This window comes from Tursiops truncatus, chromosome 20 (genome assembly GCF_011762595.2).
Source record: "Tursiops truncatus isolate mTurTru1 chromosome 20, mTurTru1.mat.Y, whole genome shotgun sequence".
Classification (NCBI taxonomy): domain Eukaryota; kingdom Metazoa; phylum Chordata; class Mammalia; order Artiodactyla; family Delphinidae; genus Tursiops; species Tursiops truncatus.
The window spans coordinates 35,503,455-35,631,785 of NC_047053.1; the positions used below are offsets into that span (position 1 = coordinate 35,503,455).

Sequence of the window (128,331 nt, forward strand, 5' to 3'; positions counted from 1 at the left end):
GGTCTTTGACCCATTTTGAGTTAATTTTTGTAGAATGAATGGGGAATTTGGGGATCCAAATTCATTCTTTTGCATGTGGATATCCACTTGTTCCAGCACTGTTGTTGGAAAAAAGAATCTTTCCCCATTGGATGGTCTTGACACCTTGACCACAGATATATGGATTTATTTCTGGACTACCAATTCTATTCCATTGATCTATACTCTCTACTTATGGCCCAGTGCCACAGGGCCTTGATTACTGTAGCTTTTGAAATTGGGAAGTGTGAGTCCTCCAACTTCATTATTTTTCAAGATTGTTTTGGCTAGAAAATATTAGCTAGTTTTGGCTAGTTAATATTAGTTTTAATATTAACTTTTTTCCATTCCAGGTGCTAAGTGCACAGCTGTTTATTATATTATTCTCTTTACTTTTCTGTATTAAGATTTTTGTACTAATAAAATGGGTGGCAGCTGAATATGTGTGATGAATAAATCACTTGCGTTCATAAATGTAAACCACTCTATACTGTTAGCTGTTGTTATTATTCTTCTAAGTGAAATTTTGAAGAGGCATCTTTAAAAATTTTTTTAGTGAAATATAGTTGCTTTACAATGTAAAGAAGCATCTTTTTTTGTTTTTCTTTTTTTGCCACACCGCGCGGTTTGCGGGATCTTAGTTCCCCGACTAGGGATTGAACCCAGGCCCAAAGCACCGAGTCTTAACAACTGGACCACCAGGGAATTCCTTAAAGAAGCATCTTTTGAAGGTAGATTATCAGGGTTCAAATACTGGACCTGCCACTCCCCAATGGTGCGACCTTGGGCTAGTTATGAAATCTTGCCATAACCTAATCTGTAGAAAGTGGATAATAACTTTAGTCTCATAGGGTTGTTGTGGAAATTAAATGAGATACAGATATAATTAAATGATGTAATAGAATAGCAGGAGGTTATTGAACCCAGTAGACCCTAAACTATTATTTGCCTTCCTACAGCTCTGCAGAGAGTGAGCAACTTGGTAAAACACCTGGAAATCACTCCACATGAAGGACGTTAAGGAAATGGAGGACAAAGCTCTTTTTTAATATCCAAAGCCAAATGTGGAAGAAAATATCTTTTCTTTGTATTCTAGAGAGGACCAGGACCCCTGAATTTAAGGAAGTCATTCTGGCTCACTTTTCCCAGCCCCAGCCTTCTGGGAGCTTTCATAATGCTCAATGGTCATATATGCCAGCACTTGCCAATTTGTAATTATAATTATCTAGGTGTCAGATGCTCCCACTGGGTGGTCCCTTTTCACAAATATTTACAAAGTGATTACAATATTCCAGACACTATGTGTGTTAGACCCTGGGGCTCATGGATGGGTAAGATGCTGCCCCAGTCCTCCAGAAGGTCACAGCCCAGCTAAAAGCCAATTGGTAAAAGTTAGAGGGAGCTAAATTTCTCCTTGATACAACTGATTGCTGTCCCTCCTAATTCCTCCAAAGTCCTTTGTTTTGGAACCAACGCAGCAACTACTTCTCCACCGAAAATCACCGGATTCGAAGGGAAAGTTTCAGGGCAAGCCGTCACTGGCAGAGGTCTCTGGGCCTGGAAATACGTGGCTTGCTGAGCGTGGAGCACCCTCTAGTGTCTGTCCAGGGTAAGTCAGGTCCAATGGGAAACTTTCCAAAGATCCCTATTTACCACCAATAGTTTCTTTCCTTAGTTTAGTGCTGCTTATGGTTAAGCTGCTTTTAGGTCTCCGCCGCAAGACAACAACACTGACAGTTTAAAAATAATAAATAACATAGTTGCCAATATTTTGGGGCACTTACTATGTCCCAAGCCTGTGTTAATGACCTTACCTGGTTACCCAAGAGGTAGATACTACTGCTACTACTAGTAGCACTAGTATTAGTACTACTTCTATTACTACTATTATTATTTTTGTTATACAGAAATAATAATAAACCGAGGCAGGTGAGACAGCCAGGTAGAGGCAGAGCCCGAATTCAATCCAAGCTGTCAGACTTCATAACCATGCTTAATTTTTTGATTTACTGTCAAAGAGAAGCAATAACCCCAGGCAATCCGAAGATAAATCTAGTCAAATTTCTCCTGTTTACTTGGGAGAATTGTAATTTATGTAAATCCAGAAGATTTATGCTGAAATGTCAAGTATGGAATGAGAATGAGCCTCTCTTGGGCTCATATTAAAAGGGATAGAAAGGAATAATCAAGACTAGGGTTTTCAAACTGCGGGTCATGACTCACTGATGCGTTGTGTAAAAACTTTAGTGGGCTGTGAGCAGCACGTTAAAAATTGAAATACGATAATAGATCAGGAAAACACTAGACTGCACAGCAACCCAGCACATATGCTCTCTCTCTCGATATACACACATAATATATCAACACATAATATATATTTATATGTATCTGAGAATATACATAGAGGACTGATCAAAAACATTTGAAAACTGCTGATCTATCTATCTTCCTGTCTGCCCAGGACTATAGTCAAACCATTTCATCCAGGTGAAGCTGCCTTCTCTTCTGAGACCCCAATGATGTGACTTCCATTTCTCTTCCCTCTTCTTAGCCATTAGTTTTCTTGGAGCAACCCACACTGCCCAGAAGGCCATCTCGGGTCTAAATTAAATTCCGCACGCTATAGCCACCCCTTTTCCTTTTTTTGGAGTTAAAGAATTGAGATTTCTTCTTTTTGTGACAGAACCTGTGAGTAAAAACAGTAAGTTTATTTTAAAAATCTAGTGTGCGGGCTTCCCTGGTGGCGCAGTGGTTGAGAGTCCACCTGCCGATGCAGGGGACGCGGGTTTGTGCCCCGGTCCGGGAAGATCCCACATGCCGCGGAGCGGCTGCGCCCGTGAGCCATGGCCGCTGAGCCTGCACGTCCAGAGCCTGTGCTCCGCAACGGGAGAGGCTACAACAGTGAGAAGCCTGCGTACCACAAAAAAAAAAAAAAAAAAATCTAATGTGCTTATCCAATCATGTTTTTTTCTCTAAACTTCAGAGTTTGGAGTTACATTGAAAGATGATAGACATTAACTAGCCCCAATTTGTATTTGAGTTTTGAAGAAGTTAAGTAATTTGTCTCAGTTCACACAGCTAATAAGAGAAAGATCTAGGATTTTAACACAGGACAGTCTGACTCCAGGACAGCAGGCTTTCAACCACTATGTTATGCAAAAGAAATACCCCCTCAGCAGCCAGGGCTGAGAACACAGACATGGTGTCTGGGATGCTGATGAATTGGGTAGACAAGAATGTGCGTTGAGCTGTATTCTAGGAGCCGCTACATTACAGAGATGTTTGAGCTCCAGTGTGTCGGAGGTCCCATGACACAATGAGTTTGGAGGTGGGTCCTTGGTGTTTGTGCCTGGTCTGTTATACTGAGGATAAATGTGTTTCAGTGTGAGACACTGGGCTAGGTCTCAAAACAACTGTGAGATGCTTATTGTTATTATCCCCACATAGCAGTTGAAGAAATTGAGGTTCAGGTTAGTCCACAGAGAGTAAATAGCTGAGAGGCAAATCAGGTAGTAAAAATTATCATTAACAGTTAACTGAAGTCTCGCTGCATGACAGGTACTGTGTTAAACTGCTTGCATGTATTATCTCATGTGATTGGTTCAAAGACTTATTAGCTGAGTTTTCAAGTTAAGAAAAGATTAATGGGCCTAAGGTTACACAGTTAGTGCAGGCAGAGCCATGAGTCAAGCTTTTGTCTGCCTGTCTCCAAAGACCCTGCTCTTCACCACTCTAAGATCTAACCAGGGGGGACTTCCCTGGTGATCTAGTGGTTAGGACTCAGCAATCTCATTGCCGAGGGCCTGGGTTCAATCTGTGGTTGGGGAACTAAGATCCCACATCCCACAAGCCGTGGAGCTCGGCCAAAAAACAAAAAAACAAAAAAACAACGAAAGCTCTAACCAGAGAATGTCTGACCTTTTCCTGGGTCACAGAAGCAAAGTGAATCTAAAAACAGAAAAAAAAATCATAGCCATAAAATAGTCAGGATGGTGTGGTTGTTAGTACTTACTAAGCGTTGGCCCTTATTAGTTCTAACTACCTATTGCTACATAACAAATCACCCACAAGCTTGGCATAGTTGTTGATGTCTCCTTGCTAATGAAAATGGTAACTAGAGGACAGCCAAACCTGTTCCCATAGCATATCACTCCTGAAGGAGGGGGTGGCCTCCCCGTTCTCAGTCCCTGGCCAAATGCCACAGTGCTGGAGGAGGTCATCCCACCCACTTGGGGATGCCCCTCGGGATCAGTTGAGTGAACAGTAAAGGGAGTTCATAAGCTTTAAGGATGATAGCACCACCGTCACATCTGATGAGGCTTGCTTTCTCTCTGTGCCTTCCATTCCTTAACAGACATCTCTGATAAAGGACAGGACCTGAGGGTCTACACAATTTGCCAAATGTCAGCAGTCGTCCTAGCAATAAAGGATGTCTCGACCAACAGTTGGCTCCTTCTGCCCATTTTTTCAGACTTTTAGGCCATAGTCAATGGTCTAGCCATTTGGTCCAACCAATGGCAGCAACAAGAGCTCCTTATTCCAAGGTCACCCCCTTCCGGATAAAGAACTCTGGGAATGTTCTTGCTTTACAACTGCCCAAAAACTTAAATCAAGGTCAGACATGCCTCTGCACATACTAGAACCACAATACAAGGCCTCACCAAGACACTCTTCATCCCCTTCAGAGTTCCTGACATTGAGAATGACCAAGGCATTCATTTCACTTCTAAAGATACATAATACTGCGCTCTTGAACAAGGCATTCCGTAGAACTTTCACCTCCATGACTGGCTTCAGGCTGTATGCTCCTAGAGCACCATAATGGCCTACTTAAACGAATTCAAATTTAATTAAATGAAATGACACATTTTAGTTATGAAACATTAAGGGTGAATTATAATCCAGGTGTGCTAAGGGCTTGATCATCTTTTCGTATGATTATTGGCTCATAATCTGACCAATAAAATAATTCTCAATAAATTTAAAATGATTAAAATTTACAGAGCATGTTCTCTCCAAAACAGAATTAAACCAAAAATCAATAACAACAGAGCCGATAAATCATCAAAATTTCTGAAAATTAAGCATCACACTTCTTTTTTTTTTTTTTTTTTTTGCGGTACGTGGGCCTCTCACTGCTGTGGCCTCTCCCTCTGCGGAGCACAGGCTCCGGACGCGCAGGCTCAGCGGCCATGGCTCACAGGCCTAGCCACTCCGCGGCATGTGGGATCTTCCTGGACCGGGGCACGAACCCGTGTCCCCTGCATCAGCAGGCGGACTCTCAACCACTGCTCCACCAGGGAAGCCCTTTTTTTAAAAAAAAAAAAAAAAAAAAAAAAGCTTTTTATTATTATTTTGGCCGTACTGTGCAGCTTGTGGGACTTTAGTTGCCCGACCAGGGATCAAACCTGCACCCTCAGCAGTGAAAGAGTGTAGTCCTAACCAGTGGACCACCAGAGACTTCCCTAAACAACACACTTCTAAATAACCCACAGATCCTATGAGAAATCATAAAGGAAATTAGAAAATATTTTGAGCTGAATGAAATTGAATAATACAATTTATCACAATGGGTGGATACAGCTAAGGCAGTGCTTAAAGGGAAATTATAGCATTAAATACTTTTATTAGAAAAGAAGAAAGGTCTAACAGTAATGCTCTAAGCTTGTACTTTAGAAATTAGAAAAAATAAAGGATCAAATCAAACCCATAGTAAGCAGAAGGAAGGAAATAATAAAGATAAGAGTGGAAATCAGTGAAATAGAAAATGTATAAACAATAGAGAAAAATCAATGAAACCAAACACTTTCTTAAAAGATCAATGAAACTGATCAACGTCTAGGCAGACCGATCAGGAAAAAAAAACAACTGAGATGACACAAATTACCATGATCAGGAATGAATGAGGGTACATCCCTACAGATCCTATAGACATTACAAGAATATTAGGAACAACTTTATGCCAGTACGTTCAACAACATAGAATACATGAATAAATTCCTTGAAAGACACAAACTTTCAAAGCTTACTCAAGAAGAAATATACAACCTGAATAGTCCCATGTTCATAAAGAATTAGAACTTGAGGTTTAAAAAAAAAAAAATCTTCGGGCTTCCCTGGTGGCGCAGTGGTTGAGAGTCCGCCTGCCGATGCAGGGGACATGGGTTCGTGCCCTGGTCTGGAAAGATCCCACATGCCGCGGAGCGGCTGGGCCCGTGAGCGATGGCCGCTGTACCTGTGCGTCCGGAGCCTGTGCTCCTCAACAGGAGAGGCCACAGCAGTGAGAGGCCCGCGTACCGAAAAAAAAAAAAAAAAAAAATCTTCCCACGAAGAAAACTACAGGCCTAAATGGCCTCAGTGGTGAATTCTACCAAACATTTTGGAAAAAATATCAATTCTACACAAACTTTTCCAGAAAATACGAGGCAATCCTTCCCAACTTATTTTGTGAGGCCAGCATTGCCGTGATATCAAAATGAGAAAAAAAAATATAGAAAACCAAACCAAACAACTACAAATCAATAATCCTCCTGAACTTAGCTACAAAAAACGTTAACATTTAAGCAAATCAAATGCAGTAGTAAATAAAACGGCTAATACATCAGGATCAAGTGGGGTTCATCCTGAGAATGCAGGGTTGGTTTAACATTTGAAAAATCAATGTAATTCAATTCACTATATCAAAAAACTAAAAAAGATAGAGACATAAAAACCGCTTGATCAAATTTACCATCCATTCATGACAAAAACTCTCAGCAAACTAGGAACAGAAGGGAAATTCCTTGACTTGATAAGGAGCAACTAAGAAAAAACTTACGTCTGGCATTATACCTAATAGTGAAAGAATGAATGCTTTCTTCATAAGATCAGGACAACACAAAGCTATGTGCTCTCATCATTAGCATAGTACTAGAGGTCCCATGCAGTGAAATAGGCAAGAGAAATAAATGAGGCATATAGATTGGAAATAAATAAAGCTGTCTTTGTTCACAGATGAAATGATCATCTATGATGAAAATCCTAAGGAATCTACTAAAAAAACAACTACTAGAGCTAAAAAGAGATATTAACAAGGTCACAGGATACAAGCAAAATATACACCAACTATATGACCCACCAATCCCACTCCTAGGTATTTTACCAAGAGAAATGAAAACATCTGTCCACATGAAGGTTTGAGTTAATGTTTATGGCAACTTTATTCATAATAGCCCCAAACTGGAAACAACCCCAATGTCTAACATTTAGTAAATTGATAGATAAATTGTGGTTTATACATAAAAAGGAATAAATACACTCAGTGACAACCAATTACTGAAACATACAATAGGAATAAATCTCAAAATTAGCATGCTAAATGAGAGAAGCCAGACAAAAATACGACATTCTGAATAATTACATTTCCATGAAATTCTAGAAAAATCAAGTTAATAGTGACAACAAGATCACAGATCAATGATTGATTGGGGATGAGTGAGGAGCAGATTGACTGCAAAAGGACACCAGGGAACTTTCTGTGGTGACAGAAACGTTCTGTATCATGATTAGGGATAGTAGTTATGTGGCTATACACATTGGTTAAAAATCATTGGATTATACACTTTATTTTTTAAATAAATTTTATTTATTTTATATATTTATTTTTGGCTGTGTTGGGTCTTCATTGCTGCACGTGGGCTTCCTCCAGTTGCAGTGAGCAGGGGCTACTCTTTGTCACGTGCGCGGGCTTCTCATTGCATTGGCTTCTCTTGTTGCGGAGCATAGGCTCTAGGCTTGCAGGCTTCAGTAGTTGTGGCACGAGGGTTCAGTAGTTGTGGCTCCTGGGCTCTAGAACACAGGCTTAGTAGTTGTGACACAGGGGCTTAGTTGCTCCACAGCATGTGGGATCTTCCCCAAGCAGGGCTCGAACCCGTGTCCCCTGCATTGGCAGGCGGATTCTTTTTGTGTGTGTGTGTGGTTATTTTTTTTAACATCTTTATTGGAGTATAATTGCTTTACAATGGTGTGTTAGTTTCTGCTTTATAACAAAGTGAATCAGCTATACATATATCCCCATATCTCCTCCTTCTTGCATCTCCCTCCCACCCTTACTATCCCACCCCTCTAGGTGGTCTCAAAGCAAGGAGCTGATCTCCCTGTGCTATGCGACTGCTTGCAGGCGGATTCTTAACCACTGCGCCACCAGGGAAGTCCCTATACACTTTAAAATGGGGAGTTTTATTACATATAAATTATACTTCCATAAAGCTGACAAAAAAAATACTGAAGGGCAGAAAAACCACATTCTGTGAATCTGAGTCTCCTATATCCAGACTAAATGACTTGTTATAAAAATAGTTTCAAAATTATACAAAATTAGTCTTTAATTAGCCCAATACACTACCTCAGGATCTTTGCACTAGCTGTCCTCTGCCAGGAACACTCTTGCCTTCCACGGTTCTCCTAAATAACTCTTCACCTGTCCTTCAGGTCTTAGTTTCAATATCATGTCCTTATAGACAACTTCCCTGAACCACTCTTCCAAATTATGTTCCACCATTATTCTCTATCATAGCACCTGGTTCCTTCTTTCTTCAAGCACTTTATGTGACTCTGTAATTAAACGTTGGCTTCTGTGTTAATAAATTTATTTAACATCTATGGTCCCCCAGAATGTAAGTTTCATGAGGTTAGGAACTGTGTCTATTTTTGTTCAACGAAACAAAAGGCCAGGGCTTCCCTAGTGGTGCAGTGGTTTAAGGATCCGCCTGCGAACGCAGGGGACATGGGTTCCAGCCCTGGTCCGGGAGATTCCACATGCCGCGGAGCAACTAAGCCCGTGCGCCAAGGCTGCCGAGCCTGGGCTCTAGAGCCTGCGAGCCACAGCTACTGAGCCAGCGTGCCACAACTACTGAAGCCCGTGCGCCTAGAGCCCATGCTCTGCAACAAGAGAAGTCTCTGCAATGAGAAGCCTGCGCACTGCAACAAAGAGTAGCCCCCGCTCGCGGCAACTAGAGAAAGCCTGCATGCAGCAACCAAGACCCAATGAAGCCAAAAATAAATAAATAAATAAACAAAATGTTTAAAAAAACCCAAAAGGCCATTGTCATCATGGTTGACAGATAAAAGGTTGAAGATTAATATTTACCCAAAACTAAGAGCTCTCTCTAAGTGACAATGAAAAGACCAATGCTTAAAATGAGCTTAGGTTTGAAATAGGCAATTTACAGAACCGCCAATAATCATATGAAAAGATGATCAACAAACCTGTTAACAAACTTGTACTCTCACACCATATATACAAATAAATCTCAGGTATATATATATATATATATATATATATATATATATATATATATTTAAATTATTTATTTGGCTGTGCCAGGTCTTAGTTGAGGCATGTGGGATCTTTGTTGCTGCATGTGGGATCTTTAGTTGCGGCATGTGGGATCTTTAGTTGTGGCATGTGGGATCTAGTTCCCTGACCAAGGATCAAAGCCGGGCCCCCTGCATTGAGAGCACAGAGTCTTAACCACTGGACCACCAGGGAAGTCCCAAATCTCAGGTATATTTTAAAAAATAAAGAAAAATAACATTTAGGTGTTGTGGTAGAAAGAATAGTGACACCCCCCCAACCCCGAACACAAAGATGTCCACACCCTAATTCCCGGAACCTGTAAATATGTTATCTCACACGGCAAAAGGACTTCATAGATATGTTAAGGACCTCGAGATGGGGAGATTATCCTGTATTATCCAGGGAGGACCAATCCAATCACAGATCTTTAAAACTGAAGAATCTTTCCTGGCTGAATCAGAGAAACAAACCAGAGAAGAAGGAAAAGAAATTTGAACATTAGAAGGACCCGACAGGCCACTGATGGCTTTGAAGATAGAGAAAGGAGAGAGGCAAGGAATGTGGGTGACCTCTAGAAGCTGGGAACAACCCTCTGTTGACAGCCAGCAAGGAAATAGAGTCCTGCACGTGCAAAAAAGTAAATTCTGTTAACAACTCAAATGAGCAAGGAAACAGATTCTCCCCTAGAGCCTCCAGAAAGGAATGCAGCCCTCACAATGCCTTGCTTTCAGCCCAGGGAAACCTGTGTGTATGACTTCTGACCTACAAATTATAAGATGACAACTTTGTGATAGTTTTGTATGGTAGCAATAGAAAACTAATACAGGTGTCTATATGAACACTTCGTGGAGTGTGGAGAACTTTCTAACTAAAGCCAGACACCCCAATTTCTATTTTAAAAAGATAAGCATCTTTGATCTGATTTTTAAAACACATGGAAAACATACCATAGACAAAATTGAAAATAAGTTGGGGAAGTATTTGCAATGCAGATGACTGACAAAAGGTTAGTAACTATAACACACAGGATATTTTGTAAATTTCTAAAATAGTACAAAAAGGGGGAAAGTTTTCAGAAAGAAAATATTCAAAGAGCACATCTAAATCGTCAATAGATATAAGAAAAGATGGACAGCCTCTCCAATATCCAGTTAAGGCAAATGAAATAAAAAGGGATAACTTTTCTCTATCACATTGGCACATACGATAAAGGATAAAAACACTATTGGTGGAAATGAGAGTTATTGTAGCTTTTAAAGAAGGTTGTCTGGTAACAGCTATTGAAATACCCATACCCTTTGACCAGCTCCTAAAAGCAAGCTGGCTGTAAAGTTATGTGCATATATATATATATATATATTTCTATCTCATTAAAAAGAGACAAATAAGCGAAAAAAGAAAAATTCTGTGTGTATTGTGTGTTTATGTTTGTAAAAGCAAGAGAGAAAGGTATGGAAAAACACAACAATAATTTGTATTATTATAAATCCCCAAATTTATATAATTTGGGGGGAAAAGTGATGGATATTTAAAACACACAAACTTAAAAAAGGCACAATGCAGGTTTCCCTGGTGGCGCAGTGGTTGAGAGTCCACCTGCCGATGCAGGGGACACGGGTTCGTGCCCCGGTCCAAGAAGATCCCACATGCCGCGGAGCGGCTGGACCCGTGAGCCACGGCCGCTGAGCCTGCGCGTCCGGAGCCTGTGCGCCGCCACGGGAGAGGCCACAACAGTGAGAGGCCCGCATACCGCAAAAAAAAAAAAAAAAAAAAAAAGACACAATGCTTGAGTCATAAAATTGTGTTGAAGAGTAAATATATTTTTATTTTTTTTTAATTGAAGTATAGTTGATTTACAATGTTGTGTCAGTTTCAGGTATACAGCAAAGTGATTCAATTCATTCTTTTCCAGATTCTTTTCCATTATAGGTTATTACAAGATATTTAATATAGTCCCATGTGCTATGGAGTAGGCCCTTGTTGTTTATCTATTTTTTATTTAGTAGTGTGTATCTAAGAGTAAATATATTTTAAATGAACAGAAGACTCCCCTCTCCTGCCCCCCACTCAGGTCAGGGGCCTCTGCAGGGTCCCTGGGCCTGTTTCCTGACAATTTGCAAGATGGCTTCTGGCCTCCTCTCTGTCTTCCCTTCTAGAATGTGTGCTCTCTGACCACAGGACTTGCCTAAGTCTTAGTCACCACTATCCCTCCCAATGCTTAGCAGTTAATGATTTCGGAATGAATTCTTTAATGAAAAAGACTCACAGAGGAGGATATCCAAACTGCCAATAAACGTATGAAAAAGTGCTCAACCTCACTCATCTTCAAAGAAATGCACATTAAAATCACAATGAAATATCACCTCTTACCCATCAGGACGAAAGCTATTTAAAACAAAACAAAGCAAACTAGGAAGTAACAAGTGTTGGTGAGGATGCGGAAAAATTAAGATCCCATGCACCGTTGGTGGGAATGTAAAATGGTGCAGCCACTATGGAAAACAGTATAGAGGTTCCTCAAAAAATTAAAAAGAGAACTATCCAGCAATCCCATTTCTGGGTATATACACAAAAGAATTGAAAAGCAGGATTTTAAAGAGATGTTTGCACACCCATTTTCATTGCAGCATTAATCACAAGAGTCAAGAGGTGAAAGAAACCCAAATGTCCATCAACAGATGAGTGAATAAAGAAAAGGTGGTATATACATACAATGGGATATTATTCAACTTAAAAAAGTAGGGAAATCCTGTCATATGCTGCAACACGATGAACCTTGAGGATATTATGCTAAGTAAAATGAGGCAGTCACAAAAAGACAAATACTGTATGAGTCCATGTACATGAGATATTTAAAGGAGTTAAACTCAAAAAAAAAAAAGTAGGATGGTGGAAGGGGGGGGAAGGGGGAGCTGTTGACCAGTGTATACTTTGTGTTATAAATTTTATGTTATAATTTTTCTTGTTATTTGTTCTTACTACTTTTTAAAATGCATGCACACACATAGACACATTGCAACATCATTATAAACCCACCCGAATAACTCAAATGAACAAGAGAGATAATGCCAGGAATTGGAAGGGATATGGAGTAACTGGATCTCTCGTACATTCCTGGTGGGAGTGTGAACTGGTCAACCACTTTGGAAAAGTGTCAGTATCTAGCAAAGATAAACATACCCCTACCCTATGACCCAGCATTTCTACTCATGAGTCTCTAAGTGCAGGTGTCCATCAAAAAACATGGGCACCAATGTTCACAGCAGCTTTTTTTTTTATAATACTGGAAACAACCCAAATGTCCACCAAGAGAAGAATGGATAAATATATTGGTATATATTCAACCAATGGAATACGACATTAAATGGAATAAGGCAATAAAAAAGAATGAACTACTATAACACACAGCAACACGGATAAGTCCCACACACATAATATTGAGCAAATGAAGCCAAACACAAAAGAGTACATATCATGACTTCATATATATGAAGTTCAAGGACAGACAAACTTATCTATGGTGACAGAAGACAGAATTATGGTTACTTCTGGGGGCTATTGACTAGAAGGTTGTAAGGGAAGGCTGGAAATACCTTGATTTAGGTACACATGTACATATGCAAAAATACCTGGAGCCACACACTTAACACTGGCACCCTTTGCTGTATTATCAATAAAAAATGTAGGGCTTCCCTGGTGGCGCAGTGGTTGAGGGTCTGCCTGCTAGTGCAGGGGACACGCGGAGCGGCTGGGCCCGTGAGCCACAACTACTGAGCCTGTGCGTCTGGAGCCTGTGCTCCGCAACAAGAGAGGCTGCGATAGTGAGAGGCCCACGTACCGCGATGAAGAGTGGCCCCCGCTTGCCGCAACTGGAGAGGGCCCTCGCGCGGAGACGGGGACCCAACGCAGCCATAAATAAATAATTTTTAAAAAATAATAAAAAAATTAAAAATGTAGAAAAATAGACTCATTCATGGGAGCAAGTTGAAATTTTGTCATATTTCTATATTCATATTTAAGTGGCTATAGAATAAAATCACCATTTGGATGCCTTTTTCTCTCAGCAGTGTAAGCTCACCAGACCTGCGGACCAGTGGAGGATGCAGAGGCAAAAGGTAAATCATCCTGCCTGCTCCCCCATTTTACAGGGGAAACAAACTGAGTCCAGGGGTGGGTGGGTGGGGAGGGCTGAAGTTAGTGGCAGAGCCAGGCCTAGAACTCAGATCTGAGACACACCTTACATGCCTCCCCCCTCCCCGTCCATTTGCAGGAAGAGGCTGGATTATGACTGGGTCCCCAACCCCATTCTGGCTGTGGAGGAAGGCTTTCAGTATGAGGCCAGGCAAGCCTGGCAGTTCCTGGGGACCAGCCAGCTGGGAGTCAGGAAGGCTAGAACTCAGACTGGGCGGTTTCACTGATAACAGGTTAAGCTGAAACCTCTATTTGGGTCTGAGAGAAAAATAACGAGAAGAGCCTGTGGTTTCAGGATGGTCCTCTAGTAACCTGAAGGAACAAAACACAAAGAAGCCCGAAGGGCTGGGATGGAAAGTGAAACTTCCAGGCTCTTCCTTTGACCTTGGCCAAGGTCGTTCCCTCAGGCCTCACCTGTCCTGTTCATTCAATGGGGGAAGATCCCATTTGCGGCCCAGGGAATAGAAGAAAGGTGGCAGGTAGAAGTGCAGCTCTCAGCCTGGTGCCGAACCCCCGGGGCGGCCCGAGCCCCAGGCAGGCCGAGCTGCAGGAGGGGTGCGCGGGAAGTCGCCCCCGGGTGCTGCATCCAGCGGGAGAAGGGCAGCAACCTGGCAAGGGACTGGGTGGGGGTGAGGGGTCGGAGGAGAAGTCCTCTGCCTAGATCTGTGGCCTCCAGGCCAGAGTCAGGGCGCCCCCTCCTCTTCTCAGACTCCTCAGACCTCGCCCTTCTCTCTCACATTCCCAACTCCCAAAGACAACTTGTCGCTCTCTTCAGAAGCCCGGGGCTTCTTTCTGTCCCCCAGACTCTGCTTTCTCCCACTTCTTTTGTCTATTTCTCCATTTGACGGCTTCTCTGGGAAGCGTTCCTCGGATCCTCTTCCCTCTTGTCTGTTAACCGCCCCCCTCCAACCCCGCGCCTTTGCCTTTGCCTCCCCCCCTCGCTCGCTCACACACACACACACACACACACACACACTCTCTCTCTCTCTCTCTCTCTCTCTCTCTCTCTCTCTCTCTCTCTTCTCTGCCGGCCATCTCGGCGCCTTTCCTCCGCGGCCCTGGCCTTCAAGAAGCGCGGAAGGCCCACTCTGGGAACCGCCGCGCGGCGATCCGACAGCGCCCCAGGGAGGGGCAGGTAAGACTGGCGGAATCCCCGCCCCGGCGGACGCGAAGGAAGGTGGCGTCCGCGCCGATCCGCCGCCCGGGCCCTGTCCTCGCTCCCCAGCTCGCTGGCGCCAGGGGGACGAGGACGCCCGAGTCCCTTCACGCCCCCGCGCCGTCGGCGCCGCTGCCCCAGACCTAGACGCCTTGCCCAGGCCTCCCAGGGCGGGGTTGGGGGCGGCGACCGGCAGCAGCCTAACCCCTGGCCCCAGCGCCGTCACCTCCGTCCCTAGGCTCTGTCGCGCCCAAAGCCCCGGGTTCCTGCAGCCTAGGAAGACGAGCGGAGGAAGGCACTGTCCGGAGAGGTAGGTAGACGCTCCCTGCCTCCCACCAGCCGCTGGGGGCAGCGACCATGCAGCTCAGAGCGGCGGCGCGGAAGACCCCTCTGGAGCTGGGCACTCCCACAGCCGCACTTTGAGCGCCGAGCGGCCACGGCGGGCGTGGGCCACCCGGGTCCACCAGCTAACCTTGAGCTCCTGGCCGATCCAGCCTCCTGGGTGGGGCTTGGGGCGTACCCGCAACGCCTGCCCCCCAACCCCCGCCGGCTCCCACCGGACTCCTGCTCTCCAAGCGAAGGTGTGTATAAGGGGGCAGAGGGTCGCCTCCCATCCTTCCCGCGCAACTCTGGCTTCCGGGAGCTGGGTGCTGAGGGCAGCCTTGGGTCCTCTCCGCCGGGTCTCCCTGCTCACAGCCCGGGATTCCAAGCCGTTATAGCCAGAGAGTCAGGGGCCGGCGGCCCTGAGGGGCCTTGTGGGTGGGCGTCGCTTGGAAAGGGACAGTGGTTATTCTTTCTCCACAGAAATTAGAAATTGGCCTGGAACTCTGCGTACAGACGGGAACCCCCAGGCCCCCAAGGTGCAGAATCAGCTCTCTCTCTAGCGGCCTCCTGGAAGGAATGGAGGGAGAATGTTTGGGGAGAGTCTCTTGCCTCGGACGGCCTTTCCACGCAGTAAAGGGGACCTAGATTTCATTGCCCTCCGGACTGCGCTGAGGCTTGCGTGGCCTTCTGCCTGGGAGAGCCTGTATCTGAGTACGAAGGGATGCCAGGCGCCGCCATCTTACTTGAAACTCATACTCACAAAATGATGCGTGTGCAGTTTTGTAGAGGGGCTTGTTGTTTATGGGAGGGGGCAGAAGGCCGGGAAAGGATCTCGGCCTGTATGGACTGGGCCAATACAAAATTACTCGCCTTTGAAAAGACATGTAGAGAGAAGCAGGCATAAAGGGACTGCATGGTGGGTATTTCAAGGTCTCCTAGGAATTAGTAATTCTCAGGAGTCAGAGACCAATCCTGTATCAGGGCAGCTGTGCCTCTCGGAGTATTAAGCAATCGTGTAAAGGTTGAGGATTGAAAATTCGTGAAAACATGCAAAAGAGACAGGAAATTATGTTCTCCCAATTGTGCTCAGTAATAAATGTAGCAGACGGGAAATTAATATTTTCACCTATTACTCTCCCCTTCCAAAGTAGAACAGCAGTACACAGTACATTTCACTTATTCCATGTATGGTAAATGTGGAAACATACAGCACAGAATTGTACTTTCCAGTATCAGTAGAAGCACAAAGACCCATAATGGGGAGGAGGTGTTCCCTCGGAGAAAGTCCTGATCCTTGGAGGAAGAGAGTTTGGTGGAAGATGGACAGCTGGGGACTTTTCCTGATATAATCTTCCCTCTAACTCCCCCTTTGGAGCTGCAGCTCCTCCCTTTCTCTAGACTCTGGATGGAGCACTTGGCTCCAAGTCCAGAGAGGCCTCCTCACTCCCCCAGCCCAGGAAGCATGAAGCTTCCTTCTACGCCCAATCACATCGCCCTGGGCTCCCCAGGAGGCAGTCGCCCGCAGCCATCTGCCAGGGTTTAGAACCACCACCCCGACACACACAGACACCACACACATGCACTCTGCCCCAGAGGAAATGCAAGGAAAGGCTTTACTAGTCCCAGGTTAGGCACTGTGGGAGACCCCAGAGGCCCTTAAGAGCCCCTCACTCTTCCACACTGCAATTTGGGAGACCCAGACCCCCACCCTCACCCCCAGAGTATGGATGGCAGTTCTGCCTTCTCACTGCCTCAGAAGCACTGACCCCATGACTCAGGCGGCTGAGAACTTAGTCTCTCACCCACCCTGCCTCCAGCTTCTCTTCCTGGCCTGATTAAAACAAGCGTCAGGCTTCAGATGCTGTTGGATTAGAAAGAGAGTCTGATTGTTTTAATCTATTGGAATCCTCTCCCTGGTTTTCTCCTCTCTCATCACTCTCTTTACTCTTGGGTTTTGTCTTCTCTTTCTCCCCAAACATAGAAAGACAGAAAATCCATGGCTCTTCTGGATTTGGAGGGAAGGGACAAAGAGAAAGGAGGGACTATTTGACCCAGAGCTGTGATCCGGCGCACCAAGCCATCATAGGAGACCCTGCCCTCCAGTGCTTAGAGGCTATTTGATTCCACAATCCCCCCTCACCCAACATCCAATGGCACCATTCTCTTTAAGAGGAGCTAAGGATTTGGGCCTTGTGCAGTTTTCAAAAAATAGGAAGAAGAAAAAAATGATGTAGTTATATTTGGGTGGCCAGATGTGGAGGAAGCAGGCCTGGGCTCACAGAGAAATGAGTCCTCAGAGCTGACAGGGTTGCAGGGCCAAGCCTGCCACGATTGAGACTTGGCGAGGGCAGGCTTGGCCCCTGACCCAGCCGGCAAGGGACCCTGGTCTGTTCACCAGGTGGAAGTGAGATAAGGGGGCTGAGGGTCCAGGTTCCTCCCCTGCCTGGCTGCCCTATGGGCTCCAGGGTCCCCAAATCAGGATTAACTGAAAGGAAAACCTCCCTGAAAACATCCAGATTTGTAATCTACTTAGGCACCAGACCCATCCCGAAAACAGTGGAGAAACCTGCCTCCTTGGCTGACTTTCAACTCTGCTCACTCCATGTGGGTGGGTCAGCTTGAGGTTTCAGATCTTGGGGTCCAGAGCTCACTGTCTAGGGAGCTAGACTGTGGGTTGGGGCCTCTCACCTCCTTTCCTCATACCTGCCTTGCTTCCTTCTCCTCCCAGAGCTTCTCAGAAGGTGACTAGGGCTTTCTTTTAGAGCCATGAAATCCCACAATTTCAGAGGATTTCAGAGTCCTTGAATGTTGGGTTAAGAACTGCTATTTGGATTGATCAGAGGAGCTTGCGTATGGAAAATGCTGAGACCAAATATGGTCTATTAACACAGGTCTTCACTTTTTCCCACTCAGCTGATACCTTGGTGCTTACCAGGTCCACCTCCTGTGAGAGCACCAGGCGGCTGTGTTCCTCTCTCACCACTGTCTGTAAAGAGAGGGGCAAAAGCCAGTGGGGCCTGAAATCTGGGACAAATCCCGATGCCTCCTTAGGAAGATGCCGAGTGGCTGTCCTCAGCCCACTTCCCATCCTTCCCCTACCTTCTTCTGTCCCTTCCTCAGCTCCAGTTATAGGAATAACAGCCTTTACCTTGCGGGGGTAATTAAGGCCAGAGCACCCCCAGCCCATCCCATTTTGGGGCGGCTCTGTCTCCTCTTTCTCATCGCTCCGCTATTGAAGTACTCGGGCTACTGTTCAAGGGTGAATCTCAGCTGGAGTGGATGTGAGGGCTTAGTCCGAAATTAACTGGATATTAAGTAACAATAATGAGAAACATAACCATGACCTCCTGAACCTCCACCATCCAGAAAAGTTCCTCCTTAAACTATGGTCGAAGCCCCCGCCCCAGTCGGACTAGAAAGGACTGGTCAGAATACCCAAAACTCTTACGGAGAGAGGAGTCAATATCCAGAGATCTTGTCCTTTAAAGCAATAAAAAAAAAAGGGAGAGGGTCCAAATTTCTACTCGTTAAACCTCTTACCTCTTCCTCAGTCCGTTAGCTCCTTGCCCCCGGTGAGCCGGGATCCTGGGCTCTGATGTGAACCGGAGGGAACAAGGCTCCTCCGGATGCTGAGATGTCCCTGCCTGCCTTGCGCACTGCAGTGGGACCAGGACTCCTGGGGATTGGGATGGTTGGAGAAGTCTTGGAGAGGAATTTGGAGCCGTTACGCCCCTCGGTCCCCGACTCCGGACGTGCTTGGGACTGCGCGGAACACCGCAGGTCCTGCCTAGGGCTCTCTGGCGCTGGGCCAGCGCGGCAGCCCCCGACGGCGCGCACCCCGCGCTGCCCAGCCGAGGTCAGCACCTTCGCCTCCGGGCTGGGCGTGGAGTGAAGATCTCGGTGCAGGGCGCTGGCCTGGCCGTGGGCAGGAGGACTGGAAGGTCGCCAGGCAGGGAGGCGGCCGCGCTGGAGCCGCAGAGTCGGCGTCCGGAGGAGGCTCAGGGGCACCTCAGGACTCCGAGCGCCTCCAGCTGAAGGTTGGCGCCGCAGGGGTGGGATCTGGAAGCCTGGGAGGGTCTAGCACCGAGCCCCGGCCCTCCGGAGGCTGGAGCCCGGCTGAGGGATTAGAAATGATGCTTTCAAACCCGGCCGAGGTGTCGGGAAGCGGCATTTACGGAGCGAAGGGAGGTCGCAATTACAAGGTGACCCCCCCTCCCCCCGGACGCCGCAACGCCAAGGGCCTGTAGACTCACAACCTCTGCGGTCTAAGGGGAGGAGATGGGGTGGGATGGGGGCTCTGTCCAGCCTCCAGCGCAGGGAGCATCCCGCCCCAAGCGGTATGGCGGTGAGCGGGGACCACCGGAGGCCAGGGCGGGGCGCCCTTTCCGAGGGAGAGTTTTCTTGCTCTCCTGCTCCGAGGGGGCGTGGGCGCTCGGCAGCCCCTCAGGAACAGTCCATTTGCTCCCTCCAGGCCGCCCACGCCACTTGCCCCCATTTCCCCCTCCCTGGATTTTTTCTCCCCGCGCCCTTCCTCCCCACAATTAACCAACTGGAGAAACCCGCCAGTTCCCGGCGGAGGGGCACTTCTTTCTTCCCGAACCGGCTAATTAATTAATCAGAGCCTTAAGGAGACCTAGGAGTTGTAAAAGGCAGTTTGGAAGAGGGGCCGCTGACTGGGGCAGGAACCTCCCGGTAAAGATGGGAGGGAGGCGCGCCTGGCCGCCTCCGCGGCCCCTCTGGGTCCTTCTCAGCACGCGGGTTTCGGCCGCTCCACCTGCCCGCCCCACTCCAGCTCCCGCCTTCCTGTCCGGCTGTTTCACTTTGATCTTTGTCATTCTCCATCTTCTCTCTGGCCGCCTTCGAGGGCCCCTTTCTTTGTGTTTGCTTCTGTCTACCTGTCCAGCTGTTTCTCGCGCCCTTTTCCGCCCCCAACCTGGGCCAAGAGAACTTTAAGGTCACGGCGAGTGGCCCCGGCTGGCGGTCTCGGCTCCCGGGTTTCAGACACTGCACTGTAGGCCTGGCTGGAGCTGAGAGAGCAGGACATCCGGGGAAAACAGGTCCACCCCCCACCCCATCCCCCCAAGAGCAGGGCATTCGTGAAGGGAAAACAGATCCTGAAACTTTCGGCTCGGACCAACTCAGGACAAGGCAGCAAATGGCTGAAGACCCAGGCCCCAGTGGAGAAAAGCTGCATTTCATTTTCATTAGAGACACAGAGACCTTGCACATCCCTCCACGTGGGCAAGGGTGCATGAGGTGGGGATGGGGCGTTGTGGGCTGCTTGTCTCAGTCCTGGCGTCCTCAAAACCTGTGAGCAGGTGCCTCTTGTTCCGGGGAAGGCTAGGTGACAGTATCCATGCGACCTTGTGATACACACAATTGTTGACAGGCTCCTTTAATTTATCTTGTCAGGTGCCCAAGTCTGTTTCACTGCCTCCCTCAGCATCACATTTGTGGTGTCTGTATGTGAATAGTGAATAAAAAGTTCTTAGCATTTTGGGGATCACTGACTCATACTTTAAAATCTGATGAAAGCTATTGAATTCCTCCTCCCCATGGGGAAAAATGCACTTATGTAGTACTCACCAAATCCCATAATTTCAGAGGGTTTCAGACCCTTTGGACCCCAGGTTATGAACTCGTATTTGGATCAATTAAAGAAGTTGGTGTCTGGAAAATGCCGAGACCAATATGGTCAGTTAACTTAGGTCTTCACTTTTTCCCCTGTGGCTGGTATCTTGGTGTTTGCCAGGCCAACTTTCACCTTTACGAATGCCCATGCAGCAGTGTTCCTCTCCCCACCACTACTGGTGGGGTCTGGGTTCCCAGTGAGAGTTGGTCTTTCCTCCCTCCCCAGGACCAGGAGGCTTGAGAAAATGGGAAGAGCTTTGTGGCGGGGGGGTGGCGCTGATCTTGGACCAGCCAAGAGTGGCACCAACTGCTAGAGGGAAATCGGGCTTGGGCAGCCTCCCAGGGAATAAACAACATACCGGAACTCCTGGGAAGGGAAGGTTATTTGGCAACAACCCCCTAGATAATGCTGTCTGTGAGCCAAGCCAATGGGCATCAAGCAACAGAATGTTCTTTTGTGTCCCTTATTGATCTACCTGTTCGGTTTCCTCAGATACTCCAACTCTTTGTGGGGCTGGAGACTTAGCCAAGGTTAGAAGCTGGGGGGATACTGAACTCTGGGCTAAAAGGGGAAGATGTTTGCTCCCAAACATTTCTGTAATCTTGTTAGTAGGAGCCAAGCAGCAGGTGGCCCCTGACATGCCTGGGGGACCTCCTAGTTTCACCCAGACTCAATGCTGTGGCTTGTTTAGACTTCATTCTTTCTCCACAGCCTAGTAAAAGCCTCCTGGCCGCCTCTCCACTCCTTTAAGTTGACCAAGTTAGACCTCCCAGAAGAAAAGTCAGGTTTCTTTGGGGTCTGAGAAGTGAAGAAACTTTCTTCTTCTTGGACTATGTTCAGACAAATTAGGGCAACTGGAACTTGTCTGGCTTTATTGCACCTTCCCCCTACACATACACTCCAAACCCCCTTAATTGCCTACACATTTCAAGCAAATGTGACTGGGGGCAGGAAAGACCCCAACCCATTCCTGGTTGCCCCTCTCTGAGCCTGGCACAACCTACACCTACCAGTGCCAGCAGTTCTGGGCCGTAACAAGAAGCCAATGGTTGGCTAGTAGTATTCAGAACCCTCCCTGAAAATAAAAAGAAAAAAGAAACTATTTTCTGCTTGGGACAACTTAAACTGAATAATTCTGGCTGTGAACACGTGACCTAAATGCTTTTAATCAGAGCAGAAGAAATATATGCCCATTTGTTCCCTACTTTACTAATTTAAAAAGCTAGTTGGTGTTCATAGGAATTTCCGACGAGGGTCAGGGGCCTGTAGTCATCTCTCCTCCCTTCCTCACACCCCTCTGCCCCACCCCTCCCCCACACAAGACTATCCCCACCGTGGAGTTGGCCTCCTTCTGACAGAGGATGGGAGGGGGATGCCCTCTGACCATCTTGCCCCTCCCCTGCACTGGGACTTTGGCCCTGAAGAGGCGATGCTGCCATTGGCCAGAAGTTCTTGCCCAGCAGGGTTGTCCCCCTTCCCGGGCCTCCGGACTAGTTTCTGGGAGCAGAGACTTCTCACAGGCTGCAAGTCAGCAAGGCTAATGGGTGGGGTGCAGCTCCTGCTGGAGCCCCAGAGCTCAGCCCAGTGCTGGGCACACAGTAGGCACTCAGGAAATGTTTGTTGAATGTGGAATGAAAGTTCCCACCAGACAAAGGTCTGTGACTTGTCTGGGGACCCTCTGAGGCTGGTGCTTGGAGAGCTCCAAGGCCTCCTGGCTGCCCAGGAAATGCGCAAAGACCTGGTTTTTCTCAGGCATTTCTCAGATGTTCTGTTTTAATTCCAGCTTTCTGGGGTCCCTATTTCTTTTCTACCCATTCTCTAAGGCAGGCTCTTGCTCACTTGGCAAAGGGAAAAGACTCATTGAGAAGCTGGATAAGAATATACCACCACTCCCCAGACCTTTCCCCCAACCAGATCTAGATACTTCAGGCTAAAGGGAGTTTGAACCTAAAATGAGCCAGATAATTGCCCCAATTCTCTGTTCCTTATTGAAGAGGTAGTTACAGGCCAAGAGGTTCAAGGGGCCTCACTTTTATGGACATGGCTCTAAGTCAGAAGAATATATTATACATATACAGGCTGAGACACACACCCTCCAACATAGACTGATTCTCTGAGAACAAAGCAGGCTTCCTCCTCCTTCCCCTTGCCTCCCTCCTCCACCTCTTTTCTCCTCTTTCTCCTTGTTATTAATAGTTACTTTTTACTCCCTGTTCATCAGTCATCGTGCTAAGCCCTAGGTACGTTGTATGTTAATTAATCCTTGCAACACACTAAGAGTTAAGACATCCAGATTTTGCTGATGCAGAAACTGAGTTACTTTTCCAGGCATAAAGCCTGCGTGTGTGTGTGTGTGTGTGTGTGTGTGTGTAAAATAATGTCGATGTGATACTGGCAGACCTGAATGCTCAAGTGGCATAATGAGGCTGGAAATAAGGAAAATTGATAACGAGAAGATCTTAGAAGTTTTTGAAATATGGAATATTTTAAGAGAACGCAGTTCCTCCTGCCCTAAAATGAACAAAGAAATGCTGCAATTAACTGGCTAATTCCGAGGCCCAAATGCTTCCCCTTGAAATGGGCTGATAATGAGGCCGACAGTATGTTCGCAGCTGAATTCGCCTGATGTTGCTCCATTTCCCCCCCTAACTTTTGCGAATTATTGGGCAAACCACAGTGAGATGCACAGACGCCCCCCGACACGCACAGACTCACACACACAGGAATGCTGACACACACAGACACAACTTTATCCTGCCTCCGGAGTCTTTTACGACTCAGCCCTGGGAATGAAAATAGAGTTTGGAGCGGAATAATGTGCCCGAGGCCGGGTAGGGCGCAGCTGCTCCAGATGTGCGCTTGGTATTTAGGCGTCGGCAAAAGCCCCTGCCTGGCTGGGAGAGGAGCGTCTCCCGGGGCCCAGACCTGGGCAGGCGCTGCGTCTGTGGTAGCCCCATGGTAGGCATGTGCCCTTTGCTGCCGCGGCCCCAGTGGCCCCCTCGCCTCTCTTCTTCCCTTCCTTTCCTGCAGAGGATTCTCCGGGACCCCTGTCCTAAGAATAACTTTGGACAAACTTCTCTTAGAGGGCTCTGCAGTATAAAATGATGTCTCTGCCTTGGGGGCAGGGGAAGAGCGACCCCAGTTTCTCCCAACCTCTCCTCAGGTCCTGGATGTCTCTGAGCTCAGACTCAGAGGGCCTGGGTCCTGAGCAAGGCTTCTTTTCCCTTACCCCACCCTATTACTTGACTGGCCCCATTCAAGCCGAGGAGAGTGACCCAACAGCCTGCCCTAAGGCCCCTTTCTTTGGGGTTTATGGGACAGTCATATATCAGGCATCTTCTCTTAGCCATGGGGTCTCTTTTACAAAGGATTCAAACCTTACAATGTCCCCGTCCGTCCAGTAGGTCGTTTTCATCCGGGCCTTTGAAGGACTAAAGCACTTGCCCATGATCGCACACAGCTAGGGAGGTTATAAGCAGCTTGAGCCGGCCAGTCCTGGAAGGGACCTGTCTTGGCTCCCGACCTTGGCCAGCCTCTCCTATATCTGGCTCCAATTCCATTATGTGCCCCCCCCCAAGTCTTAAATCCAGAAAATACCAAACTTCCACCATAGACAACCTCCAAAGGCTGTCGTTCTGGAAATGAATTTTGCTTACAAGAAAGACAGTTTTTGCCGGGGTTGTCAGAATTTGGAATAAGAACATTCCATTCGGAGTAGAGGACACGTCCTCCAGCCCTGCTTCACCACTTTTAATAACTGCTCTGATCTTGGGCTAACCACTTAATTTCTTTGGGCCTCAGTGACTTCATTGTTTTTTTTCTTAATTTAATTTATTTATTTTTGGCTGTGTTGGGTCTTCGTTTCTGTGCATGGGCTTTCTCTAGTTGTGGCGAGCGGGGGCCACTCTTCATTGCGGTGCGCGGGCGTCTCACTGTCGCGGCCTCTCTTGTTGCAGAGCACAAGCTCCAGACGCGCAGGCTCAGTAGTTGTGGCTCGCGGGCTCTAGAGCGCAGGCTCAGTAGTTGTGGCTCACGGGCCTAGTTGCTCCGCGGCATGTGGGATCTTCCCAGACCTGGGCTCGAACCCGTGTCCCCTGCGTTGGCAGGCAGATTCTCAACCACTGCGCCACCAGGGAAGCCTCTCAGTGACTTCTTTTGCATGTTATGGTAGGGGGTTAAAGATCCTGGTGCTGCCCCTGAGCTGGCTTCTGGAGAGATCAAAGGCGATTTGGGCTGTGGAAGGCTCCCTAGAGTCGGGGATGGGGTAGGGGGTGGGGAGCTCATGGAGCCATGATTAGCCGTGGATTCCTTTCCCAGCCCTCACTCGTTTAATCGTGTCTCTCTTGCTTGGCAGAGGGCGCCAAAGGCGACGCGCGGGCGGCCAGCTCCAGGCCAAGCCCGGTGCGCCTGCAGGAGCCAGCCCCTTCAACCCGGCGCTGGACACAGAGCTGCCGGAGGAGGATCTTCTTCAGCGCGAACTCAACGCCAGGGCGCCGCCTAGAGGTCGGCAGCTGCCCCAGCCCCATCCGCCAGCGACCACAGCTGCTTCCGCAGCCACGGCCAGAAACTGGGGGCGGGGGGGTGGGGGGGGGTGGGGGTGGGAATCCAGCTCGGGTTTCAGGAACACGGCTTCTGGCACCTTTGACTTGTCTGAGATACTCCCCGCCTTTAATGAACCCTAGGAAGGGACGCTGACCTGGAAGGCCCAGAAAAATTTATTCTTGTGACTCTCACTAAATGGGAGGGTGTCTCAGTTTTGGTTTCTTTGAGGATCCCGTGTTGTGCATCTGTGTCTGCACTGCCTCCTCTCACCATCCAAATTGTCCGGCCTCCTCCAATTGTGCTAGAACTCTGCTTTATCTTCAAGGAGGGAAGGGAGTAGGGAACAGGTGCCCCTAAATCTAACAGCTTGGTCATCTACGTTTTCAATTTTCAGAATAATTTGGAAATGGACGTGCTTTTGGAAAGTATTCGGAAAACTTTTGAGGGTGAAAAGAAACATTGCCTAAATGGCCTTTACGCACTAAGTGACCATTAACTCGTGTACGAGTGACATTCGGGAGTGTGCTTGTTGGCATCAGCGCCCCTGTTGGTGGGTGTCTGTGCTGAGAATTTGAAAGCTGACTGTGGGGCCAGGTGACCTAGGATGCAAAGGCTGCCCGGCACCCATGGTTCGGGTGCTGGAGGCCCCGTGCAGAGAGTTTTATTTGTTAAACTGGAATCCATGGCCTGGGTTCTCAGGATGGGGTAAGGGGAAGCCACAAAACTGAAAAGTGTGTGAAATGTGTGTGTGCTCAGGTGTGTCATTCTAAGGCTGTGGTCTCTTCCTTTTTTTCAGATTCCGCAGAGACCCAGGTCAGCAATGGGCAGGGAGCCAGCACACTGACCTGTGTCTGCCCCTCCCCCAACCTAGGAGGGCAGGGGTGGGTAATAACACTCTTGAATGATATGGAAAGTGCAGCCCCTCAGGTCTGCCCTCCTCCTGTCACTAACAACTCCCAGAGGCAAATCCTCTCTGATGAAAGGAGTGACTCTTTAGTTAAAAATATATAGAGCAAGATGAAGGGTGAAATAAGGGAACTGGGGCACATAGCGAGGAGGGGAGCTGGAGGGCTGTCCCCATGCATATCCTGGAAAATGAATGTTGGGATGGCAACAAGCCCCTTCCTGTCTTCCGGCTGTTAATGAGCTCCCCGATTCCTCCTTCTTGGTGAAGGGAAGGAGCCAGAGGGCATCGCCCACCCCTTGCCAGCTGAGGCAGAGTGGGACTGCCTGAAGCATAGTTAACCTTTCAGAAAATGTGGGACCTATAAACCACAGCCTAGTATTTTCCCGGTCCATTCCACTTTTTATCCATTTTGTAAAAATTCCCAGTAGTGCTTTAGGGCCTTTTCTTGGAGGGGGAGGTGGTGGACTTGGCTGGTCACGCAGGGCCACACCTGTGTGTCTGTGTGAGGAAGGTGAGGGTCAGTGCACCAAATTCCCACCTGGGTCTGCAGCTAGGCCTCAGTCCTGTACCCAAGACTTGCCTGAGCCTCTTAGACCCGAATCCTTGGTTGTTTTGTGACGAACTGGGAGGCATGGTGGAATTCCTTTGCTCTCCCACCCCGAAGCGCACCTAACCAGGCCCCTCCAGCAGAGAAAGTGAGCAAGAAATCCACAGCTTTACTCCTGGTTATCTGGAGCCCAAGGCGAAAAGGGATTTTTCTTAGTTTTGGTTCACGTGGTCGAATTGTGATTCCAAATGCAGATTCCACGAAGTTTTGTAAAAAATGAACGGCTCAGAGCAGAAAAGAACTATGGAGAGGATTCGTGCAGGTCCGGGTAGCGGTCATTTTTGTTTGATTTTGAGGTTTTTAAGGAGCCGGAGAAGAGAGCAGACGGTGGCAGAGCTCGGCAGAGGCCAGCTTGGACACTACTAGGCCCTGGCCGTCACTTCCACTTCGGCGAAGACCGGCCCCTCCGTTTCTCCTCCGGGCACCCATGCCGGGCTCAGCCCCCTCAGACCTTCTAGCAAGTACCTGGCAATAAATGGGGCGGGGCAGGGCAAAGATCTGGTGGCTAGAGACGAAAAAAGAAAAAAACTCGCTTTTGGTGGAAAGATGCAAAGAACGGAGGTCAGGGCGTGGCTGGCAGGGCCCGAGCTTTAGCAAGCAAGGACCGGGGCGCCTAGCTCTGCCTCGAGAAGAGCGGAGAGCCGAGCCGAGGACGTGCGCGGACTCGGTGCGTTTTCGGTGCGGGCGGTGGCCTCCAGCCCTCGCGAGCGCCGAGCAGGCCGACCGGGCGGCGGGGACCGCGGGCCAAGTCCCAGGCCAGGCCGCTTCTCTCCACGCGGACACGGTCCGTCCGGCGAAAGAAAGGGGCCGAGCGGGGCTTCCACGGCTCGTAAACTGGTTTCCCCTTCCTTTAACCCGCCCCCGGCCGTCTTTCTTTTCAGGACAGGAGGGGATGTAAACCGTTTGAAGTTCATCAACACGGTGAAGTTTTATTGTATTTCCTGTCCCCAAGATTTATACCCGGGAGGGGGAGAGGGCGGCACCGCAGACTCCTGCGCTCCCTCGGACTTCCCCGTCGGACACGTGGCCGCTGGGACCCTTGCCTCCGGGGCGAGGCCGAGAGGGAGCCGGGCCGGGCGGGATGGGACCGCTCACTCCAGGCCTCCAGCCCCTTCCGACGGTCGCTCCCGCCCAGCGCCGCCGCCGCTGCCCAGGTAAGTCCGCCGCTCGGCCCGCGCGGCCGCCGCCGGGTGCGGAGTGTTCGCCAGGGCACCTGTGAGGGTGCGGGGTCTGGAGGGGCGTAGGTGGCAATAGGGGACATCGGTGGGGGGCGGGGAGCGAAGGGCCCAGGCCGAAGGTCCGGAAGGAAGGAGCAAATTTCCCGGTTTCATCTGTGAATTCAGAGTAGATCGTCTTACCTGGGACAGCTCAGCCTCTGTGGAGCCGGGCTAGGGTGACTTCCTGGCGACTGCTCAGGTCAACCCGGTTTCCCTTCCAGTCCTGGGTTTCTGTTTGCTCCCTAGTGTTCCTGATACTTTCTCCCGCTCTGCTTTTTGGCTACCTCTCCGACTGTCAGTTTTTCTCCACTCTCTTGTCTATCCCTGGTTCAAAGCTGGGGTCTGATGTAGGGCTTGACGATTTGGCCTCTCAGAGCTACCCTGGGTGACTCTGGAATAGAGGCAGTAGCCAGATGGTGACCGTAGACATACCTTGATAACAGTTTGAAGTTGAGAGAGAAATCATTTTGGCTGTGGAGACCTTCAGCTGCAGAGACAGAGGCTGAGAGGCAGTGACCAAGCAGGTATATCCCCAGGGCCCTGCCCAGGCCTGAGGCTGGGCCTAGGGTCCCCTCTGACCAGGGCTCCTGGGAGAGAGCGAAAGTTCCTGGAATCTGAGCTGCCAGGACCAGCTCCAGCATGTTTTTGTCTGGAGTCCTGCCTCCAGTTCTTTGGACATGTTGTTTACTAGCAACTGTGTTCTGTTTGGGAAGAGGTGGAGGAAAATGGAGTTAGCTGGCCACCCCTTTGGGCCCACAAAAATGGCGGCAGGAGCCTGCCCCCAGTGAGCCCTTGACCCAGAGCGTGAACTGGAACTGCTGAGTGAATTAGGTAGTTTCATGCTGTCGGGCCTGGATTTCTGAACACAACGACATTAAACCACCCGACTCACGGCAGTTACTGCTCCTCGCTTAGTTGGAGGAGTGGGGGTGGGTGGGTGGGTGGGGAAGCAGAGTCAGGACTACTGTATCACCCTTGCAACATGGTGAAGAGGTTTGATGTCCCTAACCCAGGAGCAGCAAGAATGTTCCCTGGAGAAGAGATCTGGGATGTTCTAGGGCGTCTTCCACTTCTGTATTTGTTTACATGTGTGTTGGGAGGGAAAGGGGGAATGGGGAGCATTGCACTCTCCAAAGGCACATTTCTGAGCTATTCTACAGAGTCAGAAGGATCTGAGTTGGGGCTTCAAGCTTCCGGCTTGGGCTCCTGTGTACATCCAGACTTTCCAAAGAAACTCTCCCCAGCTTGGCAAATGCTGGATTTCAACAGAGACACAGGGGGTCCTTGAGGTCTTTGTAACTTTTTGCGGGGTAGACAGGGCTCCACCTCAACAGGAAGCTTCAGGTCCTTGAAGAGGGCTCAGTCTGTCCCATTCTGACAGGGAAACATCAGAATCCCTTGCAGTCTCAGCCTACAGGCCCCCAGGGTCCTTTCTAGGGCCCCCTAGTGGGACAGAGGTGGGTCCAAAAAAGTCCTCCCTTTTCCCATCCCTCAGCTGGCCCCTTCCCCACTGAGCGGCTAAGCCTCCCCTGTAGACCCTTGGGCTGGGCTATGGGTATACGCACGTCTGGAGGGCCACCTTCGACACCCAGAGGGGCCCGTCTTGCAGGCTAGTGGGGACCCCAGACTGTTGGACAGTTCAGCCCAGGCTGATGAAGTGGCAGGAGATAGAGAAGGGGCAGGTGGGACGGGGCAAAGCTGTGATACCCTCTGTGACCCCAGCCCTCTCCAGGCTGCTAGCTCTCTGCCCAGGAAAGGAGTAACTAGAATTGCTGGCAGAAGGAGGGGTACAGTCCAAAGCATAAGCTAACTTTTGTTCCCAAACTTTTTCCCCTGCTTGAGGCAGAGGAAAGGTGGAAAGGGGCCCGGGGAAGAGGCTCGACCGGATGGGGCTCTGGCTCTGGGCTGACTTGGAGGGCGAAGGGTGTCTCTGAATAAGTGGACCCTGCTAGGGTGGACGAGGCCCTTGGGAGACCCACCCTCAGCCTGGGAGGAAATGCAGCCTCAAACCACTGTCCTGGTGAGCGGAGGCCAACAATGCTGTCCCTTGACATTTTCTCATCCTCTGATCTGGGTGAAGATGGTCTGGAGTGTCCTGCTGCCTGCCATCCTGCTCCTCTGGCCTCTCGCAAAGCTGCCCGGCCACTCAGAGCCTGACTGTCTTCCATCACTGGCGTCCCTTTGCCACCCCCTCCCAGGAATAGTGCTGTAAAAAGAAAAAAGGGAGATGTTAGAGAGAAAGGAGGAAATAAAGTCTTTGGAAAGCAGAGTTTTACAACAGCCTCAGGTTTTATGGAAGCAATTCCGTAATAACCTTCTACCTGCTCAGCTCCTTTCCGCCCTGCCTGCCGCCCACCCCGTTTGGCCTCCTGGATACCCCCTCCCAAAGAGTCAGCCACACCCCCCAACATTCCATATTCCTGGTGGCTGATAGTTCGTAAGAAGATTCCCGAGATCTGCTTGGGCCGCTGAACTCTCCGTCCTTCCTTTCACCTCTGACATCCTGGGAGGGAGGTTTGGGAGAAGATTTCGTTACTTTACAGTTAAAATCCCCACTTGGAGTGTGTGGAAGCGCTAAGGATTGAACCCATGGGTGCAGATTCGATGTGATCCCTTTTGGAGTCTGTTGTGTGTAATGGGTGAAGGTTCTGGGGGCCTTGATTTCTTCCCCGCTGGAGCAAGTGTCCCCACACCTCTTTCTTTCCCACAGTGGGTCTGGACTCTGATCCTGGGTCAGAAGAAATAACTCCAGGTGCTTGGGGACATAGACATGGGGATTTCTCTAATTTCGTTGTACACAGCAGTGCTTTTGTATGACCTCCACAGTTTCCTGGGAGCTTTCACATTCAACTCATTTCTGTCCACTGGTCAGCTTCACACTTGTGTGGGACACGCTTGTGCCCAAGTAACGGCGCCTTCATTCCCGTGTCCATTGCTACCATGAAATAAGCATCACACGATGTACTCTGTCCCTGCGGTTTCGGGTAAGAGACACAGTAAAGGATTTCGTGGTCAGACAAAAAAGTCACAAAATTTCATGACCTGCCCTGGGCCAGGAATTTCTTTCACCTTCCAGAGAAATATTTTAGAAGGAAGTTGTAAAAGAATCCAGATTTAAGTCACATGTGTTTGCGGATACGGTATATATTTTCCTTGAATATCAAGTCAACAGGCCAATTTTCAAGTGAAGCTTCTGAATCAGCTGGTGTTTTATAGCCACAATTCAAGTCCGCAAATACTCAAGTTTTTCCGCCCTTTCTTTAAGCGTGTGATGGTTATAAAAATGTACGCACAGGCTTCTGGGTCATAGATCTTATATGAGCAGAATTGCAAACCCGTATCATTCAGAGGGGTTATACACGCATCACGTATGCACCATTAGATCTTATATACAAATGCCCAAGCACATTTAGTATTATAGTTGGGCAGATTTATTTATCACATATTCTATACATAACATAGAGCACAGCACATGTGCACACTGGGTTCCCCATAAAGAAATATTGATTTGAGATATAGGTACAGGAAACACACATCTATTCAAGTACGCATGCATAAATTTCAGCTTAGCTTATCGATTAAAAAACGTTCCCCCTTCTCCACTTATTGTTTTTCTTTTTCTTTTTTCTCCTTGCTTTTATTTCCTTCCCTCTGTTGAGATTTTCTCTCTCTTCTTATAGTGAAGGGCCCTTCCAAAAGCAGACCTTAAACCACAGACACTCACCGGCTGGTCCTGGCCAGGGCTGGCCTCAGCTTTCCCCATCTCAGCCTCCTTCTTGGTTCTTGGCCTCTGGGCCCTACTGTGGCCAGGAGCTGTAGCTTTTCCCTGCCTGCCCTTCCTGGAACTATCAGCTACTGGCCCCAGCTGTGTTCAGGCGCAGTGCTGGTGCAGGGAATGGCAAAAGCCTTCGAGAGGGTTTTCCTTCTTTCTCTTTAGGACTGGGGGGAGGTGGAGAGCAGTTTGGTCTCTCAGGGCAAAGTGACCCCCACTCAAGCAACCCCTCTATTAAGCAGCTCTAGAAGCTGAGCTCCAGGGGCCGCTTCTCTCTGTTGCTTCTCTCTGTCATGTTGGGGTACCATTGTCTGGGAGAGAAAAGTATGTTTTGTGGGGTGGTCCTCAGAGCACCCAAACAAGGGGCTTCCTCTCAGCTGACCCTTTAGTCATTTGCCTGAGCTGGAATTGAGCTTCGATTTGCGGCAGCAGTGCTTTCTAGAAAGCCTGGCTGAAGTGGGACTCCTTGCTTGCTGTATCTGGATCCCCACCTGGAGGAGATGAGAGCTGGGGCACAGACTCCAGGGCTTGGGTGCTATTTCATTCTCTTCCCTCCAGAGCCACCTCTCCTGAGAAGACATGAGACCTCCAAAACCTGTCACTTTGGAATTATTTCCACCCTCCAGCTCATTTGTGAGCAAAGACTAAGTTCTGGTCTCAGAAGAGAGGCCTGGGTCCCCTCCTTACCCAGTGCACCCAGGAGCCACCAGGGGTTAGGGACAGCTCACCAGACAACCAGCAACCCACAAAGCTGAACCCTGTCTGCTGGGACACTCCACCCCTGCAGAGCACAAGTCATGAGCCTGAATGTTCTCCTTCCTCTAACTTCTTCCCTAAACTAAGTGGCTCCTCAACTTCTCTCCTGTTGCAAAGAGAGACAGCGGCAAAGCCAGGGCCAGAGTGGGAACCAGAAGGGCTGTGGCCAGAGCCCAGCGTCTGCACAGCCTGGGTCTTAAGAACAGCCCAGTGCTGTGACTTTGCTATAAATTAAAAAAAACTCTGCCCGCAGCCCACATGTCCTTTTGGGCCCTAATTTATATACTACAGAAAGTCATATACTCAAGCCCACCATGCTTCATAACACCATTATTTACAGCAGGAGAGGAGTTTTTTTTTTTTTCTGAAGAATATATTTATTACAGGTAAAGCCAACAGCAGACTCCATAGGTCTGGCAAATCGAGAACAGGTGCTTTGCCTTAACTGTGATCCATTCACTAGGCGCCCCGCTTTTTCCGCTGGCGAGTCCGGGGAACTCCCTCGACTTTCCCAAGCGTCCAACCGCTACTTAGAAGAATTTGCATCGGATTTCCCACTTGGGTCCTATGGAAAAAGCAGATCTTCATGCTGTTTGGTTCCGGATCTGCTGGGCTGTCGCCCTCGGAGAGCTGGAGTGGAAAAGGAGGGGGCCGGCTGGGCGCCGGCATTGATCTTTAAAAAATCATTTTGAAATCGCCATAATGTGAAGAAATATGGCGCTTTGCCCTCGTATTTCACGCGTAATGACACGAGATGGCTTCATTTGGAAAGAAAAGCGGGCGGGAGTGTGTGCGTGTGCGGAGGTGATCCACAGCTTTCTGCACGGCAGAGGGGTACGTGGCCAAAAAGATAAAACCTCAAATTAGAATGGTCCTGCTTTTGTTAAAACGACAGGACTGGGACAGCCAATCTTATAAGGGCCCAGGGTCGGAGAATGCTGAGAAAATCGGCCCCAGCCTGCCCCAAACCCGACCGGAGAGGATTGGGTCTGTCCAGGGGCCGCATCTCCCTGAGAGCCCACACCACGAGAAGCCACGGCACCCAGGGCAGAAGCCGGAGGAAAGACTGCTGGAGATGGGCCAGGAAGCCAGCCGGTGGCCCCGAGGGAGCCCCAGCGCAGGGCCGCAGAGGAGATATCAATAAAGCGGGCTATTTGGAAGCTCCTGCGAGAGTGTCTGCAGGAGGGAAAGTGGCAGGAGACTGACCCTGCAGCCTCCCTGTCTATGCTGGTGTCCAATACAGCGTGTTTGGAAATCCTTCCGAGCAGGAGAGGCAAAAACTCCCGACTCACCTCCTTCCCCACTGGGTGGAAGGGGAGATAACTCTGGACCCCTTCCCACACCTCTGCTCTGCTGACACCTTAGGGAAGTTCCCTTAACCCTTTCTCCTGTTCGGCTCCCCCATCTGGGCAATTTTAAAGGTCTGTTATTCAGTGGAGGAAAGGAGAAATGGCTATGCACCCCCCTTTCCTCTGACCAGGGCCAGAGAGAGGCCCAAGAAATTTAAAGGAGCTTTGACTACCTGTATTAAACTCGTTCAGAGGCTCAACTTTCCAGGGGCTGTTGTATCCCTTTAACCTCATGCGGGTTCTAATTTCAGGACAGCTAAATTTTAGGACAGATCTTTGGACACGCAGGCCCTTTTATTCCCTTCTCTCCTCCCTCAGCCACTGAAGGGTCAGGAGAAACTCCCAGGCCTACAAACCTCCCAAACTAGTTACAGAGTCCCCTCCAAAGCAGACAACATCCTATAAAATCCCAACTTCTCCCCCATCTCTTTTACTTCATCTCCAGTGGCTTGCTGCTGCGCTGTTGTTTAATAAATATCTGGTGTCAGGGGACAGAGAAGAGAAAAGGAGAGCCGGCGGGGTGGAGTGGAGGTGTGTTTGTGGGGGGACGGTACCACCTCCTCTTGCTTTAATTACGCCCTGGGCCTCTCCGGCTGCGCCCCAGGCTGGGGCTCGCTCCCTCCCTCTGTGCTGCGCTCCCCCTCTCCCTCCGGGACCCGTCTGGGGAGAGGGCTCCACAGCCAGCGTCCCTCCTGAGGCAGCCCGCTGCTTTCCCTCCGCCTCTCCTCCGCCCCCGCCGCCCCATGGCGAGAACGGCCCCCCTTCCTGCAAAAGCGGGGGGGCGGCCGGCAGCTCGGGCTGAGGGTTACGTGGCCGCCGGAGCCCTGACGTGATAGCACATTGCATCAGCATAAAACAATCCATCCTCGATATGGAATGCGGTGCGGACGGATGACAGCGAGAGCGCAGCCCCCTCGCCGCATTGATTTATGTCGGAGCTGACGCTTTATCAGGCAGTCGGAAAAACTTTGACCAATCATTTTGCAAGGAGCGCTGAGCCAGGCTGCTCCACTGTACTTTGTTGGCTGAGAAGTTGAGCAGGGGTGGGGGTGGGAGGGTGGGGGGCTGGGGGGGGTCGCGTCCGAAAGCCCTCACACCGGTCCGGGTGCCACCTCTCCCTGCTTGGGCGCTGCGCGCGAGCGCTTCCCTTCCCCCTGCGAGCGCCCGGATAATGTCTGAGAATGTCCATTTCTGGGACGCTTAGCAGCTATTATGTCGACTCGATCATAAGTCACGAGAGTGAGGACGCGCCTCCAGCCAAGTTTCCTTCCGGCCAGTACGCGAGCCCCCGGCAGCCAGGCCACGCGGAGCACCTGGAGTTCCCCTCGTGCAGCTTCCAGCCCAAAGCGCCGGTGTTCGGCGCCTCCTGGGCTCCGCTGAGCCCGCACGCGTCCGGAAGCCTGCCGTCCGTCTACCACCCCTACATCCAGCCCCAGGGCGTCCCGCCGGCCGAGAGCAGGTACCTCCGCACCTGGCTGGAGCCGGCGCCGCGCGGCGAAGCTGCTCCTGTGCAGGGCCAGGCGGCGGTGAAGGCGGAGCCGCTGCTGGGCGCGCCTGGGGAGCTGCTCAAGCAGGGCACGCCCGAGTACAGTTTGGAAACTTCGGCGGGCAGGGAGGCCGTCCTGTCTAATCAAAGACCCGGCTACGGGGACAATAAAATTTGCGAAGGAAGCGAGGACAAAGAGAGGCCGGATCAAAGTAAGTTATAAAAAGTGAGGAAATACCCAGGCCGAAGGCCAGGCGAGGGGGAGGGGAGGGGAGGGGAGAAGCAATAAACTGCGGACAATGTGAAGGGAAACCGCGGCGACGGCCGGAGAGCGAGCGGGGGCGGAGGGAAGATGGAGGGAGGCAGATGAGTGCCCCAGAAAGGGAGACTGAGGCCGCTGGAGGAGCGCCGCCCCCACTCCTCCAAGTCCACGGGGGACCCGAGGCGCAGGGACCAGCTCGCCGCACTCTCGGCCTCCCTTCCCCCACGCCCCCGAGGCTTGGGCTGAAAGCCGGGGAAGAAGCCGACCACCGCCGGCTGGGAGAGGAGCTGGCGGGGCCGGGGAGGCAGCCAGCGAGGCCGAGAGCTCGCGCGGGCCAGGGCGGGAGCGCACCGGGCTCCCGGGCACCGCACGGCTGGCAGAGCTCCCCGCGCCACGCGCACACCGTAAAAGCCGGCCAAGGGGTAGTGGGAGGGGGCTCATTAGGATTTTATTTGCGATGCGACAGCTTGACGGAGGATTGTTTTTAGCAGATCTCGCTCAGTAGCCGCTCAGGGTCCGCAGCCGGCGCCGGGAGGGGCGCTGGAAGCCCGGGACTCGGAGACTGAGCCCCCTCCCCGTATGCGCCGGCCCCTCCCCGGGGGCCTTCCCTCCGGTCGCCTCCTCCCCTCCGTGGCATCCTCGCCCGGGTTGCAGCTTCCTTTTCTGCGGCTCCGGCTGCTCTCCGCGGGGCTCCCTAGCCCCAGCCAGAGCTGTCCGCCTCGCAGGGAGTTGGGGAATCGCTTCCGAACTTCGCGGCCGACCGGCTGCGTGGAGAAGGAGAGATACCCCGAAAGGACCCTGGGGAGTAGAAGGGTGGGGGGGAGAGAGGCTTGCGGAGAGGCTAACTTCATCCTCGGAAGGTAGTTTCTCATCATCTCCCACCCCTCCAAAAGCACCCCCGCCAGGAACCGAAGTCTGACTAATTTCCAGGATGTGCTGCTCGCTAAGGGCGGCAGGAGGGGAGTCGCGGATTTTTCGTCTTTTAAGGTTGAGAAGGGCAAATTGGTCGGGGCTCTTAGCCCCCAAACAATAACCTGCAGGATGGTGGGCACAAGTCCTCACCCCTTACTCTTTTTGGAGAGTGAGGGTCAGATATTTTAGTCTTTGCTTTTGCCCTGCCGGATTTCCCATCAGCAGAGCGGCCCACAGGCCCTTTGGGGTTGCCCTTGCCTGCTGGAGGGAAGAGAACTGCGCAACTTCCCTGAGGTCTCTGTGAGCTCCCATCACCTCCAACCTGCCAGGCTGAATCACAAGAGTTGGCATTTGGGTAACACACTGGCTCTTCCCAAACCCTCCCTGCTCACACCCAAACAGAGCCCCCCCCCCCCGACCCCAAGCCCACAAACCCTACTTGGAAAGTCCATTACTGCAGGGCAGCAGTTTGGCTAGAATCAATAATTAACAGTTATTTTCCTCTTTCCTATTTAATGCGGCTGTGGGTCCCATCCCGGGCACTCACATTAAGGAAGTAGCTGCAAATTGGTAAGACGCGGCACTTAGTGTAGGATGAACCAGGTTTTTTTTTTTAATATTCAGTGCTTTACATTTGGGGTGAAGGAATCTAGTAGAGGGTAGCTGTTATTTTTACTTGGCTCTTCATTATTCGGCAACTTTTCTGAGTTCAGGGGTAAGGAGAAGAGAAGCCTGTATATATGTTTCCTCTGTTTTCCCCCACTGCTACTCAGTCACCCCTTCCCTTTCTCTGTTCACTCTCACCACATGCAGCCAGTTGGAGCTAGCTATGCTCTGAAGGACTTCTGTTACCCCCACATGATCCATGGCTCCCCCCACTTAGGACTGGACCAATCTTGCATCCCAATTTCCCTGAACTTACTTTAACCAAGCTGCGAGCTGAGCAGGAGTGGAAAAGGAGACTATTGCAACCATAAGTTACCTGTGAGCCCCCAGCACTCCCTTGTCCACAGGCTGGAGTTGATAAATGGTTGCAATTGGGTTGCGTGTGAATTGGAGTGTGCTGGGTGTTTGCAGCGTCTCTAAATGTGAATCCCTATTTGTGGTGTGGGGGGGGGGGCAGTGAGATATCTGCACAGACACACATGGCTGCTGCCATGTGGCCAAGAGAGGCAAGCTTGTGATCAAGGCAGGAGGGTGCACTCAGACTGGACCGGAGGGCCGGGAGGTCTCTTGACTGTGACTGAGCAGAAGCCCCTCTCCTCTCCCCCAGCCCAATCCTTCTCTCACCTCTCAGACCTAGAGCCAGGACTCTTCAGTCAGCCACCACTGGTTAGTCTGGTAGAGCTGGTGGGGGAGAGGGCTTTAGCCAGGCTGGGCTCTGACCTGAGTCCTAGCCAGTTCCGACCCAAGTGGAGAAAGAGACTGAGTGAGGACCTGGGGCAGGCAAAGCTTTGGAAGTGGTGAGAAGCCTGGCACACGTTTGGCTCTATCCTGACCAAATAACTCACCTGGAGGTGCCTTTAGCAACTCTTGGCCCATCTCTGGAAGCCTTTCTGGGAACCTGAAGGCCCAGATTGCCCCTTTCTCCAATGTAAGATGGGGAGTGGAGACCAGGGGTGCACCCTCTTGGAAGGAGAACATGGGGGCCCTTCACCCCCTTTCCTTTCTTTGATTCTATCGCTGCTTCTCTTTCAGCCAACGTCTCCGCCAACTGGCTGCACGCTCGCTCTTCCCGGAAGAAGCGCTGTCCCTACACCAAATACCAGACGCTGGAGCTAGAGAAGGAGTTTCTGTTCAATATGTACCTCACCAGAGACCGTAGGCACGAAGTGGCCAGACTCCTCAATCTGAGTGAGAGACAAGTCAAAATCTGGTTTCAGAACCGGCGGATGAAAATGAAGAAAATGAATAAGGAACAGGGCAAAGAGTAAAGATTCCCCCCAGCCCTCCCCACCCCTTCCCCATCTCATGCTTATTTATAAGGGATGGCTGTGGAGCCTGTGCTGTCTGGGATGTATTCAAGTGAATGGGGAAGGGGGTCTTTTTCTTCAAAGTCCTTTTTTGCATCTAGAGCCTCTCTCCTTTCCTTTGCCCTCACCTGTCCTTCTCTTCTCCCTGGGCCTCAGGAGAGAGTTTTATTGATTTAGAAGGTAGATATAGTTGGTTCCTAAGAAGGTGATGGGCCCCAAGGAAAGAGTGCCCCTAGTAGAGCCCCTAGCAACCCTCTTAATTTTCCTGGGAAGCCCCAGCCCCTCACTTCCAGCCTGCTTGTTTCCCCCCTGTACCTATCCCAGAGTCACCCAGGGACACTCCAACTGCACACAGCCCAACAGACGCCCACCTGCATAAAGCCTGGAGCCCACAGTAACAATGGGAAGCGCTCACAGTCAGCACTCAAATGAAGTGACACCCTAAATGCAGACCATCACACCCCAAATCTGGCGGGATAGCCCACAGACCATCAGGCAAGTCCAGGGTCTGCCCCTGATGCAATTACACACCAAGAAGAAGTCTAGAGACACACTCCTGAATGAGGCGCTGCAGCTCAAAGGGCCCAGCATCACAACACCATCCCCACGGAATCCTTAACTATACCCGGGCATGGACTCCAGGGCAAGTGGGGTAAATTCAGCTCCCAAGCTAGTGGGTGAGAAAGGACAAGGAAAGGCAGCGGTGGTCTTAGGAGAGTCTCTTAGGTTTTATGAAGGTCGTCCACATACACACATTGTGCTGCAGGAAATGTTTAATTCTGCATGTTTTCCTCTCCTTCCAACAAAAGGAGGTCAGATCGTGGGTCGTAAGCCTTGGCAGTGTCGTCCTCACGTTCATCTGTGCCCCGCTTGACAGAGACTGTAGCTTCTCTTGCTCAACACCGGCCCTGAATTCGCATCTTCCCCAGCTCTGAAATCAACTCTGTTCGGCCAATCCACCTTGCACCAGCGAGCCAAGTCGCCCCTGTAGAAACCCCCCTCCACCCTCCATCCTCTGCTAGCTCTACCCCTGCATAGGCGGAAAAGCCAAGTCAGGAGAACCCGATGGAGAATTTATTGTGAATCGATTCCGATTCCCGGGCTCCTCTCCAGCGCAAGCTGTGGAGGAAAGGGGGGAGCGAAGGCTCCCCGGGCGCGCGGAGTTCGACTTCTTCCTCCTGTCCTGCCCGGTCTGAGCCCTGCGGAGGAGCCCCGGGCTTGTCAGCTGCCGCCCCAGCGCAGAAGCGCAGAGACCAGCGCCAGTGCCTGGCTTTGCCTCCCGAGACTCGGGCCTGGATGGCGATCTGCGCGCGCACGCTTCTGGGGAGCAGTCCCGCTTGCTAAGGAAAGAGGCGAAATCGCACCTAAGCATTAGGCCGGAGCTTACTCTCGGCTTCCTTTCCTCCCCCTGCTACCCCACCTCTCCAATCCCCTTCAATTCATGGACTCTCTCTCCTGCTTCTCCCGACCCTGCAAGGGGACATTCCAGTAGAACTTCTTTTGCTCTGTCGGTGGCAGTCGTGAAATTGTGCTGTGTTTTGTGATTTCTTTGGGGGTGATTGTCTCACCTGTTTTCAGTTGTTGCTTATATGGGAGGGTTGTGGGTGGGAGTGGGGAGGGCGAGGGGCTTAGAGCTGATTGTTTGTTTTGGAAGGAGAAAAACAAAGAAAAAGAACAAAAAATATATATCACTCTAGAAAATAAATCTCTCCTGTGTGTCATTCTGTGTTGGCTCGCCTCACCTGACCAGAGGTAGAGATGCTAGTTCCAAGAGGCTGGCTTGGAATAAAGAGAGAGTCCTGTGCCCAAGAGGTTGCAGGGTGGGCTTCCTAGTGGAGCTGAGAGCTGGTCCAGACCAAGGTTCCCAAGACCACTGCTTAAACTGAGCAAGAGCCTTCCAACAGGAGAGCTGGGAGACTGGAGGGGGAGAAAAGGAAAGATTAGTGGTTTGGAGAGGGGTCTGGGTCTGCAGGGAGCAATGGGAATCTTCCTCTTAAGTTGCACTAGAGACTTCCCCACCACCTCCAGAGCCAGAGGATGGCGAGGCCTGCCCTGCCATCCCTGGAAGCAGGTCCTCTCTCAGCTGGCTGAGAAAGCCACCTTGCTTTGGCCACTTTAAAGTATCATGCAAGTGAAGAAGGCAGTAACTCCGTTCTGCTATTCCCTGCAGCGGAGGGATGGGATGCAGATAGAGGCCTCCGGAAGGCCAGGCTGTCCTTTCTTCCACTCAAAAAGAGTAAGCCCCTTAGGGTTTTCAATCCCCACCTGGAGTTTGAGGCTCCAGTTTGAGCCACAGGGTAGCAGCCTTGGTGTAAGGCGGGTGGAGTTTGGTAGGGGTGGAGGCAGCTCCTACAGGCTGCAAGAGATGGTTGAGTGTGAAACAGAAATGGTTCAGGAGGGGAGAAAAACAACAACAAAAAACCCTTCCCAGTCGGACCCCAGAGTTAAATTCGGTTTCAAGGCACCTTTCTGTCCCCCTCAGACTGTGGCGTCCCACCAAAGCCTCAAATGGGGAGCGCTGTTCTCGGCAGCCCGGCCGTTCCCATCCAGCCGCTGGGATTCTGCTTCTGCCGGGCTGGCGCTTGGGAGCCGGCATCCTGCCGGAGCCTCCCACCGGGCCCACCCAGCAGCGCTGCAGTCCGCGGAGACCCTGAGGTTGGGGTAGAGGTAGGGACAAAGCCTGGCCCTCGAGACAGCAGTCTGGAAGCGAAAAGGCCCTGCCTACCCCTCTCCGGCGAACGGAAGGATGAGCTAATCGGAGAGACAGCAGGAAGCAGGAGAACGCGAAGCTCCTGATACAGCTGGGCCCCAACCCGCATCCTCCGAGGAGGGTTCCAGTCGTTATATAAAGTGAATCTGCCTTTAGAGCTTGTGTAGAATGGGCTCCCTCCCATCCTGGGCTCCCAGGAGCCAGCCCATGCTGAGAGTGAGCCGAAAAGGCCGGATTCCGCCCAGAGGAAACGCAAGAAAGTGAGGCAGGAGCTGAACGGAGTGCTGCGGGGTAGGGGGCGAGGGCGCCCCGGGAAGCCTCCGACGGCGTCTGGATCCCCAGCCCGGGGTGGCTTCTTTAAAAACAAACAAAGGCGAAGATGCGGAGGCTCGGAAGCCGGAGATGGGGAAATCTGCTGTCATAAAAGAGAGAGATTCAGAGAGGGGGACCGGGAGAGTGCGAGACAGAGGGAAGCCGGGAGAGGAATTCAATGCCGTGCGCGCAGCAATAAAAGAATATGACCGCTATAAAAGTTTATAGCGTATAAATTTCTGAAGGTTAAGAAACTAAACAGCAGCAAAGCAAACAGAGAGGGGAAACTTTCCGGAGCTGAGAGAGCCACAGCTGGGCCTGGGCTCCGGGTCTGGCGGGCGAATGGGTGGGCCTGACTGGGCCGCCCCCACCCTCACCCTTCCGAAATGCAGGGCGCGGGGTTTCCGGGGGCCCCGGGGGGAAAAGAGGGGCGAGGAGGGAGGGGGAAGGAAGAACACTTCTGTTGTCACAAATGCTTCACAGAACGCAACTGGGACTCGTCTTTGTTCTTCGCAAACGCACCCCCTTCCAGAATCGGGTGTCATAAAGAGAAGATCCCTGCACGCGCGCGCGCGCGCACACACACACACACACACACACACACACACGCAGGTCCGGCGGGGCCAGACGTCTGGGCGCTGGCAGCCTCTTGATCCTTTTACAGTCTCGTCCCACTCTCTCAGGCCTCCTCTCCCCCTACAAAAAACCCAATTGTTTCCCCTCAGAATTTGAAACAATCGTGTTGGGTTTGAAATGTGCCCGGCTCCCCCTTTTACGGGCCATGAACGGCGCACTGCTCGGCGGTCTCTGCCCGAAATTAGGGGCTTGAGGTGGGGGGGTGGGGCGAGAGAGAAAAGATTCTGGTTTCTTTTTCGTTCCTTATCCCCTCTCCGTGTTTGTTTGTTTTTGTTTGTTTGTTTTGTTAAAAAATTTTTTTTAGCTTATCTGCACAATTTTATGAACCACTGCCTGATTTCCGACGCCTTTTCTCTCGCCCGCTCTCGTTTCCTTCGCCCTTTTCTGCTAATACTGAAAGTTTCTCCGCATTGTCGCCGCACTGGCTGGCTCTCTGAGAAGCTGGAGGAGACGGTGGCGGCGGCGCCTTTTCTCAGCGTGGCCGCTAGATGGCACCCTTGCTCCACGTGAAAATTCCCCGTGCTGCGGCTGCCGGCGCCCGCGGCTGCACCTCGCACTTCGGTCGGCCCTGAATCTACGAATTGAGCGCTATCAAGTCATGAATAATTTGCCCAGAATAAAAATATTGGGTTCATTGTGGCTATTTCCCCCATTTTGTAGATTTCAGATATAGTGGTGTTGACCCCCTCTCCTCAAATGGTCAATTTTCTGAATTTCCCCCAGGAGCAGGGCTCAGGGCTTCTCACCCAGTTTACGTTCGGTGGGACAACAAATGCATGAAAACGGGGAATAATAGTAATAATAGGACTAGTGGATCCAAATAAAAGAGGAGGATTGGTTCGGGAAAATGAGATTATCCGGGGAAGGGTGCGAGAGGAATGTCTGCGGATACGGGTGAGCTGGTCAGGTGAGAAGGGCGAGCCGGCAGAAGGTCGGATATAGAGGAAGCCGCCCCAACCTGCTGCGGAATCGGCGGGAGAGGGAACCGGGTGAGCCAGCCCGAGGTAGGGGTGGGAGCGCTTTGGGGAAAACGGATCCGTGGCTTTGGCGGGGATTCGGAGGTGCCCAGAGCCGGCGGGGCGGCTCCGCACGAACCGAGGCTCTAGAGCCTTTGTATGTGGCCAGGGCTGGGCAGGGCGGCGCCGGGCGACCCAGGCTCGGGGCAGGGGCTCCCAGAACGGCGAGGTGCGAAAGGCTCGGATATTTCCTCGGTTGATCTGGGCGCTCCAATTTGGGCGGCCAAAAAAGAGTACGTTTTCCGGATGGACGTGGGAACAGGCGCAGTGCGGGAAGTAGGGGCTTGGTTCTCCCCACGTCCCGTGGCTTCCAGTTGAGAGCTCGGGCTCCGTGCCCCGCGGCCCCGGCCCCAGACAGATCTAGGGAACACCGGTCCCTTCTCAGCTTAGCAGCTGGAGGCCTGGACTTCAGGCATTTCTCCCTCTGAGACCTGAGCGCTGTCAGCCTGCCCATAGCCCCTTAGATTCCACATCTCCCATTTCGACCCGGCCCGGCCGATCCTTGCCCTCCATCCAGACAAACGCGTGCGAGAAATAGATGCCCCCTCTTAAGATTAGCCCCGCTGCAGCCTCTCCTCTCCTCCCCCAGGACCCGGAGGCTAGCGGAGTTTCTCAACTTGAGTTTCTCTAATAAATCTGCGCTCCGTTGGGTGTTTATAAATTACCTCCTCGCTCTTCCTTGTTTTTTCTTATAATAGAAACATTTTCCTTCCATCAGGAATTTCTGGCACGGTGTAGGGATGATTTAGACCAAGCCATTGAATTTCTACCTCACCGGTGAGTCCTCAAATCATGACCATAAAATCCCCGGCACTTGATTAAAATGTTCGCTTTGGCAACAACTTAACTCTGCCTTCCACTGCCTCACCACCCCCTCAGCCTGGCGCTGAAAATTCAAGACCCTGGTCCTCTCCCCTCCTTTTCTCCTTTCTCTCTCTCCCTTTCAGCCCCTCTCCCATTCTCCAGATTCACTTTTGAAGGACCAAGTGGCCCCACCAGTACCTTCCCTTTGGAAAAGGTGATAGTTTCATTTTTACAAAGGTTGGGGTGAGTGGGATCCCCAAAAAGCACCCCTCCAAAAGGAAGCCACTCTCTCGTGAATAAACAATGGATCAACAGTGGATCGAATGTATTTGTAAAGGCTCCACCTTTGTTACTAGATTTCTTTCTCTCTCTCTCCCTTCCTTCCTTCTTTCCTCTCCTTTCCTCTCCTTTCTTTTCCTTTCCTTTCCTCTTCTTTCCTCGCTGAGTGAGCCACTTCAGGAAGCCATTGGTTTGGACCCTCAGATTGGGGCCTTCTAAAGCCTGGCCACCATTGTCACTAGGCCCAGTAGGCTGGGAAAGGCAGCTGGCCAGAGAGTGTGGCATTCAGTCAGCTGGGTCCAGCAGTCTGTTTCAGGACCTAGGTCCTCAGGTCTGGAGGGAGAGCAGGGTTTAACCAGAGGCTCCCAAGGGGAGAGGAGAGAAAGTGGGGGACTCGGTGACCTTGCTGCATCCAAATCCCTTCTACCCCAAAGTCAGTCTAGGTAGTGACAGTGGCTCAAAGGACGGTGAAGGCTAAATGGTGCCCCTCTCATTCATACACTCTGCAGTCACTGTCCAGGGCAGAGGAGGGCACAGGACAGTGGGCACCAAGGCCAGACACCAGGGCAGCAGCCTCCATTGCTCTCCCCTCCCTCTGATGTGCTGATGAGCCTGGAACCGCCCTCTCAACCGAGGGTGATGCGGAAGGTGTGGAGGACTGGCCTGGGAAGGTTGGGAGCAGTTGGGCTTGGTTACTGGGTCCCGAGGCCTGGATGCAGGACTGGGGCAGCCCAACTGAATGTTATCCTGCTGGTGGCATCAGGCCCCTCTCCCATCACACAGACTTGGTCTTCCAAAGGCTTGCTGACTGGGCTCCAGGACCTTCTAGAGACCCCCCTCCCCATTCCAGCAACCCCCTCCCAGGCCACCCGAGGTTGTGTAAAACTGCAGAATCGCAGTCACAGGGTGAGCTTTGGTCAGGACTTCACCACTGCCCATTAACCAGAAAGTTTCGGTTCTTCCTCCTGGTGCCTCCTCAAGCTCTCCTGGATCCCTTCTCCAAAGAAAAGCCTTGTTTGTTTGTTGGAAAGTTGGTGAGTGGCCTGGGTGGGGCAGAGAGTGTGGTTTGGGGGCTCCGGAGAGGGAGTGGGGGCAGGTGCTTCAAAGCTGAAGGAGGCAGAAAATCTCTGAAAAGTCACCGTTTGCGCCGAAAAAAAACTCATAATCATTCTCATTTCGGCTTTGTCACCCCCACCGTGCTGCAGTCGGGCGGCGGGGGCGATCGAAGCTGCAGTTTTATAGCTGTAGAGGAAAGAACTCGTAAAATGCTAACAGCTTTTATGCGCTGCGGCATAAACAACAACAGACTCGGCTTTATTGCGTTTTATAGTTTGTTAAAGAGTTTACAGCCGTTTTTGGGGGCCGGTTACCCAGCCAATTCCCTCCACACGATAGTTAAACCTTTATCAATAATAAGGAAATTGATCATTAAAGCTTTAAATATGACTACCTCGTTTGTTTGAAAATATGTTTAGGAGAGGAAGCTGTATGATTTGATAACTTGTATTAAAATACCAATTACATTTATAGGACCTTTTAAAACTCGGTGCAATTAAACCGTGTTCTTTTACATTTTTCCGAAGCGACCCTGACATTTAAAAAGACTCCAACTGCCTCGTTAAAATCGCAAATTAACAGCGTGCCTACGCCTGGCGCGTTGTGTATGTGTGTGCGTGGTTTTTTCCGTGCGCCCCACATCAGTCTTTGGGGGTGGTCTGCGAGGGTATTTGATTTGTTGCGAGGCGAGAGATATCTCATTAATGTAGGTAGTTAAACAGATTTAATCCGTATTCATGCTCTCTCCCCCCTCTCCTCCCCGCTCTCTCCCCCTCTCCCCCTCTCTCTCCCTGGGTTTTTTTTTTTCTTCCCCTCTTTTTTTTTTTTTCCGCTCTCTCCTCACTCCCTGGCGCTCTCTCGCTCTAGCTCTCTCTCTTGCTCGCTCTCTCTCGCTCTCACCCTAGCTCTGCGTTCTGTCCGGGAGGAGTACGGAGAAGCCAATAGGATGCGGGGTCTCTAATGGATGCAAATGATCATGAAAAGACAGTGCAAAATATGAAACAACTCATTTGCAGGGAAGTAAATCACCGAAAACTGTTTATGAACTGGCATCCCTTCTTCGAAATGTAAAGCGAGGACCTCTTTAAGTGGCGGTGTATTTTTTGGGGGGGTGGGGGGTGGGGGAGGGCGAGCGAGCCGCGGCTGCCATGCAAGCTTAGACTTTTGGAGGCTTCGCTGTCCTTTTCTATTCCTGGAAATCACAAAAAGTGTGGTGGCTTCGAGATATTCTTCGCCTTTTCTTTCTTTTCTTTTTCCCCCCTCCTCCTTTTCCTCTCCTTTCCTGGCGAGGGTGACTAGGAGCCGGCGAATCCGCGTTTTTTTCTCTCTCTCTCCCTCCCTTTCCCCCTCCCCACCCCCTCCCCAACAGCCCCCAACTACAGCCGCCGCCGCCGCCGCCGCCGCCGCCGCCGCCTCAAAATTCAATAAAATGAGCTCTTATTTCGTCAACTCACTGTTCTCCAAATACAAAACCGGGGAGTCCCTGCGCCCCAATTATTATGACTGCGGCTTCGCCCAGGACCTGGGCGGCCGACCCACCGTGGTGTACGGTCCCAGCAGCGGCGGCAGCTTCCAGCACCCGTCGCAAATCCAGGAGTTCTACCACGGGCCGTCGTCGCTGTCCACGGCTCCCTATCAGCAGAACCCGTGCGCCGTGGCGTGCCACGGGGACCCGGGCAACTTCTACGGCTACGACCCGCTGCAGCGGCAGAGCCTGTTCGGTGCGCAGGATCCAGACCTGGTGCAGTACGCAGACTGCAAGCTCGCCGCCGCCAGCGGCCTGGGGGAGGAGGCCGAGGGGTCTGAGCAGAGCCCGTCGCCCACACAGCTCTTCCCCTGGATGCGCCCGCAAGGTGAGCTCGCGTCGGGGCCGGCGGGGGGAAGGGAGACCCGGGGCCCAGGCCGGCACGGGGGGCCGGGCAGGCCAGGCGCGGTTCCGCCAGCCCCTGGAAGACTTGCTTGTTCTGTTCAGATAGGCTCCCCCTTCTTTCCTTCCTTCCTTCCTTCCTCCCTCCCTCCCTCCCTCCCTTCCTTCCTTCCTTCCTTCCTTTCCTTTCTTTTTTTGTTTCCCTTGAAGGAGGTCGCTAAGCGACATTTCCTGAATCCATAAACCCCTCACCCTGCCTTTTTTTCTTCTTCCCCTCCTTTTTACCCCTTTTACTGTTTTATGGGGGGTAGTGGAGAAAGGGTGGTGGGAATGGGGCGCTCAACTTTTGCACTTCTCAATTGCTTTATAGTTTAATTACCCTGAAGAAACTTTTCTTCTGGGGCAGAGGCTCTGGGGGCTTTTCAAGGTGGGTCCATTCGTCCCCATCCTGGCTTTTTTATTCTTACTTTCCCCCTCCTTCACATCCTTCCTTCTAAAGTTTATGGCACTTTTAATAGATTCAACCACCCCCGCCCAACTCTCTGGTGCTGGTTACCAGGGGAGGGGGCTCCCCTTTCTGGCTCCCTTAGATTCAGTGGTGTCTGATCCCCCTCACCCGCCCCCCCTCGGCTGACCGCGGCCCCCCAGCGCTCCCGCCCCTGCACGGGGTAGAAGGTCCCCTGCCCTTATTATACTGGTCTCCTAGGCTGGTTCACGAATCTTCCAACCTTCTCTGTCTCTGCCCCCTCCCCCACCCTCCCCTCCCCTCTGTCTCGCCCTTTCCCCCATTCCCAGCAGCCGCCGGACGCAGGCGAGGCCGACAGACCTACAGCCGCTACCAGACCCTGGAGCTGGAGAAGGAGTTCCTATTTAATCCCTATCTGACTCGCAAGCGGAGAATCGAGGTATCGCATGCGCTGGGACTGACAGAGAGACAGGTCAAAATCTGGTTCCAGAACCGGAGGATGAAGTGGAAAAAAGAGAACAACAAAGACAAGTTCCCTAGCAGCAAATGCGAGCAGGAGGAGCTGGAGAAACAGAAGCTGGAGCGGGCCCCGGAGGCGAAGGACGAGGGCGACGCGCAGAAGGGCGACAAGAAGTAGGCTCCAGCTGGGACTGCCAGGGCCGCGGCCGCCCTGCCTCCGCGGGTCACCCGACCGCGCTGCCGTCGCCCGCCCCCGCCCGAGACAGCTCTAGCCCCGTGAGCGGGGCCCGGAGCCTGGCCTCCCACCGCAGCTTCCTCGCCGCGCCAGTCCCCGCTAGTGGTAGTTTCTCGTAATAGCTTCTGTGTGTGAGCTACCGTGGATCTCCTTCCCATCTCTTGGGGGCCGGAGGGGTGGGAAAGAAAAGGATTTTAAGCAAGGACTCCCTCTCCCTGCTAGGGTGAGCGGCTGCGGCCTGGCTGAGCCCCACCCCCACGCCCCTGCCCCGTGTAAAAAGCCTCCTTGTGCAATGGTCTTTTTTCCTTTGAACGTGCTTCTTTGTAATGACCGAGGTACCGATTTCTGCTAAGTTCTCCCAACAACATGAAACTGCCTATTCACGCCGTAATTCTTTCTGTCTCCCTCCCTCTCCCTCTCTCTCTCTCTCTCTCTCTCTCTCTCGCCTCGTACTCATTTCCCCTCCCACCCCCCTCCCCGCTGCCCTCTCTAGCTCGCTGGCTTTCTCTCTGGCTTCTCTCTTTTCCTCCCCCCCCCCCCGCCCCCCGCTTTGGTTTGACAATTTCGTCTTAAGTGTTTCTCAAAAGAGGTTACTTTAGTTAGCATGCGCGCTGTGGGCAATTGTTTAAAGTGTTCTTAGGTTTACTGTGAAGAGAATGTATCCTGTATCCGTGAATTGCTTTATTGGGGGGCGGGAGGGCTAATTATATATTTTGTTGTTCCTCTATACTTTGTTCTGTTGTCTGCGCCTGAAAAGGGCGGAAGAGTTACAATAAAGTTTACAAGCGAGAACCTGAGACTTGCCCGGCCCGCGCTCCTCATTTGCTCCCGGCGCCTTGCAGAGCTGCGGAGGGGGGGAGCCAGTCACCGGGCTCCTGCGTCCGCCTGGCCGCGCAGCGGAGGGGGCGGGGGCTGGAGGCAGGTGGTGCGAGTCCCTTGGCCCAGGGGCGCAGGGGATGAGGGAGGCGGCTGCGCGTGATTGGAGGAGAGACGAACGAGGGAGGGGAGCCGAGAGAAACCCCCTCCCCCTCCCTTCGCGTTCCGAGGCTGCCGGCCCCGGAGACCCCCGCGCCCAGGCCATGCTGGAGAGATGCGCCTGGGCTGGTGGCTTTATCCCCCCAACCCCCCAACCTCCCCCTTTGTTTTTGTGTGCCCTCTCCTGTGTGTGTGTGTGTGCGGGGGTAGAGGTGGAGTGCGGAGCTGATGAACAAGCTGAAAAATAAAAAAAAAATTTAATTTTTTTCGTACTCTCGTGGGGGGGGGGAGCAGGAGAAGGGAGATGCTCTTCCCTGCCTCTCCCTTTCTGGGACTTGGCCACCTTCGCCCAGCTCCGAGGTGGTGGCTCGCCGCCTTCCTTCCTTCGCTCCCTCTGCTTCTCCAGCAGCCACGCTCGACTAAGGCATCCGCCTCCGGGAACCAGGAGAGCAGCATACCAGGCCACCCTCCTCCCTTCCTTTCTCTTCCCACCCACCCCACCCCCTTCCTTTTTTAATTTTCAAACCTTTTTTTTTATTTTTTAGCCACCAGAAACCGCAGCATCCAACGCCCGTAGGCTGGATTCCGCGCCTCTGGGAGCACCCAGGAAACCTCACTCCGTCCCTGCCCGTCTGGGGCAGAGAGAGAGAGAGAGAGAGAGAGAGAGCGAGCCTTGAGGCCAGGCTCACCTCGCTCCTCACCTCGGGAGAAACGGACCAATTCCGGACTAAGTTCCCCCAAAGGCCCAGCCAGGCTGAAGCGGTCCGGATTAATAAAGACCTGGCCTGCCCCCACCCACCCACTCACCCGGTTGTATGCAATCCCTGCGTTTGTTTCTGGCTGGGTAACGGGCTGGGGAGGAGGGGGTGACAACAAGGATCGCTCTCGGAGGTTATTTATTTTCCCTTCCACTCAATCCCTTCTTCTCCAAATCTCGCCTGCAAGCTTCCTCCAGCCCACGGGGGTCGACAGCGGCCCTTGAGCCCCCAGCCCTAATCCACAGGGCCTGGTTTTCTCATTCATTATTGATCATATTTTATAAATCCAACGCCACACAATTTTTTCCACATTACCGGGAGCCGTGGGGAGGCTGCCCGGCTATTGGCAGAGGGGACGTCACGTGGGCGGGGTCACGTGGTCCAGAGAGGAAAAAGGGGGTCCTTTTTGGTGTAAATCTGGACTCTAATTCTGTAATATATCAAGGAATCTCGTAAAACCGACACTAAAACGTCCCTGACTACAAATCATCCGGCCAAATTATGAGTTCATTGTATTATGCGAATGCTTTATTTTCTAAATATCCAGCCGCAAGTTCGGTTTTCGCTACCGGAGCCTTCCCCGAACAAACTTCTTGTGCGTTTGCTTCCAACCCCCAGCGCCCGGGCTATGGAGCGGGTTCGGGCGCTTCCTTCGCCGCCTCGATGCAGGGCTTGTACCCCGGCGGGGGGGGCATGGCGGGCCAGAGTGCAGCCGGCGTCTACGCGGCCGGCTACGGGCTCGAGCCGAGTTCCTTCAACATGCACTGCGCACCCTTTGAGCAGAACCTCTCCGGGGTGTGTCCCGGCGACTCTGCCAAGGCGGCGGGCGCCAAGGAGCAGAGGGACTCGGACTTGGCGGCCGAGAGTAACTTCCGGATCTACCCTTGGATGCGAAGCTCAGGTAACGCCGCGCACCGAGCAGTCCCGAGCGGTCCCGAGCCGCAGTGGCCCGGGCACATTCCCCGGAAGGCGCCCCCTTCCCGGCCAAGTGCCCCTCTCCTTGTCCAGAGTGCTCCTGGTAGGAGGTCGGCCCTGGGGACGCGGCCCCCCACCCCGAGCCGCGAGCCGGCGCGCCGCCCCCATTCCCGTTTTTGCTTGGTGCTCTCAGGCTCGCTCGCTGCTTCCCTAGCGGATCCCTCTCCGCGGACGCCGCGGCGCTCTGAGCCCCCAGCCCACCCACCCACCCCCACCCTTCCTCCCGGCCTTTTAGCTTTAAATATTTATCAGCCGCGCCGGCACGGGCTGGAGAGGAGGCCGTTTGTCTTGCGGAGGAAGACTGGGGTTTGCAGAGAATAGCCATTAGGATCTCCCCCCTCCCTTCTCCCTTCCCCAGCCGGGGATCTCAACTCTGGGTGTGTCCCCCAGCCTCAGCTTGGATAAGGTCTAGGGGAGGGGGCTGCAGCGCTGAGCAGTTCTCCCCTCCCTCTTTCTTCCCAGCCAACCCCGCTCCCCCATTATTCCCTTCTGGACAATTAGAGGTGGGCTCTAGAGGCCTGGTGGGAGGAGGGGGTGTGAGAGGTGATGAGGATTCGGCCAGGGACACAGAGCCAGAGAGGCAGGTGGAGAGAGGGGGGCTGAAGCCAAGAGAGAGCAGGCTCCTGACCCCCAGTAAACTTGGGAAGCGGGAGGCAGGAGAACTAGAGAAACTAGAGAAAGGGGCAGAGGCCTCAGGGGAGTACAGCTGGCTTCCTCAGGTGCCCTTCCTAGCACCCCTGGAGAACTGGCCAACTAGTTTGCAAGTGTCGTTCCAGAAGGGTGGATGTCCTCTTGGGGGAGACACTAGGACTCCAAAAAGCCAAATCAAGAAAGAGTGCAGGCCACCGAGGAAGCTGCTGCAGGAACCCCAAGAGACCAGGGGCTCCGTGGGGTCTCCTGACAAGCCTGTCCCAGACAACCTTCATAATGTTGTCCTGGACTCAGAGGCCAATCTCAAGGTCCAGAAGACCCATGACTTGTGGTCGGAAGCTCCCAATCCGGCCAGGGTTGAGGGCCAGGAGAGCCCAGCTCTTACACTTTCCGTATTCGTGGTCACGGTCCCCATTACCTGCTTCATAATTCAACTGGCTTTCCAGCTGATTTATTAAAGCCCCAATTTTTCTGCTCATAAACATTTCAGCTTGGCTTTTATCTGACTTGAAATTAGGGCCCCTAGCCCCTCCTCCCACTGTCTCCTTCCTAGGAGGGCTGGCACCAGCACCTCCCCCAAGCCTCCTCAGGGTTTGGGGCCTAACCTGGGAAGCTCTTCCCTGCCCTTCAGCCCCCACCAGCCAGATACTGAATGTTCTACCCCAACCCAGGCTGCTGTCTCTCCTCTCCCTCTGTGCCTTCCTGGAGGCCCAAAGATTGCTTTGGAGGGCTGCGTTGTCTGGGCAGGTGGGCAGGCAGGACAGCCTGGCCCTGTCTGAACCTCAGCCACTCACTGGAAAATAGTCATCAGAAGGCAGTTGCTCTCCAACTGACTCCACGCTCCAAGGAAGTCTGCAAATTCTCACCTCCTCCTCATTCCACAACAGGCTGGGGGAGGGGGGAGACTGGACCTGTGAGGCTCTTTGTCTCCTTTTCTTTTTGGGAAAAGCCCTCAGGCCAGGCCTAGAGTCCCACTCCAGGGTCACTTGCATGGTTTATGTTGTCCTGTACCCCCAAAGACCATCAGAGTCCGCATGCAAAAGGGGAGACTTGGGGTTCCTGGTCCCGGAGGATTAACTGCCTTTCATCCCACATACACACCCCTTTAGGCACAGGGCCTTCAAGAGCCAGCAGGTTAGACCTTGTTAGAGGTTAGACCTCAGAAGCCCTAGGCTAGAAGACTTCCTGGGTGGAAGATGGGAGTGTTTGCCTTGGGAGGCCTGTAGAAAGGTCTGCACGTTGAGGAGAGATGGCAGGCATAGGCTGGGGTATGGATAGTGACAATTTGATGTAATGGGAAAGAAGCTCTTCCAACCACCGATGCCAAACCGCATACAGGGTCCAAGAGGGAGGGGAGCACTCTCATGGCTCGTTCCTCACTCACTGATTTTTCTCCTGCAAATAACCTGCGCAGGGACCGACCGCAAGCGAGGTCGCCAGACCTATACCCGCTATCAGACCCTGGAGCTGGAGAAGGAGTTTCACTACAATCGCTACCTGACGCGGCGGCGGCGCATCGAGATCGCGCACGCGCTCTGCCTCACCGAAAGACAGATCAAGATCTGGTTCCAGAACCGCCGCATGAAGTGGAAAAAAGAGAACAAGACAGCGGGCCCCGGGGCCACCAGGCAAGACAAGGCCGAGGCGGAGGAGGACGAGGAAGAGTGAGGGACAGAGAAAGGGCAGAGGAAGAGAGACGAAAAAGGGAAAGAGAGAGAGAGAAACCCAGCTCTGGGAACTGAACCAGGAAACTCAAGTCAAATAGGGAGGAAAAAAAAAAACTATTTAAATGGAAAGCAGTTAATTTTTTTTAAGGAGAGAAGGTGAAATTTTGGTTTCTTAACACTGGAAAAAAAATACTACCTATAGGAAAGTCCATCACGTTTGTTTTGTACAGTATGGGAAGGACATCATCTACCTGTTCTGTAGCTTTCTGGAATTTGCCTCCCCTTTTCTATGTTGCTAATTGTAAGGTCTTTGGTAAAATCTTGCTGTTTTGTAAGCCCCATCTTTGACGCTGTCTGTGTGGTCTGTGGGTCTGGAATAACATGTGTGGTTCCCCGGCTTCCTGAGCAACCCCCCCTTCCCAGTAGGGGCACTGAAGGGGCCTTAGGGAGCCCTAAGGACCCACCAACTAGCTCAAGTGTCCCCTCTGTGCACCTGGTCTGCCCGCTGCTCCTTGCTCCCACCAGCCCCTGTGATCCTCTTTGCATTCTATGTGTATCTGAAGGATGGAGAAATAAAAGCAATTAAAAATAAACAGAGCCCCTATTTCCTGTGTCTCCCTAAGGCTGGGAGGGGGTGAGGGATAGTCATGCATCCCAGCGCCCCTTTGCTCCAACTTCTGCTGCTGGCCCATTTCTTTCTGTGCTGGGGCCTCTTCTGTTTTCTTGTGTCCCTTGCTCTGGGGGCTGCCAACTAGTGAACCTCGGATACCACACACACACATTCCCTTTACATTTTTTTACACATATTGACACGCAGATGCACCCAACCACACCTATTTACAGGCTAACACTGCACATAAATAAATATATACATTGTCACACACAGTCACAAACGTCCATATTCATATGTTCACAAATAAACAGACAGGCATTCACACATCCCAAACCCTGCCCAGAACACATAGTATTCACATTCACTCACACAAGTAAACCCACGTTCATACTCACAGACATATTTATACATACCAGGGTACACTCACACATCGGCTCATAAAACACACAGATTCACATTTGCCCCCAAGTAAACACGTCCTTGAGTCCACATGCCCAGTCGCACACATTCACAAAACAAAACAAAAAACAAGCCCCCCACAGTTCCACAAACTCTTCCTCATTCAGGCCTTCACACCAGGCTGTGGCTTGGCGCCGCCGAGGCACAAATATAGAGCTGAAATCTCAAGTGCTAGGCCTCAAGCGAAGAAGGAGCGGAAGGAAAGGGAAGGTGACCACCCAAATCCACTCCCCCTTCTCGCGCCGGCGGGCGGGCGGCGTTGGGCAGAGGCCAGACCGGCGAGCAAAAACCTCCCGGCCGCCCAATCAGGCCTCCAACATCAAGATGCTCCTGGCTTTCCGCTCGGTCGGCAAACATTTTCCACAAGAGCTATTCGGTTATTTTATTGAAATTTATTTTACTTTCATTTATTTTAATTTATCTTATTCTAAATTGACCCAGCGACCCAAGTAAAACTTGAAATTGGGGGAAGAAAATGAGCGCCGATAGCGAGAAGCTGAGCGGTGCGAACTACCCGGCTGCTGTGGCCGCATCCCTGCTGCTCTGAGCCCGGCCGCCCGCCTTCCGCGGGCTGCCTCTGAGCCTTTCTGCCCGCTGTCCGCGCTGCCGGCAACCTGGAATCTTCTCCGGAGTACAGAGAAAGAGAAAAAAGAAAAACATTTGTGTGGGGGGGAGGTTATTTCCTTTCCTGCATTTGGGCGCTGGTAGCTCAATTCAAAATTCGGGCATATTTCGGGGGACCTGGGAAACCTGGGGTGAATCTGGGTTGTTGTTTGTCTCCAAAACACCCCCTTGATTGAGGGATAAATACCCAGAGGACGGTGCCTACGTAGCTAGACCTGCGGAGTTGATTTTTAGTATCTATTCGATTATAAACCCTGAATTATTAAAATTTAAAGATCGGGCATCGGAACAGAGAAGGGGAAGAGGGTTGGAAGGAAGCGTGTTTTAGGAAAATCTGTTTAATCTGAATTTGTAAGTAAAAGGCTCCTAAACCGTCAGTTCCCTCATTAATGACCGCAGACCCCCCCGCCCCCCCCAGCAGAGCACAGGGAGTTGTCCCTAGGAACCTGGGCGTGTGGGCATTTGGGTGGGAGAGTCAAGGGTCCGGCTTTACCCTCCTCCAATTTCTGGGGTGCAGAGGCAAGCATCCAGTGGCTAGAGTGTCTGCCTTGGCCCCCATTAGCCTCTTTGGGGCAAAAAGTAGGCCCTAGGAGATCTAGGGCCCCACACCGGCAGTGCTACAAGCTTCACAGGTGGGGTTCCCGCCATCTATAGTGCTGGGAGTGAGGGGGGCATTCAGAGGTGGGAAAGGGGGCACTGAAGCTTTCATTTTGCCCTGATGCAAGTGGCAACTCTGGACACTAGCTGCTGCTCCTAACTCACCCCCAGATTGCCTTAGAATGGTCCCTGTGTGGAGGTTTTTGGGGTGAATTTTTACTAGAAGAGGGGACAGAACTCCTGTGAGAATAGGGAGTTTCCAAAAAGAACCCCCCTCCCAGCTGGATGCTTGTGCCTCCTCCGCCTGATTCCCCACACCCCAAATCGCACCCTTTCTCAGATTGGGGTTTCCCCAAAAATCGAGAAGGAGAAGAAAAGAAGATGGCGACTGAGAAAAGCGTTGCTGGTGGAGCAGCCATGAAGAAATGCAATAAATTCCTTGTTGTTTTATGAAAATTTACAACTTTGTGATAGAAGTTTATGAGTGGTTGAATCCAGCGATTGGCCAGCGCCGGTCATGTGGCCGGGCGATCGTGAACATGAACTTTTTATCATTTCCCTGGTGGTTATAATGCAGCATTCTTTTGGACACCACACCTAGGTCGGAGCACTGTCGTCCTTCAGGGCTCCAGCCTCTTGATATTTTTATACTTCAGTATCAGCTCGATAAAGCAAAAGAGAGAGAGGAAAAGCGAGGGGGAGAGGAAAGAAGAGAGAGAGAGAGAGAGAGAGATAGAGAGAGGGTGGGGGGAAGGAGGGGTGGGAATTACACAAAAGAGAAAACCAAAAATAATTTTAATTTCTAAGTTAATTTGCTTGTTGATCTGGGATTTTAGTCATCATGGAGGGTAAATGGACAATCTGCCCAGGACTGCAGCCTGATACCATTTTTCAAAGCCAGAACTTACTCCATTTTCTATGCAAATATCAGAAAAGCGAACACCCTCTCTTCCCAAGTCAGAGAAGGGGAAGCAACGGCTCTCAGGTTGGGACAATATTATCTGGAAGATGAAGAAGAAACCGAACGCTCTCTCTCCCTCTCTCTTTTTTTTTTTTCTTTCCTTTCTCTCCACCCCCTTCAATCGGAGGAAAGAAATCCCAAGGTCTGCAAAGGTAAGAGAAATTCTACAATTTCTTCTTATTCTTTTGCATCGATTTTTACAGGGGGTGGGGGCTTGGGTTTGTCTCTCTCTTCCCCCCGGCCAAGACGGGGTTGAACCCCACCTCTGGGCGCTGCAGGGAGAAGCTTCTCAGGACATTCGGTGGCCGAGAGAGGGGTGGATGCTCCCTGGAGGGGGAGCAGGGCAGGGAGACGGGAGGAGGAACAGAAAGGGGCCATGGAGGCGAGCTCTAAGTCGCCTTTTTAAGCTGGGAGGAGAGGTTTAAGCGAGGGGGCTGCAAAAGAGAGGATGGGGATGTCTGGGCTTCGGGACGCCGGCAGAAGCCGGTTGCGACGGCCTCTGTGGGTTTGCGCCCCCTCCCCCTCCACCATCCTTCCCTTGTTCCGGCCTCCCCCAATTGCCCCCGCGCAGTTCTCTTGCCCGGTGCGGGTATCGGGTATCGGTGGTTTCCCGGCAGCACTGGCACCAGGGGCGGTGGCGCTGAGGGACGTCCTGGTCTCTGGAGGGCCTGGAATCTCCGCAGAGGCCAGCAAGGGCGAGGAGGCGTCTAGAGAGACACAGAGAGAACAATTCACAGAGAAATACTCATTATCTCCCTTCGGAGATATTTCTGAAATTAAAGGGCTGTGGGTGGAGGTACCCAAATCGAGGGAGACCTCCCAGGAAGCATGCCTGAAAATGCCCAGGTCGTTCGCCACTCCCGCAGGAGGGAGCCTCGCTCTGCAGGGAGACAATTTTGTGGTTTTTAACGCGGTAGGTTACAGCGTGTTGATTTCTGTGCAATATCGATTCTATTACTTGTGTTTTATTGGTATGGATTTCGGTGGAGGAGGAAATTGCCGTGTGTGTCTTGATGTGGAAACATTTCAAACTTTCCTAGATCCAAATGTGATTGTGAAGAAGCTGTTTAACACGTTGTTTTAGGCATGTAAACAAAAGAGAAAAACAAAAAAAAGAGAAGAATAAAATTAAAAGAAAATCCCATTAGGGGACCTGATGGTGCCCAGACCAGAAAGCTGCCTGGCACTGAGCTCAGACAGCTAATCCTGTCCCTCCGGCGCCTGATTTCATTCCCCAGCCAGACCTCCGGGGGCGGGGGTAGCGGGGAGAAGAACTGTAGGCCGGGAGGCCGAGATTCCTAAAGTAGCTGGTGGGGTTGAAAAAGGCACAAGTCGCTGGGTGAAGACTTAAAAATAGAGAGGGCTTCTGGGGAAGCTGCCAGACGACAGATAAGGGACTTAGGGCGCGGAGGGCAGGAGAGACTGTGATTTAGTTTGGTTTGCAGGAATAGGTGATAGCTTTCCTCTTTTTAAAGAGCAGATGCAGAGCATTCAGCCTCGGGCCTCCGGTTGCCCAGGGATTTGGGGGTCTGGGTGTGTGTAGGGGGATATTGACCCTCTCAATCCTGAGCTGAGAAGAGAGAAGCAGCCACTTGTGGCGCTGGAGGGGGGCCCCTGGAGGCACAGGTAGATGCCCTCGAAGCAGGCCCGGCATGGGTGCCTGAAGGGACTCCTCGGCTGCGTAGCGAGAGAAGTTCTCGGCCAGCGCCCACGGCACTAAGAGCCTATTCTCAAAGGAAAAATTCCCCAAACCCACCCAGACTAAAGGTCTTTTTCTCCTGTAGTCTTGGCGGGGTATAAATCATCTCTCAGACAGTTTACTCTGACCCAAATTATGCGGTTTGCTGCCATCTACCGTCCGTTTGGAGACATGCGGCTTCGGCGCCGAATGCCCCGCGACACTGCCTGAACCGTGCCCGACGACTGGAGCCCCCGCCGCTCTGGTTCGGCGGGCTTCTGGGGACTTCGGCCCAGATTGACGCTTTCCGCTGGATCTCGGTTCCCGCCTGCCCGCGTGTGAATTGGAGACCAAGCGTCCCCTCCCCCTTGTCAGCCTCATCCCAGCTCCAAACCTGGCGGCTGGCTGAGGGAAGCGGCTTTTTCTAGGGCATATTTAAAAAGGACTAATACTTCATCCCGCCCGCGGGCAGGGGCCCTGAATCAAAGGATTGGGGGATCAGAGTCGAGAGCCCTCTCCCTGCTATCCCCCTCCAAGCTCAAGAGGGGATCACCAGGGCCGCTAGGGAGATCCGAGGCCAAGGCTGTTCAAGGTTTATTTGGTTTTCTTTTCGGCTAAGGGAGGGGTCCCGCAGGGGAGGCGCTGGCCCGGGCAGTTCCACTCGGTTGTCAAAAGACAAACCGAGTCTGTTTTCTCCGGGTTGGGTGGTGGGTCTTGCCAGTTTCTTGGCCATTTGAGTCTGTGGTGAAGGAATTGAGACGAGTTTTCTGGAAACTGTTGGTGTCTTGCAAGTGAGTGTGCGTCCCCTTCCCTATTCCCGATCATTTCAAGCGAAATCGACACAAATATGCTTTGGGAAAAAACGGGGAGTGGGAGTGGGGATCAATCAGTAAGGAACCCTAACCCTTGTAATTTCCGTTCCTGCCGAACCCCTCATACCCACTTGAGCCGACTGCTTTCCCAGAAGCGGGTGGCGAGGGCGGGGGTACGCGCCGCTGCCGCCGAGTTTGAATATTGGCCCCTGTTTCACGGGTTACTGATTAGCTCGGGCTTTCAAGCCGCAGGAGGAAGCTCTGGCCGCTCCTTTCAAGGTGCTGTGGCCCCAGTTCCTGGGCGGGGGCTCCAGGAAATTGCTTGCGGTGCCAGGCAGGCCGAGGTGTTACTAGGGTCTGGCCCGGAGCTGCTGAGGTCGAGGGGCCCAGCGGTACTGGGGGCAAACGCGGGGGCTGCGGCCCGGAGTCTTTGGCGCCTCTCGAGTCTGGGCCGCAGGAGCAGCCCTTTCAGCTCTTCAGCAGAGAGTGACTTTCTGGCGGCTAGAAGGCCCGGCCCAGTGCTGGAGGCCCCGATGGAGCGCTCTCCGAAGGTCTTGGGCCCCTCGGAGGATTTTTTCTTGTGGACAATCCGAAGGACAGATGGGGAGGGTAAGGCGGCTGGTATAGAGGATTGAAACCCTGAAGGGCTCTTAGGGTGCCCAAGGACCTGGGGAGAGGGAGCTGAGCTGCCACTGCTCCCCCCTCCATCAGAGAAGATGCCATTCATTTGCATAATGGAAATGTCTTTGTACTGTGCTTTGGACTGGCCAATTTTAAGGCAATGTTCTCTCTGGACAACTCTCGAAGAGTGGGAGAGGCCACACTGCTCCCTCTGGGAACATTTGTGTTCCCCAAAACCAGAGAATCACAGAGTCTAGGGGAAGAACTGGGTTGAGATGTTTGAATTCACCCCACCCCAATCACAGTTGGGAGTGGGGTGGGGGAAGGTGCCCACAGTCCTAAGAGCTGGGGGTGGGGGGAGCTTTGCAGCTGAGAGGAAGTGGGAAGCCTGGACAATGTCTCAATCCCCTCCCCTCCACACACCTACTGGCAAATATCCTCCCTGAGATTACCGGTGCAGGAGAATTTTACTCCAGAGCTGAGCACAACTTAGACTTTTCCCTGGGAGCTGGAATGTGTGTATGTCCACAGGACCACAGGGTCATAGCTCAGAAAATTACAATTATACATCCTGCCTGTGGGATTTCTATGCAATCCTTCTGTTGTGTACTCAAGACTTAGTACACGTTTATATCCGCCTCTCCATACACACACTTTCTCGTTGAGCAGGGGGAGACACCCCAGACCTGCCGATGGCTGTGCCCACTGTGTATTTACATATTCCCCCTTGGAGACAGACAGACGGCAGTGGACGGAACCACAGACAGATTCATAGAGATCTGGCTCCAGAAGCCAGGCGGCCTCTGGCCCAGCCCTGCCTGCCTGCTCTTTCTCCCAAACAAACGGATCAGACGAATAAACGCTCATAAATACCTCTGGGCTTAGATAAGAGCGATGAGGCGCTATTTCCTTTCATGCCGGACTCCAGGCGCCCAGGCTCTGCCTTTGCGGCTCCATCTCACGACAGGCAACCTGCAGAGGTGAGGTTAATTTGGGGCTGTGACTCTAAGGATAAGGCGATTATTCTTGTGTTTCTATCACAGGGGAAGACTTCCTCCCTCACCAAATCTTATGTTATCCAGGCTTCATGGAAAAGCCCACACCATCCAGTCCTAGTATGAGGACATTGTGGCCAGAGAGGAGGCACAGAGGGCTGAGGCCGAAGGCCCCGCCTCAGGAGCAAGGAGGAGGGAGGTACACGAGGCACTCCCCCCACCTTGCTCCTCCAGCCCAAATGCTCCCCATTCCTCTCCAGGAGTGGGCCTGACCACAGCTGGATTAGAGCACTTATGACTCTCCATCATTAGGAGGCTTGAGTTTATTTTCTTAAATCTTGACAAAACCCCCCAAAGAGTTGGGCTAGGAAGTGGTGGATGGGACAACTGGGAATAGCCACTTAGCCATGAAGTTGCAGCCCAGAAGTTGTCCTGAGTTCAGGGAGCCTTGGAGGCCACTTTGCAAGCAACCAAGTTCCCACCCTTGGTCACCAACTTCAGCCCTCTACCTCTTTTCCTAATGCCTTGTGCCATCTTCAGTGGGCAGAACTGTCCCATAAAAAGGAGTCCAAAGAACAAGTCAGAGAAGGGTCAGCCCGGCCCCTTCATCATCAGGTTTTGTCTCCCACCCTGGCCCTTTCCTGGCCCCAGGTCCAAAGGTTGTCACCCTTTATGCCTAGCCTCCACGTGCACATTAGAATGTTGAAAATACACCATGGCTGAGTCTTCCAGCCTGCCTCCAATGCTCATTTTCCTTAGATGAGAGAGAGAGAGAGAGAGAGAGTCAGAGATGTACACACTCTCTCACACCAAAGCTTGTAGGTAGCAAGCGGGTGATACAGACATGAGACGTGGTAGGGATTGTAGAGATGCTGAGAGACAAACAGAAGGGTAGTGAGCATCTGGAGAGGGGATACGGAATGATAGTTGTAAGCTGCCTGCTGCAACCCCAGGAGGACCCAATCCCCCTCTCTCCTTATAAAACTAAACAAAAACCAAGTCTTGAGAAAGAATTAATTTTAAAGAGAACTGCCAGCTTCTGGAGAGACCTGGAAAAGGAGCAAGGGCTCCTCTCTTCCCAGTGGTCTCTGATTGTCTCCAATATCAGGAGGGTTTGAGGACCCAGACCTGGAGGAGGGAACAATTTCTTCCCTGAACCCAGACTTACTGAAACACCTTTGATTCCTAAGAATCTATAGCCCAGTATATTCTAATGTCTTTTGGGGTAGGAGGTGGGGTGGAGGGAGGGTTGCAGGCAGGATAGGGATCAGACAACCTAGGTTGGAGGATGCCTTTCACCCCTCCTCTCCCTATCCCCCTCTTCCCCGTGCCCCTTCCTGTGCCAAGAGCAAGCAGTACACACTAGAACCAGGCAAGATGTCTTGGGCAGGGGCAGCGGTAGCCTTCCCAGAAGCTCCTAGCCTAGCTGCACAACCAGAGGGAGAAGCTTAGCCTCAGACCCTGCTCCCATTTCCCAGTCTTCTGGGTCCTCTGGGCAGCAGGCTCTGGCCTGTCTCTCAGACCATAAGAGTTGCAGAGAAGCAGGAATAACAAACCCAGGCTTGGAGGAGATGCAGTAGAGCTGAGAAACAGGAAAAACGTTTTTCAAAACCTGGGAAGAGAGGGTTTCTTCTTTGCTTCTCGCTTTCTGAAAACAATGCTGATCAGTGGAGAACTCTTCTCCCCTTCTACCAGTACAAACCCCGAGAAAACAGCCTCCTCCTTTAGCTCTCTTCTAAGGAGATTGAGATTCAAGATTCAGAGACATTTACCCACCTTCCCTGGAGGGAATAACCCCTGCCTTGCCTAACCCCAAGCAAAGCAGGGGTTAACTTCTCTGAAAACACAATTAACTTTTTCCTCTTCTGCGTGGGGAGGGGAGGGATATATTTATTTGATCACTGGGGGATGGGGTGGTCTCAATCCAAGTGCTCCCTCCTCCCTCAAAGGCACAGACGCCTCTTTCGCAGACCCTACGTAGGTGGAACAGGACGGGTTGTGCTGTTGGGGAGAGAGAGAGAGAAAGCAGAAGGAGAAGAAGGAGGGGGAAAAAAAAGGTTGATAGGTTTGTGCGCGGGTCCCTAGCGCGGGCTGCGCTCCTCCTGGGTGCTATTTGACAATTCCTGCCTCTGCCATTGGTCAGTGTTGGATCAGATGGTTGTATTTCCTTCTGGCCCTCACTGGCACCTCGCCATCCCCCCTCAGCTAAAACCCAATCTCAGATATACTACTAATAGGCGCGGCGCTCGGACTATAAAACACAACAAATCATAAACCCGGCGGAGCAGCAGCGGCCGCGCGCGCCTCCCCTCCCAATGAGTTCCTATTTCGTGAACTCCACCTTCCCCGTCACTCTGGCCAGCGGGCAGGAGTCCTTCCTGGGCCAGCTCCCGCTCTACTCGTCGGGCTATGCGGACCCGCTGAGGCACTACCCCACGCCCTACGGGCCCGGGCCCGGCCAGGACAAGGGCTTTGCAGCTTCCTCCTATTACCCGCCGGCCGGCAGCGGCTACGGCCGGGCGGCGCCCTGCGACTACGGGCCGGCGCCGGCCTTCTACCGCGAGAAGGAGTCGGCCTGCGCGCTTTCGAGTGCCGACGAGCCGCCCCCGTTCCACCCGGAGCCGCGGAAGTCCGACTGCGCGCAGGACAAGAGCGTGTTCGGCGAGGCGGAGGAGCAGAAGTGCTCCACCCCAGTCTACCCCTGGATGCAGCGGATGAATTCATGCAACAGTGAGTGAGACTTGCTGCGGCCGCCGCGACCCCCACGGGCCCCCCTCCCGGAGCCAGAGCTAGAGAGCACCCCCTTCTCCTCCAGAGAGAGCGTCTCGGGTCGGAGCTTAGGGAAGATTGGGCGCCTGCACCGGTCTCCCGCGCTGCCCTCCCGCCCTCAGGAGTTGCAAAGTTTGCAAAGTCCCAGATGCACTCCGAGTCAGGGGGAATGAGTGTGTTCTCCCGGAGCGCCAGGCCGCAGCCGGGATTCTGGGTCAGGGAGGCGGGCAGGGGCCGCAGTCACTGGCTGGGCTCTCCCTGTCGCCCCCAGCTCTGGTCCGATCCCCCCACCCCAAGACTGTTCATTAAAAACGGAGTGCGTCATGGGAAGAGGGGCGGCGTGACGCTGGCGAGGGAGGGTTGAGTCTGTCCCGGACTGGTTTTCCCTGGGGGTCGGGGGCTGGGGAAAGATGAGGCACCAGGAAAGGGGTGGTAGTCAGAGGAGGGAGGGAGAATAAGGAGAAGAAAGAGAGGGAGCAGGCGGAGGGGAACAGATGGAGAAGCAGGCGCTGGGATCTCAGGTTGGATTATTTGTCGGCCTTAAGTCCCAAATTGATGTCCATTAAAGGGACACGAAAGTGAGGAGCCCTTAATGCCAACTACGGATCGATCTACGTCATTACGGATTAAGGGCCGGAATCTATCACAGGATGGTGGGGGAGCCAGATGGATGGAAAGAAAAGATGCGGCTAGGAAGAGACATACCTGGCCAGTGCTTTCCCAGCCCCTCCCCCTAGGCTCAGGTGGGATTTAAAACTGCTCCTCCCATCCCCCCACCAAGAATCTAGACAGAAGGCGTAAGCCTAGGAGACCTGGAGGGAATCTGGAGGGGGCGCTGGAGGAGTGAGGAAGGAAGGGGGGCAGGGAAACAGGGAGAGTGGAGGGCATCCCGGGACAGGCTAGAGTCCCCGTTCGAGGATCGAGTGGGGGAGGGGGGCTCTGGCCCTGGTGACCCCAGGCCTCAGCATCTCCTCTCTGCGTAACAGGTTCCTCCTTTGGGCCCAGTGGCCGGCGAGGCCGCCAGACCTACACGCGCTACCAGACGCTGGAGCTGGAGAAGGAGTTTCACTACAATCGCTACCTGACGCGGCGGCGGCGCATCGAGATAGCGCACGCCCTGTGCCTGACGGAAAGGCAGATCAAGATCTGGTTCCAGAACCGGCGCATGAAGTGGAAAAAGGAGAGCAAACTGCTCAGCGCGTCTCAGCTCAGTGCCGAGGAGGAAGAAGAAAAACCAGCCGAATGAAGGCGCTGGAAGGGGGCGGGGGGACGCGAAGGGAGAGGCCTTCGGGGAGCCGAGGGCATCGGAGAGCCCCGAGAAGGCTCTGCGGGCGGGGGAGCCTGGGGACCTGCTCTCCAGCGCGCGACAGGCGGGGCCACTGCTCTCCTGGATGCCCCCGCCCGCAAAGCTCTCGCTGGGCGCTGGGAGGCCGCGCTGCCTGAGCCCAGCCAGCACCCCAGCGCCCCCTCCATCGCCGTGGAACCTCCTCAGCCCAAAGAGGCTCCCCCGTGAGAACTGAGGACCGGACTCACTTGATGTTTCCTGGAAGCAGAGCAAAACGCTCTTGTCCGTGTCGCGTCTCATTTCGTCCATGTCCCCCGTGCACGGTTCAATGGTAGATTCGCAGTCCCCTCAGTGGGGGCCTCGAAGACTCCCTGACCCCAGACCTCTCTCCCAGCCCCTCCCCAAAGCCACTGGAAGGAGCACATACTACCTAGAAGTAAGAAGAGGAGCCCCAGAAGAAAACAAAGTTCTATTTTATTAATTTTCTATGTGTTGTGTTTGTAGTCTTGTTTTAGCTCTGGACGTGAAATACTTCGGTAATAATATTAATATTATTAATAATGATAATAATAATAATAAAGACGTAAAACCTCGCTGCTGGGTCACCTCTGCTCCTCCCCTGCCACTCCCCTACCCCCACCGCCACCCCTGCGTCCCCGTGCCGGAAACTCCGCAGCAAAGGCAGGAGCCCTGGTCGGCCCCAGAGGGCTCGGAAGTTACAGTTGCGATAAAGGCTGCAGCGGTTCGGCCCAAGCTCCAGCGCTTCACCTCGCCGGTGTTGAGGCTCACAACGGCCTCTCCTGGTGCGGAATTGGGGGACAGAGAAGGGCCGTTTCCCTCTTAGTCTCTAGCATTTCCTCGTTTGTCCGTGGCACGAGGGACGCCACCAAGGCCCTCCAGCCGGGAGCTCTTGCAGAGACTGAGCCAGGCGGGTCTCAGTGCCTCAGCAGCGCTGTTCTCTCCACAGGATCGCCGAGGCCCGTGGTCTTTGGCCTGCCCACATGGCCTGGTCTCCGCCGGCCTTGGCCCTCGGCTCCTGGCCTAAATTGGGGCCACCGGATATCTATCTCTTTGCCCTCAGCTGAAGACTCCCGGCACCCCTTCCTGCCTCAAGTAGTAGCTCAGCGACAAGTAGGGGAATGTGAAGCCGCCGGCAGGCGCCGGGCGAAGGGCAAGACTTTCCCCCTGCTCTTTGGAGACCTGAGGGCAGGAGGCCAGGTGATGGGGCAGTTCGGTCTCATCCCATCAACAAAAACCAACCCATTCTCTCCCCACCCCCACCCTCACCCTCACCCTCACCCTCACCCTCACCCAGGTGGCAAGCTGCGGAGACTGTTTTCCTTTCTTCCTCCTCCCTCTCTCTCCCTTTTTTATTTTTAAAGAAAATAGCCGCCTGGCAGAAGGGGCCCAGCTGTGGCGGTCTTTGGCCGCCCAGCGCGCTCAGCAAGGGGCCGCGGGTCCTCGGAACCCTTTTCCGGGGAAGGAGTGGGCCGCTGGGCAAATTCTGAAACTACCCAGACGCCAGCAAGGGGTCTCAAGTGGGGCATCCCAAGGCAGTAGCGGGCATCTGGTGAGAAGGCGAAAGGATTCTGCCTTGGTCCCAAACTCTCAGGACCATGTTTACACCCAAACCCCAGCCCCGACACGGTCGTCTCCACCGTTTTTCTCGCAACTAGGCCACTTAGCCCCAGCCGGCCTCTTCCTTTGGGGTCTCTGTCTTGCTCTGCCCTTCTTCCATCCTGGGCTAAGGATGAGGAAGAGGTCAGAAAGAGGATTTCAAACTTCCAAGGGAACAAGGAGAAGCGAAGGCTTCTCCTTCGAACCCTCAGCTTAGCCTCACCGGCTCAGCTTGGATGCTGTGGACGGGCCACTGCATCCCGGTCAGGAAGCAGGCCAGGCTGAGCTCACAGGGGAAACCCTTTGCAATCATTGTTTTTCACACACATCTTCCAACCTCTCCCCCATTTCCGTCCCCAACTCGGAGACTTGCAAAGCCCGAGTAAGGGAAGAGCAACTCAATCTTGGGTCATCTTATCCAGAGTTGTTATAATAATAATAATAAAAACGACAGGGAGAAGGACCGATGGACAGACGAACTCCACTCCCGAGAAAGTGGGTAAAGGCTCGACCGGGTTTCTCCTCTAAAAGATTCAACCCTGTGGGTGAGTCTAGGCCGGGTTTCTTTCGAGCCCCGCGGTTGCACGGAGCCGGCAGGGAGGCAGCTGTCGCCGCCATGGCTGTCTGCGGCCCGCGCTCCCGCCGTTCGCCGGGAGGTGGCGCGCTCTGCTCAGAGGCCGCCGCCAACCTTCTCCCTGTTTCTCCCCCTTCTCCTTTTTCCCCCTCTCTCGGAGGCTCGCATTGAATCGGCCCTAACGATTCTCGGATCGTCATTATTTGTAACCATAGAGCATGAATTACCTCTTGAGGTCATCAGCGAGAATTTACGACTGGTCAACAAAAGCACGTGATTCCCTAACGCCCCCCCATCCCCCTTCCACCCCCCCATATTTGGCCGCATACATAGCAAAACGAAGTACAGTGCATCGCTATAATTCATTAATACATCATAAATCGTGAAGCACAGGGTTATAACGACCACGATCCACAAATCAAGCCCTCCAAAATCACCCAAATGAGCTCGTACTTTGTAAACTCCTTCTCGGGGCGTTATCCAAATGGCCCGGACTATCAGTTGCTAAATTATGGCAGTGGCAGCTCTCTGAGCGGCTCTTACAGGGATCCCGCTGCCATGCACACCGGCTCTTACGGCTACAATTACAATGGGATGGACCTCAGCGTCAACCGCTCCTCGGCCTCCTCCAGCCACTTTGGGGCGGTGGGCGAGAGCTCGCGCGCCTTCCCTGCGCCCTCCCAGGAGCCCCGCTTCAGGCAAGCGGCGTCGAGCTGCTCCCTGTCCTCGCCCGAGTCCCTGCCCTGCACCAACGGCGACAGCCACGGCGCCAAGCCCTCTGCTTCGTCCCCCTCCGACCAGGCGACCCCGGCCAGCTCCAGCGCCAATTTCACCGAAATAGACGAGGCCAGCGTGTCCTCGGAGCCCGAGGAAGCGGCGAGCCAGCTAAGCAGCCCAAGCCTAGTTCGGGCGCAGCCAGAGCCCATGGCCACCTCCACAGCCGCGCCCGAGGGGCAGACTCCGCAGATATTCCCCTGGATGAGGAAGCTTCACATCAGCCATGGTAATTCTCGCTCTCGCTCCCCTTTTTGTCTTCTCGGCTTTCCTTCTCCGCGTTTGAGGGGGGGGGGGGGCGGCGGCGAGGAGAACTTGGCTTTTCCTCAAATATAGATTTCTTTCCTCCAGAGGGGAAGAAGTCTCTAAGAGGGTCCTCACAGCTCAGCTCGGGGGGACAGAGCCAAAGAAGGTCTTTAGCTGGGGGTTTGGGGAGGAGTATTTTTAATAATTTGTTCCCAGATTCGCCTTAGGTTTTATTTGCCCAGCTTGAACTAGCTTTAGGATGAAGGATGAGGTTTATGTAACGTGGGGAAGGATCCTGCTTTGCCCCCGAAATTTTGAGACTGTTTCTAGCAGAGGAGGGGCGAGCAGTAAAACGAGCCTTCCAGGGCAAAAGTGCAACCGTTCTCCTCCCTCCCGGGGTGAGCGACCGCCTGAGCCCAGCGAAGGGTGAGGCACAGGGAGGGAGCAAGAGACAAAGCCGGGCGCACTCGCTGCCAGCAGAAGTGGGGGCTGCAGGAGAAAGGGGTGCAGAAAGCGAGCTCGGATGCGGGCATCTGGAGTGGGGAGAATTGGAGCTGCGGTGAGCTGGGTGCCAGGGACGCCTGGGTCCTGCTCCACGCCCCCCTCCCACCCAGGGCCCCCTCCCTTAACCGGAATAACGTTGCCTCGCTGCTCTGTCTGCTCCAGATATGACCGGGCCGGACGGGAAAAGGGCCCGGACCGCTTATACCCGCTACCAGACCCTAGAGCTGGAGAAGGAGTTCCACTTCAACCGCTACCTGACGCGGCGGCGGCGCATCGAGATCGCCCACGCGCTCTGCCTGTCCGAGCGCCAGATCAAGATCTGGTTCCAGAACCGGCGCATGAAGTGGAAGAAAGACAACAAACTGAAAAGTATGAGCCTGGCTACAGCCGGCAGCGCCTTCCAGCCCTGAGCCCGCCGGGAGGAGCCCCGGGCGGCCCAAGAGCCCGTGCTGCTCCCAGCCCTGGCCCCTCCAAGCCTCCCCGCGCTGCCGCTGCCCGCTGGGGACCGGTTCCCACGAGCCTGCCTCGCCCGGGCCTTGTGCTACGATTTTTCGTTTGGTCTTAAGTCTTCCTGTGGCTCCCTCTCTCTTGGACTGGTTAATCTTGTTATTATTGTAATAATAATGATAATTATTATTTTCCCACCATGCTCCCCACTCCCCTCTGCTCACCCCAAATCCGCCAGTGTTTCTGAACGTTCGTGTCTGTGGTTGCACTCCTTCCCCCAGGACAAAAAGAAACTCGCATGTTTAATGTGAACTTTCCCCTCCCCATCTGTGTTCTTCTAACTTATTTATAAAAGGATGATCGCTGTATTTTGAGTTTCAGCTAGAAACTTCTCTAAAAGGGGCAGCAGTTGAGGTCGGATAGTGCCGCAGCACCGGGCCCAGCTGAGCTGGCCTCGGAGACCGGAGTCCATGACTGTGTCTCATTGCACCTTCCTCTTCCTCCTCCCTCCCCACTCCCAGGCCCAAGTCTCCCAAGACTTGGTCCTGGGGTGGGAGGGGGCCGGGGAGGACCAAAGGGTGATGTCGAGAAGAGGGCCGGTAAATACTGAGATTTAAGTTCCTGCCGCCTGGGTAGGCCCCACAAGGCCTGGTCCTGGAGCATCCGGAAACAAAAATAACCCTCAGTGTAAAATGTCGTGTGTATTTCTCTGTGAATTCATGGGTCTGGCATAGAGGGCCCAGAGCTTGTAAATATGGGGATAGTCTGGGTCAGACCTATCCTCTCCTCCCTACCCATTTCACTTCCAAGACCATTTGTAGTGAGCGAGTGGATGCTGTGCTACATGTGAAATCTGTCTTTGCCGGGCGGGCCTGTCTCAGTGATTCGCTTTTGGTATTTGTTTGTAGCTTTCCTTGAAGTCAAATAAATGTTTCCCCTCCTCCACTGCCCTTCCACTTGTCTTTTCTCTGGGGCCTGCCTCTCCCATCACCGGGCACACCCTAGACCATTCTTGATAGATCTGGGGTGTAGGGAAGGGAAAGCAGGACGCTCACCAGCAGCCCCTCTCAACCACCTATGTCTCTGCTTGGTCAGCGGTACTTGGGCCAGGGGACAGGCTTTCATGCCTGGGGGACTGAGAGACCCAGGAGCCCCACATGAGCCTGGGGCAAGGGGCAAGGGGCAAGGCTGGGGCGAAAAGCAAGCCTTTGCTGAGCTGGACTCCACCCTGGCCTTCCACCAGCTGGCCAAAAAGTCTCTGGAAACCTCTTAGCGGAAAGTAATCTGGGCCTAAGTCCTGAGCAGGAGGCTCCTGGCCTTTTGGCGGTGAAACAGGCCTGCCCAGCGCCACTGTCCCCTGGTCCAAATCCCAATTCAGCTCTGCCACCCACTAAGGCCAAAAAAAACAAAAAAAAAATCAGCTCAATTTCAAAGGTTTCCTCTCACCCTCAGTCTTCTCTACACTTATCAAGGGCTTCCTCTCTCCAGGGGCCCAACTGACCTGCCCTCTTGATTAGGAGCTGGGGTCCCTCCTGGAAGACCCTTGGTTCCCCCATCAACTGGACTGGCTCAGGGCCAGGGGCCAGTCCTCCTCCATCCAAGTCAGCCTCCACCCTGAGCACAAGTCAAGTCTGGACACTTACCCGGTCAATCCCTTCCAGCTTGGCCCAACTTCTTACAGGACTTGTGGGGGGAGGGGAGCTGGTGAGGAGGCAGCTGAGGGTCTTGGTGGCTCTACTGGGCCTTCCTTCCCCCTTCCCCCTTGACTTTGTCCCCCTTTGCCCATAGCAAACTATCCCAAAAGTCGCTATGACATTTAGATGTCAAATGGATAGGGGTTTTATCTTGAAGTTAGATCGTAAAAATCGCGGAGAAGTCAGACAGATACCCCTCACTGGCTCGAGAAAGTCACGTGAGGTCCATAAAGTTAGTTTTATGGTTTTGGGGAGTTGACACCGCGCGGTATATTTCACATTCTCCAGAATGTTAAGTGACACTTTAACTGCTCGCAGTGGTGGGGAAGGGGGCAGAGGTAGGTGAGCGCTCTCCCAGCCCAGAAGGCGGTGGTGTGGCAGCAGCCCAGGCCCAGCTCTCCCACAGTAAGTCGCTTCCAGTTTTTGCTTTTCCCCTCGCAATTGTGGGGCTTGGAACTGGGGGAAGGAAACCTTGCCTCCGGCAGGACTGTGGGATGATAAGTAGGGGAAATTTAGCCTGATTTTGCACCAAGTTCTGACCAGCTGGCTGTCTGAAGAGGGGCACTCAGTTCCGTTCAATAAGGCCTTTGCAGTCCGGGGTGCCTGGTTTTATTTGCCGGAGTGTCTGAGTCTTTGTGGGGAAAAAGCTTGCGTGGGTTCCTTCAGTGCCCTTGGAAATTTAGGGGGCAAGAAGGAGGGGTGTTTACTGCTGAAGGGAGGGCCCCGTATGTGTGTGGGGGGGGCCACTTCACTACTGGGTATCTTCAGACAGACATCTCCCCACCCCCAGGAAAGGAACTTTATGACATTCATTTGTCAGGGGTGTGTGGGAGCGAGCCGCCGGGCACTTTTATCTGCATACATCTGAGCTGAGAAAAAGTCCGGGGAAAGGCTAACGCAGCTGCTGTGGGCTGCCTTGCACTGGGACACTCTCTGGCTTTTAGATCTTTGAACCCCGTGAAAGGGGGTACCCCTGCTTCTCTATGGCCTCATTGGGGCATTCAGGGATGGGGAGCATGGCACTTTTGCATCCAACTTCAGCCTTTTGGTCCCAGGCCAACCTTCTGCCTTGGCTCTATGTAGGGTCCTGAGGTCCAAGCAGGGAGCAGACAGAGGGTGAATTTCCCTCAAATTCCTGGCCAGGAGTGGGGGGGAGGGGAGAGCTTCTTTTTTTATCTGGAGGATGTAGGTGTTTAGGTAGATCCCTGGAAATCCCTCCAAAAATAAAACTTGCTGAAGAACACACAGCCCCAACTGTCAGGAGAATAAAAAGGGACTTAGGAGCTGGGAGAGAAAATTGGAAAGGTGCTCGTTTCCTCTCCTCTCCTCTCCTTCCTCCTTCTTCTCTCCCTACCAGAGCCTAGAGGCCCCTTTGTTTTGTGGCACCACAAACCAGAAGGATTTTATTATTTGACTCCCTGGGGCCCGTTATTTTCTAAGGATAAGTCACCCTCCTTCTAAAAACTGGAGGTCTCTTCCTCACCAAACTGACCTCCCAATTTTAAGACCCATGGGGGGGTCAACCACCCTGTCACTCCTGCTTTTGCCAGCCCACCCTCTCTGGATTTAGCTCGTCAGTTCCCATTGTCCCTGGAATTGGTCCTGTGGCATCTTAAGGGGTTTCTGATCTTTGGGACAAGGAGAGGGTGACAAGATTCTCCCCATTTCACATTAAAGAACATCTGCACTCTCTCCTAATTTCCTCTCTCTCCTGCAGCTGCTCTCTATTCCCTGAGCTCTGCATTCCCTGCCCAGGCCTGATTTACGGGAGACCTTTCACAGGCTTTGAGTGCAAAGAGGACAGAGGGCTTGGGGTCCTCACCTTACTGTGAAGACACATCTCCCCCGAAACGATGGGGCATTTGTATCCCATGGAAAGGAGACTCTGGTCAGTTCCCAAAGGATGTCGAGCACCATTTAAAATACCAATAAATTTTGGAGGCATAACTTCCACAGGCTTCCACTCTGGACAAGGCAAATGAGTTGAATGAGATGCAAAGGAAGAGTGCAGTGGGCACAGAATCTGACCTGGGGTCTCCTGGGAAACCCCACTCCTATTGTGCCCCTGGTCTCACTCTGATGCCGCCAGCCACCCTCTCTCAGAAACCCCAGACCACCAGGACTGCCACTAAAGATTTTCTGGCCCCCTCCCGCATCAGTCCTGCAAACTCTGATATAGAATATCTGGGGCCAGCGGCCCAGGGACATCTGCTGAGCATATCTAGAGAGATTTTCCGGAGTGGTGAAGAGCAGCTCTGGCGGGGGTGCCCACTTCTGCTGCAACAGCCAGAACGCTTGAAGGGTCTCCTCCGGCTCTGAGCAGATCCTACCTGGAGAAGACCCCACCCTAGCTGGGCTTTCCTCTTCCCCACTTCAGGTTTTCTGGGCAACTGTCTCCCCTGAACCCCAGCAAGGACGTGTTGGGGGAGAGGATGAGAGTTTTCCAATGGTTTCTGGTGCAAAGGAACTCTCTCTGCCCCAGACCTGTGTCCTCCTCTCCAGTCTTCCTCAAGACGTTCTCAGGGAAAGCTGTTTCTCTCTCTCCTCTCCCATCTGGTTCCCCTCCCCAGCTGGGTCCAGGCCCCAACTCTCTGAGCTGCAGGCCAGAACCCACTAGTCAAATCCTCATGCTATCCATCGGCACCCTCCACCCGGGCAGGGCAGAGGAGGTCAGCAGCGGGAGGGTAAGGCTACATTTCCCTTTTCCCTCTGAGGCCAGCTTGACCACTACTCAATGGACAATTTAATTTTGTTTTGTTTTATTTGGTTATTTTTTGGGTTTGGTTTTTTGTTTTGTTTCTCCGAGGCTTCGGGGTAGGAGGAAGTATAAAGAAATGTAAACAGGAAAGCCAGCCGGGCCTGGAGTTCCAAGCGCCCATATTTCATCGGCTTCCTCTCGGTAACTGCAACAGGGACACTTAACTCTTCCCTGGCTGTGAGAAGTATTCTCTGGGGTTTGGGGGGGCAGGGTATGGGGGCAGGATCCACGTGGAAGCTCCTCTCTTGGGCTGGTTCCTTTATCCTTGGGGTTTGGATGCTGAGGTGGAAGCCAAGGATTCAGAGCAAGGGAGAAGTGAACCGTTCAGCACAGTCCCCCAGACTCAGTCCCTTTCGGGACAGAGCAGAGAAGGCGCTTGCCTGCATGGGTTTCCCAGCTTGGGGACCAACCCGGCCAACCAAGGAGAATGGAGCTTAGCAAGAACCTTTCCCCTCTTTTAGCGGAGAGCCCACTGGTCACTGTTTCCATTTTTTGGAGTTTCTCAGAGTAATCGGATTTCGAGGCTGGGATCTGCCCACAGCGGGATTTATCGATTGCTGCAGCGCTGTTACACATCCATATTAATTAACCCAGACACCGCCTGGAAACCGAGCTGCTTGGGGTGGGGGAGGGGAGAAATGGGGGCCCTAAAGAGAATGGACATTTCTCGGTAAGCCGTGCCCCGGGTTTCAGATTGGAGAATCGCTCCCCTCAAGAAACACGTGTCTTCCCCAAGCTCCATGTCCCTCGACTTCTCAGCAAGAAGGGTAAGCCTGACTTACTCTCCACAGTCGGACTCCACACACAAGTCTCCTCTGGGGTGGAATTAGACACCTCCCAGGCCCAACACTTCCTTGTCAGAGTTAGTTTGCCCCAGCACTCGGATGGATGTATCCTCTGGTGGTTGTTCCCAGCACGACCTTTCTAGAGGGGCTAACACCCCCTCCCCACCTTCCTTTCAACTTCCCCAAGGTAGAAGCTTTTTATGGTTTTCTGGCTTGTTTTTAGTGTTTGTTGGTGATAGTAGTGATGTCTTTCCCCTTCCTCCTACCCCTCCCTCCAAAAAGTGATTAAAATCTGTTAAAGGATTTAATTAAGAGAGTTAAATGAAAAGGAAGGAGGCGCAAATGAGTTTGGGGAAAAAACCCACACCAAAAGCTATTCTCAACGATTAAATCGCCATTTTAACAATATAATGGAGTTTGCATCCTGAAAGGGGAAATCAACGCTCATATCTCATCAATAATTCATAGAGTCCGGGATCACGCAGAGGTCAGCAGACAGGGCCGGAGCGCCGGCCTACTTGGGGCTCCGAGCCGCTGCCGCATACATTACGTGCCGCTGGCCGCACCGCCGCCACCTCCATCGCTCCCAGCCGGGCTGGGGGCAGGCCCACAGGTTTAGACCGATTTCCCCTCCTTTTGGCGAATTGATTGAGACCCAGATTTCGGGCTCCAAGAGGAAGTGGGGTATTTAGGAGACTGGAGAGGATTGGACTTCGGGCAGTTCTGGACCTGTCGGACCCCGAATATCAGCACCTTTATAACTTTTAATCCCTTTTTCTCCCCCTTCTTTCTCCTTTCTCTATGATTTAGGCGTCCTCTGTCCTGTCTTTTCTCTCCCTAAATCTCGTCTTCGCATCTTCTAGCTTTTCCTCCCTAGCTGCACAGCCACGCTCTGGTCTTTCTCTCCGAGTGGATTCGGGCTGAGCCCCCAGAGCTGCGGCCTCGGTGCAGCCTCTGAGCGCGGCGGCTGACTTTGGCTGCGGCGATCCGTGACCTCGGAGCCCAGCGGGGTAGGGACGAATGTGTCTAGAGAGGAAAGGTACTTCGCAGGCCCGAACACCGCTTGCCTAGCCAAGACATGACCCAGGAGGGCCAGGTGGAGAGGAGGGGATTCAGCCTGAAAAGAAGCGTTTAGGGGAGCGGAAGGGGGAAAGTCCCTGCATGTGGGAACATCTCCTCTTTGGGGCTTGGAGACACGATGGAGCATAATCCCTGTATATCGGAGCTTCTGCTTGTTCCAGTCTCTTTTTCTCTCTGTGTGTCTCTCTCTCTCTTTTCTGTTTTCCGACCCCCAAGGGCCCCAAGGAAAGGAGGAACAAAATCCTTCTCTATGAGAAGTGGGGGCTTGGGAAGCGATATTTGGGAGCAAAGGAAACCGAAACAGCGCAGGTCGCCGCGCGGCCGCTGCGTTGGCCGAGAGGCAGAGGCTGAGGCTGTAACGTCCCCGAGCTGCCAGTAGAGTCCGCCTTAGACCAAGTTCACAGCCAGGCTGGAGCCTCCAAGGCGCCAGCGAGCGGCCGCGCAAGGTGGCCCCGGGCCCGCTGGGCCTCGCAAAGCCTGGACGCTGAGCTCTCTCTCCAGCCTTTTGGGGGCCTATGGCCCCCTCCTCTCCCAAGGAACACTTGCTCCAAGCTCTCTCCACTTTTCACCCCAGAAACACCCTTCTCCAGTTCAGCCCATTCTATGGCTTCCCATATGTCCCCACTCCTGTCAACGGCAACTGCGGCCCCATTCTGGGGGACAAGAATCGAGAGGGGTGGGTCGTCAAAAGCTCTTCCAGGCATCTAAACATGAGAGAACGGTGAAAATACGGGAAGTGGTGCAAAAAGCCGGAAGTGGAGTCAGCATCTTTTCCCGAGGAGGAGTTATTGAACAATCGAAAGACTGACTCCTCTTCTCCAGGCCTAAGGCCCTTAGTGGGGGCGGGGGAGGAAGGGCAGGGAAGACGTTTTGCGTTTGGGTTTCTGCAGCCGGCGCAGCAGAATGAGACCCTGGGCCGTGAGGCCAGTGTTATTGCCCGAGGGGTCGCGAAGTTGGAGGGTCAAAAGTTTACAGCGTGCGTGAGCCGGCCGCAGCGGCGTCTAGCGGCTGGGGCGGGGTGGAAGAGGGGAGGAGGCAGTGTGTGTGTGTGAAGAGAGAAGAAAGCGAGCAAGGGATGCTCGAGGTAAGGAAGACTTGTGGGCTCGGGGAGTGCGGGAGCGGAACTGGAGAGGGGAGAGGCAGATCTGGGGAAGGAGAAACTGAGGGAGGAAGAAACCCTTCTCCCCAGACTGGCTCTGGTGGGGTGGGGAGCTGCACAAAAGAAAGCGCTCTGGGCATGGCCAATCCTCTGCGCAATTTTCTCTCCCAAAGACAACCTTTGAGTCACCATATAAAATTTAATTAAAACCTACCCAGCCGCACACATTTTAAAAATCCAATTACCCACACGTCCTTGCAGGACGTTTGGTGGGGCCAAAGAAGTCTTCCAAGGTGAAGACCTGACTCCAACCCACATCAGCCCCACTAGGCTTCCCCTAAAGGGGCCAAACAGCTGGATCCCCCAGCTCCTCCTCCCTCCAGGCAGGCCTGTTTTTTTCAGGGATTACCCCCCCAGACGGGGTCCAGGCAGTTGGAGTCCAGTAACCATGGGCCAGGACTGGACGGAGTTTAAAAACTCCCATCCCTCTTTCCCAATTGCTTGGGTTTAAGCACTTGGATATTGAAAGAAGGTTAGCTTGTTAACTCTCTCACTCTCTCCCAAACCTACACTTGTATGTTCTTCCAGAATCCCTCTCTTCCTATTTCAAGGAGGGAGGGGAAATGAGAAGGAAAAATACTGGATGGACTCACAGAGATCTTTTTAACTGGCAACCTTAAATGAACCTTGAATCCGTGCATTAAGCTTAGCTCATAAGTAAAATGCTTAGAGAGACTAATTATAACACCAGGGCATATGCTTATTTGGGGTCTTTACGTGACGGTTTGTTGCCTTATGAGATGTCATCATATTCTCTTCTAAGCATTTAATATAGGAGGTACTCTCTGGGTGTTTGTCCGCCAGAAAAAAAGAGGACCTGGGAGTTTTTATAAAGATGCATTTTGAAATATGGCCAGAAGAGACCACAGTTTAATGTCAAATTTCAAATCAATTTGACCCCAATATTTTAAAAAAATTAAACCAATTGGGTGTGGGTCCTCATTTCTGCTTGGCCTTCAGGCAAGTTTTTCTGGGGAGTCAGGCCATAGGGAATTCCTTAGGGTCTGGAGGAGGTAGAGGTCAAAACCTGAACTGGAGAATCTATCTCTTTCTGTTCCTCCTCAGTCTCTTTTCCCTCCATTCCAGGACAGTATGTTAGCAAGTTGATGGTTTTGTGGAATAGACTGGAGCAGCCCAAGGTCCTGGGCTGGAGGGGCCTCAGAATGAGAAAGAGGAGTCCTCTGCCATCCCAGGCCAAGCTGGGTACCTTGGGATGCTCTCTTCCGGCCTCCCCGCACTAGGGAGATACCCCCTTGCAGACACTCCCCCTAGACTTGAACTGGGTGGAGGGGAGTCACCTGATCTACTTCTGCTGGTTCCTTGGAGGCTGGAGAAAGGGGGAAATGTGTTGCTGGCCCATCACCTATTTCTGATCCTGGAGGGACAAACCAAAGAAAATCTCTTGAGTATTTTTAACACCTCTCTGATTTCCTCCTCAACCTCCTTGTGGTGGTGCTGGGGGCAGGCAAAGGAGTTACTGTACAGATGAAAAGTAGTTTTAAATAAAAATGCAGATGGGGAGGATACTGTTTGATTTTTAAAGGACAACTAAAGCCTCTGAAAGCCAGTGCCCCAGCTTTGACCAGTGCAGTCCAGCCCTTCTCTCAGAATTCTATCTTCCCCAAACATGCTGGCCTGTGAACCAAATCTCAGCACCAGGAGGTAGAGGGGTCATTCCTGGGGCCCTGGAGCCTCTAAAGTTTTGGCAGAAATGGGGGTCTCTCTGGCATTGAGGGGTAGAACAAAGCAGATGCAGTGTGCAGTTGGGTGGGAATACAGGCGTTGTCAGTACAGCCATTTATAGGGGAGGAAGGAGGGAAGGGGGCTCTGGCTGAGGCCTGCTCTCTGGGACCCAGATCCCCACATTTCCACTTCTCCAGGTGCCAGCCTCCATCACAGGCCGCAAAGGGAACCCCCGCGGAGTTCTACCCTTTCCCTCTTGGCCCCCGAACGAGAGCTGACAAAAAATATAGGAATGATGGAATATCAAAGAAGAGGCGGGGCCGGGCTGAGTTCTATCCGAATGGGACTTTTTGGGGGTGGGGGTGGGGGGAAGGGGAGAGAAGTTTCTGGCGAAAAGAGCTGGAGAGGATGAGCTGAATCAAATTCCTTGCTCTGTCATTTTTCTCCCAAGTAATGACCTGCGCAAAATTCAATATGACCGAGCGAACTGCGCGAGCGTATTATAGTAACTGCCTGCTCGTGGGGGAGGCCCGAGAGGGGTGAACCGCAGGTCACGGCGTCTAAAAATTATTAAAATGTTCGAGAGCCTGGTGACGCGCCTAGCTGTTTAACAAAGACTGCCAAAGTATGAGATTAATACGAAAACTTGCGCTTCAAAAACAAAAACACACCAAAAAAAAAAAAAAAAGTCTTGTTCCGGCCGCCAAGGGGGCCCGGAGCTCCTCTGCCCGCCGCAGCGGTTCGGTTTTCCGAACACACAATAGTGGACGAGAGCGAGCTCGTCGGGGGCCGCGCGGGCCCGCGGGCGGGTTGGCGGCCTGGAGGGCGCGGGGAGCGGCCTGGTGAGTACTCCCGCCCGCGCCCCTCCGGGCCTGGCGCTCCTCCGCGCCGCTGGCGGTGCGGGCCTCCTGGCCTCAGGGTCTCTCTCCCTCGCTCAGTCCCTCCCTCCCCGCCGACAAAAAGTAGCCGATGCGGCGCGGGCTGGGCACGCCCGGGACCGCGGAGGGGCTGAGCAGCGAGAGGTCACTCCAGCAACCTGTAGCTGCAGGGAAAAGGCGGCCGGCGGGCCAGCGAGCCACCGGGAGCGCCGGAGAGGTGGCTCTGAACGCGGGTGGAGCCTTGGTTCTTATTATTATGCGTATCAATGTTAGTGCTCTTCGGGGGTGGAGGGAGAGGCAGCTTCCTGCTCTGAACCCCGTCTTGGAAGTCGCAGATAAACCGAGTCCTCCACCCATCGCGGTGGGACTGGCTGGGGTGGGGGGTGCGGCGCCTCGGTGGGATGGGCAGGTGGCGGCTCTCAGCGCCCAGCGCTCTGTCCCCAGAATCAGCCACACACAGCCCCGCGGGCTCTGCTTCCCATCCCTCTCTTTTGGGGTGCTTGGGGCACCTGGACCGCATCTCTTGAGAAAGTGTAGAGCAGCAGAGAGGCCCCGGTGGCCAGCGCATTGGCCCTCCCCAAATTCCGAAAAGCGTTCGAGTTGGACGGGTTTCAGGGAGGCGAGTTGAGAAGGACAGGAGGTATGGGGTGGGGGAGGGGCCTGGCCAGCTGGAAGGGGTCGTGGAGCCCCTCACTAAAGTGGCCCTTGACAAGACTTGGAAAAGCCCCTGCTTGACGCTGGGGGGCTGTTGGGGGTCCTATCCACACATTTTGTCTGTGGATCCAGGGTCAGGTGCCAGTCTCCCTGGGTGCCTAAATGGGGTTCTGAGATTACTTATTGGACCCTCTCCTGGCAAAGATAACTACAATATTAGTGTGTGTGTGTGTGTGTGTGTGTGTGTGTGTGTGTGTGTGTGATTTTTCAAATATAGGTGAGTCCAGCCTGGCTGGGAGAGTGTTGGTGTTAGAAAGTTAGAAATCGGGCCCAGAAGCCAACCTTGGTAATCTAGATTTGGGATAGAAAATCAGAGGGTCTCTGGGCTTAGTTGCTGGTAGGTGGAAACTCTCCTCCTATCCACCTGCAAGGGTCCCAGGACTAGGGATGGGCAGAGACCTTTAGAGCATGGTGGTTAGAGGGTTGCTTTTTGTTTTGTTGATGTACTTGTTAAAGAAATTGATATTATTCTGATTTGTTCACTAGGGATGCAAGTATTCTTCAGACCTAGAGAGATGAATGGGGAGTCTGGGTGCAGAAGAGGCTTCTGTGAACCCTTCTCCTCACCCTGTGAAGGCCCTCAGCTTTCACAGTCTAGGACGCAGTTCCCTTCAGCTCCATCCTCAGTCTCCCAGCTTAGTAAATTCAGTGGTTACTGGCAGCCTCAGGAAGTCCCTTCAGAAATTCCAGATCCCCCAGGTTTCCCAGATCCCCATTTTGGTTCCACTGCCAGCAAGCCTAGCAGGTGGCTGAATGAGCAAGTTTAAACTGAGAGAGCCTGCCCAGAGCTAGGGAGGTGGGGGAAATGGGGTTCCTCCTCACACTTTACCTATTATCCCCCTTTTCTGGCCCCAGGAGGTATGGGAGGTTGGGAGGGGCCGGAATATCATCTGGCTGCATGTTTTATGGTTCCTCATTGCCCTTCATTCGGAAATGAAACGCCTTTGATCTTTTTCTCAGGTTGTAAACGGAATTGCCCATCATTAAATATCCCGGGCCCCATCTGCTTGGTCTCCCAGCATTTTTCTTTACAGCTGTTTCTCTCTCTTTTTACCATTGAATTTTTCTAAAAGGACTTTTATGACCCCCCCTTCACACCCAGCCGCCTCTCCCTCTTCCTTTTGCTGAGAGGCGCCTTGGAAAATATCTAGATATTCGTTTGATCGAAAACTAAAGGCTGCAAGGAGCACGGAGTTGCCGATTGGGGTTTTGTTTCTTTTTTTTTTAAAAAAAAAAGTCCTGGGGGGAGGGGAGGGGCGCGAGGGCACCCAGAAGGGCCTGATTCTGACTACGCCGCAGCCTCAGGATGACCCTTCCTCCTTTTGTGCTTAGCTAATGTTTACATCTCATAATTCATGCGCCGCCGAGTTGCGCAGCGGCCCCGAGGTTCGCGTCCCTTTGCGGGACCGGCAGCTTCTATTTCTCTCTAATAGAAGAGGAAGAGAGTTGAAAACCTTGTAATCCCAGGAATGGAACCGCAGTGACTTTTCCTGCTCCCAGACCTCAGAACTTGGAACAAAACGAAATCAAATCGAAGCACTCAAACTACACCCCAAAAGAAGGACGCGTGGAAAGTAGGAGAACTGGAAAATTTCTGGGCCAAGAAGATCTATCTGTCTTCTGTATATACCCTGTAGATCCGAATTTGTGTAAGGAATTTTGTGGTCACAAATTCGTATCTAGGGGAATATGTAGTTGACATAAACACTCCGCTCATTTTTTTCTTCCTGAAGAAAAAAATATTTTTTTTTCCTAAATGAGGACCATCCAGTGACTGACCACACGAAGACTCCTTCCTTCTTCTTTCTCTTTCTTTTTCTCCCTCAACTGCTTAGAGATGGAGGAATCATCTACCTGAAATCTCCCCCTGCCTGCCCTTGGGAGCCTTGGTCCTTTTTCACTTCACTTAAAAGGTTAATATTGTTGCTGATGTTTTTATTTTATCCTCTCCCTCCAGCCCACCTATTCCCTATTTTGGGCTTAGGGAGGCTTCACTGAAAATCCGGTAAAAATGACTTGTCTTCAGTGTGCGAAGGCAAAGGAAATTTGCTTTTCAAACGGATGCAGAGGTCGCCTTTCCGTTTGGGTTCAGAACAAGATGCCCTGGAAACACACGATTACCAAGGGGTGTTACTGTGCGGGGATCACCCCTGTCTCCTATCCTCAGCATCACAAGGATGTGAGATTTCTGCTCGCTGCGCGGGCGGCCGCATTAGCGGCAATTACAACGTCTCGACGCCCGGTTAGCGTTGCTCCGGTGCTTTTGGAATTAGCAAATTTCTATTCAGCGTGCTCTCAAAAGTTGGAGGTTTTTTACTCTAGTGCTCATGTTTAGTGTGGGAAACCAAGTCGTTTCTCCCGGCTTGGGCCGCGTGGGGTACGGGGAGGAGTGGATAGGAGAGGGAAACAGACGGACTGACTGACACAGCCAAACTAATAGCGCAGCTAAATGCGATTTGGAAGGCGAGGTCTCCCCGAATTAGTGCATGAATTTCCTATCGATCCGCCCGCGGTTCCATTCATCTCTGACAAGTCCCTCCGTGCACCCGCCTGGTTGCTCCGATGCCTCCCCTCTCACTCCCTACCCCTCCCCGTGCGGCTGCAGAGAAAAGGCCCACGCTCAGTGCCTCTCCCCCGTGTGGGTTCCCCTCTCAGGCGGAGCCCCTAGTCCGTCCCTCACTTAACTCCCCCGCACAGACGCCGGGTAAAGGGGCTCCCCCTCGCCACGTCGTGAGGAGGGGCTGGGGCCCTAAGGAAGGCCTGGGGGGAGGTGAGGCAGGACAGGAGGGGCCACACCCGAAGCCCCAGCTTCTGAGGGGATCCAGGGATTGCGCTCCGCCCAGCGCCCCAACAGGCCCTCGGGTGGCAACCTGCTCACTCGCTCTCCATCTCCCTCCCTCCCTCTCCCCAATCCGGGTGAGGAGAAGCGAGGAGGCGGTCGCCCCGCAGGAGCCCTATGTAAATCCTGGTGTTGGGTGGGGAGGGGGGGGAAGAGAAGAAGGGGAAATAAACCTCTTTGGCTGGAGTAGGGTCCGGGTGAGCAGATTTCCTTATCCGGGAATCGCAGGCGGGGCGGCCATTGGCTCCGAGGATCACGTGGGCCCCTAACTTTGTTCACTTGACAGTAAGTAGGAGGGCTTTCGGAAACAGGAAAACGAGTCAGGGGTCGGAATAAATTTTAGTATATTTTGTGGACAATTCCCAGAAATTAATGGCTATGAGTTCTTTTTTGATCAACTCAAACTATGTCGACCCCAAGTTCCCTCCGTGCGAGGAATATTCACAGAGCGATTACCTACCCAGCGACCACTCGCCGGGGTACTACGCCGGCGGCCAGAGGCGAGAGAGCAGCTTCCAGCCGGAGGCGGGCTTCGGGCGGCGCTCCGCGTGCACCGTGCAGCGCTACGCGGCCTGCCGGGACCCTGGGCCCCCGCCGCCTCCGCCGCCGCCCCCGCCGCCCCCGCCACCGCCCGGGCTGTCCCCTCGGGCTCCCGCTCCGCCGCCCTCTGGGGCCCTCCTCCCGGAGCCCGGCCAGCGCTGCGAGGCGGTCAGCAGCAGCCCCCCGCCGCCTCCCTGCGCTCAGAACCCCCTGCACCCCAGCCCGTCCCACTCCGCGTGCAAAGAGCCCATCGTCTACCCCTGGATGCGCAAAGTTCACGTGAGCACGGGTGAGTGCGTGGGCACCCCTTCCCCCTCCCACCCCCGGCGCTTTACACCAAAGGGACCTCGAGGCATTGGGGGGGGGGAGCTAGGGGAAGCCAATTGTCCCCGCTATAAACTCGCCATTGCCGGAGATTTACGGTCGCCTGTTTTCAGCGCCACATAATTACATCCCCCATAAATTTTTATGGCCTGGTGGGCCCCGCGCCTTTGAAGTCGGTTCCCCATCCTCTTTGCCATTCTCACCAGCGACTTTTTCGCCAGGGAGATGCAGTCTCAGTGAAATTGGAAATTGGGGAGGGGTGTAAGGGGGGGAGGAGAAGGGGGGAGGAGGTAATGTGTATTTAAGCTGAGAGTTGAGTCAACTCCCTGTATTTTTTTTTTTTTTCCTTTCTTTCCTCTAGTCTGGCTCCTTGGCTTGAGAAGTGGGCAAAAGTTTTTACTGGGGGCAGGCACTGCTTGGAATCTGAGCACAGAGGGTGGGAACTAACAGAAGAAAGGTTTAATGAAGCCCCCTCCCTCTTTCACCCCTCATTCTCCCATCCCGGGCCCCAGGCCACGTGCGGGGAGAGAGGAGCGATTAAAACCTTGTGAAGATTCCTCACTCCCCCCGGACACCCAAACAACAACGTCGTGACCACACAATCCTCCAAAACTTAGAGGTCTCTTTCTCTTCCTGGGGTCCCGCTTTCTCTTTCATCCCCACCCCCTCTGGAGGAAGAAGAGGTGGCGGGAGAGGGAGGGAGGGAGATACTGTGTTAGCTGGAAGAAAGGGCTCTCCCTCCTCCCTTTCGGGGCAATAAAACTTTCTCTTTCTCCCTCTCTTTGTGTGTGTCCAGTAAATCCCAATTACGCCGGCGGGGAGCCCAAGCGCTCTCGGACCGCCTACACTCGCCAGCAGGTCTTGGAGCTGGAGAAAGAATTTCACTACAACCGCTACCTGACGCGGCGCCGGAGGGTGGAGATCGCCCACGCTCTCTGCCTCTCTGAACGCCAGATTAAGATTTGGTTCCAGAACCGGCGAATGAAGTGGAAAAAAGACCACAAGTTGCCCAACACCAAGATCCGCTCGGGTGGCACCGCAGGCGCAGCCGGAGGGCCCCCTGGCCGGCCCAACGGAGGCCCCCCCGCGCTCTAGTGTCCCCCACGTGGGAGCCGCGAACCTCGGGGCGGGGGTGGGTTGCGAGTGCGGGGGGGGCGGTTGGGGGAGACGCGGGAGGGGACCCTGAGGCCTGGGTCCGAAAAAGCCTACCTGCTCTCCCCCCACTTTGTCTATTTACACGAATAAATGCAGAGGAGGGGGGAGGGGAAGCTTTATTTATAGAAATGACAATATGGAGCCAGGCGAGGCCCCCCAGAAGCAAGGTTCAAGTCTCTTGCTTTCTTCCTTAAAAAAAAGAAGAAGGAAGAAAGAAAAAGACAGAAAGAGAAATAGGAGGAGGCTGCACTCCTCATTTTCAGCTTTGGTGAAGATGGATCCACGTTTCATCTTTAATCACGCCAGGCCCAGGCCCATCTGTCTTGTTTACTCTGCCGAGGAGAGGACGGGCCTCGGTGGCGACCATTACCTCGACACCCCGCTAACAAATGAGGCCCGGCTCGGCCGCCGCCGCCTCTGCTGCTGCCGCTGCTGGAAGACAGTCTGGATATTTTTTCTTTGTCCCCATTCCTGAAACCCAGCGAAAGCATCTTCTGACTGCCAGATAGCGCAGTGTTTTGGCCACGGTAACAAACACACGCACACAACCTCTCTCCCCCTCCGTGCCCGTTCACGGGGACGCTGGCGGCTCACCCCCTTCCACTGCGGGGCTGGGGTAGGGACCACAGGAAGGGGACCAGTGGAGGCGGGCGGGGGGATGCGTGCCTCGGCTACGCAGAAGCAGGGCAGGGAAATTGAGTCCAAGAGAAGGAGAGGACCCAGAGACCAGGAGGGCCTTCCTCTGGAAGGTCAAGCCGTGCCTGCAGGGGTGAGGGGCCAGTTGCGTCCTGGGAGCCGGGCACAACCCTCTGGCCAATCTGGAGTTGTACAGTGGAGGCCTGTTCTAGACTGAAAGTGAATGTGAAACTAGGAAATAAAATGCCCTTCCCACCTGGGAGATGAGGTGACAGAGACCTCTCCCATAGTTTATCATTGTTGCATTGATTATTATTATTATTAATTATTTTATGTCATGTGCGTCCTCTCTCCTATGCTCTTTCTGACATTCCAAACCAGGACCCTTCTTAGTTCTGGGGCTGCCTGAGTCTAGAACCCTTTGTTGGCGTGAAAATGTTGTCCTGTACAGAGTGACAATAGAAATAAATGTTTGGTTTCTTGTGACCAGCACGGCGTGTTTTTGTTGAAACCTTGATGTAAAGATGCAGATAAATGCCTCCCAGAGTATATTGTAGGCAACCCAGTCCATTCGACGGCACGTTTATGTGGTTGAGGAATTTTTTCAAAGGATCCGATGGGAATTTGTATCTCAGAGGACTCCAAATTGTGGTGGCTGGTTTGTTTTCCTTTTGGGGTGGGTGTGTTTTGTTTGGGGCTTTTAATTTTTCCCCTCTAGTCCAAAAATGGATTGAAAGGACTGGGAGGGCTGACTCCAATCCCTAATGGGGGGAAAATGTTTCATTGTAGAACACAAGAGGCTTAAGTATGACAAAGGCTTTCAAATAGTGATTTATTTGTCATAAGCAAATAAAATGCGGTTAAAGCTGTCTCCTTCTAGACAGACGGCTCTTTGCTTATTAAAGTTCCGAGAGAGGATTCTGAGCGGCCGGCCTCTTTCCTCCCGCGTAAGAAGGTATCGTTTTCCTCTGAGGTGTTTAAGGCTTTAATGAGTCTAATTTTTTTGCACAGATGTTTCTGGGTGTTTTCAGGTTTTCAGAGTATTTTTATATTACAAAGGAGCTAGCCAGTGCCATAGCTCAAACTCTGACAAGCAAATAGATAATCAAGAAGACAAATGGCCTCTTTTGTGAAGCCCTGCTCCTGTATTAATTTTCATTTTCTTTCTCATAGAAAGTATCGAAAGTATGACTGGGGACCAAATAGCTTTCTGTCTCTGAGGTCCCAGTCACCCCTAGAATGGAGTGGGGGAAGGGAGGGGTGCAGGTGACCCTCAGAAGCGCTGTCAGGCTTGGGCCGCTTTGGGGCTGAGCCCAAGAGAAGTTCTAAGGTCTGGGGGCTCCGGCCTCTGGGCTCTGGTCCGGTGGTGGCTCCGGGTACAGCCATCTCGCCTCCCACAAGCTCAGGGCTCGGTAGAGCAGATGCATTTAAAAGTCGTTTTTCGGTCCCATCTCCCTTCAGAAAATAAATATAACCAATTCCACCAGCGCGTTTTACTGTTATTTCTTTTGCATTCTTCCAGTGTGCAGCTCCCGGGCGTCTGAGGCTGTGTAGGGCCTGGGAGAGACTGGACCGGGGTCCAACGCGCGGGAAGGGGCGTTTGAACCGCTCGTTTCAATGCTGCGGGGAGACTCGTAGCAAATCACCCGGACCTGGAGGTTGAGAGTGGCGAGCTTTGTTTTCGGTGGAATCGCGGTGTGATGTTTAGCTGCCAAGGGGTGTGGCGGCCCTTCCCTTCTAGAGGGGAAAATAGTTCTTAAAAAGCATATGCCCCCCCCATGTCTCTATAGAACCAAATCAAAGCTGCTCTTAGGAAGGTATGAATAGAATAAAAAAGATTTCTATGGAGCTTAAAGTTCACAGCCATTCTGTGTAGACAAGAGCTAAGAAAAATGTGAGAATTATACAGAAAACCATTAATCACTTCTTTAAATACGTATCCTCTCTCCTTTGTTATTATTCAACAGCAAATCTCCGCAGACCGGCTGTTGGGGGAAAAAAGTGTTAGCCGCCACTCCCGGATCTGCAAGGGGGAAAAAATTTGGAACCATAAAGCTGAAAACTTTTTTCTCTCAGTTTGGAAGAAGCCGTTCGTCATGAATGGGATCCGCGGAGTTCAGGCGAGAGGAGGCGAGAGGCTCAAAGGTAACAAAGCCCCCGCCTGGGCTGGCTTTTTTTTTTTTTTTTAATCGTTTTATGAGCTCTTTTTACTAGGGAAAGAAGAAACACTCTCTCGCCTCCTTCTTTTTCTTTTTCAACTATCTTTGCGGGGTTTTTATGGTGGACGGTTGGTCAGGTTTGATGCCTTTTATGATGACAGATGCTTGGGTCAGGGACTGACACCTGGAGAGTGTTTGAATTGATTGGGACTGAGGTGTTAGGCACCAGAAAAACCCCAGAAAAGGTTGTTTATGAGGCAGCTCAGAAGCGCTTTCTGGTTTTAGAAAATGCAGGAGGGCCTTGGGAGCCCCAGCATGTGTGTGTGTGTGTGTGTGTGTGTGTGTGTGTGTGTGTGTGTGTGTGTAGCAAGGTGAGGTGCACATGTGGCCCATGGGTTCCGTGACTCTGCTTGTCTACACTGGGGGCTGGTGTCCTACAGGTCTGTTTACCAGTGAGCAGTTGTCACTGCCACCTCCTGGAAAAATGGAATGCCCCAACCTCAGAGCGGGGTATAGGTGGATGTCTTCAGTTTTTCTTTTTGTGTCTAGGTTGGGATTCTAGACAAATATTTGCAACTCTCTGGAGCAGGAAACTGTTCTGTTCACAGGCAAGGTTCGTTGATGCCGGAATCTTCCTCTTCTTCCACTCGGCTCCCTTCCTTTTTCCTGGAGGCTCAGAGTTTAGTTTGGTTTCCTTTTGCTCTCTTGGTCTGGGGGCTCTGTTCTCCCCTCTGGGGCCCCGCTTCTGAAGGTGAGGGAGCCGGTGAGCTCTGCCTCAGACCAGAATGTGCTGGCCTTTTTTCCCTGGGGCTCACTGAGGCTTTGGAAGTAGGAGGCTGGCAGGAGAGAGAGTTCATGGAGAGGCCACGTTTTCTAGGCGATTAGCTCAGTATTAGAACCACAAAATGACCTCGGAAGCCCCTTGACCTCTCTGAGACTGGACATTGTGTTGGCTCTTGCCTCCTGCCCAGAAGGGAAAGTCACACCTCCGCAGGGAGGGGTCCTTGGGCTGTTGTATGTCCCATCTTCTCCACCCCCCACCAGCCCCCGCAACCCCTTCTTTGCTATCTTGAAATTGCTGGATTGTTTTTCTGTTACTGTCCATTGGGGAGAAAAGGAACAAAAAAATTTTTTAGCTCGTGTGGGGGAGGGAAGTAGGGTGCTGGTCTCTCTCTGTGCAGAGCTCCTTCCCTCAGGCAGACTCACCCTGCCATCCATGTCCAGTTCATCCCTCCTTCTTTCCTGTTTCGTTGGAGGGAGCTGAGGGAAGAAAGACAAAGGGAGGCAGATATGAGAGGTCCAGGGGCTTCAGAGGGCTAGGGAGACAAACCCCTCGGTCCTAAGGAGACACAGGGCCCCCATTGTGGTTACTGTCTCTCGAGGTCTGTTATCCAAATCCACAAAATCTTAACCCATTTTCTGAAGTCCCTTTGTTTAGGAAGCTATTTCTATAATCACTCTCACCCCTTCCCCACTCCCCAATCCCAGCCCAGCTACTCACAGAGCCCACGGAGTACCTCCCCACCAGAGGAGCAAGAGAGATGGGAGAAAGGTCAGTGCAGGCGGTTCTGACCATCGCCAGGGACAGCTGTGCCATGTTAACCAAAGTTTCCAGCAACTTTCGAGAGATGTGCGGAGGATTTGCTAAGAAGTGAACTCTGAACACAGAGCCTTTTCAAATCTGTATTCTACTTGCTGTATCTTAAAAATCTACACCAGCAGCCATCCTCTTAGGAGGGGAGAGAGACAAAGAGAGAGACAGATAGACACACAGACAGACAGACTCCAGCTGGGAAGAAGGAAGTGTTCCCTTGAGTTAAGACTAGGAGAGAAAGAAACTTGCTGGGATGTATGTGGGGTGTTGGTTTGCGTTTTGTAAATTGTCTCCTATGTCTTGGGGACTGTCTCAGGCAAGAAATAACTGGTGTTGGTTGGTATCCTCTCCTTTGTCCCTGGGAGGTTTAATAAATGCAAGAGCTGGAGGCCTTGGTAAGAAATGAGAGCGAGCAGAAAGGCAAGCTGGACTGCTCCTGGGATGAAAATATTTGGGGCGATGTACACCCATAACACATAAGGGCAGATAACCAGTTGTGAGCCCTCTATAGGCTCAGGTGATAAAGATCTGGTCACCTGAGTCTTTACAACCTGCTTTCTGCAATGTGACGATTAGAGGTCCACCAAAGGGAAAGAGGAGGAAAACAATGGAAAGAGAAGGTTGGGGTTCCTTTGAGGGTTTCAGCCCCACAGGTGGGGAACTGAGGGACCTCCCCCTCCCTCACTCCCAGACCCCAACCTCTGCAGAGCTGAGTGCTACGGGCACGCTCCCCAGCCCCTTGGGCTCACCTTCTACGATTCTAGCGGCCACCTCTATCCTCCGAATCTTTGGACCTCTCTTCCTCCAGTTCCTGGGCCCTCACCACCCTTGCTCCTACTTGCACCGGTCTGGGCGGAGTAGGGCTGCCGGGTCCTGCCAGAGCCTGTCGCCGCCGGGGGCAGCCCCAGCGCCCGTGGTGGGTCTCCCTGGGAAGCGGCGGCCCGGGAGCGGGGGGGTCTGGTTGGAAAGCGGAGTTGGGAAGTTTCCCAGCGTGAGTTGAGCGCTGACGGATTTGTGATCGGCCATAAAACAGGCACGTTCAGATTCGTAAATCAATCTCGCCTTTCTCACAGTATAAACGTTCGCTTTATCGGCAGCAAGAAAGCACTCTGCTCACGCCCGGGCGCTTGTTTATTTGAACATGGATATTCCCAGGATCCGAAGAGTGTGGGCATTTTAATAGAATCTGCCCGGCGTGCCTTCGTGTCACTGGCTTTTCTTTTGCTCGTCCTTAAAAATAATTTCTCTGTTTCAGAGATTGCTGTCTTCCCATGCTCCAGCATATTCTTTCTCCTCTTTTCTCTCCCCCACCCCCTCACTCCCCACGCCCTAGTATTTTTCTTTTAGACTTTAGTGGACTGCTTTTCTTTGGGGGACCAGTTTTAATGGATTTCTGGCCAGGACCATGCAGGGAGTTGCCCTCATGGGAGCCAGGCGCGGGGCTGAATTCAATACCAGCCTGGGTTTTGTATCTGCACAATCAAAGCCGACCACCCCCCTACAGAGCCCAGGCCCGCCGGCGCCCCCACCCGAGGGCTGGGAGAGGGATTCCAAAGGGACCAGGACAGCCCAGTGCCCGAGGCAGGGGCTGCGCTGCCACTACCCGCTGGACCGGACACCACCCGGGGGTAGCGGTTTCTTTGGGGGTGGTCAGGGCACCTGGGTCCTCAACCTTCTCCCCATCCAGTTGCTTTTGGTTCAGACCCCTCCAAACAAACCGCTGACGGCCCCTGGGCCCCATGCCCCCCTCCCCAAAACACGTCTGTTCTTCCCAGTCCACCAGCCGCTGCCGCTGCCCCAGAGCTGCTGAAGATAAGGCTGGGAGTGTGAGCGAGGGGCTCCTTCAGGAATGTCTTCCCTGCTTCCCTTTGCAACCCCATCCCGCACCGTGGCCAAATACTCCGGTTCTGGGATTCTGGTCGTAACTGGTCTGCTTCTTCTGGCGCCAAGCTGTATGGGAAGGTTTGGGGGCATGTTTTGTTTTGTTTTGTTTTGTTTTGTTTTGTTCATAACTGAGATGAAGAATTCTGCATACATTTCTCTCTCTAGGCCAAGGGACTGGATTTCTCCTATCATCACCAGTGTTTTAACACTTTAATATGCAATCCCCCCATCTTTTTCCTATTGATCTGTCTCCATTGTCTGCTGCTTGGAAGCAAGGGGTACTAACACCTGGGAAATGGGGACAGGGCTGTCAGGCCAACTTCAAAGCCTCTTTCTTCCCTTTCCCTCTCCTCCCCTCCAGTTCAAATCTCCAGCTGTCTTCACTGGTGTGTTGGGGGGTGGGGAGGGGTGAGACAGGATGGGTACAGAGAGACTGAGTGTACATAGGTACAGAGAGACTGAGTGTCCACTTCTTTTGTGTAGGAAACTTAGTCCAGGTCTTTTGTCTCTAGAGCATATTCTCAGTCAGTCAGTAGACTTTGGTTCCCTATAATAGTAACAACACAACGAAAACAAGTCCCCCTTGTGGTTACTCTCAACTCTGGAAGCTCCCGAGTCATCTCTTCACCCTGTCCCTTTTCTGCCCTTTCAAAAGGTACCACAAAAGATCTTTTTAAAAAGAGAATTAAAGCCAGAAGCCCCATTCTTTACACATATACAATCTGGACTTATGAAATGCTTCTTTTGAAGCTGGTCTCTTTAGAAATTTTGTTGGTTATTTAAGGAAGAGGGGGAGTGGGTCCCACTAAAATACCCTAGGAGTGAGGGAGAGAATAGAGTTGGGGGATGCAGAGAGAGGAACTGGTTGCTGAGAAATGCAGGGGCTTGGAGAAGGACTCTGCGCCCATCCCACCCCACCCCCCAGAAGCCCCTGCAGACTATTTCTGCACCTCCACGAACTAAGCAGAGCAGGAGGAGAAGGGAGAGAGGAGAGGTGGGCTGTGGGTAAGTGTGTGTTCTGGGGGGGCTGGTTAGGGAATGCAGATACAGCAGATACAGATGTGAATGTGGGAGAGAGAACTAGCTGCTATTCCATTTGTGGGTTGGGGGGAACCTATTTTGCAGGAAAATTTCTCCTCCTGAAGGGGAAGGTCATAGTGGTCCTTTGAGCCCGAAATCGAAAGACCCCCTTCCCCCTCCTGGTCACGTGATTCATTAAATAATTAATGCCGAGGTTGCAGAATAGATATGTATTCGTCAGGAAAATCGCAGGCTCGGTCTCCCTGTTTCTGACGTGCAATTCAACTGTCCTTTGAAAAACAAGCCTGTACCCCGAGAAAAAAAAGAGAGAGGGGGAGAGAGAGGGAGAGAGAGAAAAAGAGAGGGAGGCAGCAATAAAACAGCCCCGCAGCCGGAGCCACACCGCGGGCTGGGGTATTGTAAGTAGAAGGGATTTCTCACTACCTACTGCGTCTTATATGTCCATGTAAATTTATTGTTTGTTATTAATGTTATTGTCGTAGAATGTGACAAATAGCCATCTTCATTTCCTGCCATTTCTCTTCACATGGTCCTCTGTGTGTTTATACCCATTGAGGCATTGCATAGAGATTTTAGGAATATTCCTCTTCTCTATCTCTCTCCCTCTCCCTCTCCTCCAACCTTTTTCTTGATTTATAGCAATATGGGTGTCAGCTTCTCGGCCGGCATGCCAGCCATTGTGTGTGTGTGTGTGTGTGTGTGTGTGTGCGTGCGCGCGCCTATGCGCGCGCATCTGCGTGTGTTTGTGAGTGAGTTGTGTTGTTTATGGCCATGTCTTCGATAAATCATTTCTCACAGAAAATGATATGGAAGCTGGGCTATTTCTGTGGCCGGGAAAGAGTCACTCTCGGAGGCACTTCCTCTCTCTCTGCTCTGTTCCCAGAAGTTGGTTATTTCAGACGATTTTCAGTAATATATCAGCAGTTAATATGAAAGCTCTATAGCTGGAGGTTTTAAATTGCAGTATCTGTGATTATCAGTTAAGGTGAGATCTGTATAAATTTGGTAAACCAGAAATGCCTCATTGGCATATAAACCCAGTCAAAGACCACGATCTAATATAAAAATTATGCTTGTGAGCCTGATAGAGCCAACATTCCTGCAGCAGCAGACAGAGCTTCATTTTTCAGCGGTTCCCCTCCAGGAGTCTGGTTGCTCTGACGCCGGCTGGGGGTAAAGAACCCAACTCTGAAGGCAGAAGGAACCTGGGGGCAAGAGAGGTGGAGGCAGGGGAAAAAATTACTGAAGTTGAAGGCAAAGATTTTTGTAGTCGAGGGGGACCAAGTGGATCCTTTGCAACTGGAGGGGGCTGGAGGGATTCACTTATAGTATTAAAGCTTAACCTGTAGGACTGATGTATTGAATATATGACAGGGAGCTGAGGGTGGGGAAGGAGCTACCCAAACTGGGGGAGACAATGGAGGCAGAGGCTGAAGGGCAGGGAGGGAAGCTGAAAGCTCTGGTTTCCCACCCTCCTGTCTAACAAAACAAGGAAGTGAATTCACACCCCGGTAGCCTTCCTTCGACCTCCTGAAACAAAGAAAGTTTCCTCAGCAGTGAGGGACTATATGTGTCTGGGGCTAAAGGAGGGCGAAGTTCTCTAAGTTGTTCTAGAAAAGAAATGTTCCAGGAATCAGGTGGTCTCAGAAAGTTGGAGAGTGTTTCAGGACATGGGGTGTGTTCCTCTCGCTAAACCTCCATCCAAAAAGGGAGCAAATGGGGTACAGATTGGGAGGGGGAGAGCTGGTAACTTTCCCCTCTGATTTCATATGGAGGTCTCAGTACCTCCCCAGTAGGGAAGGGTCTGCTGGTGGAGAGCAAAGCCAGAGGCGGCTTTTGGGGATATTATGCGCTGCGCCCCAAAGTTGTTATGGATGAGGGACAGAGCCTTTGCCAAGTTCAGTCGGGGCTGCTAGCTTCTCCTTCCCTGGTTGGAGTCTGGCCAACTGACTTTATAGCCACTATTATCTGTGATACTTAACTCTGCCTGCTAGTGTAAACCTTTGAGCAGGAGAATTAGTGATGCCGCGCCCAGGTGTTAATTATTCATGGCATCAGCTGCGTCCTGGAGTGGTGGCTTAGGCCCCAGTGCTGGCGTCCAGGAGCTCACTCCCACGCTCTGCTCCAAGTGGGCGCTGAGCCCTCTTCTTGTTAACGGGCAGCTTTTAGGGTGGCTGGTAGGTGAGGCCTCCTAATTTGGGAGTCTGGGTTGAAAAGGGTTTAGGGAGAAAGAGAAGGAAAAGTCCAAGACCCTAGGCTGGGATGGGTGGGGACATTACCTGGCCTCGCTAAAAGGGCCTGGGGAGAGTCTGGATTCAGGGGCAGCTTTGACAGGGCTGGAGCTCACGGGGCAGGTGGGAAGGGTCAGAGGAGGCAGCAGAGAGACCTGAGGGATAGCGGGCTCCATACCCTTCAGGCCCCCCATCCTTGGGTGTTGAAGAATACCACACACACTCAGTGTGGGAAGCAAGGATTTCCTTCTCACTCACCTGGAAAGTGAAGGGGGTTAAATGTGGAGAGGGTGAGTTCACCCCCAATCCAGTGCTCCAGAATGTAGGCCAAAGTCTTAGAATGCCGGAGAGAGGGGGAAAGGATTAACTCTTCCTCGGAGAGGAAAAGGGACATGAAGGGTGGAATGGTGGGTGTTAGTAGCTTCTGAATTCAACCTGGTTTGGAGGATGGGGAATAGCAGGAGAAGGCTGAAGGATGTGCTCCTTGGGACAGGCCGGAGCCAGTGGGGAGAGCTGGGAGCCAATCTCACAGGCCCCGGCCCCTGTGATTCCAACTCCTTCCCCCTTCTCCGTCTCCCCTCCTTCTGCTGCCTCTGCCTGTGACGTGGAGGCCTGGTCTCCCCGCTTTTCCTCTCCGTTCTCTCAGCCCGGTCAGGTCTTTGTCTCTTCTGGCCCTCCGGATACCCCCTCCTCTTCCCTTTCCCCAACTCACACTCAGACTCTGCCCAGGAGACAAAAGCAGAGAAACCATCCCTCTCCACCATTATCTTTTAGTCAATCGCTGGCCCCTTGCTAAACTTCCCTGTGTGAGGCCTGATGCCCTCCATCCAGGCATATAGGCCTACCCTTCAAATCAGCAAGTTTGTTGTTTTTTTTAAAAATATATGCATTTGGTTCATTTAGCTACGAATCACCCTGCTTCTTACCAGTTCTGCACACACACGCACCCCATTTGCTTTTCTGCTGTGCAGGAGATGGGATAGAATGTATTTGATGAAAGGGGCTTTAGGAAAGCCGCTGACTCTGTCTTCTCCCCAGACGCTGCTGGTGTCCACTTTCTGTATATAATTATAGTGTTTATCCCCATGCCTTTAAGAAACTGGGCTGTTAATGCTTTAATGAGCACAGGAGTTAGATAGAAAGATGAGGAGAGAGAGGTTGAAGTAAAAAGAGAGGGCCCAGAGAGAGAGCAAGCAGCAGGATCCTTTTCTGAGGTGGGAAGTCAAGGCAGAGGCCAAGGAAAGGATGACAGAGAGAATGGAGACAAAGGCCACTCCGAGAGGCAGGGAGGCTGTCCTGGCAGAAGACATCCCACAACTTGGATGGGTACGCAAACACACTCACAAAACCAGAGTTAAGTGAGAAGGGAGGTGGAAAGGAAACCACTCACTTTGCCCCCTTCTTTGTAGAAGAAGATGTCTCCACGGCAGAAGGACGGGTTCCCTACCCTCGCCAAAAGGACAGGGTTCTGAGGCCAAGGGCTCCACACTGCTCAGAGGGGCAGCCTAATAAGTGAGGCCAGAAGTGACTTCCGGAGACACTCCTAAGTCCTTAGCAAGGCACAATTCAAATTCACTTAAGACAAAGAAGCAGAGTGTGAGAAGACAAAGGGACTGTGAGAAAGGGACAGAGACCACAGAGAAGGTTAGAAAAGGCAGAGAGAGAGAGAGAAAGGGAAAGGAAAGGAAGGGAAGGGAAAAGAGAAGAGAGAAAAACAAATAGAGACAGAAATGCAGAGAAAGACCCATCCCCTTGGGGGGGGGGGCGGGCGGGCACAGACTGAGGAGAGGGCTGTAGGGTCTGGAAGTTCCTCCAGACTCTGTGCTTTCTTACCAGCAGCTGCCCAAAGCCGAGGCCATCCCAGAAACAAGGGGACTAGAGTAGGCCCTGGGGGTGCTAAATCAGGTGTGAGGCAGCTGGGGCAGGAACTGAAGTGTCTGGAATGGCCAAGATGTCTTGGGCACTTCAAACTCCTCTTCCACCACCATCTTCAGTAACTTAAAGGTTGGAATCTCCCAAAACTGAATCCCTGGGGTGGGGTGGGGTTGGGTGGGTGGGCTGGTGGTTGGTGTCGGTCTCTCACACCCAGACCCAGGGAATCCTTCCTTGGCCTCTCTGCTGCTCCTGGGTTTGGTCTCTTCTTTCCCTCTTCGGGGACAGGGAGAAGAAGTTGATCTTCCAGCAGCCTGAGAAATTTCCCTTTCACCTCCAATCCGCATCTCCTCTCTTGAACCCCACCCCCACCCCCGTCTGAACAAACGGATGCTACCCTCGCTTATCTCCTCCCTCCCCGATCTTTCTGGAAAGAAAAGAGAAAGTTCCCACCAGCCTAAGCAGCTTTAGACAACTCCAGGGAAAATGGAAAACGCAAACCTTTCTCGCCTCTCCAATCCTCCCATCACCCCCTGGCCGCCGCTGGGCTCCCTCCATCGCGCCCCCCATCCTCCTGTCCCGTCCTGCCCACAACGCTCTCCCTTCCCCTCCCTCCTCCGCCGAGCCGGACATATGGAACCCATTTCGCCGGTGACATTGAAAAGCCGCTGCGCGCCCGCCTTCCGCCATGGCGCCCCCGGCTCCCCGCGCCTCGCCTCGCGGTGCCCCCGGCAGACGCGGCTCCTCCCGCCCGGCCGCTCGGCCCGCTCGCGCAGCGAAACCGCGACCCAGCTCCGAGCCGGGCCCGTCCGCCTCCCGCAGCCCCACGCGGGCCGGCCGCGCGCCGCTTCGAGGGCCGAACAAAGCGGCGGCGGCGGCGGCGGCGGAGGAGGAGGACTGGGGGCGCGCTTCCGGGCCTCTCCCCGCGCCGGCCGGTGGGACTGAGATGCGGCCGGCCGCCCAGCCCCCGCTGGCGCCCCGGGATCCGGGCCCGGCCGGCCCCCCGCCGCTGCCCGCGCCCTAGCGGAGCCGCACAGGTAGGTGTCGGTGCCGAGCGGGCGCCGGGCCGGGCTCCGGGTGGAGAGCGGGGGGTGCCTGAAACCCCCGCCCCCGGGTCGGGAAGGAGGAGGATCGCAACACTGGAAGACAGAGATGGGGGCGAGTTAAAGAGGCGGTGCGGGCGGAGGGTGCGGGGAGGTGTGGAGGAATGTGGGGTGTGGACAGGACCCGGTTAGGGCCTGGGGAGCGCTCTCGCTAAGGAAGGGCTGCAGACGGTTGGAGGCTGCAGACGGTTTTCCGCTGGAGTTGGGAGCTTGGGGTTGTGCAGCAAATGTGAGGGGTATCTGCTGGGGTGGGGGCTGGCTGGGCCCTGCTCCCGCAGTCCAGTCGCCACCTATGGCCAGAACCTAATAGCACCTCGCGGGTTATTTGAAGCTGAAACTACAAGGGGTTGCGCTGAGGCCGGGTGTTAAACTGAGAAGGTAGGAGAGGGGGTGATTTATGGCTTCAGAGAAGATGTGTTTACTCCCTGCCTGCTCTGGAAACCAAAAACCAAAGAGAGCAGAGGCGGGAGAAGCCTCTCTCCTTGGAGTGGAAGGCAATGCCAGGTTGATTCGCTGGGATTTATTTTCCCAGATGTGGGGAGATGGTGGGAACTGTCCCTTTGCCGGGACAGAATGTGAGGTATAAGGAGAGTGTGAAAGCACACACACGTAGATGTGTTTTGTGTATTGTGTGAGTGCACATTGTGTTCGGGTTGGGGTTTGTTGGGTACAGCATCGCTTTACAAGTGAGCACACAGGGAGCCCGAGGGGGGACTCGGTGTTCTCAGGTCTTGGTACCCTGGCAAGGGGTAGCTCTGGACACACTTTGCCGCCTTGTGCCCTCGCCATGGAGTAGTGCTCCTTCAGCCTGTGCTTTCTTTCCTCCCACAGCCACGCGCAACAGCGCCCACCCGGCCTGGTCCCTGGCCCCTGCGTGCCATCTGCCCATGCTGCCCGATACTCACTTTGAACGTTTAACTTTGCCATGGGAGACTGAGGAATTAGTGAGCACAGCTGGGTGGGGAGGAGGAGGAGGAGGAGGAGGAGAAGGGGAGGAGGGGAGGGAGGAGGGGAGGGAGGAGGGGAGGGGAGGGGAGGGGGAGGGGAGGGGGGAGGGGAGGGGAGGGGAGGGGAGGGGGGGGAGGGGGAGGGGAGGGGAGGGGGAGGGGGGGAGGGGGAGGGGAGGGGAGGGGGGAGGGGGAGGGGAGGGGGGAGGGAGGAGGGGAGGGGGGAGGGGAGGGGGAGGGGGAGGGGAGGGGGAGGGGAGGGGGGAGGGGAGGGGAGGGGGAGGGGAGGGGGAGGGGAGGGGGGAGGGGAGGGGAGGGGGAGGGGAGGGGAGGGGAGGGGAGGGGAGAAAAAGGCCTGCAGTGGTAGGGGATGTTGGTTTGAGGCTGGCTTGGGTTCCACCAGTACTGCTCAAACTCCCCCAAAGTCTCTGTTTGGGAGGGGATGGGTGAGCACAAAGGGGAACAGAGCAAAGTAGCCATGCACGATGATGGAGGTGGGGAGAAAAATATTTTGACCCCCAGATAGTTATTTCCGCAGGCCAACTGGTGGTTCTTGCATTTCTGTCCAGACGCCCGGCTTTGCCTGGAAATTGTTTTGCATTAAATTTTCTCAGCCGCAGAATTATCTTTCCTCGCCTCCAGCTAAACTTGCATTTTTCCACCAGACACTTGGGCCCCGCACCAATGAAATCTGAGAGGAAGCGGCTGGGCCCTAAGTGGCTGTAATTTAATTGATTTTATCATAAATCATCAACTTGATGAAGAACCCGAGGTTTCAGTGAAGTAAATTGATATTAATGGGAGTTTCTTGAAATGCAAACTCCCTGAATTGTTGGGGCATCTTGAGCAGGGGAGGTAGATTACATGTGTCCCAAGAGCAGAGAGCCTGGACCTGGAGCCCAGCACAGCTTTAGGGGGTCGGGAAAGCAAGCTGTGAGGGGCAGCTGCAGGCAGACCAATTTCTGTAGGGGAGAAGGCAGAGAATGGAACTTTGTTGGGGAAGGAGCAGAGTCTGATTCCATGAACCCTGCTGGCAGTCTTGGGAATGCTGGTCTCCCAGTTGAGGGAGGCAGTTGGGGAAGCTGGTAGGTGTGTGGGCAGTGTTGGGGGTTGGTCGGGTGAGAAGGCCAGGCTGGTACAATGGGTGCATTGATTCCTGGTTAAAAATTGTCAGCTTTAAGCCTTCCTCTTCTAATTACACAAATTAATTATTTACTGCTCAGGTTGCTGTGTCCAAAAATAGCACTTTTGATCTGAAGAATAACCCACCCCTGACACAGAAGAGCAGTAAAAACCAGTGCACCAGCCTCTGAGGGGACAAGGAGGACCAGGAGTGTGGCTGGTACTCAGTTGCGAGGGTGTAAGCATTGAACTCCCGAGAGGAAATAGTCTGCCTTTGGCCAAGATGGTGCCCATTATTGTCTGAACTCAGTTTATTACTGCTTATTGTCACACTTTTACATCAGTATACAGAGAACCACAAACTGTCAGCCCAAAAAATGGACCTTGGAAGATCATTTAGCCCAAGCCCTCCCCTCCACACAGGATCTGGCTTTACAGAAGGGGACAAGTGAGGCCCAATGAATTCTCTGCTTCAGAGCACACAGCCAATCTGGACCACCTAGAATCCAAGCCTCCTGACTTCCAAGCCTATCCCAAGTATGACTTTAGACAAACCACTTCCTGGCTCTGGACCTCAGTTTCTCTATCGTTGACAATGGCAGGGTTGGACAGGACACTCCCTGAGTTCTTTCCAGTTCTGACCTTGAGTAACTCTCTAGTGCTTGGGAGCAGCTCCCTTTTGTGTCCTGGAGTTCTGTGGGCATCTGAGTATAGGTCACTGCATGCATATTTGCAATATACAGGGAGTTTGCATATGCCCAGAGCAGTGCATGGTTACTCAGACTGGCTCTAAGAAATCCACTGCAATCTGGACCATTCCTCCTCCTGAAGGTGTCCTTATTCTCAGCAGAGGAGAAGCCCAGGCCTAGAGCAGTGGAGATGGAAGGCAGTGGGAGGGGCTAGCTGGGTGGGTTGGGCCGGGATTGGCATTTGGAGGGGGTGCTAAGGAAGGAGGGGCTCAGCCTCTCAGAGCAAGGCACTTTCCCCGCCAGGCATGGGAGCTGAGGCTGGAGTTGTTGGCAGTATAGCCCAGGGACTGATTTGTGGTTTCAGAATTTAGATTCTATGACAGCAGGCCAGCACCACCACTACTTCCAGCCTGATCCTGATCCCTGGGCCCTTGGGTCCCCTCTTCTTGGGAGAGGACACACGCAGGCTACCACAGCACTATACCAGGTCTCCTCCCAGGGCAGCCAGGACAGAAAGCCTGCAAGGTGGATGACCCCTGTCCTATTCTTGCTCTTATTTTCCATCTCTTCTCCTAACTGGGAAAAAATAAAATAAGATTCAAAAGAGATGGGGGCTTCTCAGAAGTTGCATGGTTGTGAGACGGGAGATTTCTTGTAGGATCAGGGATATGAGGAGGCCAGCAGAGGAGGAGAGGCTTCCAGGTTGCCTTGGGAAGTGTGGTCAAGGATATGAATTCTGGTGGAGGAAGTTGGAAGAGATAAGAAACAAATTCATCTTCGGGGTTCTGGAAATCAGAGTCTCTGGCCAGATAATCCATTTCTTAGAGCCTCACCCCAAACCCTACTTGAGAGAGAGAGAAAGAAAAAACCAAAAGGGCCGGCAGGCCCAGATTCTGGCCCTATCCCATTCTGACTTTTTATATTCGGAGGCAATTCGGAAGGCCTTCTGCTGATTGGTCATTAATCCGGTGAGTTATTGTCTGCTAAACAGAGGTCACTGGGAGAGACATCCAATCTGTCAGGAGAGACCTGCGCAGTCCCTCGCAGCGGGCTGCGTCCTGTTCCTCTCTTGTCTGCTTCTCTGTTCCTTCCCTAGCAAACCCCACCCCCACCCCCACTCCTACCCCTCCCCAAGCTGTCCAAGATTCTCCCCTCTCCTTCTTGCCTTCTCCACTCTGCCCACCTTTGTCTCGACATCCGCCCGGGGTGGGGTTTGCCAGGGCAGGACAGAGCTTCTAGATGAGGCGGGACCCCCAATTCAGTCGGGCTCATTCCCATCCAGGCGCCGCCAGCTCCCAACTCCCGACTTGGCCTTAAGCACCATCAGCCCCTGGCGCGGCCTCCTTGGTCACCGAGCAGACTTTGCAAACCCTCGTGGCTGCCCTGTTTTGTCCTGCCTCCTTTTCGCGCTCCCACGCCTGGTGTGAGGGGAGAGTGCAGCTCGGATTTTTCTTCTCCAATCTTAGCGGCCGTTTTCTTCTTTCAATCTCAGCTTCTACTGAGCCGGGTCTACACGGGCCTCCGCCCAGGCGCGGAATCTTCTCGTTTCCTCAGCCCCTTTGTTCCCTCCCGCTCGGGCATCTTAGAGAGGTGGGAGTTGGGGATCCAAATACCAAGAGCGATTTGCAGTAGCAATTCCCATTTTACAACACCCAGCTTGGAAATCTTTATTAATATTTAAAAGCGGTGGAGATTCGGGTGTGTGTGTGTGAACTTTTCACGACTCTGCCGCGGCCACAAAGTTGGGCAGTGAAGCTGAAGAGTGTGGGACCGGGAACCCAGACAGGACCAGAAAGAAAGAGATCGCTAAAAGCCTTGCCGCCACCCCCTCCCCGACTCCCAGGTCCCGGCTTCTCAGGGAGCCCAGCGGGCCAGGCGAATTTGGGGCTTGCTGAGCTGGGGGCTTGGGGGAGGGGGGAATCCTTGGTCATCCCAAAGGCTGATATCAGAAATCGATTTTAAGGGAGCCAGCCAGTTTGTGCTTAGTGAGAGGAGAATTTTCGTTTGCTCTTTGATGGTTTTTTGGGGGAGAGACATGATCCCCCAAGGCCTTGAAGGATGGGCACCCAGTGATCCCTCAAGGGGGTTTTAAGGACCCGTCCCCTGGTACTGGGTACAGATTAGGAGTGGGGGAGGGGAGTGCGGGAGCGAGTGGTCCAGCTCTGGGGAAACTGAATCTGAGAGGAAAGAATGTCTATGAAGGGGGACATTTTCTCTGATTTTCGCCTTTATTATTAATTTCTGCCCTTATTAGATTACAGTAAGTTATCTGTGTCTTAATCTTTCTCTCAATTTTTCTTTTTCATTTTCTCTCCCTCTCTGTCTTTCACACATGGTAAGGTGCTCAAGTTTCCTTCCTTGAATCCAGGAAGAGATCGTTCCCTCTTCTCTCTCTAGTCTGTGCCTAAATCATGACTTCACTGTCAGGGGTGATAAATCCCTCTCTCCTCCTTTTTCCAGACCTCAAAGTCTTCCCTCAGACCCCTCTGGTGTTTCCCACCCCAAGGTCCCTGCCCAGGCTCCTTACTGCCCCTGCCCTATCCCCTGAAGTTTGGAAGGTCCCTAGCCTGCAGCAACACCGCAAACAAAATGGGTGTCCTGGGGCTGCCAGTTCTACCATCCACCCGCCACCTTCCCAGCCCCAAACAGGGGCAATTGGCCAGCCAGAAATCTCCGAGAAAGGGATAAAAAAGGCAGGAAAGAAACCGAACGGGGATCTAATTGCGTCGCAAGCATTTCGAATGGGCTCTGCTCTCAGAATTCCTTAAGAAGCCCCCACCCCATTTCCTACCACAGTTGGGGGTATGTGTGCTCTGCAAATCTTCTCCAGGTTAGCTCTCTTGCTCCCAGCCCTCCTTTTTGCTCCTACCGCACTGCACCCCACCTCCTTGTGTAGCCAGAGGGGACCACATGAGTTGAAGCTCCGAGTGGGGAGGGGTCCGCTGCTGTCTCTGGAAAAGTCCTCTCCCCTCAGCTCAGCTTCAGGCCGATCCTCCTGCAGGCCCGCAGCTAGTTGTGTGCCCCCTGGGCTCTCTTTATTCCTTGGGGCAAAGCTGTGCAGTCCCACAAGTGAACAGGTCCTCCTCTTCTCTTAATTTCACAATGACCTTCTCTAGCTAGTGGTAGAAACAGCTAGGAGAGTTGGAGGGTCTGAGGTACACTCTTGACTGCTTAATTTGGGGAGGAAAAGACCCAAAGGTGCTGTTCTCTAAAAGCCTCTAGAAGCCGCCATGGGCGAGTCCCTGACCCACCAGGCCCAAAGCTACATAAGGTCCAATCCAGCAGGTCTCTAACCGGGGTCCAGAGATCTCAGGACAGATTCTTTGTAGCCCTGACTGCTTTCTCTGAGGGTCCTGGCTTAAGCACCAGAACTGGGTCTGGCTTGGGCATTTTCTTTCCTTGATACTATTAATAAATACAGAAAATGGCTTCCACCTTCCGTCTTCACCTCCCCACCACACTTCCCTCAGCCACCAACTCTCTAGGCAGGCGGCAGGATCCTCAGGACATCACAGTGGGAGACTCTTCATGCAGTTCCTTGCTGGAGGGTAGAGAGGCCATGGGTCCCCCCCTCCACCCCCATTCAGCAGGGCCCCAGGAAACTGGCTGCTGCAGCCCACGAGGCCTGATTTAGTGGGCCTGAAAGAAGTGGGGGCCGGAGGAAGCCAGGGACCAGCCCCTACGAGAGTAGGAGAGTAGATAGTAGGACCCTTTCTCAGCCCAAAGAAAAGCCTGTGAGTGGGGAGCTATGGGGTGTGAGGGAAGCTTTGCCAGACACAGCCACCCTCTCCTGGAGGGGAGACAATAGCTGGAAACCATCTCTCACCTTTGTTCTCCCAGTCCCTTCTCTCCTGGTGCATCCAGATGGGAGAAGGCAAAAGCCAAGGATTCTAACCAGGATGTCACAAGGTAGTGGCTGGCTCTGTCTACGGAGAAGTTAAGAGAACAAGTTTTCCAAGCTGCCTTTGTAGAATAGAGAGACTGTCGGCCTTCTATTTTATCCTCTAAGCCCGAGTCAGCAGTTCGGCAGAGTTGCAGACACTCCTGCTTTTGGAAAAGTCCTGGTGCTCTTTTTGTCTTTTTCCTCCTCCAGGAACGGCTCTTCCCCACCCCCACCCCAAATCTGCAGACACCTACATTCTTGCCTCCTGTCTTCCTCCTACAGGCCTCCTCGCCTTTTCCTGCCCTTGTAAAACACACTCGAAGAAAAGTTGAGCTTTTGTAGTCTTCCTCACCTGTTCCAAGAGTCCTAAATCTTGTAGAGCTAAGAGAAATTAACAGGTTTGTTCTGAATAATAATAATATAAATAACTATCCTCCATCTCTTCTGCCAGTGCATTTAAAATTAAGCCATTTTGCGGGTTCTTCTCATCTTCTTAGAAGTACAAATGCCCTTATCACCTCTTAGCCCCTTCTGCCTATCCAGAGGTGAGAATCTCAACAGAAACTTCTTCATGCAGTTCTTACAGCCTCTCTATTGGCAGCCGTGTCTGGAACTCAAGCTAAACACAAGGTCCTCCTTTTGTCACCCTCTCCTCAACCCCCCTCCCCCTACAAGATGGTCTGGATTTTTAAAATAATCACTCACCGCTTGTTGTCTGCTCTCAAATTGGGGGAGGGTCTGTTAAAAAGAAAAGAGAGGTCTGGCTCCCCACCCCCCCCTACAGGTTGGAAACTGGGCCAGGAGATTTGCCGGGAGAGAGGAGGAATAGAGAGGGTGTGGGGGAGAGAAGAAACAGAGACTGGGAGACTATGGGAGACTCGGAAGGAGGGAGACAGAGCCAGAGGGCCAGAGACGCAGCCACCAGTCCCGCAAGAGTGAAACTACTTAAAAAAAAAAAAAAAAGTCCCAGTGTTCCCACTGCGAATGAATGCAGAGGGGCACCCAGGAAACGCTCCCCCCCAGGGCCTCCCAAGCTACTTCTCCAATTAGAGGAAGGGTTTACTAGTGGTGCTGGGGGGAGCTGTGAACTCCACGGGCTTTGCCTTATCTTTGCGCTCGTCTTCCTCCCCCGCCAAAATCTGAATTTAAAAATTTACCTGTCCTTAAAAAACGAAAACAAAACTCAAAACCTCTACCTCCTTTCCTTTCTCACTCTTTTTTTTTTAAAATTGAGGGGGGGGTTCAAAATGTTCCCCCTCTCCCATCACCACCATCACCTTCCTTCCTTATCAGGCATCTAAGCTTGCTAAAGGGGGAGAGGTGGGGGTGTGTGTGAGCTTGTGTGTGTGTGAGTGAGTGAGTGTGTGAGTGTGTGTGTCTGTGTGGTTTTTTTCCCTGTGCAAAAGCAGAGGCCATTGTTACGGAGAGTAGGGCGTACCAGTCTTATAGGGCAACCACACTGTGGCGGCTTGGCCGTGCCGGAGCCCGGAGCTGGATTCTCAGCGAGCTGAGCCGCCCGAGCACCTTTTGGTCTTCTTCTATTTTTTTCCCGCTCCCCCACCCCCTCCCTCCTGCGCACCCCCGCTCCTAAGCCGAGTGATTTGAAGCGGACGCCGCGCGGCTCCTCCGGCCGGTCTGCCCCTCAGACTCCCCAGCCGGGGTGGCTATTGGGGAGGGGGGCGACGCCGCTTTAAACAGTGGTCTTTTTTTCCTTTGCCTTCAAGGAGGGGAGATTTCTCGCCTGCCGCTCGCGCTGGGGCTCGATGTGAATATATATTATGTCTGCCTGTTCTCCCCTCATCGGTGGCTAAGGTAAGCTGGACTGAAATAGGCTATCAGTTTGTGAATGGCGGAGAGTATGTCTCAATGATTTATGGCCCATATGACTCCAATCTCGGTTCAAGAAGAGTTCACAAGCTTTAAGCTTCCTTCCACGCAGCGACTCTCTCTCTCTCTCTCTCTCTCTCTCTGTCTCTCTCTCCCTCTCCCTCGCTCCCTCTCCCTCTCCCTCTCCCTCTCTCTCTCTCTCTCTCTCCCTCTCCCTCTCTCTCTCTCCCTCCCTCCCTCTCTCCCTCTCCCTCTCTCTTCCTGCTTCTCTCCTTTTCTCTTCTCTTTTCTTTAAGCAGTCAGATCAGGGCTGAATTTTTGCCCCGCTGCTAAGAAGAGCCTCATCTTTTTCTCTTTTCCTTTTTTGTTGTTTTATTTTTCTTCCTTCTATTTTTTTTTTTTTTAAGTCCTGGAAGGTGGCCTATCCCCTCTCCCAGGGCTTCCCAGCTATTGTTACTCTCCCAGGATTTCGGGGGTGTGCCTGGAAAGGTGGGTTTCTTGGGGTGGCTCACCGCCCTTCTTCAGCGAGACCCTGGGGGGAAGCCGGGAGCCACGTCTCCTTCCCTCCCTCCCTTTCTCCCGAGAAGCCATATGGAGCCTGGATTTTTCCAACATGGAGGCAAGGGAAATAGACATGTTTGGCTTGGTAGAGCTGCTCCCCACCCCCCCTTTTCCTGGATCCCCAGATCTCGGATCCCCTCGGCACCTTTCCCTCTTTTCACTGTCCCATCAGCCAGGCCTCTGCGCCCTCCAGCCGAGTGTGGCCTGGCAAAGTCCCGGTGCGGAGTTGCTAAGATGCCTTTTAATTCGGTTACCTCCAGCGCCCAAACTTACTGCTGCCCTAGGGCTCGGCCCGCGGCCGGGTGTGCTTGGAACCTGCCGCTGCTAACCGTTTCCATGTCCTGAACGCTTTCTCTTCGCCTCCTTGGGACAACATAGCTCATCGCCAGCCACCGCGGCAGCAGCAGCCGAGACAGCCCGGCGGCGGCAGCCAGGGGCTAACTCGGTCCGCAAACCTTCCCGGCCCTTTCTCGCCGCCAGCGGAGTCTCCATTCTTTCCTATCACGTCTCTGGCTTCTTGCTTCCCACACTCTCCTGGCCTCGGTCCTGCGATGGTTTGCGAGTTTATTGCAGGGGGAGCGACAGGAATTTCAGCCCCAGGCGTCTAGTCAAATTATTGTTTTATCATCATCATCATCATCATCATCATTACTGCTGTAACAATCATTTAGACTAAATAAAGCCAGGGCCCAGCCAGCCAACCCCCTCCAACAGTTTTATTTCATTCTCCTATCTATTAATAACAAACTCAACTGATGCCTGTTAATTAATTCCCCCTTCAGCCAGGGCTGCTCCGAAGCTAATTTTGGTTAAATCATCAGAGGCTAATGGTAATAATAATAAAGGGATTGGGTCAGCCTGGTCAATTGAACTCCAGTTCTCCTCCCTGGAAGGACCTGCTGCTTTGCAGACCCATGCGTGTTTCCCAGAAACAAATTCTTCCCAGAACCCAATCAGAACTCAGGGCTACCCGGCTCCCTTTTGAGTATAAATCTGTGCCATTAAGAAGGGGGTTTATGTGTGGGAGGGATTTCCTTCACCTGCACTCCTTTTTGTTTTATTTTCCTATTTTTAGTTTTCTTTGGAGTTGACCAGCTGGGCTGAATGAGATTTAAGTAGTCCAAACTCATATGTCAGAAGAGAGGGTCAGTCTGAAGATTTTATGAAAAGTGATGGTGAGGGGTTGGTAAGATAGATGGGGGGATGCAGTCAGAAGTTTCAGAAGAAATACACAAGATCCTGTGACAGTTTGAACCTTTATTTTTCCAGCACACTTTTAAAAGCCTGCATTAAAATAATCATTTTTTTTTTTGGCCTCAGAGAACTTCAGTAAACAGGGGCACCCAGTTTCCAACCCAGAGGATAATATTGTTCAAGTTGCTTTGTTTACTTCCTTTTTTCCTAGGGAAAAATTTTCTGTTTTAGAAAGCACTTTCCCATCTCTCAGTAGAAGTCCAGCAGTTATCCAATTTCTTTCTTCTTTTCTTCTTTAGAAAAATGAAAGGAAACAGACTGTCAAGAAAAGGGTGGGGAAAAAATTAAGCCTGATGAAAAAAAAAACAGAGGGTGGGGGGAGACCTGGGCCAAATGGTCACAGCACCAACCAGCCCCGCCAGGAAAACAATCCTGTTCCATTTGGGGGCCCCATGGGGGCTGCTGGCTGTGGGGTCCCAGACTTGGCTAGAAAAGACTCAGACTGGAGGTGTTGGTACCTGCAGCAAGGCCATGGAGGAGGCTCAGTGCCACTGGCTCTGCAGGTTAAAAATCTTCAGGAAGTTTCTAGGTCAGGCTGCAGTCTTCGTGAGGTGGGAGGGGAAGGAGAGTATCCCTCACACCAGAAGGTTCCCTGCTCAACTTGCTTCTCCCTCCTGCCTCTTTCAGAGATACTCAGTGTTTTCTCCAGGCTAGACCCTGGATGAAAGGAACCTAGATGGAGGCAGAGGCAGGAGGCCTCTCAGCTCAGAGGACGGTGTTGATGATGCTTTTATTTTGGAGTCTGCAACCCCCCCACACACACCTATCCCAGATTGGGGGGGGCGGTGTAGAAGGAGGGAAGAGGAGAGGTCAGGGGCTAGTGTTGAGGCAGGAGAGAAGCAATGTCCCTTGCAATAGTAAGATTCTATATCTAGGCAGTCCCCAAAGGAGTAGAGTCCTTATTTTTTGAGTGGAAATGAAAACTGGTAGGCTTTTTCTTTTAAAATTAAAGCGTTGCAATAAGAAAAATCCATTTCAGGTCAAGGAAGTGGCCTCAGCATCTGCTGTGAAGATGTTGGGTGGGGGAGTAGAAAAACCCTATTGATGTCAGTTCCCTTTTCAGTTCCTAAGATGGATTCGAGCCCCAGTCCTCTTCTCCCCCTGTGTCTCTTCTCTCACCCCGCAGGTCAACCGCTACGAACAGACCCCGGGAGGAGGGGGGCAGAAAGGGGAGGGGGGGGGGTCCGACGAGCCACGTGACCCCAGGGGTGCCAATGTCCGGTCGTGAGGGTATCAGGCCCTTGCAAGTTGCCACCCACCGCCCGGGCCTCGCCCAGCGATGCAGAAAGCCACCTACTACGACAACGCTGCGGCCGCACTCTTCGGAGGCTACTCCTCGTACCCTGGCAGCAATGGCTTCGGCTACGACGGTCCCCCTCAACCCCCCTTCCAGGCCGCCACGCACCTGGAGGGTGACTACCAGCGCTCAGCGTGCTCGCTGCAGTCCCTGGGCAACGCCGCCCCGCACGCCAAGAGCAAGGAGCTCAACGGCAGCTGCATGAGGCCCGGCCTGGCCCCCGAGCCCCTGCCCGCCCCGCCCGGCTCACCCCCGCCCAGCGCTGCACCTACCAGTACCACTAGCAACAGCAGTAACGGGGGCGGCCCCAGCAAAGGCGGCCCCCCCAAGTGCGGTCCCGGCTCCAACTCCACCCTCACCAAACAGATATTCCCCTGGATGAAAGAGTCGAGGCAAACGTCCAAGCTGAAAAACATCTCCCCTGGCACAGGTACCGGCTCTCTGGCTTCCTCGTCGTCAGCGTCTGTCCAGGCCAGGAATGTCACTGTTATTCTAGCACCCAGCCCCTAGGCGCCCAGGCGGCGGCCTGGGAACAATATCAGGTGGCGGCGTTAGCGGCGCATTTCCCCGTACCCCCCACCACCTGATGACCCCTGACCCCGCCAACACCCTCTCCCTCCAGCCCCCTCCACCTGAGCTTCTGAGAGGTCCAGAAGTCCAGGTGCTCGGCCTCAGCCATTCGCAAGGCCGCAGAGTCAGACGCTGCCAGTAGACGCAGAGTCGTCAACGATTGATTATTATTAAGGATGATTACTGTGGGCATTAATCACTCGCTCGGGCGGCCCGGGGTCCCGGCCTCCAGGCACTACAGCCTCTTCGCCCCACATTTCCGCGCCCTGCCCAGAATGTCCAGACTCCCCCCCCCCCCCCCGGGATTCTCCTCAGGCACCTGCCGGGTCCACAGGACCGGGCGGGGTGGGGGTGGGGGTGGGAGGAGTGTCTTCCACACCTGGAACTGGGAATAAGGGGGAGGAAGTGTGCGCGAGAAAATCCAGGCCTAAATAAATGGCCATGCGGCTCTGTCTGCGTGACATGATCAAATTTTCATAAGCTGGGGCAGCGAGAGGCGAACAGGTCTCTTAATAAATGCCACTATTATAGAGTGTCCGCTAATGCGACGGGCGGGTGGGGGGGCAGTGGAGAGGAGGAGGCGGGGACGCGAAGGGGAGGGCGGCGGGTGCTCCGAGTCCAGGCCTGGATTTATTAAGAAACGATGCATTCAATTTCGGCGTGTTCAGTAATTATCTTTTATTTCATTTTCTCCCCTTCCCACCCCTCCCCCTCGGATCCAGCAGAGGGCTGCGGCGGCGGCGGCGGCGGCGGCAGTGGCGGTGGCGGGGGCGGCGGCGGGGGAGGGGACAAGAGCCCCCCGGGTTCGGCGGCGTCCAAACGGGCGCGGACGGCGTACACTAGCGCGCAGCTGGTGGAGCTGGAGAAGGAGTTCCACTTCAACCGCTACCTGTGCCGGCCGCGCCGCGTGGAGATGGCCAACCTGCTGAACCTCAGCGAGCGGCAAATCAAGATCTGGTTCCAGAACAGGCGCATGAAGTACAAGAAGGACCAGAAGGCCAAGGGCCTGGCCTCGTCTTCGGGGGGCCCCTCCCCCGCTGGCAGCCCCCCGCAGCCCATGCAGTCCACGGCCGGCTTCATGAACGCCTTGCATTCCATGACCCCCAGCTACGAGAGCCCGTCCCCGCCCGCCTTCGGCAAAGCCCACCAGAATGCCTATGCGCTGCCCTCCAACTACCAGCCCCCCCTCAAAGGCTGCGGCGCCCCTCAGAAGTACCCCCCGACCCCGGCGCCCGATTATGAGCCTCATGTCCTCCAAGCCAACGGAGGCGCCTACGGGACGCCCACCATGCAGGGCAGCCCGGTGTACGTGGGCGGGGGCGGCTACGCGGATCCGCTGCCGCCCTCTGCCGGCCCCTCCCTCTACGGCCTCAACCACCTTTCCCACCACCCCTCGGGGAACCTGGACTACAACGGGGCGCCTCCTATGGCCCCCAGCCAGCATCACGGACCCTGCGACCCCCACCCCACCTACACAGACCTCTCCTCTCACCATGCGCCTCCTCCTCAGGGTAGAATCCAAGAAGCGCCCAAGTTAACACACCTGTGATGGAAGAGGGAGGGCTGAGGGGCAGGTCCTGGGGTGGGGGAGACCCAGGAAGGGCGGGGGCTGTGGAGTTCTGCGGGACAGCCTGGAGGTCTGAAAGAGGAGACAGGGAGGTGGCAGCCAGGCTTCCCGGGAAGAAAGGGCCTGGAGTTCCTTCCCATTCTCCTGGCCTGAGAAGTTGCTTTTTTAAGTCCTGCAGCTCTTGTTAAGTCCGCCTGCCCACCCATTGGAAAGGAATCTACAGCAGATTGGAGATGACCCTATCAATCCTAGGCCTCCAGCAATACCCAGTTGGAATTTCACCCTCGACAGTGGGGTAGAGAAAGAGGAGATAGGGAAACAACGCAGAGAAGCACATTTTAAAAAACAGACAAGATGGCTAGGCCATCACCAGCCAACCAACCAACTTACCTTACATCTATGTGGGTAATTCCCCCAAATCTTGATTTTTTTTTTTTCCTGGCAATTCTCCTTTTTTTAAAAAAAAAATTAAAACACATTTCAAAACCAAGGGCACAAAGCACGTACCCCTCCCACTTCCCTGAATCCTCAAATTTCTGTCAGTCGATTTGAGGTTGATTGGGCACTCCCTCCATTTCTAGTCCCACACTTTTCCTGCTCTAGGACATTAATATCTATACCCCGCCCCCATCAATTACAGTCTACAGAGGGCTCAGGGATGGTGAGAGATCCTGAAAGTCAGAGCTGTCTATATTATAAATATATATATATATTTTTTCTTTTATGGCAAAGCTGGGAGGTGAGGGCAGGCAAGTTGTCAGGACTGAAGGTTTGCCCATTCTGCTGCTTCGCATCTCAGCTCCAGGTCCATCCCCCTCTCTCCACAGAAAGCAGTCGGTGACACGAGGTTCTACACTTTTCTTTTCTTCCGTTGCTCTCTTGACTTAACGTGAAAACAGGGTATATTTTAACAAACTGTCTGTCCCAGGCGGGGTCTGCAGCTGGGCCTGTGTGCCTTGCTCAGCCGGGACAGGACACTTTTGTTGCACTTAGAGTTTACATTTTAATGGATATAAAACCAACTGTGAGAGATGCCTGGGCCTGCAGGAGTCCAGCATTGCTCAAAAAGTGTGTGTTCTAGTGAACATTTTCATATATATTTATTGGTTATAGCCTGTTAAAATATTTTCCTTTTTTGTATTATTTATCCCCCTACATTATGTATTTATATGAGGAAAAAGGAAAAAATTGTACTTTTTTTAGTATTTACTTGTTATAAAGGATGTTGTGTTCCCTGTCATGTAAAACCAGCTATTTTAGTTATATTGTACTCTAGGAAAGAGCTGTAGATTTATGTTAAACTTGTACTTATGAGCAATTGTAATTAGTTCTAAAAGGCATGAACTCAGCTCCTAATTGTCACTGTATAGTCCTGAATTTGTAGAATTAGAGTTAATTCCCTCTTGGAACTTTCTTTGTTCTTCTGTAGTTACTTTTTTCCTTAAAAGGGTTGTCTGTCAAACAATTCTTGAATAAACTTTCTGTTATCAATTTTATCTTGTCCTGGTGGTCCAATTTAGATAGCAGAGCAGCAGGCTGCTGACTGCCAGATTTCCCCCAAGGGAAGAATGGTGAAGACCCTATCCTGGCCTTTTTATTCCCCTGCTCAGGCCCCTACCTCCCCCATCTGTGTCTCAGGTTTATTTGGTTTTTCTCACACAAGCTTGGAACATTCTGCCAAGTTCTTTAGCTAAGATTTAAGTAACAAGTTTGGGGGGACAGGAGACTTGGGCGCTCCCTCTCCATCTTTCTGTTTGGCTTCTTTGCCTCTCAGTTTTTCTCATTGATTGGTCTTTTGTCTTTTTGCTTCTTTGGCCACAACTTCCTCACCGCCCCCCCACCCCCTCCACCCCACCCCACCCTATGGACAACAACAAAAACCTGGCCCATTACTGCTTCTTACACGCAACCTAAACTTCACAGTTCTCTTCCGGAGCGACAAAGAAGTCGTCACGTGACCCGAAGCCCAACCACCATTGGGTCTAAAATGAAAACAAAGGAAAATGATTAATCTAAAAAAAAAATCTGAGGCCTAGACTTCTCAGGTCAAACCTTAAAACTAAAGTGAAATTAAATCACTAAATAAAACTCAGGGCGGAGGGAGAGGAGGCGTGTTTGATTTCCACTGCCAGGGAAAGGGGAGAGGAGGAGGGTAGGAGAAGCTGTTGGATCCAAGCGTAAATAAAATGGTCCCCAGGCTAATGTGCTGCTCTGTTTCCACGATCCTTGGGAAAACTTCATTTCTTAGTCGTGGTTCCATAAAACTTTTATCACATTGGAGCGAGGATAGAGAGAGTCTGTCAAAGATGAAATGTCACTGCCGCGTCGCTGGAGCCGATAAGAGCGAGGAGACAGGGCGGCTGAAATATGGAGCTAATTCGTTGAAAGAGAGGCGATGGCTGCTTGCTGAAGAGTTGCATAATTCTGATTGTAAGCGATGCGCCCGCATTGCTTAATTAGGAGCATATATTTGTTGATAGTGATGGGGGGGGGCGTGTCGGTGAGAATCGTTCCAGGCCCTCAGCCTTAAAGCGAGAGCTGATTTTCATTTTTATGTTGCATCCTGGCAGTCCAAGGTTAGTAATTACAGTCTTTATGCAACAATAAATAACAATAAAAAAGCAACCTGAATTCTACACTCCCCCCCCCACCACCAAGTAGGATTTTAACTGGACTAGGCTCACCTAACCAGCAAGCAATTTAGCATTGGGTCAGGCTATAATTTAAAGGCGTAAGAGCGTGCAAAGTTTGATTGGGATCAAATAACGCTCAAGGGTTTTTCTTTCTTTCTGTCTTTCTCTCTCTCTTCCTCTTCCCTGAGTAACATCTTCTGAATGATGTAACTAGGTGAAGCGCCGCGTTTGGCTCTGGGGGTTGAGTGGATAGATTATTTATCTAGCAGGAGAAAGGCAGGCCAAGTCAGAGAGTTTAGCTCAAGTTTGAAAAACTGAGCCTTGGCTTGAAATTGTCATTGCAAACAAGAAAAATAAGGGCTGCCTTGGCTTGGTGTCCCCTACCCTTCCTTCTGAGGGATTTCAGGCCCTAGCTAAGCAGGGGGAAGGGGAAAATATCTGGGGAAGGGGGAAATATCTGCGCTGTAAGATTCACAGCACAGCAAGGGGGCAGGGAAGCGGTGTCTCGGGGAAGGAAGGTTCTCTTGGTCCCTTTTAACACCCAAGTGTTCTGCTGTTCTCTAATCTGGCCATAAAATCTGTCAGCAGGGTTAGAGAGAGCCGTATTTCCTGCAGGGGCAGCCGGAGTTGTTGCGGAGAGAAGCGCTCAACCCTGCAGCCAGCCAGAGAGGCTGTGAAAAACTTGCAGGGCTTTTCAAGGGGGTGGCCGGAGGAAGAACCCTCCCAGGCCTCACTGCACAACTTCCAGACAACTACTCTTCAGATTCTTCTCTGCCTACTCCCCACTCCCACCCCCATCCCCTCCTCCAAGTAGCAAAAATTACTTTATTTGGAGCTGAGCTGGACACAACTAACCGTCTCTGGCGAGTTTGCCCAGTTTTTCAGAGCAGCTCTCTTGGATCTGAACCCTCCAGAGCTTGCCGCCCCCTGCCCTGCAGCCGTTGCCTCCAGCTCCCCTTTTTTCCTCCTGGCTCTCCTCCACCCCACCCTTTTCCTCAGATTTCTCTGTCTTTTTTTACTCACCCACCACCCACGCAGATGAATACTCACCACCACCCACGCGTCTGTTACATTGACAGAAAGTTTCTAGTTCCAGCTCCCGGCCGAGATGCCATTTCTCTGCTAACCAGCCTTCTCCTTCTTGCTAGGAGGCAGCGAGCAAGGAGGGGGAGGGGAGGCCAGAGCCGTGGGAGTTCTCCAGACAAACTTTCCACCCAACCCAGCGCCCTTCCTCTGTCCCCATTTCCCATCTGTTTCCCTGCTCTCCCAGAATCACCCTTCTCTTTTGCTAGCACCCCCCATCCCCAGGCCTTTTAAAGGGATGTGGAATTTCGGCTGTTCCCTCTGCTTTCCCAAAGAGCCAAATTCTTTGATGCCATCCGAGGGAGCTGTCAGGGGGCTAAGATTGATCACCTCATCTCCTCTCGGTCCCTCTGACCCACTTATTTAAAAATCTTACCCCAGATCGACTTTTCATTTTCTGTTTTGAGATCTAGTTTCCCACCGATTGCTTGGGGCCCTGAGTCTTGTATCCCTTCCCTCCCGTAAATTACAGCACTCCCTAAAGTTCACACTATCTTGATCCTCTGAAAAGAAATAAACAACAACAATTCCCCCCAGGGGCCAGAAATGGAATATCGTCTCAGTAGTCATTATTTTTTCACCCCGTCCATGTTTAGGGAATTCTACCTTGTCAGGGATATTAATTAATACAATGGCAAAAATGGCAGGGGGATTCCTTGAGGGAAAAGCCCCACCTCCACCCCATACATTGACCTGAGGTTTGAGAGTTCTCTAAGTTGAATCGGTGGCTACCTTGGTTCTTGTTCCTGTTGCTGGATATAGATGCAGATACAGGCTTGAGGCTTGAGTGGGTGGGTGCATATGCATCTTAGACCCTGTCTGTTGGGGGTGTCATATAGGAGTGCAGATGCCTCCAGGTGAGGAGGCAGGTAGACATAGGGGCAGGGGTAGTGCTGCAAACGCTGGGCAGAGAAGGCAACTGAGACCACACAGCTATGTAGGCCAGAGGTGCAAAAGGGCCCCTCACTATCTCTCTCACCCCTCTGTGTCAGCCTAGGAGTGCTTGTCGATTTCCCAAGATTTATCTGTTGTTTTGGGGGGTGGGTTGGGGATAGCGCTGCTGATGCTTGCAAATCTCTTCCTTGCTGCACGGTAACACCGACCTTTCCCAAAGGCGAAAGCCTCTTTTTACTACCTCTTCCTCTCACATTGAGATCCTCACTCAGGTTCCTTTTGGGGGGAGGGGAGGGGAAGAGAATGCTGCTGGCCTTGTAAAGAAAGCTTTAATTTTCTCTATTAAAAATATTTGCAGAAGAGGACGATTTCTCCCTTAGGTTCTCTTGTTTCCTGGGATTCCAGAACCTCCCATCCTCTGAAGGGGATGAGGAAAAGGTTCCTTTAGCTTTTCTGGAGAAAGTGAGTCATGCGGAGAGGGAGTGTAGGACTGGGGGGCTCATGGTGTCCAGGTCATGGTCCTCTACAGTTTTTGAATCAATTAAAGCAAATAACGCTCTCTGTTTTCCACCAGGCCCAGACAAGCGATTGGCCAAGGCCGGTCCCGTGACCATGAATTCCCTGCAATTTCGCCGGAGTCCTGGGTTTAATAGAGAGAGTCCCCATACGCTTGTATTTATCAGCAATATACAATTATAAAGGCCCAAAATTAAAAAAAAAAAAAAGCAAAATCTTCCCCTCCCAAAATCGCTCCATCACACAGACCTGGGGGGGGCAGGAGGGGGGGTCCCTTCCGATCCTCCCTCCTGACGCCCCCCCAGCAGGCCCCCTCCCCCACCATTGAAAGCCATGAATTTTGAATTTGAGAGGGAGATTGGGTTTATAAACAGCCAGCCATCGCTCGCCGAGTGTCTGACTTCCTTCCCCGCTGTCTTGGAGACATTTCAAACTTCATCAATCAAGGAGTCGACATTAATTCCTCCTCCTCCTCCTTTCGAGCAAACCTTCCCCAGCCTCCAGCCCGGCGCCTCCACCCTTCAGAGACCCGGGAGCCAAAAGCGAGCTGAAGATGGGCCCGCTCTGCCGCCGCCGCCGTTCCCCGCTGCCCCCCTGGCTCCTGAGTTCCCCTGGATGAAAGAGAAGAAATCCGCCAAGAAACCCAGCCAATCCGCCACGTCTCCCCCGGCCGCCTCCTCCGTCCCGGCCTCCGGGGTCGGATCGCCCGCAGGTCGGTAAGCGCGGTAGGGATGGGGTGAGGGGCAGCTAGAAAGAAAGGGGAGAAGGAGCGATGGGGGAGGTAGAAAAGCTGGCGAGCCTGTTGGGGTTCCTTGCCCCCGTCGATTCCAGGGACGAGGAAGCAGAAAAGACCGCTGGGGTTCAGGCCTGGCCGCTGCCTGCACTTTTTTTTTTTTTCTTTCTACAGCAGATTTTGGAAGCTGGTTGGGGAAGAGCATTTTTTTTCTGCTAGAAGAAAGGGATTTGATTGAGGTTTCACCTTTATCTGTGTGGAGTGTTGTTGGCTGGGGTCGAATCTGGAGGCAGGAAAAGATTCGGTCCCATCTACCCCAGCTGTAGGAGAAGAGGGGGAATTTGAGACCTAGGGAGCTAGGGAGGAAAGGAGGTGAGGAACAATCTTTCTTTATGAACCCTCTCCCCAGGCTGAGTTGGAAAGTGCCGAAATTAGGGGTCCATTCAGAGGACCTGGGAGGGGGCTCTGAGGTTCTGGGGGAGAAAGGGAACAGCTTCCTACCCCATGCGTGGCTCGTGGGCGGCTCTCTGAATGCTTTGCCCTGACCCGGGCCGAGTCTGGAGGCGAGAGAGGGACGGGAAAGAAGGCCAGAGCCTTGGGAGCGAGCCGCTTTGGTAAGCGGTAAGGGCGGGGGTGCTGCTGCTATTGTTTTGGGCTGATGGGGTGGTTTTTATTTCAACCAAGTCGAGGTTGGGCTAAGGACACGGCCAGCGTTGACGCCCAGCCCGCTTTCCCTGCAGATGGGCCGGGACTGCAGGAGGCCGCGGGCGGCGGGGCGCGCAGGCTGCGCACTGCTTACACCAACACGCAGCTGCTGGAGCTGGAGAAGGAATTCCACTTTAACAAGTACCTGTGCCGACCGCGCCGCGTGGAGATAGCGGCCTTGCTGGACCTCACCGAGAGGCAGGTCAAAGTGTGGTTCCAGAATAGGCGCATGAAGCACAAGCGGCAGACGCAGCACCGAGAGCCGTCCGACGGGGAGCCAGCCTGCGCCGGCGCGCCAAAGGACACCGGCGAGCCCGCCGAGGAGCCCGTGGCCAGCCCGGGCCGCCCCACCGCCTCGCAGGCGGTTCGGGAAGCCTGCTGTCACCCGCCCGAGGTCGCGCCGGGGCCTCCTAGCGCCTCGGGACCCCGGCCTTTGGCAGCTCGCGTGGAGGACGCGGGCGCGCGGAGGCCGGGCGGCACGCTGCGCGGGGCGGGAGGGCTGGGGTCGGAGCCGTTGCCAGAAGACGTCTTCCCGGAGCGACAGGATTCACCTTTCCTGCCCGACCTCAGCTTCTTCGCGGCCGACTCCTGTCTCCAGCTGTCCGGAGGCCTCTCCCCCAGCCTCCAGGGCTCGCTTGACAGCCCGGTTCCCTTTTCCGAAGAAGAGCTGGACTTCTTCACCAGCACCCTCTGTGCCATCGACCTGCAGTTCTCCTAATAACCCGCTTCCTCCTCCCGGCCCTCGACCCCCGCCCCCCTCGGCTGCCGAGGATCCCCTCCCCAAGCCGCGTAGACTTCTTTATGTGTTTTGCTAAAATTCAGGTATTATTGAATTACCGTTTAATCCACTTCCTTTCTTCTCTCTTTAAAATATTGGGCACTCGGGCGTCTTTTAAAAATCACACAGAAAAAATCCGTTTGGTAGAGTCCTTCCAACGAAATCTCAGGAATAATTAAACTCTGGCGCGGGGGCGGAGGGGTGCTTTCTTAAAAGGAACTAGAGGAACCTATTTTCCTCTTTTTTTTTAAGTTTTAGATCGTAGATTATTTATTAAAATTCTTTAATAATAGGAGAAGGGAAAAGTATTTATTGTACATTATTTTCATAGATTAAATAAATGTCTTTATGATACGAAAACGAGTGTTTGTGTTGGGACCCAGCCCCTTTCCTCCCCGCACCCCCTAGGCCGGCCTTCACTCCCTCAGGACCAGCGCCAGGTTTGTCTGGCCCTGGGCCGACTAAGCCCGGATGGTACAAAAGGGGTCCTATTTGGCCGCCCGCAGCTCTGACGAGAGTGGGCGTTTGTTGCCACCCCGTAACAGATAGCCTTTGGCTCTGCTTAAAAATAAAGGTAGGGGGAGAGGGTGCGCTGCCGACTGAAGTGGGTGCCAAGAGAAGAGGCTTCGGGGTCGCGGTGGGAGGCGCAGAGGTTCAGCTAGATTGGGAGGGGTCCTAGGGTTTCCTAGGCTTCTCGCCTCTGCCCCAAGCGGGGTGGAGGAGCTTTTCCCAGGACGCCTGGGGACCCGACTCCTGGGGTCGTGGCCAGGGCCAAGTAGTGGAGTCCGGTCGGGAGTTTTCTTGGGAAGCAGGGCCTGTGCCCAGGGATGGTAACTGACCTCCAAGTGGACAAGAAAGGAGACCGGGTGGAAAATGTAGCGGGGGCCGGGCACCAATGCTCTTCGGGCCCCTCAGTCACCCTAAGGCACCTGGAGTTGGGAGGAGCGTCCGAAGAGCGGCCGGGCGACAAGCCCCGGGAAGCCCGGGCTGCGTTGGGAGGCGCTTGGCCTGCTGGCAGCGAAGGAGGAGCGAGGAACGCGGGAGGGAGACAGGAAAGCAAGGAAGATGCTCAAAATGGCGCTGGGGCCGGGCGGCAGGGAGGGCGAGGGAAGAGATTGTGGCCGCCATGACAGCCGCCTCGGGATGCGCGGGGCCAGCCCCGGGGACCGTCCCCGCACCCACCTTCGCCTGTCCGGATCGTCCAGATGCCAGTGAAGAAAAGAAGCCAGGGAGCCTCCTTTTGGTTTTTGTATTGTTTAAAAAAATCAGCCCAACGGATGCTAAGGACGCGAGATGGACGGAGGGTCCGCGAGGGGGTGGGAGTGGGAGGGGGCGAACGACGGATCTTGTTGGCCCGGGTCTGCGTAGCCGAATCTGACTTTTGATCCTTCGCTCTGGGATTTGATGCCCGGCCAGAGCTTTCTCCAAGTGCAGACGTACCTGTCTTTGCCCACAAGTTCATTTGCCATCTCAACACTATCGCCTACCCCCCACCGCACCTTGCCAGGCTTCTTGCAAACCCGGTAAGCGGGAAGCAAGGATCGATCGCCCCATCTGCCTCCTGGTTTGTTCCGGGGAACGTGGAGATTTAAAGGGCCCTGGAAAGCCATCCATCCTCCTTAGGTTTATTTAATATTTCTCGGGCTCAGAAACAGACACCGCAGGGCTACCTCCCCAGCAGATGCTGCCGTTCTTGAAAAGCAGTTTATTTCCCAGGCCTCCCAGACTTTCCCCTGAACCAGCAGGACGGGGACTTGGAGTACCAGGCACCGAGAGGCAACAACTGTCAGGAAAAGCCAGGAGCCGACATAGGTCGTGACATATAGGACTAGACAGGCCCTTGCATATTTTTTTAACCTGGTCCCTCAGTGTGGGAAGCACACACATCTTATTCCTCTGGAATTTAATCCCTTAAACTGTCTTAATATAGAATTCATCTCCTGCATTAAATAATGTTATGTCACATTAAATTGCACTTATTTCTTTCATAAGTAAATTAATATAGAACAATTAGATGTGTTATTAATAATAATATCATGTATCTTATTAGTTTATTTTCCCTCGTAAAATATATAGGTATGAAATAAATTCAATATATTAAAGTAATAATACACAGCTTATTGGCTCGTGTGTTTATTTTCCCCATAAATAAGTGAACATATATTAAAACCACACTATACATCTCATTGGGCTGTGTGTTTATTTCTCCATAAAATATGCCCATGGACAGTGTTTAACATCTTTAAAATCACAGCACATGGCTATCTCTACGCCAACAAAATAAAGACATTTCAGCTGGGGTTTTGATTTCTGTGGACAGCCAAACTAGATAATTTGGTCTAGTTAAAAATGCTCTTTCAGCTGTAGCAAAGAGCAAGAATATCAGAAGGACCTTGCTGATTGCCCACCTTCCACCTTTCTTTGGTCAAAAGGAGAGCACCCTTGATCAATGCCAAAAATGCAGGGTCTGCTCCGCTGGAGAGGATTCACGGCTTGGTCTGCAGTACTCAGGGGCCTCTGAGGTTCCGGTTCTCTAAGAGACTTGATGGACCAGCAGCATCAGCAGTATCTGTGGGATAGTTAGAAATGCAGAATCTTAGGCCCCACTCCAAATCTTCTGAATCAAAATCTCAATTCAGCAGATTCCCAAGTAATCTATATGCACATGAAAGTTTAAGTACTGCTGGATCATAATGCCACCTTTCTTCCTGCCTTCCTCCCATGCTTAGGAATTTTTGACCCACTTTACCTGGCCACTGCCTTGCAATCTACCCCAACCTAAACCAGTGGCCCAAAGGGCACTGAATTTCAGCTCCTGCCTGAGGCTGCATCATTCCCTGATCCTCCCTGCCAAAGTGAGTGGAGGGCCCAACGAAAGGCTCGATCTACCTGTTTAGATCTAGGTACTTTGTGTGTCCTGGGGGTGAGAAGCAACCAAGTCAGGGAATCAGGAGATCCAGCATTTCCCTTGACTGATCATTAGAGAGGAGTTAGAACTCTTTTCACAGGCAACACACAGCCTCTCTCTCTTTCTTCTGTCCCATGTTTCACGAAACTCACCATCTCTGATGCCACCAGAGCAGAACAAAGAGGCAAGGTATTTCCAAAAGGAAATGACTCCTCTTTTCTATCCCAACCAATTTTAAATTCAAAGGAATGCCTGGCAATCCAGGATTCATAAGGGGCCAGGATTCAGGATGCCTGTGTTCCAAATTAGCTCCTTTTCCTTGTTTCATCTCTAGGGTCATCCCCTTTAACCTGAGTTTTCCAGGCTGGCTATGGAGAAGGAAGGAGAAGAGGATGGTTTCCCAGATAAGGCAGCAGACCCCCCAGTGATGGCAGGTTAGAGGGCAGTGCCAGGTGGCTGTGCTCACTTATCCTATCCTGAGGGGGCAGGACTCCTCTTGAGTGGTATGTAGCACAGACTGGTTATAAACTGGCTGTGGTTGGAGTGGGAAGGCTTCAGTGCAGTCCTGAAAGCTGCTGGTCAGTCTGCCCTGCTCTTGGTGAGTCATTCTTTTAAGAAGAATGGCCCATTAATATTATGGTGAAAGCAAAAGACCGTTAGATTGAGGAATTATTTGCAATCATGATAACCATGAGTCATTAATTTTTTTTTTTAACTTACGCCTGGGTAAGTCCCTTCCCCTTTCCGGACCTCAGTTTCTCCAACTATAAAATAAATGGAAGAACTAAATGCCTCTAATGTTCTCTGCATCAGTATATGCCAAAAGTATATTCATTAGTCTTCACAAACAATGTATCAAATATTTATCATGGCTGGTATCATGTGCTTTTAAATGGAGGTGGTGACTGTTGATGTTCGAGGATAACCCACCTCCCAAGTATCTGGTACAGCCATTTTAACAAATTTTAATTTGTATCTTTACACAAACAGTCATGCCCCGATCACTGTTTAAAAGCAGGGAGAGAAATCTTTTCAACAAGCATGTAACTGGTTGTATAGTGCTGTGTGCCAGGTGCCAGGTATTCAATGAATATGAGTATTAAGAAGTGTCCTAAAAATTCCCAATAAAGTAGTTAAAAGTGTTACCAGTTTTGCTGTGGCTTCAGAAATGACATTCTTCAATTGAATGTGATGCAGTTTGTAGTATTTGGACAACACTTCAGCGATGCTGGATTTTCCCACAGTAGGAGGACCAAGAATGCAAATTTCGATGGGCTAAGAGAGGAGAATAAGCATCATACAGGGAGCTCTGAACCATCTGTAGCTAGACAGTGTTCTTTATTTCAAGGGTCGGCCCTTTTAAGTCTCGGGATCCTGCAGGCTGACTCTCACTCCTCCATCAAGACCCCAGAGTCGCTTCCTCCTGGTGTTTAATGAGCATCCACTATGTGCCCTGAGCTGGGTACAGGAGACACGACACTCAGGAAGGTGTGAACCAAGTACTTGAGCATCACATGCTACCAGTTTCACCTTTGTGATGCTACTCCTGTAAAGGCAGCAGAGAAATAGAATTTCTGGTCCACTACACAGGGTGCTTAATTTATTGCCTGATGAACATTGTTTCTGAACTAAACTTGGTCTTTAATTAAACTTTTCTTTTTAAAAACAGTTAATTAAAAAAATAAAAATAAATGAAAACAAAACAAAACCAAAAAAAGTGTCCTAGCCAAGTTTTCCCCTGGCTTTCATTCTCTGCCACCTTCCCCAGCATTTGGTTATGTTTACTCTTGTTTGAAAAAGAGTAGGACGTTTTATACAAAAAGAGGCACCAAACTTCTTTGCCATGGTGTATTAGACTTTATTTATTTTTTAAAATGTTTATTTATTTATTTTGGGCACTCCACGAGGCACGTGGGATCTTAGTTTCCGGACCAGGACCAGGGATCGATCCCCTGCCCTCTGTAGCAGAAGTATGGAGTCCTAACCGCTGGGCCTCCGGGGAATTCCCAGTGCACTAGACTTTAAAAGTCCCCTGTAGTCAGGTTTTATCTGGTTGCTAGGGTATCAGAGCATAGGTACAAATTCTGGGTCTCCCTAAAGAGCTCTGCTGAACCCCCTGCCCACCTTTCCTCCAGGTCTCTGACAAACACTCGCTGGCCCCACTGTACATCTTCCTGAAATATGGTCTATCAAGTACATGTCCTCAGTTTGCAGAAAGGAGACTCTCGGGCCCTACATCATTCCTTTCACCTGCTATGGCTGGTGTGGCCCAAATCCTCCACTGACCTCTCCAGCCCAGCTCGGCCCTTCTGCTCCCCCACCCCCATCCCTCTCCACACTCAGTGGTGAGGCAGATATCTGGTGCCTGAAGGAGATCTAACAAACTGCTTCCTCCTCTGAGGAGAGTCAACAGTAAAAGTGCCTTCCTAAAACCTTCTCTAATTCCCAACCACCACAGAAAAATCACAGTCTGGACAGTCATTCAGATATAAATTCACCTTGATGGGTGTTCAGTAAGTTCTCCACCGTGGGTAGTCTAGCTGCAGCCACCATACCTGGATAGACCCAATTAAGTAGAAAGTTATTTCAATTCTTCATGTTTCTCTAATCTTTCCTTTTAGAAACATCCCGACTCTCTGACTTACTTTTCCCTCCAGGTGAAAGTTTATATCCTATTCTGACATCACAGAAGTCAGGTTCAACCCCTACCTTGGGAAGGACAGTTTCTAAGCTAAACCCTTCAAGGGAAGAGAGAAAACATCTAGAAAACTTTTCTCCAAAATTTGGAAGGTTAGGAAGTTCTGGCTAATACCCAACCTGAAATCTTTCTGCTGCGGTTTTAATCATTTAGATGTGTTACAGATGATACAATAGTAGGCTTTACTTTTCAAAAAAACTCTTCAGTTTGGACTAAAATCCTTTGCCTAAATGGAGCCAGCCTTCTGATTCTCAATGAAATTTGCATATGATAAAGTACATATTGTACAATATATGGTGATATGTTACATAAATACATAGCACATGTGCTATTTCCCTATCACATATTTCCATATTTTAATATGCTAGTTATATTAAAAAACTGAAGACTGACTCACTATTTCAGACTGTGCATGGAATGCCAATATCATACACTTACAGAGTTCTCTATGGTTTATATTTTCTTGTTTGCTTTAATCCTACTAACAATGCAGTGAAGTAAGCAGTATTAAACCCATTCTTCTTCTCTGAGGCTGAGATTCAGAGAAACCGGGGAACTTGTCCAGGATCATAATGCTAAGGAATGGCCAAGCAAGGATTTGAACCCAAGTATTCTGGCCCCAAAACTAATAGTCTTCCCAGTACATTATGCACCACTCATAGCCTATGGTTCTCAACCAGATTTGTGACATTTTAATGAGCTTGTAGTAAAACAAACAGCACTGAATTCAGATTGCATCCTCCCCCAAAACAGCAACAAGAAACCATTTCTTATGGAGAAAAAAATTATAACCCTGAATATCTTTTAAATTCTTAAGTTCCAATCTTTGATCTTGGACTTTGGTCTTCAAGATCTGGGCTGGGGAGAGCAGGCAGAGAGGCACTTAAGGGCCTAATGAAAGAACTGTTAGATTGATTCTGCCAACCCCCAGCTAAAGCAGCTTCCTCCATAGAAAAGGCCAGAAGTAGGTGCAAACTTCTAACACTTCCCCATTCTGATTAGAATGGTCTCCCTGCCTTAGTGGTACAGGGGTCAGCATCTCTCAAAGATCATTTCAGTACTAAACATGCCTGTGTTTTCCTTGCTCTCCTATATGTCTAAATAGATTATAGAAAAGAGGAAATCAACTATATTTCACTTTGGTGTTGGGTCTACCCAGACCATCTCTGGTGACTTTAATTTGGTCAACCAGATAATCCTATAGGCCATAGATTACTCCAGATGTGGATTACATTGTTTGTTTGTTTGTTTTGTGTTGCACTCAGCTATGGGCTTAGCAAGGAATCCGGGCTCCATAGGGTTTCTCCGCAGGCCAGAGGCCAGTGGAGTTTCTTTTAAGGAGGAAGAGACTTGGGAACCTATGGTCCCATGTTGCTTTTTCTCCCAGTCTTTTCTGCTGGGGCTGGGAGAGCCACCAGGAAATCTGAAAAGTTTTTATCTTTCTGCTACACAAGAGAAGGTAGCAAGGCTCAGGGATGAATTGGAGAGCAGAGTGAATTGGGAGAGCTGAGACCAAAGCAACCACTGCACTTGACAATATAACTTGAGGCACATTTTCTCCGCCCCCTTCCTTCTAGTCTTTATAATAGACTATTGGTGACTTCAGCTGTTACTAGGGAGACTGCATTTCCCCAACTCCCAGAATGATTTCTACTCTTTTATTAAACTGATTTGGAGTTTACTTCCCCCTTTAGACCTCAAATTGTTCCCTTAATTAGGAGGGCGAGGGATGAGGGGAGGAGGTTCTCCCTGGGTTGAGGGAAAGGTGGAAAGTGGAGTCCCAAGTCTCCCAGAAGCAGGACAGCCAGGTCAGATATAGACCTAGCTCAGATTTGGGGTTTGAAGAGAAACCCTGGTTCCCTACTTCCCTCTTCTCCAAATGCCTCTGTGGAGAACATCTTAAAGTGAGAGGAAACTGTTGGGAGCATCTACAAACCCAAAAGGGGAAATAGAAAGAAATCTTGTTCTCACCTCAACACTCCTTTTCTCTTCAATCCCTCTGTAGGCCGCCCCCACCCCCACCTCAATTCTCCTTTCCTTTGTCCGCCCTCATCCCTTTGCACTGAACATTCTCTCACCCTCCCCCATTGCATCTCTCTTAAAGGAGTTGCCAGCTGGTCCCCTCCCCCCAACTTGTCCTGCTCTGAGGCAGGGTCTGAAGCAGAGTACCCGTGAGGAGGGAGGGGGGCAGGGGTCCTGTGAAATGCTCTAAGCTCTTTCATAGCTGAGGGCTAAGCAAGGCTTACAGTTATTAAGAAAAGAGAAAGGCACTGTGATTCTGGTGATAGAGACACAAAGTAGGAGAGGACAGGCAAAATGAGGGGACTGGGAAACAGAGAGAGGGAGCGACACAGTGACTGAGAGGGACAACTTTGGGCCTCCTTGCGGAGGGATGAGTACTCACCCTGCCCTTTTTGGGGTAGGGAAACCTGAGAAGTTTTGAGGGTCCTCTCTGGACCTGTCCCACCTGCTTCCCCTTCCTCTCCTCAGCTCAATTGTTTACAGAGATCCTCCCCTGAACTCTTGCCCTCCTGGACTTGCCCTAGCCCCGGCCCCAGGCCTCCGGCCAGGCAGACACCCTGACAGGTTACAAATGAGCGTGGGTGTTAGATTGCGCCAAGCTCTTGTCCTCGGAGTCTGGAGGAGGAGAATCAATGGGCTCTACCTAAGAGCTTCCCTTCCAGTTCCATCCGTGTCTGAATAGAGTGAAGGAACCACTTCCTGTTCTCCTCCCCTCCCCCAGCCCTAACCCAACAGACACACGGAGCAGAAAGGCGTGAGACTCCGCTCCTGAGCCCGGAGCTCCCATCCTCTAAGCAAACTCCTTTGACCTATTCTAGAAAGTCCTCAGAAACTTGAGTCATCTTTAAGATGTAATTGGTATTGAATTTATGGATTTGAGGTTTGCGGGGGGTGTGTGTGCTGTGGGGTAGGAAGGAACCAGAAGAATGCACTACGCTAGTTTTAATCACTTCAGAAAGAGAATAAAAATTCCCTCCTCTTCACCTGTAAGTAAACATTACCTAGCTCTGTGCTCCTTGTGGATCTCTGGAGAGATACAGGGGGTTATCTGAGTCTGAGTGAGTGAGCCAGCTACAGCTATGGATGGCTAGAGAGAGGATAAATACATCCAGAGAAATGAGTTGATGGATAGGTAGGGAACGAATATAAATATGGAGAGAGATGGACGAACAGAGAGATGGATTGAGACAGAGAGAATACAAAAAGAAGCCGAGGGAGAGAAATGCATGTGTGAATGAGGAGAGAGTGGTTATGTGAAGAGATGGAGAGAGGAGCGGGGCATTTCTCATCCTCTCCACATTTCTGTCATCTTGTCTTGCTCCTTGATATGCCAGTTTCCCACCCCTCACTTAACTCTTCCTCTAGATTCTAGGCCCTGCCTCACACCCTTAGGTGTTTTTCCACCCTCTTCTTTCACAGTCATCCATTTGGCCCAAAATAACATACCTCACTCGGCTGTCCTAGCCCATCACCCCAAATTGGGAGAAAGAAACTCAGAGCGGGAGTTCTGGGCAAAGAAGCCTGGATTCCCCATCTCCTGGTCTACAGACTTGGTGAGGGGGGAAGGCTCCTTTGGGTGGGGGGGGTGGGAAGAATGAAGGGCAGCTGGGTTGAATTTGTCCAAATCTAATAACCTAGGAGGCTATTGAAGGCCTTGGGGGTTGGGAGGGGAGGAAAGTCCTGAATATTCCTCTAACTTTTCCCCCCTCTCCCTCTGGTCCCTTCTTTCCAAAAGTCTTTGAAGAAAGATGTTTTTGACGCTTCCACGTCACCCTCAGATGGATGGGCTGCGGGTGATTGAAGTGTCTTTGTCATGCTAATGCTCGGGGGGTGATGGATGGGCGCTGGGGCTGCCAAACTCTGGCCCGCTGCGCCCATTGGTCTGGGAGAGATCACATGCGCCCCTCCACCCCCACTCCCTACCCCCTTCCTGGGGGAGCCCTGGCCCAGGCGAGCTGGGTTAGGCCATGGATGCAAGCTTCGGCGCTGTGACATACTGCGGAAAGGTTGTAGGGCAAGAGGGTGTCTCCCCCAAACGGGCCGACCCTCCTGCGGCCTCGACGCATGGACTATAATAGGATGAACTCCTTCTTAGAGTACCCACTCTGTAACCGGGCACCCAGCGCCTACAGCGCCCCTACCTCTTTCCCCCCCAGCTCGGCTCCCTCTGTTGACAGCTATGCAGGCGAGACCCGCTATGGTGGGGGGCTGCCCAGCCCCGCGCTCCAGCAGAACTCAGGCTATCCGGCCCAGCACCCGCCCTCGGCGTTAGGGGTGCCCTTCCCCAGCTCCGGGACCTCGGGGTACGCCCCGACTGCCTGCAGCCCCAGCTACGGGCCTTCTCAGTACTACCCTCTGGGCCAGCCGGAAGGAGATGGAGGCTATTTTCATCCTTCAAGCTATGGGGCCCAGCTAGGGGCCTTGTCCGACGGCTATGGAACTGCTGGGACGGGCCCGGGGCCATACCCTCCGCCGCAGCCCCCTTACGGGAACGAGCAGACAGGGAACTTTGCACCGGCCTATGCTGAGCTCCTCTCCGAGGACAAGGAGTCGCCCTGCCCGTCAGAAACCAGCCTCCCCACAGCCCGGACCTTTGACTGGATGAAGGTTAAGAGGAACCCACCCAAGACAG

General features: G+C 52.4%; 9 protein-coding genes and 3 long non-coding RNA genes across 23 annotated transcripts in view; 10 read left to right on the forward strand and 2 right to left on the reverse strand.

Annotated features, from left to right (window-relative positions):
- Positions 1 to 14,892: 14,892 nt before the first annotated feature.
- On the forward strand, positions 14,893 to 34,846 carry LOC141277427 (uncharacterized). The gene is made up of 4 exons (XR_012328845.1): positions 14,893 to 15,283; positions 25,013 to 25,161; positions 25,997 to 28,455; positions 30,012 to 34,846. It is a non-coding gene; the product is annotated as an uncharacterized lncRNA (long non-coding RNA).
- Positions 34,847 to 34,870: 24 nt separating this feature from the next.
- HOXB9 (homeobox B9) lies at positions 34,871 to 40,088 on the forward strand. 2 transcript variants are annotated; one of them, XM_073798470.1, is made up of 3 exons: positions 34,871 to 35,506; positions 38,167 to 38,398; positions 39,251 to 40,088. In XM_073798470.1, exons 1-3 carry the CDS (start codon positions 34,990 to 34,992, stop codon positions 39,270 to 39,272), a joined length of 771 nt encoding a protein of 256 aa, XP_073654571.1. In that variant the 5' UTR covers positions 34,871 to 34,989; the 3' UTR covers positions 39,273 to 40,088. The 2 variants fall into 2 exon arrangements, with proteins under 2 accessions (XP_073654571.1, XP_033703765.1); XM_033847874.2 differs by having other exon boundaries at positions 34,873 to 35,506; positions 38,167 to 40,086.
- On the reverse strand, positions 39,691 to 40,962 carry LOC141277428 (uncharacterized). The gene is made up of 3 exons (XR_012328846.1): positions 40,907 to 40,962; positions 40,184 to 40,358; positions 39,691 to 39,781 (listed from the first exon to the last, which is right to left on the reverse strand). It is a non-coding gene; the product is annotated as an uncharacterized lncRNA (long non-coding RNA).
- A 5,434-nt stretch (positions 40,963 to 46,396) lies between these two features.
- Positions 46,397 to 49,071, forward strand: HOXB8 (homeobox B8). Its single transcript, XM_033847210.2, has 2 exons — positions 46,397 to 47,107; positions 47,917 to 49,071. Exons 1-2 carry the CDS (start codon positions 46,684 to 46,686, stop codon positions 48,222 to 48,224), a joined length of 732 nt encoding a protein of 243 aa, XP_033703101.1. The 5' UTR covers positions 46,397 to 46,683; the 3' UTR covers positions 48,225 to 49,071.
- A 367-nt stretch (positions 49,072 to 49,438) lies between these two features.
- On the forward strand, positions 49,439 to 53,499 carry HOXB7 (homeobox B7). The gene is made up of 2 exons (XM_033847642.2): positions 49,439 to 50,915; positions 53,055 to 53,499. Exons 1-2 carry the CDS (start codon positions 50,516 to 50,518, stop codon positions 53,306 to 53,308), a joined length of 654 nt encoding a protein of 217 aa, XP_033703533.1. The 5' UTR covers positions 49,439 to 50,515; the 3' UTR covers positions 53,309 to 53,499.
- A 2,852-nt stretch (positions 53,500 to 56,351) lies between these two features.
- Positions 56,352 to 112,223, forward strand: HOXB3 (homeobox B3). 8 transcript variants are annotated; one of them, XM_073797875.1, is made up of 6 exons: positions 96,124 to 96,946; positions 97,844 to 97,956; positions 99,183 to 99,618; positions 105,378 to 105,465; positions 108,422 to 109,022; positions 109,885 to 112,223. In XM_073797875.1, the coding sequence occupies exons 5-6, from the start codon at positions 108,575 to 108,577 to the stop codon at positions 110,709 to 110,711; spliced, it is 1,275 nt and encodes a 424-aa protein (XP_073653976.1). In that variant the 5' UTR covers positions 96,124 to 96,946; positions 97,844 to 97,956; positions 99,183 to 99,618; positions 105,378 to 105,465; positions 108,422 to 108,574; the 3' UTR covers positions 110,712 to 112,223. The 8 variants fall into 8 exon arrangements, with proteins under 8 accessions (XP_073653975.1, XP_033702967.1, XP_073653981.1 ...); XM_073797874.1 differs by lacking the exons at positions 96,124 to 96,946; positions 97,844 to 97,956; positions 99,183 to 99,618 and adding exons at positions 56,352 to 56,713; positions 87,096 to 87,273; XM_033847076.2 differs by lacking the exons at positions 96,124 to 96,946; positions 97,844 to 97,956; positions 99,183 to 99,618 and adding exons at positions 84,880 to 85,019; positions 87,096 to 87,273.
- HOXB6 (homeobox B6) lies at positions 60,725 to 65,314 on the forward strand. The gene is made up of 2 exons (XM_033847075.2): positions 60,725 to 63,397; positions 64,423 to 65,314. Exons 1-2 carry the CDS (start codon positions 62,983 to 62,985, stop codon positions 64,680 to 64,682), a joined length of 675 nt encoding a protein of 224 aa, XP_033702966.1. The 5' UTR covers positions 60,725 to 62,982; the 3' UTR covers positions 64,683 to 65,314.
- HOXB5 (homeobox B5) lies at positions 65,454 to 69,972 on the forward strand. The gene is made up of 2 exons (XM_004318989.4): positions 65,454 to 67,915; positions 68,599 to 69,972. The coding sequence occupies exons 1-2, from the start codon at positions 67,354 to 67,356 to the stop codon at positions 68,844 to 68,846; spliced, it is 810 nt and encodes a 269-aa protein (XP_004319037.1). The 5' UTR covers positions 65,454 to 67,353; the 3' UTR covers positions 68,847 to 69,972.
- Positions 82,626 to 85,614, forward strand: HOXB4 (homeobox B4). Its single transcript, XM_033847078.2, has 2 exons — positions 82,626 to 83,302; positions 84,134 to 85,614. Exons 1-2 carry the CDS (start codon positions 82,846 to 82,848, stop codon positions 84,430 to 84,432), a joined length of 756 nt encoding a protein of 251 aa, XP_033702969.1. The 5' UTR covers positions 82,626 to 82,845; the 3' UTR covers positions 84,433 to 85,614.
- On the reverse strand, positions 109,977 to 117,578 carry LOC117309435 (uncharacterized). Of its 4 annotated transcripts, none has more exons than XR_012328680.1 (7): positions 117,439 to 117,578; positions 116,835 to 116,908; positions 114,413 to 116,602; positions 112,633 to 112,711; positions 111,120 to 111,179; positions 110,655 to 110,705; positions 109,977 to 110,116 (listed from the first exon to the last, which is right to left on the reverse strand). It is a non-coding gene; the product is annotated as an uncharacterized lncRNA (long non-coding RNA). The 4 variants fall into 4 exon arrangements; XR_012328679.1 differs by lacking the exon at positions 117,439 to 117,578 and adding an exon at positions 117,090 to 117,336; XR_012328678.1 differs by lacking the exon at positions 114,413 to 116,602.
- HOXB2 (homeobox B2) lies at positions 116,046 to 118,431 on the forward strand. Its single transcript, XM_033847077.2, has 2 exons — positions 116,046 to 116,567; positions 117,329 to 118,431. The coding sequence occupies exons 1-2, from the start codon at positions 116,189 to 116,191 to the stop codon at positions 118,009 to 118,011; spliced, it is 1,062 nt and encodes a 353-aa protein (XP_033702968.1). The 5' UTR covers positions 116,046 to 116,188; the 3' UTR covers positions 118,012 to 118,431.
- Positions 118,432 to 127,763: 9,332 nt separating this feature from the next.
- The window catches only part of HOXB1 (homeobox B1), a 1,334-nt gene continuing 766 nt past the window's right edge, over positions 127,764 to 128,331 (forward strand). The window contains exon 1 of the mRNA XM_033847812.2: positions 127,764 to 128,331. Coding sequence (XP_033703703.1) covers positions 127,764 to 128,331 — 568 coding nt within the window.

Coding starts and splice junctions, on each gene's coding strand:
- HOXB3 (XM_073797874.1), top strand. CDS start 108,575: ATGCAGAAAGCCACCTACTACGACAACGCTGCGGCCGCACTCTTCGGA. Junction 109,023..109,884: donor AAACATCTCCCCTGGCACAG/GTACCGGCTCTC, acceptor CCTCGGATCCAG/CAGAGGGCTGCGGCGGCGGC.
- HOXB6 (XM_033847075.2), top strand. CDS start 62,983: ATGAGTTCCTATTTCGTGAACTCCACCTTCCCCGTCACTCTGGCCAGC. Junction 63,398..64,422: donor GCGGATGAATTCATGCAACA/GTGAGTGAGACT, acceptor TCTGCGTAACAG/GTTCCTCCTTTGGGCCCAGT.
- HOXB2 (XM_033847077.2), top strand. CDS start 116,189: ATGAATTTTGAATTTGAGAGGGAGATTGGGTTTATAAACAGCCAGCCA. Junction 116,568..117,328: donor CGGGGTCGGATCGCCCGCAG/GTCGGTAAGCGC, acceptor CTTTCCCTGCAG/ATGGGCCGGGACTGCAGGAG.
- HOXB5 (XM_004318989.4), top strand. CDS start 67,354: ATGAGCTCGTACTTTGTAAACTCCTTCTCGGGGCGTTATCCAAATGGC. Junction 67,916..68,598: donor GAAGCTTCACATCAGCCATG/GTAATTCTCGCT, acceptor TGTCTGCTCCAG/ATATGACCGGGCCGGACGGG.
- HOXB7 (XM_033847642.2), top strand. CDS start 50,516: ATGAGTTCATTGTATTATGCGAATGCTTTATTTTCTAAATATCCAGCC. Junction 50,916..53,054: donor CCCTTGGATGCGAAGCTCAG/GTAACGCCGCGC, acceptor TAACCTGCGCAG/GGACCGACCGCAAGCGAGGT.
- HOXB4 (XM_033847078.2), top strand. CDS start 82,846: ATGGCTATGAGTTCTTTTTTGATCAACTCAAACTATGTCGACCCCAAG. Junction 83,303..84,133: donor CAAAGTTCACGTGAGCACGG/GTGAGTGCGTGG, acceptor GTGTGTGTCCAG/TAAATCCCAATTACGCCGGC.
- HOXB9 (XM_073798470.1), top strand. CDS start 34,990: ATGTCCATTTCTGGGACGCTTAGCAGCTATTATGTCGACTCGATCATA. Junction 35,507..38,166: donor CAAAGAGAGGCCGGATCAAA/GTAAGTTATAAA, acceptor CTTCTCTTTCAG/CCAACGTCTCCGCCAACTGG. Junction 38,399..39,250: donor AATAAGGAACAGGGCAAAGA/GTAAAGATTCCC, acceptor TTCCAACAAAAG/GAGGTCAGATCGTGGGTCGT.
- HOXB8 (XM_033847210.2), top strand. CDS start 46,684: ATGAGCTCTTATTTCGTCAACTCACTGTTCTCCAAATACAAAACCGGG. Junction 47,108..47,916: donor CCCCTGGATGCGCCCGCAAG/GTGAGCTCGCGT, acceptor CCCCATTCCCAG/CAGCCGCCGGACGCAGGCGA.